This window comes from Magallana gigas, chromosome 2 (genome assembly GCF_963853765.1).
Source record: "Magallana gigas chromosome 2, xbMagGiga1.1, whole genome shotgun sequence".
NCBI classification, from domain to species: Eukaryota; Metazoa; Mollusca; class Bivalvia; order Ostreida; family Ostreidae; genus Magallana; species Magallana gigas.
The window spans coordinates 54,510,638-54,625,932 of NC_088854.1; the positions used below are offsets into that span (position 1 = coordinate 54,510,638).

Here is a 115,295-nt window from a genome sequence, read left to right on the forward strand (position 1 = left end):
CCTAAGGGCAGACACAACTCTTTAAAAAAAAAGTTAAGTGCAAAGAGTTCATTTAATCGACTACATACATGGTATGGTTTATGTCAGCCTCATAATAACTTGATGTCGTATAGATCAATCAAAAGTGTTAAATTCACCTTAGTCATGGATGGACTACCTACTTTACCTGGCTCAACAAAGTAGGCATGATACTCGACAAGTAAAATTAGTGGATTTGAAGTCGAGTGGCTTTAGACTTGTAAAATTCGACAGAGATCCATACAAATCGTATGAATTAAAGACACAAAAATTTCAAAAGCTTTAATTAAAAACTGATGTACAATCGATTGATCGATTTGCTTTTTTGGCCTTGTTTCTAAAAGATGGAAAACACGTCGAGCTCAACCCCCGAGCTGTTCTAGGAAAGCGGATCATATAGACTTTGTCATTTGTGGCTGTTGATCTTGATATCTATGATAGAAGTTTTCCAGGTTGTTTATTTAACACCCTCTCTGTCCGACTCTTTGATAAAGTGTGCTTTAGTTTTATCCCTGAGGAGGTGATGTTATTCTAGTTTACGTTAACAGTGTCATCTATTTTTGTAATGATGCGCATCAGTAAAACAAATATCACTGAATCTATGGATAATTCAGAATTAAATCTGCTGAATATATGAATATATCAGTGATTCTGCAGAGATATGCTGGGTTTATGGTCAATTAGGATTTCCTTCTCGATGATAGGCGAGGGAGGCCCAGTAATTGCATACAATTTTTTGTTCACTGCAAAACTTTAATTGGTGTGTAAGTCATTGGTTAGTAATATCATAACGTTAATAAATTATTTTAGTTTTTAAAAACATCTTAGCTTGATAATAAATCCTTAATATGATACATTTCTTTGAATGAATAAGAAGATGCTAATAGCAATATATATTGAAAACATAATTAAAGGTATTTAAACCTTTAAAGACAAAATTTGTTACCTATAAAAATGAAATATTCACAGCAGAACAAAACTTAAAGAAGCACTTAAAAAATTAAACAAAAACTTTCAAAACCATCGACACAATTGGATTAATGAAACAAAGAAAGAAATTAGATAGATTGGCTTATATAGAGGCCTGGTGTACCGACAGTAGACATGAAAAGTGTATACGTACTTATATTTCCGATTGGATGGGGTGCCATTATTGATGTGCATATTGCAACTATTTATCCTCGTGGATTATATGTTAACAATCAGTTGGCAATTACTCAATGTTTTTGTTAGTATTTTCTATTTACTATAAATGAACAGCAAACTCAATTACTAAAATAGCGTTTAAATATTTATATCAAATCCCCAATGTATAGTTCCACTACTTTGTAAATGTATATTCTTAACTGTTAAAGGGCTGATAAGTAATATATTTATACATGTACATAATGTCTTTTTCGTGGCTAAAAGCTTTATTTACTAGTACCCAGAAGCCTAAATAACAATTCTGAAATCTTTGTTCCAACAGCAAGTCATAGAAGTCATATATAGACGTCAACGATTTGTCTCAACAAGATAACAAACAACATCTTCTTAAATTCTCCTTGAAAACTCTACTTTCAGGTAGCCCACCAGAAATAAGCCCTTATTCTAGTACAGTGTCAACAACAACAACAACAGTACCAAGTACAACAACAACACCGAGAACAACAACACTAACCACAGCGCCACCTATAACGACGACTGAACCACAAACAACAGAAGTAACAACGGCGTTATCCACGGTAGAACCAACCACAACAGCGCATCCTACTACAACCGTGACCACGGCTGCACCGTCTTGTACGTAAAAATACCAATATTTGTATTGTTTTCTAAACTTAAAGATGAGCTTCGTTTGTACAGTATTCACAAAGATATTTTAGTTAAATTTTAAACAAATACCGTATGTATGGTTATTTTCGCCCCGTATAATTTTCGCCTTTTACACTTGCAAAAGTATTTTCCCCCGTCTTGAATTCGCCCAGACACATTTTTGTTTGACTAGATTCTAATTTGAGACATTGGAATTCGCCCTGTCTTAAATCCGCCCGGTGACAACGAGGACTAAAGGGGCGAAAATAAAAGGGGTGAATATATCCCTGTTTACAGTTATTCGTTTAAAAATCAAATGCTGGATGCAAGAAATTACAGAAGTGCATGCAGATCACATAGTCTCCTCTTTCATTGCATTTTTACACATTTTATTTTAATGATAGTGCCTTTCTTTTTTTAAAATGCATTTCCCATTTTTTCCTAGGCTTGGCATGTCCCTCTGACTACATCTGTAAGCTGTCAATTCTGTTCTGCTACAAGTACTACCCGACTAGGAAGCATCGCGGGGACTCTGAGCTGGATTGTAGTAACGACGGTGGAATGTTGGCCATTATTGATAATGTGGATAAAGATAATGAAATATTGAATTATATAAGTAAGTCAATGTGTTATTTAACACGTTAAACAATGCTATTCAGTTAACTAAACAAATCGCCAATTGGAGTATATTTAGTTAATAGAAAAGTCCACACTGGTGTTGTATAGCAGCTTCCTCCCTTAGCGTAAATAGCTAGTTGCAAGTCCGATAGCTTACTGAAAAAAATCTTGAAAATGCCAAATTAAATGTAAAAAGGTTTCTGACACAATAAGTTTGAAATAAAAACCTTGTAAATATATGAGGAACAACTTTACCTAATGATGGCAAGTATTTTAAAATTGATTCCAAAATTCCTTCATGACGCCTTTCATCACTAAAACACACTATTCCTACAACACCCCGCTTCGATTTTTCAGTTTCAAAAGGAACCGCCATCTCAACATCTCACAACCAAATGAGGAACAAATATTTCCGAAATACTTATTTTTTGAAATAACTAATTATTCTCATTTTTTGAAAAAAAAAGAGAAGCTACAATATAATAGGCTTTCCGCTGGGGTAACCTGGCTATATGGAGTGGAATTTCGGCTAAATAGCTAGCTTTCCGTGGGGAAAAATCTACAATATGACAATTTTCCGGGAGGATAACCTGCTACATATAGGCATTTTTCAGGAGGTATAGATGGCCATTGGGAAAAGGCACTATACAACACCGGCTTATTGGTGATTTGGAAATGTTACATAACCTTTATTGATTAATTTCGGGTGACGAAGTTTACATCAGTAAATGGGCATTTATATATCTCAGTATTACAAGTAGACAATTGCATATTCCGTTTACATTATCATGTTTTGTGGTATATATTCGATTTTTCAAAACAAAAACTAGATTTCGTATAAAGAGATATAAAGTGGTTAAGTTTTCATCAATAAATGTGCATTTGTACATTAAATATTTGATATCTGCAATCAAACAATTGTTGTGAAAATGGTCAGATTTAATCGTTATGATGGCGACGCATGTAATGAACACGCCAATAATTTAATACTACATAAATTTAATTTTTATGTACAAGATTTTCAAACACAAACGCTCCATGCTTTCAGTGTAACTTTCATGTAGTCTTTTAAAATATCTTATTATATCTCCATATGATTATTCAACATAACGCGACATCTGATTGGTTCTAGACAATCACGTGCCAGGGCAATAGACCTTCATATTTCCCTGTCATCGTCATATTCGTCATAATATCCCACCCTCTTCGAATTGTCATTCCATGCTTATAAAACAATATCCCGAGGACGAGCATTTTATGTCATTAAATGATTAATTCTATCAAAAATCGTTTAAAATCCTTTTATATCAGAAAACTGTCATATAGAAAGAAACCGCGTTAATCATTAACTACGTTATTGCTTTACTAGAATTGAAAAACGATTAGAAACTGGTTTATTCTTAATTATCACCTGTCGTTCGGTATAATAAACAATTTATTGGGCGTTGCCCTCGGGAAATATGATTTTTTAAGGGGAAATAAATCTTCATATTTCCGTCACAATCTTGCAATAAATGTATAATATACTAGCCTAAGTGTATACCACAAAGCGCTTACTGCTTCAGTTCATCTTATGCATGTATATATATGCATATCATAGCTTTCAGATTCATTCTTTGTAATTCAATTTTCTACTATTTACACAAATTATAGATAGGAAAACATTGTACACAAAAATCTGCACACCATTGAGGGTGGAACCTGTTAATATTATTTTTATTCTTTCTGTGATTTAAAATATGTTTTTAGGCACCGAATCAATTTCGGAGACATTTTACTGGGTCCAAGGAAAATATCTCAACAATGAGTGGCGCTATGACGACGGATCACTGATGACGTATTTCCGGTGGGCTCCTTACCATCCCCTAAAAAACGACCTCATTGCATTTAACAGCGGCAATGGCTTTCACGGAACCGAGGACACTTACCAAGATGTGTTTTTCTGTGAAATAAGACTGTAGAATGACGTGTTTCATCTGTAAAACCAAAAGCGCGCCTTATAAAAAAGAACCATTTTAACAAGACCGTGGACTTTCAGTAGGACGTAGCTATCTAATTCTTGCGTCAAAACAGGTTAAAAATAAAAATGACGCGGTTTCAAGCGAAATATGCACCGATTGCCTTGTCTTTGCTTAAAAGCCAGACAAATTTTGTTGATTTCAGAGAGCCACGACTGAGTGGCCGACACTGAAATAGACAGGCCTACGTCACATTGCTGTTTAACACAACTACCCAAAGTCCAAGCTCTTGTTAAAATGGCTCTAAAGGTTTTAAAAACAACACAGTGACTACGAATCCCCAAAAGCCTAGTAGTATTGGATCTCCTTTTATTCTAAAAATAGAAAAACAAATTTGATGGGATTCTAATGTGATAACCTGATTGTTCTTTATTTTTTCATAACCTAGTTGCAATTATTGGTGGAATGTGTGCATAGATTAATTGGCTATCCATTAATTAAAGAGGTGGTTTGGAAACAATTTGTTTGGTTTCATTACTATGGATTTCTTCTAAAAATGTTTTCTTTCTGTTTTTGTTCGTTAGAACTCGTGTTTCATTCACTTTCTGGATGCGTTGATTAATACAACGAATCTTTTTGCATTAAAATTAGAATAAAAGCTTTCATATTATAACACATAATTTTTATTTAAAACTGGAGGGAATCACATACCATGTTGGAAATCAGGAAAATGGGATTACTTATTTTTCAATTACCAGTTATTGAAAGTATGAGAAAGAGCACTTTGCACAGTTGAAATTGGATTCATTCATTAATGCACACCATAGATTTCAATTGTGTACATTTTCCTCTCTACTTTTCGCCATTCCGGAATATCTGAGTTTTTAGGCTTGGTGACAATTATGTTTGATGCACCAATACCAAAGGACAAGATCTCCGTGAGATAGGGAATGACGTTCAGTACGCCACGAGATCGATACATTATCTCATGCTGTTCACAATGGACCATATTTAATGTAAATGAGCATCAATAACGATTTGTCATGTTGTAAATCTTGAATTTAAAGGGCGGATGTATATTGTCAATTTTGCATGTACATCCACCCAGTAAATTCAAAATTTACATCATGACAGATTATTCATTAAATAGTCTTATGTTACAAAATGTAACAAGTCGTAACATATGTTACAAAATGTTACAATTTGTAACATGACAGAAATTTACATAGACAAACATTTGCATGTGGACTAGCTCTCTGAAATTACAATATCACACATACATAAAACTGTCGAGGTATAATAAAGAAAAAATCAATGCATGTTCATTACAATCTACACATTAATAAAAAATAATTCTAATGCAAAGGTCCAATATAAAGCTGTTCAGATGGGTGCACAGTTGAAAGGCGAGGATGCGAAGGAGAGTTACCAATGTTGCTCTCTAGGCTTCATACATGTAACTACGTCATCAATCGCCGCTCCTTCACATTCACATATTCGTCTTTAAGGCGAAAGTGTAAAAATGCAAAAAGCCCCATCATTGTATCGTAGTTTTTACTTATAAATATTTAGAACCATTTAAACAAGAGCTTGGACTTTTGGTACGACGTTACTATAGATCTATTGCATGCATCAAAACGATTTTAAATAATAACGCTGTTCTCGAGTAAAATATGCATAGATTGCGTAGTCTCAGCAGAAAAACCAGACAAAACTTGTTGATTTTAAAGAGCTATGGCCAAGTGGTCAACAATGAAATAGACAGACCTACGTCACTTTGCTGTTTGACACAACTACCCAAAGTCCAAGCTCTTGTTAAAATGGTTCATCTATATGGTACAATAGCTTGATGATCACCCCTGTCAACCCATATAGTAATATAATGCAAAGATATTTTCTATGGCACGCCAAATTCACAAATGAGCTAAACATAGTTTCAAATTTGATAAGTTATGTTCATCGACTGGTAACCATAGTTTACGAACTGCAAACGATAATTAACGAGTCGTTAACTATAGTTTTCATCTGTAAAACTATATCTAACGGTTGTAAATTATAGTTAACGAATGATAATCTGTCTGCAAATAACGTTAACAACAGATTTTGCTGATAAATATAGATGCACATCTGTAAACTATAATTTACATTCGTTAACTATGGTTAACAGTTGTTAAATATAGTTTCAGAATCGTGAGACTATATTTATCAGGTAACCATGTTTTGCAATCGCAAATGGTTGTTTTTAGTGTTAGTTATAATTTTACACTTCTGAAACATAGATGAATCTAGTATAAAAATGAGCTACTCATAGTTTCACAGTCGATAAACTAGGTTCAACGGTTGTAAACTACAGTTTACAGACAGAAAACTATAGCTAAACGACGATAATCTATATTTCACATCTGTTTACCATAGTTAACGCGATCATCTATGTTTCAGAGGTGTTTAACTATAACACTAAAAAACAGCCATTTGTGATTGCAAAACATGGTTATCTGATAAATATACTTTCACGATTGTGAAACTATGATTAACAATTCTAAACCATAGTTAACGAATACAAACTAAAACTGTCCTAATGGGACTAATACCCCCGCAAGGATAATTTCAAATGGGACAAATAATTGAATTGAATAATAAAGGTTTGGAACACATACAAATAAAAAAATTCTAGAATTGTAAAAAAAAATATTAGTTAACAAAGAAAAATTAAAATCAAATTGTCAGAATTTCACTGTAAATACATATGTATTACAGTAATACATTTACAAATTTATGTATCTGATGATATTTTATTATTTAATTGTTTTAAAGAAAAACCAACAAATGACAGCCCCTCCCTTTGCAGTAAATGGAAATACCGGTAGCAAAGCAATGCTCTTCTGTTGATAAAACTTTGAATATCTTTCAAATAAGAGTCTTGACAGATGCAATTACTTGTTTCAAATTTTCCTCACTTTCTCCTATGGTACAATAGAACTCCATATCAAAAAATCCATAGGACTATGATTTTCTTTGATGAGCTTGTTAAATTTAATACAACTAGACTTTGACCCGTGCTTGCACGGGTTAACATTGCATAATTATGATATCGGACATTTACGAAATAGATAAATCGACACACCGTATTGTTGACATTTACGTAACCAATCTTTAAGCCGTGTACAATTCAATACACTCTGCTTAGTTTGAATAATCAAACTATGTCTTGGGACAGGTCTTCACAACAGTTAAAATGCCTTCCATATACCCGTAATTTAGCAAAATATTGCAGAATCGCTCCGAAACGATTTTGGAGAAAATTATTGGAGTTGCACTGAAAAAAAACCCCAGTCAAATTATTCATAACAAACCATTTTGAGGCTGTAAATACCTTTCATCTAAAAATTTAATTCATATTAATGAAGAATTTAACAATTTTACACCAACGTTTTTTACTCACTTCAAACTTACACACCGTGTTGACATTCGGAACTCTCGGGATTTTTCATATTTAAAGCAAATTAAATCTTTGATGAACATAATATATATATATATATATATATATATATATATATATATATATATATATATATATATATATATATATATATATATATATATATATATATATATAATATAAACCAAATTGTCAATGAAAATTTACACATAATTTTTTAATTGTAATATCGTTTCTGAGTTTATCTATGCAAATGTGACATTGTGGAAACATAGACTACTTAAAAAAGCCTCCCGTGGTTTAGCGTGAATGTAATGCGCATGCGCAAGATAGTAAAATCCAAAAAATCCAGATGATTTCCGGATTTTTAAAAGGAATTTTCGTTGATTATTAATAAATGAAGCTTGATTGAGAAAAAATAAAAACAAATTGGTAATCTTCAAGTACCAATGATATTTAAAATATATAAAACATAATATATATGTAATAGTATAAATAGATATATAGAATAAGGAAAATTAAACTTTCATAAAATCATTAAATCTTGTCTGATCTTAAAAAAAATGCAGGTGCACATCTTCAGGTGGTGATCAACATATGTACAAATTTTCAGACTGTTCCATGCAGTAGTAAAACATTCTATAGGGGGGACAAAGTTGTGTCTACAGACAGACGGACAGGGTGAAACCAGTATACCCCCTAAACTTCATTTGCGGGGTATAATTATAGTTTACAGATGTGAATCTATATTTATCAGCAAAATCTATCGTTAACGTTTTTTGCAGACAGATAAACTTAGATTATCATTCGTAAACTAGAGTTTACAATCGTTAAATATGGTTTTGCAGATGAAAACTATAGTAAACGAATTGTTAATTATAGTTAACGAATCGGGGCTTTTCGGGGCTTTTTGCAAAGTTAGACCTAACCATTAGGACATAGCATCATAGAGGGTTCAGTCCCCGCCCCCAACTTTTTCTCGCAGAAAAGATAATTGCTCCTAAATTTACCTTGAAAAGATGGAATTATTGAGAAGTTGGAGTCATAGGTATACTAGCGCCCCCCCCCCCCGGAATAGAATAGGAATATCATGATTTCAGGAATTTTTTTTTGGTATAGGTGTAACCCCCCCCCCCCCCCCCGGATGATTAGGATTTTCATGATTTTGTGATTTTGTGAATCAGGTTTTTTTTTTCTTTTGGCTTGTTAAGATTTCTGAGGATTAGTCCAGCCCCCCCCCCCCCCTTTCAAATTGCTTCCGCTGAGAAGTGTAAAACTATACTTAACAATTAACAAACAATCATTTGCGATTTCAAAACATAATTTATCTGATAAATGTAGCTTTACGATTGTTAAACTACTGTATGATTAACAACTCTTAACTATAGTTAACGAATGTAAATTATAGTTTACAGATGTGAATCTACCGTATATTCATTAGCAAAATCTATTGTTAACGTTTTTGCAGACAGATAAACTTAGATTATCTTTCGTAAACTATTGTTACAACCGTTAAACATAGATTTACAGATGAAAACGAATCTTAACTATAGTTTGCAGTTCGTAAACTAGCATGGTTACCAGTCGATAAACCTAATTTATCAAATGTGAAACTATGTATATAGCTAATTTTTGTGAATTTGGCGTGCCATAAGTTTATCTGTATTATTAGCTGATTAGCACAAAATGAAATCGTACATGCACATCTTTATGTTTTTTCTGAATGGTGACAAGTTAAAAATTAGCAGATAAATGCATATACAATGTGACATACAAGTACAAAGAAAAACAGCTAGAAGTAACACCACCCCTGAGAATGTTATTGTCATTTAAATTTAGACCACGTGGTTTTATTTGACCCTTTTAGTTTCGCAGTAAAAATTGTGCCTCATGATGATAGTCTATTTCTTAGAATTTATAGGTACTTGTAGTCAAATGTAAAATCTAGGCATTTATTGATTTTAAACTTTATCTTCATTAATTAGAGGATAAAACGAGTTCTAGATATAAATATGTAAATAGAAATTATAATTTTTTCTGCTTTTGCAACAATTAACATGCTTAGTAACGGTTCCCCTTTTAGGATTAATGTTTGATCCGCGCCTGACCTAGTAATAGCATCAATTGTAAAACAGACTATAATATTTTATGCAGAATATTCCTTGAACATAGCTCGATATACTAAGTTTTTATGCAAACCAAACACCCATTCTTTTTTTAAAAAGCATGGTATCGCACGCCAAAAGCATCAAACATGGCTATGATTTTATTAGGCAACCAATGTTTATACTTTCAACCACGTGTAGAGTGGTTGAACACGAACGATAACTCTGTTCTAAATATTATCGTTTAGTTTAAATAACCTCTAGAGGATGATATAAAACATATATCTTAACAGATTTTCATGTTTTAACATAAATCAAGTAGGATATGATATGAAAAATGACCAGAACTTGCGTATTTTGATAATATTATCCGAACACTTACACTTCCGCTCAAAATTTCACAGGAACTGAACAAATCTCGGTGAAGTCTCGTGAACTTTCATTTGAGCATCTCTGGATTTATTACATACTTAGCTACGATAAAGGAAACATTCCGAACACATTCGCAGGGGTGAACACCAGAGACATAAATAACATAAATGTTATATTTATGTCTCTGGTAACACTTTTAAAGGCAGTGCAATTTGGTCTACCTTTACTTTGCGCAATATTTCAATGTAACATATTATATATGTTGACATTCAATTTACTGAAAGTCATACTCCAGTAAAAATATAAAAATATTTAAAGAACATGGGTGGATAAGGCGTGTAAAATGCCCATACGCGGTCGGACAGGCTACTAAAAAATCAAAGTATCAACAAATCTGATGGGATTTTTTTAAAATCATTTAAAACAATATGTATTTAACGAATCATTGATTTGTAACCTGTAGGTATGTTCAATACTTGGAATATGTTGACTCAAACAGGCGTATACGTATCAAAACCTGCAAATATTGTCGTTTTTTAGAACTTCAAGGCTTTTTCTTTTATAGAGTGGGTCTGTGCTCCATATTTTTCTCATAGTCTAATTAAGGTCTAATGGAAAACAAACCGATTTCAATCAACAAAAACGTGGAGAGATGACCCACTATACATTAAAAATATCATTTTGTATCCCAACAACTGAACGTATTGAAAAAATAATACAAGTCCGGTAATTCGTGACCTTAGTCACACATAATATTTAAAAAGCCGCCTTTGTTGTGTCTGAAATGGCTCAGTAGTTAGAGTACCTGGCATAAGCTAACCGTATATATCTTGGGATTTTATGTTACGGGTTCGATACCACCAAAATTTCCGACAATATTTTTTTTCCTTATTTTTTTGTTAAATATATTAAAAACTGACTATAGTTAGAAATTTTGCTTTTGCAAAGTTGTATTATAATATATTTGAATAGATTTAATTGGGGAAAAATAAATTTAAAATTGTATTTCACTACTAAACTGAATGGGCATTTGCGCCATCTTATTCCCACATCTTCTTTAAATGGCCATGTATTGAGTAAGATGCATGGATCAACAGCGAATTTGTTCCGGTGTAATGAAGAAAAATGACCCCCGTAGAATAATGACCGGGGGTCATTTTTCTACGTAGAATAATGACCCCCCGGTCATTATTCTACGCAGAAAAATGACCCCACGGTCATTATTCTACGTAGAAAAATGACCCCTTTGCCTGAAGAATAAGTGTCATTTTCATAAAAATGAGCACACTCCACATGAAGAAAAGTGACCCCTGTAGAATAATGACCCCCCTATAGATTAAAGTTTTTCAGTATATTTTTAGTATTTCTGAAATAGTCTTTACACTATTGTAATTTTCACTGCTGCAGTTTACAGAAAGTAACAGAAATTATAAATCATATTCAAATAAACTTAAAGTGAAAGAAGGGGTATAGCTTAGAAAATAAAAATCCTTCCATTATAACAAGACATTGACGTATTGCATCGGGGTATGGTTGTCATCTTAAAGGGGCATGGTCACGACTTTAGTCCAAAAAATATTTCCGATCTTAATATAATGTTCACAATGCTTTAGTAAGGCATTTTTAATAGGCAACCAAAATTTGAGTGTTATTCGTTGAGTTATTAGCAAGTTAAAGAGCTTGCAATTCTTTGCTATCTAAACAAAGCCTTTGTTTACATTTTGAATGTTGAAGTGAACATTCTAATTTTAGACATAATGAATGTGTTAAACGTAAGGAACTTTTTATTTATGCTTAAAATGAATAAGAAGACAGACAAATCAGCTTGAAAAAGAACTGGTATACTTAACCTATGTAAACAACAACAGGGCACGAGCCTTGTTTACATGACAAAGAATTGTGAGCCCTGTATCTTGCTCATAACTTTACAACTAATCCTCAAATTTCATTTGATCAGTAGAAATGCTTTCCTTAAGCATTGTAAATAATGAAAACAGAAAAATAGAATTTGACCAAAATCGTGGCCATTCCCCTTTAACAATTACATTTACATATATCTATGGTGTTCCGATAGGGCCACTCCGACCTTAGGGCGAAGATGCGAAGTTGCAAAGGCGATAGTGCGAAGGCGAAGGAGCAAAAGTGCGAAGATGCGACGACGAAGCGCGAAGATGTGATGCCTAAAGTGCGAAGGCTAAGGAGCGATACTACTATATCGCTCCTTCCCAACTTCGCACTTTTGCCTTCGCATCTTCGCACTTTCGCCTTCGCCTTTTTTGATTGCATTCAGCAAGTCTCGGTCGATTACATAGAATTTAATGCAGGCACCGTACTCGCCAAGGTTTTTCGATTAATCCAGGCTATTATTGGTACGCATGCGCTAGGCCATCGAGCTTACTATGAATGTTTATAAATATTTTAATGTGTACACATGACATATATGTTTACCAATGCTGGCTATGCCTAATCATTATATACTCCACACAAAATTTAATGTCCACCATAATGTGTATGATCTTGGATATTCATGGATTCTGTTTTGACACATTATCGTATATCATCTGTTAAAAATTGTATGATAATCATATGATCATATGTTAATCAATACAATTATATAAAATTAAAAATTGCATCCTATCATACTTACAATATATATCATTTAATTCCATAAAATACCGTACAAAAATTGTGAGATATGATATTGTAACGTATAATACAATATCATTAAACATAATACAATATAGTATTATATGAAACAATATCATATTGCAATAATACATCATAACATTGACACATGTGTTATTATATTGTATAATATAGAATGATATTGTATTGTATGATACTCTATCATATTTGATAAATAATATGATATTGTATTATATGATACAATATAATTTGATACAACATTGTATTATATCAAATGATACAATATCATTGGATAAAATAAAATATTATACAATACAGTTATATTATACATATTGTATCATATGATACAATAATATATATAACCACATCATAAAATACAATTTTAAGTGATATGACAATATATCCTATAAACCAATATTATATTATACAATATCGTATGATACGATATTTCATAATATTACAATATCATATATACAATTTCATTTTATATAATTCAATATTACAAAAACCAATATCATATCATACAATACTGTATGATACAATATCATAGAATATACAATATTATATCATAGGTAGCAATATTATAAATTGCAATATCATATGTAATAGTATCATGTGATTAAATAATTGATTAATAAAACAATATAATATTATACAATATTGTATCATAATATCGATACTATACAGAACAATATCATGATATATCATATCATAAAATAAAATAAAATGATACAATATTATATCGAATCATATAATGTTTTACAATATAACATATGGTATTATATTGTATCCTATTAAACAATATTGTTTCATAGCATACAATACTATATCATAGGAATCATGTTATATCATTTAACAACAACCACATCTATCTATCAAGCAGGTTTGAGTGAGGATGGAGATTTCTTTAGCATCCTTGATAATGGAGATCAGGCTCTGTAGCTGAAGCAACATCTGCGTTTCATTCATAATATAGTTAAATCAACTATGCAAGCTATCATCTATAAAACATGTGACCTGTTCCGAAAAACTAAACCTCATCAAGCATCAAAAACCTATGGCTCAGATTCAGCATTCAAGCCTGTCAGGTACATCAGTATCATAAGACGCACCATCCATGCAAGTTTGGTGAAGTTAGGACCAGTAATAACTAGTAAGATATCATCATGAGAGGGCACCAGCAATTAAAACCTTTACCTCCTCAAGCATCCCAAACCTATGGCTCTGATTCAGTATCCATGCCTATCCGGTGCATCTGTATCATAAGACTCATCACCCATTCAGGTTAGGTGAAGTTAGCAAGTTTGGTGAAGATAGGACAAGTATAGGCTGAGATACAGGACCTTCACCAAAAACTTTAACCAGCTCCGGACGCCGACGCCGGGAGTATAGCATAAGCTCCCCTTGACTTCGTCTCGGTGAGCTAAAAAGGCGAAAGCGCGAAGATTCGAAGGCGAGAGTGTTAAGTTGCAAAGGCGAAGAAGCGATAGTAGATAATAAGAAATAATTTAATGAATATATATTTCAAAGTACTGAGAGTACTCGTACAGAAAATATATCTTACTTTATCGTCGGCATACTTTAGTAAGTTTAGTTAATATCAAGATGAATAATGCATCAATAGTTTGTATGAGCATTAATAACTTTGGATACAATAAAGATCGTGTGATCAAAATCAAGGGGGATATAAACCCCTAACATGGGCCCTAACATCTAATCAACGCTTTTAGAAACAATCTTTTCTTATTATAATCGATCAGTGTTTATTATCTATTAAGATTTGCTATAGTCAGGTACTCTTCACACATTTGCTCTAAAATAATAAAGCCTATTCATGATCACAAATACAACATTACAACAAATGTTTAGAATATTGATGTTCATGTATTACGTAGAAGAAAAAAAAACTAACGCAAAATGATTTTTTAAAAATCACTTTCCTCAAGAAATGTAAATATGAAGAATTCATATTCCTACGTTACCTGTCCCCTTAGTCTTTTTCCATATAGATATATACATGTATCATGACAATTCATTCACCAATGAATATTGCTAATATTATTACAACAATTATTTTTTCATGATTATTGTTTGCTAATTATAACACAATATCCTCATTGTGTATGAATCTTTCTTTATTTGCGTCATTTCCCGCCGTATGTCAATGAGAGAAGTGACGTAACTATTAACAATCAATTTGTGGCAATGTAAAAGTGTTTTGTGTGTGCCTGCTACGGATGTGAAACACTATATACAGCGATGTATTTACAAATTCGGTGTTATAACTTCAAAATCAGTTGAACAGAGTGAAAAATTAAGTAATTTCAAAGTCATATCTCGGATACGGTGTAACCAATTTCTATTTATGGGAGAGGGGGGGGGTCATTTTTCTATGGGGGTCATTTTTCTTCATGTTTAACATGAAGAAAAATAACCCCTGGGTCTTTTTTCTTCAGAAAAATCCAATTATTCTTCAGCTAGGGGGGTCATTATTCTACGTCGAAAAATGACCCCCGGTCATTATTCTACGGGGGTCATTATTCTTCATTACACCGGCTTGGTCCTACAAACCGGATTTTGCGTTATCGGGTTTCGCTTTTATTCATAAACTCTGCTGTAGTCAGCAGTACGCTTTGAAAATATAGCCAATTGAATGAAAATTTCAAGTTCTGAAAACACACTGAGAAAAATTTTATCAGCAGTGACTCAGTGAAGTAATATGTGTTTTTATTTTAACATTCTTCAAGAATTTCTTGTCAAGTGATGGGCCAGGCGATGTCTTGTTTACATGAAAACGAGGACAGCTTACTCCAGAGTAGAAACGCATCGCTTACACGATACATCTGCCAACAAAACAAAATTGAAATCCCTTCACACACAGAAACTGTTCCCAGGACATTGGGTGGATTAAAGAAAAACAGTCACAAGGACCATGCGATGGAAGAAAGGTCCTCACAAAGTAACCTAGTCAAAGCAATAGAGGATAATGATATTGATGCTGTGTTGAATCTCATTAAAAACTATTCTTTAGACAGCTGGGGACATGTATCAAGTTATGTCACCAATAACTACAAAATCCACAACCCTGTTGAATCTGCGTGCAATTTAGGGTACACCAAAATTATACAAGTGTTTTTTGATAATGGATGTAGTGCAAATTTACCGACAAGTTCTGGTCGTCTAATTCACACAGTATTGAAGAACATTCAAGCTCATAAAATCAACTTGGATGATGGTCGCAAACTCATCAGCTTCATGTGTCGCCACAACTGTAATGTAAATATAAAAGATATCCACCACAAAACACCTTTGCTATATGCATGTGAAATTGGAGACAAGAAAATTTTAGAAATTCTTATGTCTGTGTCGGACCCAGATATCCTCAAGTGCAAAGATCTTCCTAATGGATTCACACCTCTCCACATGTCAGTCATGAAAAGTGATCTTGAATGTGTTACATTCATTCTCAAGCATTTGCCTGAGAGAAGTTTCATAAACATCCAGGACAACAGAGGAAGAACCCCTCTTCATTTGTCTTTGATATCGATGTGTAAAACTCTCCAGTACATGAATGAAATTGCTTTTCAATCATCAAAATCCAATGATGAAACACAGAAAGAACAACTCAAAAAGTTACAACACATTCAGGAAAACTCAATAGCAGTTACAGAACTCCTTTTGCTGCATGGCAGTGATCCAAACTCCTATTCAGCAAGAGCTCAACCCACTATTCAGTCCATTGGAAAAGACATGCCACTATACTTAGCTATGACATTGGTCGCTATGGACCAAACTGCTGACTTTTTATATGGGGATGGGACAAAAACTACAAATGCCTTACAACCTTTTTTGTTTTCCTCAGTGCCAAATAACAATCTTAAGCCATCCTCTTACTCTTCTCTTGTGAGACTTTTGATTCTTTTCGGTGCTATTCCAAAAGAAAGCAGAGAACTGTGGTTAGCTGCCTTCCAGGAAGAGTCCTCAGTTATTCCTCTCATTGAGGAAGTTTTTAGTTATGTTGAAAACAAAGATTCATCTCCAAAAAAACTCTTCCAGTTGTGTAAACAAGTCATTAGACACCAACTGACAAAGTCATATAACCTTCATAAAATTGATCAACTCCCCTTACCAACCTCCATGCAAGCATATATTAGGTTTCAATTTCTGTAAGTTTATTTCATAATGTTTGCATGTCTAATGCAACTTTGTTCCATGGTGGAATGTAGAGCTCTCCATTTTTTTTTCCTTTCAGAGAAGGCTATCTTATTGCAGCTATAAATACAGTTGCCTGCAAAACCCCAAACATGTACATTCAAAATTTTGTTCAAATTAAAAGTTACAAAAAAGATAAAAGTTGAAAACAAATTTATTTAGTGAGCGAGATATTATGAACTGTAATACATGTATGTATAATTGTTATGCTGTATATTCCCTGATGTTCACTTATTTTATGTATTGAATTAATAGTACATGCATGCATGCACATGTGTTTACTCCACTGGGTATTGTTTTTTTCTTCTATGTATTGAAAACAGACCAGTTCACCTCTGAAGTGTGTGAACAACCTTAAACTTAAGCTTGTCAGTATTATTCAAATGAACAAAAAGCAACTGTTTTTCATATTTTTATTTATACATTTTTTTGTTCAATACATTTCATTTTATACTGATTTTGTAGTAACAAACAACACTTATTTGTTTTCCAATTTCTTTGCAAAAAATATTTTACAAATACATTTGTGGGTGCTTTTTTAGCTTACTATAATTGTATAGACAAATAAAATATTTGTTTTTGGTAGTCATTTGTTACATTGAAGCTTTATTGTTCCAATTATTTGTATTTATTGAAGTAAAGGAAGTTTTTTTAACATCCTGATACGAAGATGCTTGTATATGTACAGATGCAGTATTTGTGTTGTGCAATAATGTTTTCCCTAAATTAAATTCACATTTAGATGTTTGAAATAAATATTCTGCTTCATGGAAGTATAAAAGATTGTTTTTCCTCTGTCACAAAAGTCTAAACCTTTAATAAAAAATGGCTACCCATGTATCTTTATTACAAAGTTATAGAGTTGACACAAAGGGAGAATGGGTCTGAAAATAGTAATTTTTTACTGGTATATACCCCGGTAATTTTATATCCACCCATCTTGGTTAAAAAAGTGTTTGCTAGGTATATGATTGAACATAAACTATTCTTATTTCGATGATGATTTAATTAAAAAGTTCATAAATTTTCACATCCAAGAATGGTCTAGTCTTCTTTGATATAAAGTGAACAGTTCAAAATTCTCATTGTAGTTATTTAAAATGCATACAGCGTCTGTAACAGTTTATGTCTTGCTTGTGGCGTGGAATCAAGAAGTGGATGTGGTCTGGAAAAAAAAAGTTTTATCTAAAATTGCTCTTCATTTTACATGCATGTAGACACCACATACTTAAAACAAATTGTATTTAGCATGAACAAAATTTGAATTGAATATAATATCATTATCATTGAAAATTCATTTTTCTATTAGTGTACATATTTACATCAGTTATTTCATGCTCCAACATTAGTGTCTAAAAAACTCTCATAAAAATAGATTAAAGTACCTTGGCAATATTTTTAATTTCTAGCTAGAGGCATCAAGTGAATGTATTCTTTCATTAATCCAAAGAATAATTAGGAATCAACTATTCAAGATACAAACAGCAGTATTTCAGAGTCGATGATTTACTTCTTTTGTTTCCTACTTACTTGCTACAGAAGGCTTGCAACATTTCTCTGGAGAACTTGGGGAAGTAATGCTGTCGTACAATATGTTCCAGCACCAACAGTGGGCCAGTTACGTTGTTGGGTGGCTTATATGATTTATCTTCACCCTAAAACACAATTGAGAGGTGAATAAATACAGCAATTCAATAATTAAATCTAACAGGGCAATAAAACATAAACTATACTACTGTGATTACAATGATATTTGTGGGCATCTATCGTATAGCCGTTTGTTTCTGTATGTCACAAATTTGTGAAAATGGGAGAAATGTGTAACATATTTAAAAACCATTTGCGTTGGTCATTTTTTGTGATTTAAAAAGTTTCTAATGGAAAATAATACAGGATAATACAGAATGTAATCTCTGTATATTCAATAACTTGGGATATAAAAGTGCTGCTGAAAAAAGTGAAAATAAGATCATTGGTCATTTACAAAATCTTTACAACCATGTTTATTTGGTAAAAGGTAAATTTTCTTTAGAAAACAATCTGTAAAATACTTGAAAGACTGATATATACATGTAAATGAACTTAATATTGTGTTAACCATCAAAATATCGACAATTTATGCAAACTACCTTTAATACACCTATATACACCAATATTGTATTTGCAAGGAGGACTGCATCGTTTTCTCTATTACATTTGACAGCTTCTTCAATTATTTGGTCTGAAATAGAAGAGCATATTGCAATATAAGCATAGTTTCGTTTGGGGACATCATGTTTTTAGATTTCTCTGACTAAGTTGTGGACATTACCTGCACAGTCACAAGCTGCTTCTTTAGCTTTAGTATCCTCCATTGTTACCACACTAGATATCTGGTAAAAAATATGAACAGCAATTTATTCACGGATGTCATTAAGTCTACTTCTTACGTAGTATAAGCAATATCTCCTTGTGATTCAAATGTAATCTGCACCAACCTTCATAAATGCCTGGACAGCCTTTTCTAAGTCATTCACATCAGCCTATAAAAAATAATTTGAAAAGAAACCAATAATTTGTCTTCAATTTCAATAGAGCAGACAGAAATGAATGAATTAAAAAAACCATAATCACCAATGAATTGTAATGAGATGCCCTACTAATATTGAGGACCTAACACATGTACCAGGTATATATATACAGTCACATAGTGATTATCTTTCTCCATGCAATAACAATGTTGATAAAAATACTGAACAATCAGTTCATTATTTAACTCTACCGTTGATTTGTTATTCTGACCATTTGATGATGTAATGAGAACAGAGACCAGACTTACTCCGAGTTCCTCCTTCAGTGCCTGTGCCCGACCACTTCCTAGCTGTAGTAGTTTACTCGGGGAAGGAAACGCAAGGAAGTCTTTTGCAGTAACCTGTTTGTGGATAAATGAATGAAATTTGTGCTTTTGCTGAGGATATCTTAACAATGCATGTTAAAAGTAATTCTATAGTATATGCTTTTATAATATAACTACTTCACACCTTTTCCCTTCTTTATGCACTTCTAATGTGTTGAGCGTATATTGCTGATGAAGAGTAGAATATTTGATCGTTTCCTTCAAGCATTTTCTGGTATTTCTTGACTTACAAATCTTTGCATTTATAATATCTCATCTTCATGTTCATCTTAATCTATGTATTGGTGAAATTGATAATTCAATAGAAAGATGTGCTGCATCCTCAACAAAATAAATCTAATTAAAAACTTTAAAGTGTAAACGTTTCTTATATAATATTTGCTATTTGTTCTCATTAAAAATAAAAGATTTTTTAAACACACCCCAAATATTTTCACATTTTGTCTTAAATACATCAAAGGGTTTGTTTTTTCACTACGGTACACAAAAAGGAAAGGCCATCACTTAAAAATCTTTGATGTGTGATAATTTTGTGAAATTAGCTAAGTGATCCAGAAAAGAATATGAACAGCAACCACAGATACTGGACACATATTGATAAGTTATTAATGTCAATAAAAAAAGGCTCACTTGCTCATTATGTGCACATGCTTATTACAGCATTATAGTTAAGAGGTTTTTTTTTACCAATAAAACAAGTGTCAACTTACATTTACATATTAATACAACGTACACCCTTCTACACATATTTTATATAAAGGAAACTTTCATTGTAATTACCAGTATTCTAGTGCAATAAGCTACATATAGTATGATCATCTATCAATCTAACAAGGTTTTGTTCAGTCTTGTTGATAAGGATATGTGACCAGAAACTGTGTATGGAGCAATTCAACTGTGCACCACTTACTACCGGTGTCATACAATATTTTGAACCCCGCGATATATTGAACCCGGGTTCAAAATATCGCTGCGATAAATTGAACCCCCCCATAAAATATTGAACCCGGGTTCAATATTTTATGGCCGCGATATTTTGAACCCCCCTCTATTTTTCATTGTTATTGGAGAGGGGGTTCAAAATATTATGGCTGCGATATATTGAACCCCCTACTTATTTCCAATTCCCATTAGAGAGGGGGTTCAAAATATTATGGCCGCGATATTTTGAACCCCCCTCTATTTTTCATTGGTATTGGAGAGGGGGTTCAAAATATTATGGCTGCGATATATTGTACCCCCAACCTTTTTCCAATTCCTATTGGAAAGGGGGTTCAAAATATTATGGCCGCGATATTTTGAACCCCCCTCTATTTTTCATTGGTATTGGAGAGGGGGTTCAAAATATTATGGCCGCGATATTTTGAACCCCCAATCTTTTTCCAATTCCTATTGGAGAGGGGGTTCAAAATATTATGGCCGCGATATATTGAACCCCCAACCTTTTTCCAATTCCTATTGGAGAGGGGGTTCAAAATATTATGGCCGCGACATTTTGAACCCCCCTCTATATTTCATTGATATTGGAGGGGGGGTTCAAAATATTATGGCTGCGATATATTGAACCCCCTATTTTTCTCAAATTCCTATTAGAGAGGGGATTCAAAATATTATGGCTGCGATATTTTGAACCCCCTCTATTTTTCATTGCTTTTGGATAGGGGGTTCAAAATGTTATGGCTGCGATATATTGAACCCCCTACATATTTTCCAATTCCCATTGGAGAGGGGATTCGATATATTGAACCCCCTATTTTTCTCAAATTCCTATTGGAGAGGGGATTCAAAATATTATGGCTGCGATATTTTGAACCCCCCTCTATTTTTCATTGCTTTTGGATAGGGGGTTCAAAATGTTATGGCTGCGATATATTGAACCCCCTACATATTTTCCAATTCCCATTGGAGAGGGGATTCAAAATATTATGGCCGCGATATATTGAACCCCCCATTTTTCTACAATTCCTATTGGGGGGGGGGGGGGGGGGTTGGGTTGGGTTGGGGGGGGGGGGGTTCAAAATATTATGGCCGCGATATATTGAACCTCCTATTTTTCTCAAATTCCTATTGGAGAGGGGGTTCAAAATATTATGGCTGCCATATTTTGAACCCCCCTCCATTATTCATTGCTTTTGGATAGGGGGTTCAAAATGTTATGGCTGCGATATATTGAACCCCCTATATATTTTCCAATTCCCTTTGGAGAGGGGGTTCAAAATATTATGGCCGCGATATTTTGAACCCCCCTCTATTCTTCATTGCTATTGGAGAGGGGGTTCAAAATATTATGGCTGCGATATATTGAACCCCCTACCTTTTTCCAATTCCCATTGGAAAAGGGGTTCAAAATATTATGGCCGAGATTTTTCAACCCCCTCTATTTTTCTTTGCTTTTGGATAGGGGGTTCAAAATGTTATGGCTGCAATATATTGAACCCCCTACATATTTTCCATTTCCCATTGGAGAGGGGATTCAAAATATTATGGCCGCGATATATTGAACCCCCCATTTTTCTACAATTCCCATTGGAGGGGGGGGGGGGGGGGGGGGGGGGGGGGGTTCAAAATATTATAGCCGCGATATATTGAACCCCCTATTCTTCTCAAATTCCTATTGGAGAGGGGGTTCAAAATATTATGGCTGCCATATTTTGAACCCCCCTCCATTATTAATTGCTTTTGGATAGGGGGTTCAAAATGTTATGGCTGCGATATATTGAACCCCCTATATATTTTCCAATTCCCTTTGGAGAGGGGGTTCAAAATATTATGGCCGCGATATTTTCAACCCCCTTCCTTTTTCCAATTCCCATTGGAGAAGGGGTTCAAAATATTATGGCCGAGATATTTTCAACCCCCTCTATTTTTCATTGCTTTTGGATAGGGGGTTCAAAATATTATGGCTGCGATATATTGAACCCCCTACATATTTTTCAATTCCCATTGGAGAGGGGGTTCAAAATATTATGGCCGAGATATTTTGAACCCCCTTCCATTTTGCATTGGTATTGGAGAGGGGGTTCAAAATATTATGGCTGCGATATATTGAACCCCCTACCTTTTTCCAATTCCCATTGGATAGGGGGTTCACAATATTATGGCCGCGATATTTTGAACCCCCCTCTATTTTTCATTGCTATTTGAGAGGGGGTTCAAAATATTATGGCCGCGATATATTGAACCCCCAACCTATTTCCAATTTCCATTAGAGAGGGGTTTCAAAATATTATGGCAGCGATATTTTGAACCCCATACCTATTTCCAATTCCCATTGGAGAGGGGGTTCATAATTTTATGGCTGCGATATATTGAAAACCCTTCTTATCACTGGCTATTGGAGATCTAGGGGTTTCAAAATTTAATTGCTGTGAAATTTAATTGTAAATAATAATGCCACCCTTCTTTTATTGCTTTTGACCCCCCCCCCCCCCCCCCCAAATCTTTTCTTCATGCATATACAGAATTCAAATTATTTTTTTTGGGGGGGGGGAGGGGGTAGATGGAAGGGGGGGGGGGTATAATTGTGCTTTTATTGTCAGTCCGTAATAAAACATATTATGAATGAAAATCATATTGTTTTTTGTGATTCTTTTTGTTACCAAGAAAATAGGGTATCCTTGGAGGTTACTCTAAATGGTAGTCCCCAGGTGGGAGAAAAGGGGGCTAACACCTGTGTACTGTGTATACACACCGGTGGTAGCTAGGTAAACATTAATTGGCTCCCTTATTAACTGACATCAGCCTGTAAAATATCCCTGTTATGTAATACAATTTGGGAATTGTGAGTTTCTACTGATCAATTCATTTGTGACCGCATCGGCCATGGACTTGGAAGAGTACCATGATAAGAAGGGTTTTCAATATATCGCAGCCATAATATTATGAACCCCCTCTCCAATGGGAATTGGAAATAGGTATGGGGTTCAAAATATCGCTGCCATAATATTTTGAACCCCCTCTCCAAAGGGAATTGGAAATAAGTAGGGGGTTCAATATATCGCAGCCATAATATTTTGAACCCCCTCTCCAAAGGGAATTGGAAATAAGTAGGGGGTTCAATATATCGCAGCCATAATATTTTGAACCCCTTCTCTAATAGCAATAAAAAATAGAGGGGGGTTCAAAATGTCGCGGCCATAATATTTTGAACCCCCTCTCCAATGGGAATTGGAGATAGGTAGGGGGTTCAATATATCGCAGTCATAATATTTTTAACCCCCTCTCCAATAGCAATGAAAAATTGAGGGGGGTTCAAAATATCGCAGCCATAATATTTTGAACCCCCTCTCCAAAGGAAATTGGAAAATATGTAGGGGGTTCAATATATCGCTGCCATAATATTTTGAACCCCCTCTCCAATAGCAATGAAAAATTGAGGGGGGTTCAAAATATCGCAGCCATAATATTTTGAACCCCCTCTCCAAAGGAAATTGGAAAATATGTAGGGGGTTCAATATATCGCTACCATAATATTTTGAACCCCCTCTCCAATGGGAATTGGAAATAGGTAGGGGGTTCAAAATATCGCAGCCATAATATTTTGAACCCCCTCTCCAATGGGAATTGGAAATAAGTAGGGGATTCAAAATATCGCAGCCATAATATTTTGAACCCCCTCTCCAAAGGAAATTGGAAATAGGTATGGGGTTCAAAATATCGCAGCCATAATATTTTGAACCCCCTCTCCAATGGGAATTGGAAATAAGTAGGGGGTTCAAAATATCACAGCCATAATATTTTGAACCCCCTCTCCAATAGCAAAAAAAAATAGAGGGGGATTCAAAGTATCGCGGCCATAATATTTTGAACCCCCTCTCCAATGGGAATTGGAAATAGGTAGGGGGGTCAAAATATCGCAGCCATAATATTTTGAACCCCCTCTCCAATGGGAATTGGAAATAGGTAGGGGGTTCAAAATATCGCAGCCATAATATTTTGAACCCCCTCTCCAATGGGAATTGGAAATAAGTAGGGGATTCAAAATATCGCAGCCATAATATTTTGAACCCCCTCTCCAAAGGAAATTTGAAATAGGTATGGGGTTCAAAATATCGCAGCCATAATATTTTGAACCCCCTCTCCAATGGGAATTGGAAATAAGTAGGGGGTTCAATATATCGCAGTCATAATATTTTTAACCCCCTCTCCAATAGCAATGAAAAATTGAGGGGGGTTCAAAATATCGCAGCCATAATATTTTGAACCCCCTCTCCAAAGGAAATTGGAAAATATGTAGGGGGTTCAATATATCGCTGCCATAATATTTTGAACCCCCTCTCCAATAGCAATGAAAAATTGAGGGGGGTTCAAAATATCGCAGCCATAATATTTTGAACCCCCTCTCCAAAGGAAATTGGAAAATATGTAGGGGGTTCAATATATCGCTACCATAATATTTTGAACCCCCTCTCCAATGGGAATTGGAAATAGGTAGGGGGTTCAAAATATCGCAGCCATAATATTTTGAACCCCCTCTCCAATGGGAATTGGAAATAAGTAGGGGATTCAAAATATCGCAGCCATAATATTTTGAACCCCCTCTCCAAAGGAAATTGGAAATAGGTATGGGGTTCAAAATATCGCAGCCATAATATTTTGAACCCCCTCTCCAATGGGAATTGGAAATAAGTAGGGGGTTCAAAATATCACAGCCATAATATTTTGAACCCCCTCTCCAATAGCAAAAAAAAATAGAGGGGGATTCAAAGTATCGCGGCCATAATATTTTGAACCCCCTCTCCAATGGGAATTGGAAATAGGTAGGGGGGTCAAAATATCGCAGCCATAATATTTTGAACCCCCTCTCCAATGGGAATTGGAAATAGGTAGGGGGTTCAAAATATCGCAGCCATAATATTTTGAACCCCCTCTCCAATAGCAAAAAAAAATAGAGGGGGATTCAAAATATCGCGGCCATAATATTTTGAACCCCCTCTCCAATGGGAATTCGAAATAGGTAGGGGGTTCAAAATATCGCAGCCATAATATTTTGAACCCCATCTCCAATGGGAATTGGAAATAAGTAGGGGATTCAGCCATAATATTTTGAACCCGGTGTCATATAATATTTTGAACCCCGCGATATATTGAACCCGGGTTCAAAATATCGCTGCGATATATTGAACCCCCCCATAAAATATTGAACCCAGGTTCAATATTTTATGGCTGCGATATTTTGAACCCCCCTCTATTTTTCATTGGTATTGGAGAGGGGGTTCAAAATATTATGGCTGCGATATATTGAACCCCCTACCTTTTTCCAATTCCCATTGGAGAGGGGGTTCAAAATATTATAGTCGCGATATTTTGAACCCCCCTCTATTTTTCATTGCTATTGGAGAGGGGGTTCAATCGCCGCGATGTTTTGAACCCCCCTCTATTTTTCATTGCTATTGGAGAGGGGGTTCAAAATGTTATGGCCGTGATATTTTGAAGCCCCTACCTTTTTCCAATTCACATTGGAGAGGTGGTTCAAAATATTATGGCCGCGATATTTTGAACCCCCCTCTATTTTTCATTGTTATTGGAGAGGGGGTTCAAAATATTATGGCTGCGATATATTGAACCCCCTACCTTTTTCCAATTCCCATTGGAGAGGGGGTTCAAAATATTATGGCCGCGATATTTTGAATCCCCCCCTCTATTTTTCATTGCTATTGGAGAGGTGGTTTAAAATATTATGACCCCGATATATTGAACCCCCAATCTTTTTCCAATTCCCATTGGAGAGGGGGTTCAAAATATTATGGCCGTGATATTTTGAATCCCCCTCTATTTTTCATTGCTATTGGAGAGGGGGTTCAAAATATTATGGCCGTGATATTTTGAAGCCCCTACCTTTTTCCAATTCCCATTGGAGAGGAGGTTCAAAATATTATGGCCGCGATATTTTGAACCCCCTCTATTTTTCATTGGTATTGGAGAGGTGGTTCAAAATATTTTGACCGCGATACATTGAACCCCCAACCTTTTGCCAATTCCCATTGGAAAGGGGGTTCAAAATATTATGGCCGCTATATATTAAACCCCCCTCTATTTTTCATTGCTATTGGAGAGGGGGGTTCAAAATATTATGACCGCGATTGTTGAACACCCAACCTATTTCCAATTCCCATTGGAGAGGGGGTTCAAAATATTATGGCCATAATATTTTGAACCCCCTCTCCAATGGGAATTGGAAATAGGTAGGGGGTTCAATATATCGCAGCCATAATATTTTGAACCCCCTCTCCAAAGGGAATTGGAAACAGTAGGGGGTTCAATATATCGCAGCCATAATATTTTGAACCCCCTCTCCAAAGGGAATTGGAAATAGGTAGGAGGTTCAATATATCGCAGCCATAATATTTTGAACCCGCTCTCCAAAGGAAATTGGAAACAGTAGGGGGTTCAATATATCGCGGCCATAATATTTTGAACCCCCTTTCCAAAGGGAATTGGAAACAGTAGGGGGTTCAATATATCGCAGCCATAATATTTTGAACCCCCTCTCCAATGGGAATTGGAAATAGGTAGGAGGTTCAATATATCGCAGCCATAATATTTTGAACCCGCTCTCCAAAGGAAATTGGAAACAGTAGGGGGTTCAATATATCGCAGCCATAATATTTTGAACCCCCTCTCCAATGGGAATTGGAAATAGGTAGGGGGTTATATATATCGCAGCCATAATATTTTGAACCCCCTCTCCAAAGGGAATTGGAAACAGTAGGGGGTTCAGTATATCGCAGCCATAATATTTTGAACCCCCTTTCCAATGGGAATTGGAAGTAGGTAGGGGGTTCAAAATATTGCAGCCATAATATTTTGAACCCCCTCTCCAATGGGAATTGGAAATAGGTAGGGGGTTCAATATATCGCAGCCATAATATTTTGAACCCCCTCTCCAAAGGAAATTGGAAACAGTAGGGGGTTCAAAATATCGCGGCCATAATATTTTGAACCCCCTCTTCAAAGGAAATTGGAAACAGTAGGGGGTTCAATATATCGCGGCCATAATATTTTGAACCCCCTCTCCAAGAGCAATGAAAATTCGAGAGGGTTTCAAAATATCGCGGCCATAATATTTTGAACCCGGGGTTCAATATTTTATGGGGGGGTTCAATATATCGCAGCGATATTTTGAACCCGGGTTCATAATATCGCATAATATATTGAACCCGGGTTCAATATTTCGCGGTATCAAAATATTATATGACACCGGGGTTCAATATTTTATGGGGGGGTTCAATATATCGCAGCGATATTTTGAACCCGGGTTCAATATATCGCGGGGTTCAAAATATCGCGGCCATAATATTTTGAACCCCCTCTCCAAAGGAAATTGGAAACAGTAGAATGGGAATTGGAAATAGGTAGGGGGTTCAAAATATCGCAGCCATAATATTTTGAACCCCCTCTCCAATAGCAAAAAAAAATAGAGGGGGATTCAAAATATCGCGGCCATAATATTTTGAACCCCCTCTCCAATGGGAATTGGAAATAGGTAGGGGGTTCAAAATATCGCAGCCATCTCCAATGGGAATTGGAAATAAGTGGGGCATTCAGCCATAATATTTTGAACCCGGGGTTCAATATTTTATGGGGGGGTTCAATATATCGCAGCGATATTTTGAACCCGGGTTCAATATATCGCGGGGTTCAAAATATCGCGGCCATAATATTTTGAACCCCCTCTCCAAAGGAAATTGGAAACAGTAGGGGGTTCAATATATCGCAGCCATAATATTTTGAACCCCCTCTCCAAGAGCAATGAAAATTCGATAGGGTTTCAAAATATCGCGGCCATAATATTTTGAACCCGGGGTTCAATATTTTATGGGGGGGTTCAATATATCGCAGCGATATTTTGAACCCGGGTTCATAATATCGCATAATATATTGAACCCGGGTTCAATATTTCGCGGTATCAAAATATTTTATGACACCGGTATATATCGGTGATCCAAGATCTTGATTTTGTCCAGACACAGTTATATAGATATTTTTTTTGTAATTAATGCATTTATTCAAACAATAAAAAGCTTTCTTTGGTGATTCACGTGGGATATGAAGGTGGTGACATTGCAGAAAAATACATTATCTGCATTAGCAATCTAATTAAAATTAGATCCTTCACGCTCATGAAGCTGTGAGTAGATCCTCACAGCGACATATCAAATATGAAGGATCTAATTTTAATTAGATTGTCTGCATTATCTAATTATGTAAATGATTGCTACCTTCATAACCCACATGAATTATCAAAGAAAGCATTTTAATATTTATATTTACATCTTTCCTTTAACAAATTAATAAATTGATTGTAAAAGTAAGAACAATTCACTAAATTACTAGTACTATTAATGTACATCAGTATCTACACTACTATATTAAAATAATAGACTCAAATTTTTGTTCTTTAATACAGATAAATCGGAAGAATACTGATTTTTGTTTTATATATTCTTAACGTCATTGGTACTTGAAGATTACCAATTTGTTCTTATTTTTTCTAAGTTAAGCTTCGCTACTTAATAATCAACGAAAATTCCTCAAAAAATCCTGGAAATCATAAATTTTTTTGATTTTACAATCTTGCGCTTGCGCAATTCATTCACGCTAAAGGGATCTTTAGTTTATGTTTCCACAATATCATATTTGCATGAATAAACTCAGAAAAGAAAAGACCCAGTTTTACGATAGAATGCGTTCCGTGTATTGTCTCTAGGAAAATAAATACGTGTACGCTGGTGAAATAATGTTGAATTCTTCCATTATATGGATCAAAATTTTTTAAATGAAAGGTATTTAGTCTCAAAAAGGTTTATTATGATGAATTTGACTGTTATTTTCAAGGCAACTTCATTGATTTTCTCCAAAATCGTTCCGGAGCGAATTTGCAATTTTCTGCTACTTTACGGGTATATGGAAGGCATTCTAACTGTGGTGAGGGCCTTTTCCGAGACACAGTTAGATTATTCAAATTAAAGAAAAATTTAGTGAAATTAATAGCATTATTGTAGGCTTATAGCTTTGTTATGTAAATGTCAAAATTACGGTGTGTCGATGTATCTATTTCGTAAATGTCCAATATGTAATGTCTACCCGTGCACGCACAGGTCAAAGTCTAGCGTAAGCTAAAAGAAACAGCCAAATCGTCTCTTATTGGAATTTGAGCCTGACATCATCATGAATATTTGTGTCGTCCATGATTTTTCTTAGGTTGCTGTATTGATGAATAGGGCGTGTAGATTTAAGTCCTGTCAGTTTCTACAGAGCTATGAATTAACTATAAGTTTCCAGGGTTGTCTCTAAAAATTGAAGTAGAAGGGAAAAATTAAAAAGTAGGAGGGGATCTGAAGGTCTAGCTTATAGCTAGATTGTGTTTTAAATGCAATAATAGCCGGGTAATTACGTCACTTTAGGCGGGGGAATTCCCCGCCTCCCGGGTCTTAGAGACAACCCTGAGTTTCTGTAAGAAATAGAGGGAATCATACTAGGGTGACGTAAATATTTGAAATTTTTTTTAAATTTCACCCAGTCTGTCATATCTGCCTACTGACAATGAAGGCACAAGGGGCTAAGTATAAACAAGAAGAAATATTTTAACACTTTATTTATTGTATAGATGACAAAAAGTGTCTAAAGATCATTCAAGCATCAACTTTGTATACTGAAAGTACTATGGTTTAACAAAGAGAGAAAAGAAAATACTGATCTGTCACATCATAGCAGTGATTCCAAACCATGACAAATTACAAAGTACAAAGGAAGGATACATAAGATGTAATTCAACTGTATCAAATAGAAAATAAAATTCAAATATTGAAAAAAATTAAGTGTATGATAATGAAATAAAAGTGAGGGGGTAAAAATGAAATGCTTTTAAAATGAAGTGAAATAAAAAAATAAACATAAAATCTTAATTTTGAGGAATCCTAATATCACAGATAAATTTAAAAAGTCCAACGTTTTCTAAAACACAAATGTCTTCTAAGGATGCTAAGGTCATGATAGCTTCAAATTTCCAAGGTCATCTGCAAGGTCAAGTGTGGCCGCATCATTCTGAAAAATATCAGAGAAAAGTTTTTTGTTTGAACTCCAGGTAGTCTTATAAACCAGAACTGACACCACAGTTGACCTTACAAACCACCTTCTTATTCCTTATTTAAAGTCAATCATGCCTTTTTTGTTCTAATCATTCTTTGATGGAGAATCCAGGGTTTACATGTAGATAATGAGCATCAAAGTTACACTGTCTTCACAATTCTTTTGAAATCTGTCAGTCTATTTATTTGGTTGGCTATATGTGCTTAGAATAATTCACATATATCTTTTTTTTATTAGGATCAATAATAGTATCCACACTAATAGTGTGGCAGCACTCTTTAAACATGTACATCGAGCCAAACATTTGTCTTTAACCACTGTTTAGGCTTAAAGTACAAAGAAATATACATCCCAGTTTCGGTTTTAATGATATCCTTTTTGCCACACATTTTTGTTGGTTTAATTGTGCAAATCTTATTTACCTTTTTGTTTGGAGAAATGGATTTGCCCTTGACCTGGAGTTCAGGGTCATTGACCTCTTCCCCTTCAACATCATCTTGTCCTACATCCTCCTGCAAAAAAATCAGTCAACTCAGTTTATACTTTAAGAGATGAAATTATGGCATTTGTTTTGGAAACAAATGAATGTGTCAAACAACTCTGACACTACTTCCATTGAGCTATTGTCAACTCAATCTGATTAAAATCAGCTGTTTTATTGTGCTACCACTGTTCGAGAGTGGTAGTGTATCAGAACAGCTGATTTTAATAAAATTGTTGTCCACTCAACATATGGACAGCTAGCTAATCTTTTTTGGACAACCGGTAAATTTTTCATTGAAAAATGTTTATTAATAAAATTCAAAGCAATCTACACCATAACTTCTGTGGATGTTCATCAACATGCAAACTCAAACATAATACTAAATCGACCTGTATTACAATACTCTGGCAAATAACACAGTAAATAACTCAATTTTTCAGTGTACTCATCACTAAATAAAAACTATCAAATCTTTCTGTATTTTACAACTTTAAGGGCAGATAACTCACCTCCTCGCCTTGGTCATCACCCTCATCTACCTCTTCCTCTTCTGATCCTTCGTCATCACTGTTAACAAATGATGAGATAAAAACATTATAATCACCATACACTGGTTATATATAAATTTATAAGAAAATGTGCAGATTTTGATACAACTATACATGAGGTAACTATACATTACCAACCTAAGTGAGGCAAGGATGTCCAGTTTACCATTATTCTTCATTGCTTCCTTGATTTCTTCTATACCTGATTCCCCAAACATGTTACCTACACATGGAAACATAAAATAAACCAAAAACTCCATACATTGTAAGGTTTATCATCAAAATAAAAGGGAATGCTTTAATAGAAATAGCTTTATTGAAATTTATGACCATTAAATTTCATTTTGACAATAAATTTAATATCTCTTAACATTTATCATCAATTAGAAGACAGAAACATATCTGCTTAAACATGTATCTAACAAACTTACAATTGAGGTCAAGTTTTTTAAAGTTTGGTTTATTTTTCATGTTTTCCACAACTGCTATTGCGCCTCTTTTGTGTATCTCACTTCCTGACAAATTCAACTCCTACAAAAAAATAAGGAATAGCAAGGATTTAAAATGCTTTAGAATAACAGGCATCTATTATCTTTAAGACTTGAAAACTTTTGTGTGACATGAACAATTACTTTGAGCTTCTGGTGTCCCTCTTTGAGGGCCTCAGTAATGGCAATAGCCCCTTCTGTCCTCACCAAACAATCACCATAATTTATCACCTCTAAATTCTGTAACTTTGGTAAGACCTGAAAAATGTTTAACATATCTCATAAATGTATCATGTTTGCAACAACAACAGCAACATTTAAAGGTGTACCATTCTATGCAGAATCAGAAATTTGTTTTTAATGATAACACATGATTTATTAAGGACCTCATGGAGTATCTGTTTACATACTAACTTTTGCCATATTTTTGGCCCCTTTTTGTGTGAATGTGTTGTCACTTAGGTTCATGACTCTTAGATTTTTATTTTCAGCGAAAGCCTCTGCTAGGGCTGTAATTCCTTCGGCATATATACCATTTTGGGGCATAGCCACCTCTTCTAGAGAACCCAAGGCCTAAAAAAATAAAGTGGTATCCAATTCATTTAATTTGTGTTTTCAATCATAGTTATCAAAAGGTTTACATATTTAAAGTAATACAGATCCTTTTTAAATCAATAGCAGTTTAGTGGACTTAAGTATCCATTACTTTAAACACAGCAGCTAGTGCTGTTGCTCCTGGATTTTCCAGTCGATTTCGTCCAGACACAAAGACTTTCAGTTCCAGAGGTTTACCAGCCTTCACACTATTCTGATGACATTCTGTTAAACATTCTGCCAACACCTGCAACAAAAGCAATATAGCTGAAACATTCCACTGAAATTGGATTAAAGTAAAGGTGTCATCAATTTCAGAACACACTACAAATTGATATAGATGCTGAAGAGTTGCCATTCTTCAGCTTTAATCCCACCTTTCCTCCTGTTATACCCAATCCATTGTTGTTGAGTCGCAGCTCCTGTAGCGTATAGCAGCTGGAGCTCTTCAGTAGAGCCACTAGTCCTACAATTCCATTAGGACCAAATGCATTGTCACTCAGGTCCAGGACTACCAATCCTGCTCCAGCCTTCATTATGGCCCCTCCCAAAAACTCCTAAATATCAAACACAAACATGAAGTCTTTGTACATAGCAAATAACTATATCAAGATGATGTTATGAAACTCTAAAAAAAATTATCCTGTATATGGTAACGTATTATTATATTAGAAATTTTCAAACATTAAGTCATATAACAATTCTAATGGAAATTAGATATTGTGAAATCTAGATCTATTATAGTGTGGATCTTAGAATAACAAACACAATACCATGAGTACAGTGTATCCTATAAGCTTTCTTTAGGTTGTAGTTGATATTAATGTGAACCCCCCACCCCCCCAAAAAATAAAAAAATAAAAAATTCAACATAAATACTAGTATCAAAACAATTCTACTTGCCAAAGCCTTTGGTATTTCTGATTTCAGTCTTCCAGTAAACATATCACTCCAATGAGCATGCTTTAAAAATGAGAGACAAATAATTTATATATAACATTTTTATTCAATTGTGTAAAGTTAGAAATGTTATTTTATGATGGCATACTTAAAACAAATGTTCATTGTTCAAGCATTGATTACCTGAAACTCTTTGCGTGTCTCCAATGTTTCAGCAATGGCTTTTGCTGCATCTACTCCAAGGGTGTTTCCCTCCATCCGTAATGCTGTCATTACTTTGCATTTCTTTATTTCATCAACAATTTCTTTTGCTATAAATTCAAAAATTACGTAAGAAAAGACTCATATATAGAACCTGTTAAATTAATAAGATATAAAATGATGCATGAGTATTTAAAAGAACAGTGACCATTTAAGACGATATAAGTCAGGGCTGATTTCTAGCCATGTATAATTTACCCTATTTTAAACAACATAAGAAAGAATTTGAATTTTAATGCACTAAAGGAATATATAGACCTGGTTCTAAAAGGGACATCAAAATGATTTTGATCAAAATTTATTTTTCCGACTTTAATGTTCACGATGCTTTTAAAATACATTTTAATAGGCAATAATAAATTTTAAAACATAAATCTATAAAACCTAATGCCACCCTGTCACTTCACTCACAAAGCTCACTGGTACGCTTTTTGAACAGTACGGTTTGCTTTGTGAATAGTATGGTTCGTTTTGTGAACAGTACGGTGCGCTTTGTGAACGGAATGGTTCGCTTCTTGCACAGTACGCTTTGCTAAAAATAGCTGCATGCTTTGTGAACGGTTTGGGCGCTTTATTAATGAGATAGGCATGGCCTGAACGCTTTGATTTTTCTCCATAAAATTTTGTTAAGTTTTTGCCCGATCTACTTCAGCAAGGTGGTAATTATGACATATGATAATGAAATTTTTGTTTATTTATATAATATATTACAAATGTATTTCAATCTATTTAAAATAAGAAATTCCATCCGTTCCCCTGCTTATGATACGTTTCGTGAAAGGTGTACTCAGTGACAACCGGGAAGCAGGGGTAATTTTTATTTTCTTATTTTGATTAGTCTGTTATTATTAGTATTCAATTTTAGATTAATGTAATCATTAAGATAGATTAAAAGAACTGTTTGACTTTAATCCAATATATTTTTGTTAATTCAGTGAGCTGTCGATAATTTTACAAAGCATCTTAAGTTTTTATTTCTATACATGTACTTGAATTAAAGTCATTAAATATTTCTTATCCATTTAAAATTGCTATGAAAAATTGTCCCAACTTTATTCCGATATTTGTTAAGTTTCTTTTATCGTTGTCTTAATTCTCGGCTATTTGTTATTTTTATAAGCATCTTTCTTTTTCTTTATTCATAATTTGTATGATCATTCTTTATTGCGTACTTTTGCCAATCAAATTCCCTTAGTAAATAGACGATGTAAAATTACAAAAGACTATGATCGCCAGTACATGAGTTATGTAATCATGAAGTTGGAAGGAAATTATTGTTGAATAATTTCAAATTGGAATACCCTTTTTAATAGGGATTTAAGAAAACATAAACAAAAGCGTTTTCATTGATAATTTTCATCTAGCCATATAGGAGGAGCCAAGTAGCACCCGGAACATGACGTGATCTGTCCTGTTATACTAAAACAGATTGACAGGCGAAGCACATGGAGTCCTGAGATAAAATCCCGCTCAAATGACCAATTATAGAAACCTTAAGCGAAATAATAGAGTTCAGTAATAAAACTTCAAGTAATAAAATCAACACACAAGTTCTCGTTCTCTCTCTCTCTCTCTGAGTGCACGTAATTGTGTGCAAATAATTTGTGTTTGTGTTTACATCTACTTGCAAAATGTTATAATCCCATTCAACTATTTACAATGTAATTAATCAGTTTTTTGGTACATTAATGTACCCAGTAAATGATATTTTTATCGCAAGTTAATATGTGAAAATCCCGCATGTATAGAGTCGCTGAATTGTTCCACGGATCCACGCGCCGATAGTCGTCCGTGTAGTTGTTTGTGTTCATATCTACAGACAGTTCTTTTGTTTTTTAGAAAAGCCATGAACATAACAAAGAAGAAGTAAGATATATTCAGACTATACACACGACAGATTGTGATGAGTTACCTAACAGGTGTTCGTGGAAAGGTGTGAATACCGGCATCTAGTGTACACCTGTTTAAGCGTCCAAATAAACAGAGTTAGATGTAAAGTACAACTAGTGGGTATTGTTTTTTTTTGTTTTTTTTTTTACAAAAAAAACCACATGTCTCCCCTTCTCCCCAAGGATTGTAATATAGGGCAAATTTAATAAGTGAAAAAGAATTATATCAGCTATATGTTATATATCATCCATATATGATACAAAGTCATTATTGTTAGGAATACTTTCATGATAATTGACCCCGAGATCAAAAAAGGTCAAGGTCAAAAAGTTGGGTTTGGTTCACTTTTTCGCTAGATCATCAAACTATTTTTTCAGATTAAAGTCTGTCAAAGAATTTTTAAGTTAAGTCTGGAAAAAAATGATTTTTTCTCTTAATTTGACTTTGATTAGGAAAAGGGTCAAGGTTAAAAAAAAATGTCTCTTGGTATTTTAGTTCGTTTATAATTATCTATCTGTGATACAAGTTTAAAGCCTGTATGTTTAAGGAATCTCGTGTTATGATTTGTACAATACTTTTTTTAGAAAATAAATTAACTTGAGAAACAATATTGGTCAAGGTAAAAATTATGGTGCTCTGCACTCTTACTCAATACCATCTATCTATGTTTTAGGTTTGAAGTCTTAATGTCAAAAGGTATTAAAGTTACGACCCAGACAAAATTTTAATTTTTTTTCTTAATTTGACCTTGAGTAAACAAGGTCAAGGTCAAATATTAATCAATAGTACACCTCAGTGTATTATTATTGTTCTTTGTTTAAAGTTTGAAGTCCTTCTGTCAAAGTATATTCAGGGGTTGAAAAATGAAGTTTTTTTCTAATTTGACCCTTAAATAAAAATTTTAGGTCAAGGTCAAAAATGTTGGTAAGGTTCAACTAGGTTATATACCATCTATCTATGATGCAAAATAAAAGTCTGTATGTTGAAAGAGTGTAGTTTTATGGTCTGGACAATATTTTTTATAAAACGCTTGACCATGAAAAACAAAATAGATCAAGGTCAAAAATTTTGGTGGCTTGCACTCCTTCTCAATACCATCTACCTATGTTCCAAGTTTGAAGTCTTAAATGTCAAAGGGTATTAAAGTTACGGTCTGGACAAATTTAGATGAAGAAGAATAATAAGAAGAAGAAAGTCAACAAAAACAATATGTCTCCCCTTTGAAAGGGGAGACATAATAACTGCTAAAAAACAAAATAAGACAATAACACCTGTTGTGTATAGAACCCAAGATGAAAGACGCTGTTGTGTTTCTGATCAGTTTCTGTACACATATATCGCACGAGTGATTTTTGTTCATGTGAAATCACGCCATTACCAGCTATGCAGGAAATAAAGACTTAGATGAAAGTTATTTTATGGAATGTGTGTCCTTTTTTCAGCTCAATGCTTGCATTTAATTTACTAACATAATGTACATGTATTTATCTATAATTTATCATATAAGTGATTTTTTGTTTCTTTATTGCTACATAAATAGCTGAAGTCACCAGTAATATGTAGTTGTCATTTACTACAGCACATCCACATATATTTTAAAACATGATCTGAAATGGGTTTTTTTAAATTCTCATTTCTCATGTTTTAAAGTTTAGTTGTAGATTAATTAACAAATCAAAAGTTGTTCTATCAAAAGGGTTTTTCCGATAACAGAAAATAAGACTTTATGGCAAGCTCCCGACATTTTAATCGGATTGTCAGTTACAACATCACGTCTGTTTAGAGAAAAAAAGAACATGACTTAAATTGATTTGAAATTTGATATTAAATCAATTGATAAATAAATATTTGGTTAATTAATTTGAATTTATCTAAGAACAAATGAATTAAAAGGTACCCATTTACGATTTCAGATCACAAGAGAATTAACTTCATGTTGAAAGCACCGATCATTTTCTGGGTCCGCGTAACTTAAGTTGTATTCATTTGTTTTAATTTGAAAAGGATATAAAATTATATATTATAATATTTCAACCCTTGTTTAGCCATAATGTATTTATTTCTTAACGTACGCTATTTTTTTCAACATCTCGGGTAACGATCTTGATCTCTCTCCTGAGAATCACTTAAAGCTATGTAAGGTCCAGTATGTACCCAATGTTTCAAACATTTCAATAAAAAATAATCAAAATAGTATAACCACGAATTGTGTGAACATTAATAGTTTATGATGTTTAAGAAATCAGCGATGCAAGTTTTGTCAAAAACCAAAGAAATGATTACGGCATTAGAAAGGAGATTAAATTTAAATATTTTGTAACTGTTTTAAATAGAATAACAGTTTAAAATCATAGTATGTGTTATCTAATCTCGTATAAAAAAAATCTAGCAAAATATTGAACTTAACTGGTCAGCGATAATCTCTGTCCGTATTCATCGAAAGACATTAGGTCAATAAGCATATATACAAGTTGCACGCTTATTGCATCGTACGTTACGCTTTTTGTCCGTCTGAAGGCGGGTCTTGCATAAATTATCTTGCACGACTTTTGCATGGTACTGTTCGTTTTGTGAATGGTTCGGTACACTTTGTGAATGGTCAGTTTGTTTTGTGAACGGTACGGTACGCTTTGTGAACGGTACGGTTCGTTTTAGAGGTGTAGTAGCACGTTTCAGGTTCTGTATTTACAAAAAATTGATAAAACTCCTGACTCCTTTGCATCCATGAGGATGGGCGCAACCCCCGTTTGGTGGTTTGAGTCCCGTTTGATGGTTCAATGTCTTAACAGTATACCTATTTTACTTACCAAATAGGACTTTTTTTTCATTTATCCTTTGAAAAATCGACACATAGAATTTTTTAAACAAATGTATTATTAAGTAAACATGTTGGAGTACTTGCCTTTGTGGTAAACGTGATGTTCTTTTTCTTCAGAAAACCGTAACCCAAGATGAACAAAAAATAAGTACCATTAGGTAGGTAAAATATATAGAAGACTTAGGCATTGAACCACCAAACGGGACTCAGACCTGGTTTCAGAACAAGTGCTAAACAAACTTGGATGGACACTGCTGAAACCAATAATTCATCAAAATAGAGATGCATGGTTTCGAGTGACGAAGGAAATACTTCTCTGAATTTTCTCTTATATATAAAGATACTATCCACTGAGGTCAGGGGTATAGCTACATGTACATGTAGTTTCCAGTTTCACACAGGCTCACATGTATGAAGAATTTAAAGAGGAAATAAAGATAAATTACCATCCTTTGCAGTGTCTAATTTCAACCCTTTTCCTTTAAAACTAAGCTCATATTGTTCATCTACTACTGTCTTGGCCAATTGGTCTGTAACACTTGAAATATCCTTCGAAGTCATGTTGATAATTTTCTAAACAATATCGAAAACAACCATGCGCGCGTTTTCAAAACGAAACTTCCGGTTTTATTGGTTATTAAATCGCGTTTTAAATTAGTCGACTTTTATATATTTTTCGTTGCTGTTGACCCTTGCAAAATCAGTTACAGATAAGAATGTTCCGCAATTTATAAATATCAGTTAGTTAATATAAAGTGTTTTAGTTTGACCATTAATTTTTAGGGGGGAACAGTTTTATTTTCATTAAAGAACTATATATGATAAGAGTTAAATTTGGCCCCCATAATTCGATCACCATTTTTTAAAGTGTTTCGGGTACAATAAAATGTTATGTTATAATATAGAAGAGTTGATGTAAAATATATTTTTCACATATTTGTTTGATTTATTTGCACTCACTTGCAGTATATGACGTCAGAAGTGACACTTTTTCTATAATTCTGATTTCAATCAAAATTAGTCGAAAATTGACATTTTTCTTATCTTTTTACGAATGGGAGATATAGAGCGCATGCTTGAACCAGGACAAATTTTTTGTCACTTATTAGACTTGGCTAGACACATCTCTGATTAAAATATTTTGTTGGTTCAAGCATGTGCTCTATGTTTCCTGAAAGAAAAACTGCTTGAAAACAAGCTTTTTTATGCTAAAATGCAAAAATGGCGGGAAAAGGTTGTCTTTACAATGTCGTATTTCTAAATTGTGGGCACTTGAATCAAAATGAACATTAAATTTAAACAACACATATATATCTGTACAAAGAAAACAAAGAATTGCAGTAAAATAAGGATATTCCTTCTAGGGGGCCATTTTAGGCCCATACCATATATAGTCCTTTGAAAAAAAGTGCATGGCTCCTCTTGGTCCATTCAGGGACGTATATACGTCCCTGGTCCATTTAAAATATAGCATGTATTAAACAGCTTAAAAAAACGTTTTTATTTTCAACACCCCCTCCATCCTATTTTCTTAATGCTGAAAATACAATAAATAATATTCACATAAAACATTTAATTGCTTTTATCAGTTGTCCTTTCATAGTAATCCTACTTCAAAGTGGATTAAAGATAAATTTAACAAAAGTTTCCTGTTGCATTAATTACAGTAACATGTTGTTGATACATGCAGGTTCTGTGGACAGATCCATTCGCTTAGAGTCTGTTTGCCATAACTCTTGTTTGCCATATATTATGTTTTTCTTATTGACTATATATAAAAGATGTAAAATTTCATCCAAATGTCTTTCCTTTTCTTATAAATGTTTTTGTATTATAGTAAAACACAACATAATTAAAACTTGATCTTTAATTCACGCTCCCATATGCGACGTATCACAATTTTTAAAGTTTTACTTCTGATTACATTAGTAAAAACTTTGAATTCCATTCTTTTCTTTGGACTCTGGTTTTCATTTTTCTTTATGTTTTAATAAAATGAAATCGAGGTGTTAATGAAGGCTGAACGTGGAGATGAACAAAGAATTAATAAGAACTGGTTAATCTTTCATGAAAAAAAATTGTTTTCCAAACTTCAAACCATTTATTTATTGTATACAGGATTATTTGGCCCCTGGTAATTTTTGCCCTTCTTCTCTTGCAGACAGTATGTTAATTATGCCCTTTCCTTAATTCCCCCAGATGCAGTTGTGTTTTAAGAGAGATAACTTAACACAGTGTCTGGAATTTGCCCACTGGCAACGAGGGCAAAAGAGGGGAACTAAAACGAGGGTTAATATTTCCCTGTGTAAAGTAATTGATTAAATAAATTATTCGTAAGGAGATGAAAGATAATAAAAAGTTATCAAAAATAGATAACTATAAAATCTGGGAAATTGCATTTGAAATCAATAACAAGTATATATAGATTTTGAAAATTTATAATAAACATATATTTTTATTATATATAATCTTAAAGAAATTAAAAGGTCTAATGAGTATGAGGGCTAACAAACTCTGGGTAATTGGGAATCAGGGCAAACAGGGTCAAAGGCAAACGGGGTCAAGGGCAAACAGACCAATTTATTCTATGAACTCCTAAGTCATTGTCCCTGTGAAGAGAAAGCCATGATTTCATTTCAATGTTTATTAAAGCTTTTTGTTCCTTTCAAGTAAAACAGTTGGCACTATATAAATACAAGTACTGATACTATAAAGTTCACAAGATGATGCAGTATGTCATAATTAACTCTTACAATTACAATGAGCACAATTAATTGTAAATGTACTAAGTTTGATGAACGTTCACCTCAGAAAGTTATCTATAAAACAAAGTTATACAATTGTAAAAGTCACTTCATTAAAGCACTACACATGGAACAAATGGTACATGTATTACTAAATGCATTAAATGCATGAATCATTACACATTCACTCAACATACATGTTGAAACATTTACATTAGCTTACATGTCCAGATTCTGGATGAAGAACATTCAAACAAAATTATAATGGCAGTCACACATAAATATGATAAAAGAAAATACTAGTACATTATAATCTCACAATTTTCACCATATCAAATATATGGCAGAAGAAATTCAGTAAGAAAGAACTCATATTGCAATACAATTGGACTACATCGGTAATTCTTAAATAAATCCCATCCGCAATCTGAACATAGAGTACTTCTTTCATGGCAAGACAATGGTGGAGAACTCCTCCCACTTATACAGCGGCCAGCTCCTCTGGAGGTACATCCTCCACGAAGCTGCTGTGGAATCGCCCCGTGGTACCATCAGGCAACCGGCCCACACACCAGCCAGGGTTATCTGCATCCTGCAACAGCAGCATTACAATAAAGATTTTTGAAATTACATAAAATACTTATCTAGGTCATGAACACTGTCCATTTGAATAATGCTTTGGAAATTACATAATATATTGATCCTGGTCCAACAACTTTAAAATTGTTCGCTTTAATACTGCTTTTGGATATTACTAATTATTTTAATGTAAAATTTTAACAATACATGTATCTTGATTTCTATTTCACCTGGCTAATTTCAGTTATGAGACTGCCTTCACTGAAAGACAACTCTCCCTCTTTCAGGGCTTCATAGCCAGACATAGCTTTCTTGATCAGGACCCTACAAAAAGGAATATGAGCATTTTGATTTCTATAGAAAGCATGGTAGTAAATACCGGTAATAATTGGTTCAAACCATCATCTTACAACTTGCTTACAAAATTAATAATTGACATCTTGGCACAGTAAATTGTTGTCAAAAAGTAAACATTTCTAAACAAAAAGCTGAAGGACATATTGCATAATTTGGTCTTTTAATAGGTAACTTGTGTGACATAGAGATTTTGCTTTTTATCTGCTGTTATAATGGAAACTTTCGATTTACCTGTGCTGTGAGTTGTCTCCTCCTGCTCCTACTTGATCGGGGGTGATGAATGGTTGACTAGGTCTGGGGGGTTTAGGGATTGCACTCCGTCCCCTCTTTGAAGGGCTACTCTTATCAGAGGAAGGTATTTTTGATGACTTGGTAGCAGCTCCCTTTTGTCCATCTGTTGATGGGATTGTGGGAATCTTTGATGTCATTTTTGAGTCCACTTGACTTGATTTAGAAGAATTATTTTGAGGTAATTTTGTTTTAGCACCAGAGTCAGAGCGTTGGCGTGTTGGAGATTTTCCCAAGGGAATGCGACTTGGACTAGCACTTGTTTTTCTATGAGTTGGTGTGTCAGATTTGATTGGTGGATTGTCAGGTCGCTTCGGTTTCGGGGTAGGGGGCTTTCCTGGGGAAGCTGCCTCAGGGAAGCCTGTGGAGTTTTGTGATGTGTTGGATATCTGCCTGTTGTAGTCTTTGTTAGAATTCTCTGTTTGTTTACCAGTCATAGCTGAACTTGGTCTTTTGATGGCACCACTTGCCGTTTTTGGAATTCGACTGTTGTTTGTAACCTGTTTCTGTGGAGATTTCTGTGATAAGGGCATATTCGGTTTTTTAATTTGAGAGGATGCGTTTTGATTGTGGCTATCATTCAAGTAAGTTGAATTATTGTTGGAAGAATCCAAACCATCATGTATCAATATACTGCTACTGTCGTCTTGTAATGAGGACTGGTCATGTGATGAATTCTCCGTCTCTGATTGGTTGCGTTCTAACGACTTCAACCTCTGAATCTGGGATGGTCTATGAAGTGGTTTAGGAGCAACTGGAGGTGGACGCTCTTTGGATCGAGCTCGGTGGGCATTAGTTGAGGTATCTCCTGAAAGCATTGGAAGGCGACTACGTTTGGGACTAGGTGGAACTTTTGGGCTCTTCATATCTCCATCTGTTTCATCCAAAGCTGACACTTCAGTGATACTCGCCTCTGATTCAGGTACAGTGCCATTACTATCAACATTTCCATTCATTTTTTTGCTGTGAATTACTGGTGGATCAGAAAACTTAGGGGTATCATGATATTTTGGGGTTGAATGTCTTGCTTCATTTGGAGAGAGTTCATTGAGGTTGTTTTTAGACATTGAGAACATTGGTCTCTCACTTTCCTGGCTAATACTCGGTTTAGAATTTTTCTGAGATGAATTATTCAAACTATTTTCACTTTTATTCTGTACAAGGCTTTGGTCCTTTTCCGAGTTTGATAGTTGTAACGGTTCCACTCCACTGATATCTGAGTCAAGCATGGCTGAGTTATTCTGGCTGTTGGACCTGCTTTCCCGCACCTCAGAGCCAGAACTGTGGGTACCATTGAGTTTACTGTACTGATTGGTCCCGTCCTTGCTTCTGTTGATAGGACTCTTTGGTATATGCTTCGGGAAGTTTGGACGGGGTGGGGGTGGGGACTTGGAGGCTCGCACTGAATTGAAGGACTGTTTCAGGTTGATTTTCTTTTTAGATATTTTCACCAGTTTAGGTTTGATGAACCTTTTTGGTACCTCTGGTTTAATTGATCCGTTTGGTCCCCCATCCACTGAGTCTGACTCATTAACACTCCTTGCGCTACCATTCAGACTTATATCTCTGCTCTGATTGGCCGACTTGTCAATAGGAGTCGACTCTGTTTGATTGGCCCACGGTACATGTGAGGGAGGTCTAGGTGGCTGTTTGGTAGTGGGAGTTCGTGGGCTTTTCGGACCCACTGGTGGAGGTGGTGCCTTCCTGACCGGTCGTCGCCGGCTGTCAGTGGTGCCAGCGGAGCAGATGGACCCGGTCTCTTCGTCCGATGTCTTGGATACATTGGTAATGGACCCCACAGATAGGAAGGAGCTTGACCTAATTCGGTCGTCTGTGGACACACTCAGCTCTCCAGGCCCTTTGTACTTGAGTTCTGTTGGGTCCTCATCCACCAGCTACAAAACAAAGCTCTTTGTTACTTCCATAATACAATAATTGGAATATAGTGGTATCACTAGCCAGTAAAATGACACCTGATATTTTGCATTCCAATTGATATTAATGCTTGATTTTGGGTTATCCCTAAACAATATGTGTTTGTTAGTGGTATATTTGGATGTTACAAAATGAAGCATTGTAGATTACTGGTGAGTGGTACATGTTTTACAGTGACAGTTGTTTTCTTTAAAGAAAAGACATGACAAATTGATTTCATTTTCTATTAATATAATCTTGACTTAAAATACATTCTGGCACTCTGGACAAATATATATCAATAAATAAACAATGATTTTATGTGTTTGAAATGAATGATGATGTATCACTCTTGATAAAAATTATGATAGATATTGAAATCCTAGTCAATTATTCATCATCGGTACAATAATGTATACATCCTTCATTATCTGATGATTTACAAGACTTACAAGGAATATGGAAAATATTTAGAATGTGCCATTCAAAAGCCTTGTATTACCGGTTCCTTGATTAAAAAAATTAAAGTAATGGGCAAGTAACTAAAATTAAACACAATTAAAAAGCTCTTGGAAAAAAATATCAAATTAAACAACCTGCTCATTACTGAACTTGCAACTAGATAATCTTTGTGCCAGAATAAACTCATCAAACAAAGCTCTAGCTAAAATTTCGGCCATTAAAATAATGTGATGCACTGAAATCACTTTTCAGTAACTAGCATACTCTTATAAATAAGATTTTTTCCTGTCAAAGAATATTGAATTTCTTTTAAAATAATCATTTATCAATAGAATAAATAAGGTAATCAGGAAATAAAGAAAATAGATTTTTCTTTGTTGATACATTGAATATAGGCAGTAAAAGTCAAACACATTAATTTATATATTGTATAGAGGAAAACACACAAAAGAATATATATCCACAACAACTCACTCTTAAGCTGAACACACAGTAAGCCCATAATGGGAGGAAAGAAGGCCCTGTCACAGGGATAAAGCCAATCAAATCCCACGTAAAACTTTATTTTGACTATGGCAAAAACTTCAAATCAATTTGATCTTTCTTACTTTACAGAAAAATAGCCATAATTCTTTATTTCATTCCTGGGAGTTAACAGTGCTTGTAATCTTAAAAAATATTATATTTTTAATGTAAACCTTTACACCGGTATATGATTCTTGACTGATATTTTCCATGTGAACATTAATTATGAAAAAAATTGTGAAAAGTAATGTGGGGATGAACTGGTTGTTTTTTAACATTTAATTTCATTTGAACAAAAACAATACGTCTAATGAATAAGAATGCTCTTGAAGACTTAGATTCTGAAAGGCAAAACATACCACTGATCATTATTTCTGAATGGTCAGTTTGGAAGTGAAGACAGAATCTATTACACACACTTCTAAGAGAAAAAACAACAGATATGTAACTAATAAAAATAATCTGTAGAATAAATTAATTCATCAATAAAAAGGTTACTAAGGTCCTTTAAAGTAGGACTATATTTAGGAATTAAATTAAAGAGCAGAAAAAAAACCCATCAAAATAAAATTCTGTCTTCCTTCCAAATTCAAACAAAATTTGTACAGAACTTTAAAACCAAAAATGAATAAATGAGACATGCATGACAAATCCTTCACCTCTGATGGCCAAACCGCCTGTGAATGTGAAAATATCAACATACATTGTATGCAGTTTACAGTATAAAATACAAGATGACTTAACTATGATAGTTCTGTTGATTAACAGTTGTTTAGATTGATGATTTAAGTAGTTGTTACATGACGAATGAATGGTTACATTAACTGGATGTACCGAGGAACAAATATAGGAATACAAACCTCGACATAACTTCCTGGGAACCAGCCAACCTCCTCGCCATGCTTTCCTCGCCACCATCCATTTTCGTTGACTTCGTACACAAGGATTATGTCCCCTTTATCGAACGACAGATCTTGTTCATCCTCGGCAGCGTAGTAGTGCAGAGCTCTGTGTTCTGAGATAACAAACAATTACCACAATTACTTTCAACACTCCTTCTCTTTCAGGAAAATTTTACTTAACATTATACACTCTAGAAAACAGAAAGATACCTGTTTTCAATTAATTACTGGTAACCTGTATTTGTAACATTCAATGTTCCAGAATAGGTAAGCAATCTGTCCTAATCAATCCAACAAGGTTAATGACATGGAACTAATCAGCCAGGCATCCACTTTTATCTTTATTAAGTTTCTATCATGTCAGCAATAAATAATAGTTTAATAGGAAGAAGATTTTGAAATTTGGAATAAAGAATAGAGAGTATAATACTGTTTATGAATTACATTTGGCTGTGTATTCCATTAAGCTTTTTTTGGAGGAACGCAGCTTATGCTAAATTGGGTACACCACTTAATGTCTTGGCATATCAGTTTAAGAATAGGAACATTCCGAAGTATACACTATTTCAAATCCAAGCCAAATATTGTACATTATAATATGTTTACTGGAGTAAAACAACTGTTACACTGTTTGTCTTATATAAAATTCATAAATTAAAATTTTGAATTTTGTGTGGATTGCAATGAGAAAGAATTACAAATAAAGTAAGTGCCCTACCAATGCCAATGAGGTCCTCATCATGGTGGCTGGTCTTGTTGACTTGTAGCTGTTTGTAGACCGTCTCTTTGTCAGGGTATCCAAACTGGGAAAAGCTGGCAGCCTCTATGTCCTCCTATGGGATTAGTGCAACAAAATATATAAGTAATGGCTGGAAACTAATACATTGAAATAAAGCAATGTTGAGTATCAGCTGGGCACATGTATATACTAATCAATTCAAAACTAATTACTGCAAATACCATGCACAAAATACCCTTCTACCGGTACATTTCAAACCAATACCTTTGATAGGAACAAAGTCTTAACCCACTGGGTTTAATACCAGACAAAGGTCTCATAGGATTCTACATCTTTTTATTTGTACTTATAAGAAAATATGGGCAACTCATCCTCCGTCAGTAACTCACCTGCGTTGCTACCTCAACATAAACAGCTGGGAAATGCCCAACTTCGTTGGTACGGTTTTTGCGTCCGTACATCCAGCCATTGCGGTCTTTCCTGATTCCGGTCACTATCTCCCCTTCCTGTAGACTAACCTCCTCCTTAAAGTTGGCGGTGTAACTAAACAGCACCTTGAACTGGGTTCCCTCTGTTTAAAATATTTAATAACCATACTTATCAAACATAGCTATGCCTAAAATTAACATCTCAAAAAAGTAAGGCGCCAATACGAATGAGTTGGACACAACAAAATGTCAGATAACAGTCCTCCATTAATTCAGTAGGCATTCATTGTTGTATGGAGATCTTACCGATGTTAATGTCCTCCTTGACAGGAGAGATGGTAGACCTCCTCTTCACTGCCTTGTCATCCTTCTCTCTATCCTCCCCCACATCATCAGGAATGTGAGGAATGGCTACCTCTTTACCAAGGGCATGCTGCAAATTCAGGTTGCAAAAAGAATTTAAGATTCTTTATCAACAACATAAATTGTGCTGCCAATTCAGCGCACAGATTTCTTACCCGCAATAAAGATCATGTTCCAAGGTATACCTGGTTTACCAATATACCGTAATATCTAAACAATTGAAATGTATTTTTTTAACATGGTATTGCAAGAGTATGATATTATTTAAATTACCAAGGTACATGTTATACCTTGACACCTCTTTGTCAAAGTTTGTATACATACAGTACAAAGATATTGTCTTTGTATTGATGCATTGGCAATACCTGTAACCACGCCCGCTTACTTTGTTCAGTGTGGAGACTTTGTTGGATTCCCTCTGTAGAGAGGAGGCTTTCTTGGTGAACCCCAACTCCGGGGCCATAAAGGAGGACACAGGGCGGGGACCATTGGTGTCCACATCCAGGGATATTTCAAAAGGCTGAGAGCCATTGCTTAGTCTATTGTCTGTAATAAAATCAACATACAGTTATACCTGTCCGTACAAAAACCTAAATAATCACCACAGTTTCACCATTCTAATGTGCAAATGTATGGAACACGATTTGTAATAAGGAACTTACTTTTTTTAAAATCCACTTCTGGTGAGACTTCTTTGAGGTAACTTCCCGGGCACAACCCGGTTTTTCCATTCAGGCTTCCTTTCCACCATCCATTGTTATCTTTGTGGGTTACCACGACAATATCTCCCTCTTTCAAGGTCAGACAGTCTTCATTTTTTCCCTCAAAGTTATAGATTGCAATATATTTTTCCTCTACTAAAATAAAAAATAAAAAAAATAATGAAAATTAAAATCTTTAATATGTTGAAGTTGTACATGTAAATTTAGAAATGACATACCATAAGTAAATGCTGCAATGAAAACCAACTTCCCCAAAGTTCTAATGAAAATGATACCATGAGCAAGCTTCCGAATCCCAATTTGTAAATTATGATTTCAATTTTTTGTTATATCATTTTTGGAAATAAGAAACGTTTAAAAAAAATTGCTAGTGCTGTGGAATTGTTCTAAAATTCTGGCAATATCATTTATGCTGTAATTATTGCTGGTGATAATAATTAATGGTTCCAGAATGACTCTTGTCCATTTGGTTTCAGTAATTATTCATCATGCATTATCAAGTTATACATGATCTTGAGCTCAATGTGAGCCATGATGCATGGGCTTACTCCGCAGGCTGTAACAATTAGTAATGTAAACACTTTAAAAACATCTCTGGCAGAAATCACCAGTTACATCGGTTAGTGAAGGTTTTTGTTTTGTAGACTGCGCAGAACCAGAAAAATAATCTGAATCATTAACAAAGTTTGAAATTCGGTTTTAACTCGCAGCTTGAAGAAAATGTTAAAACAAAGCAATCTGAATAATAAATGCGGTAAAAAGTGACTGTGAGTGGGTTACATGGAGTTTAACATCAAACACTTTGAACTCTCAGTGAGAGAGCACTGGGGGCTATGTAACGTACACTTTTTTTTTCTGAGAAAACTAACCAAGTACATTAATGTAGAGGAAGTCGCAAAAAGCATAAATATAAACAGGCTTGGTTGTGTTGGTGGTATATTCCGTATAACGACCTCGTTCATCACAACATCTGGGCTGAAAAAGGCTGCCAAAAGGTTGACCTGCCTCCAAGCTTAATTCGTTTGACAACTAATCATAACTATTATCTCATGTGTATTGTTTAATGTAAACAAGATTTACTCACTATTGAGCTTTAACCTAATGAAGGTATGAGCTAGTAAAACTGAATTTTATTAAAAAGAAAAAATAATAAGAGAGCTAAAGAGGTATAGCACACTTAGTACATGATTTCACCTACAACATAGTGCTTTTGCAAACATCAGACATTTTCAATATTACGGTATTTATAATATTTAGTTAAAACATATTCAAAGAAATGCAAATTGTTTAAAGAGTCTTAATTATCTTAACAACATCATTAAAATCTTCAGATTTTGTTAGGGATATATAGGGCAATAGTAAGTATGCAATAAAAAGTTGGGTATTTGACTATTTGAATCACTTTAAACCAAGGAAATCCAAAAAATTGTTTTCTACAGGTGTTGGAGTACACATTTACATTGAATTAATTTTGGATTAATGTGGTCTTCGTACTGAAAATTAGACAAATATTATTAATCATCTATATAGCCACACATATTGAAAAGATATCCCGTGAAATTGTTACATGCATGGCCTAGGGGTAACATGAAGGCCTTTTGATTTTGCAGTCGCCGGATCGATTCCACCGAGTAGTAATATTTTTTTTCACATAAGTACTATAAGAATAGAGAGTTTAAATTACATTTATCTAATCTGCTGGATTTTTATTTCAAATTCTCTTGTATTATTCTGAGTATGAGCACACCATAATATAAATAGATCTTTTCAATAACACTAGAATCTATTTACGGTATACTTATTTACGGCAATTTGCTGGAAGTTATCACAGTTCAGAATACCAACTGTATTTATACACAGAGTTCTATATACTCAATCTCAATGCAGGTTTCCTTAATTTATGACAAATCAGTGGTTTAAGACACCATTATAAAATCAGTACCATGGTTTAAAATCAGGACACGAACCAGTATCTATTTTTAGTAACAGGTACTTTCCGTTCAAATATGGGTGTAGGTGAAATAATAGGAAAAGGCACTAAAACTCTTTAAATACACTGACTGCTAAAAAATTATTGATAACATGCCTAACAGAGCAGACTCCATAAATGTGTATATATATTTATTTCCTTCAGGGCATTATTTTCATTGCCTTGCCAAATATATTACTCACATTTACAATGTAATATACATTCTAAATACAACTGCCATGAATAGAGAAACATGGTTCCGCCTATTTCTTGTTGTAAAACATTAGATTGGCCTATTAGTTGTAAATAAGTTTATAAGTTTGAGTCCTGTCTAATACTAGAAATAAACCATTATTATCAAAACGATAGCAAATTATGTGGGACAGCTATACATTATGAAATTCAATTTGATACATGCAATTAATTGGCTTGAGAATCATGGCATTGCTCTGTTTCATTCCAAATTTAAATTGGAATCCCCTATCACAAATATGATGATATTATGCTATGCCTGAGGTTTTTCTTATCTAATAGATAACAAATATCAATGTCAGTTTTATATGTACATGTACAGCTAGTGTATTTAAAATATGTGATGGTAATCACTATAAATCTAATACCATGGAGTTTTTAGATCATTATACATGTATAATTCCCTATGTAACATTCAGTGTTCCCCAGAGAAAGGCAGTCACAAAAAATCATGTTAACTTAAAAGTTAGTCATTAAAACATGCACAAAGAAATCAAGCTGTAAAACAATTCAAGAACTGAACAAGAAAAACAGAGAGTATAATATATGTATATATCACAATACCCTCATCAAAAAATGTGACGGTGTGTCTCAGTGCGGGGCTATAGCTTCTTCTCACTGTAACAAAATTCCCAAACTTTCAGAGTACAGGATGAAGCAGACATCAATCATTTATAACTGATGAACCAGCAAACTAATCCATTAATGGGTTTCCCATCAGTTCTCAAATCAAATGTCAAGCAATACTCTACAGATTTCAACACAGCATGCAAATTCACAGAGAATGATATTTTAACCATGTAACAATAAAATATTTTTGTAAGGCTAATACAATAATGTCACAAACTCAGCCTAAGACATATGTGATTAATAAATCCACAAGCATAGGTCTTTGGTACATGTTTTGCATCAGAAATAGTAAATATCGGTCACACATCATATACTATATAACATGCTATAATATATAATTTTGATTTACAGTAAAACATATTTGATTGATAGCTCAAAAGAATTGGGCAAAAGGCAAAGCCTTGAGCATCTGTATATAAACTCTTTCCCATAGATGAGATATATCATGATCTCTATGATTTCTCTCTCCCAGTACTGTGCTATGTTATGTTTTGTCTATATGGTTTCTGCTACCTAGAGTGCTCAAGATATATCATGATCCCTACTATATTTCTATCTGGCTGTGGTGTGCTTTTTTATACCTGTAGCAGTATTGAAATGGGTGATCCCGTTGCGTAGTTTGGCGGAGCCCCTGTCCACCTCACTGGTGACCTTGACTTGGGGCAGCAGGTCTATATGGTTTAGGGGTACCTCTGATCTGCCAGAAACCCATAGGTCCTCAGTCACTGGGTTAGGCTGGTATTTCTCATGCTGAAGAAAAAAGCCCATAACACTTAAGTAACACACAAACATCTCAAGAGCTTCCGATCTTGGCAGGTCAATGTTAAACAGATCGACCAACACAAAAATAGGATTATAAATAGACTATGTCAAAAATAATTGAGATGTGCATGTAGTTATTAACTTAATTATGTTCAAAAATATCTTATCCGGTTTTCAATCCCAAATTCAAACAAGCAGATAAAGATTGAGTTCTTTAACATGAAAACCTAATCCACAGTCCTTTAGTGTTGTTAGATTGATAGTGGAACAATTGACCTGACTTCAGCATGTGATGAATGACTTTAACTCTTATTCTGTACAAAGTTTTTACCTTTGATCCTCACTGAGAGTGTCACATTGTTTATATTTACATCAAAATCAAGAGAGACAGATGGACTGAGATACCAGGTAATTAAGACCTCCATCAAAACCATCTACATAGTAGTCCAATAGTTGATACATAAAATCTTGACATTATCTTGTACAAAGTTTGTGTTTTTTGGTATTTTCATTTTCACTCGGCAGAGAACTTCTGATAATTTTCTCACCTTTCCTGGTTTCTTCCTCCGCACACAGACACAGACAATGATGATGAAAAAGATTAAGAGTCCGGCTCCAATTATGGACAGGGCAATTACGAGTTCAAGTCCAGTCCCCAGCACTGAAAACACATAGAAAGTGGAAACCATCAACAATTGTACACAGAAATCCCCAAGAGGCATCGCTCCATTCAGCACATCTCCTCATCATCTCACTCATTAACGTGCCGCACACATGACTGTTCTTTCATATGCACAAAATACAGCGGCCTCTATCTGCTACATTATGTCAAAATTTTGCTACTGAACAATTACTACCACTGTCAAAATCCAGAATGTATATATTCGAGGTAAATGGTGATAGATTGTGAATAGCTTCGAGTGGAGTGCAAGCAATTAAGTACAGTAAGTTATAGCACAGATCAATGGGTTGTACAGACTAGGAACCCCACAGCAGTGGTACACTGCATGACTCTCTGTACAAGAGGATGTGACCTGGACAAAGTACTTTTGGAGTAAAGTGGAAAACTGAGCCACGAATCTAATACCTTATTTTCAATACAACAAAACTTCTGTAGATTGAAGGAAAAACCCAATTTGTGTGAGCTCAGGATATATCCATTAAATTAGGATGCTAGGGGGGAAATAATTTTTCCATCATGAAAATTCTTGGAAGCTCATGAGATTGCACAACTGTCAGACACTCCTATTGTACCAAGAGTCTATGTGCCAAGTTTTGTCACTTTCCATTGCTATCTTGATGTCCACAGACCTAGAATTCTTGAATTTATGACATTTATTTGCATGGCTTATCATTTTATTTATATTACATTACGGAAACCATTTAACACAGATTTATTTGTTGAATTTAAACATACAATATTTCACAGCATTACCATTCTGTTAACAATGATCAATGTGTGGACAAAATAAAGTCATTATGATTTGTATTTTTCATACAATATTTATTTCAGTACAAGTATATCCTGATTTATTTGGACTTAGCGCAGTAAAGACTATAGTCTCCTCCCCTTCATCCTAATAAATCAGGATATATACCAAAATAAATATACAATTGAATTGCATCATAGTCAAATTAAAATTTACATTAAAACAAACAATATTATGATATGTCCCAAAGTACATGTATTATCTTAATTTTTCTCCAACACATGTCCAAAACAGCGATTGAGTTCTATACGCCATAAAAATCACTTTTGGCTAAACAGTTTGATATTTATAAATACCTTCATGAACATTCCCTCCCTTAAATAAAAAAAAAAATCCAAGAATTAATTCTGTTTTGAAAAACTCCCTCTATTGCGTAAGGTTGAAAGACACAGCTCAACAAAAAAATTTCTATGTGGATTTTGAATTGAACAAGACCAGAGAGTAACAAGATGATCATGTTGAAAAGTCTTGCCAAGGTGTTTTGAGACTTTCCAATTGGTTAAAAGATGTCCATATTTTCATTATCAACCTTTGTAGGAAATTTTCAACTCTTGTCATTTCTCTCTGTATAAGGAGGGAATCAACTTGTGGAAGAGGAAATCTTGGACTTTTCCCCTTGTTATCAATTTCAAGTGTTCTTTACTGATTTGTGTCTTTATTATGAAAATTGACAAAAAGTAACCGACTACAGCTTGGTAATTAGAATCTCTGCAATAGAATAGCTATATACTGATATGTGAAGGTCACCATCTAAAAAGCAAAATCTTTTTTTTCCTCTTAGATTTGATTATTGTCTGTTGGGTACAAAAACCAAAAATATTTTTAACCTTCATTTATTATGTAAAAACAATAAAATCAAGTAATAGAGCTCTTCAAAAAGCTGTTAACAGGAATTGATAATGGAGTGAGTCCATTAAATGACAGTTTGACATCCTGTGTTGAAACTTACAAATGATGCCTCCAGTCCATTGTATGAATGAATAAAAATATAGGTTGATACACCACAGCCTAGGCATATCCTGGTCAGTGACTTTCTGACTTCACTTTATTGTGGTGACTAATGGCTTTATTTCTTTATGACTAAATCAACTAAACGTGAGCACACACTTAAATTCTATTAAAGTACAGTGCATCTTTGTCTATGGCATCTGTTTATAAGTTTGTACATAGATGTAGATAAACTCTAGCATAAGATACAGCATCAACAGTCTCTAGTGTACAATCTACAAATGCATCCCAATTTTTCAGACCAGAAGCTACAGACCTGCAGCTATATTCTCAGAACCGATGCCTTGTCTATGTGGCAAGATACTACAATGTAAATCAGTGAACCTTTTGATTACTTAAGATGACAGGGGAACTTATACTGGTACATGCAGCTGCAGCACAAAATGCACACAATTAAATCTGGCTGTTTCTTTCTCCTGTTAGTGTCCCCCCTTCAAAACAAAATAAATTAAATAAAACAAAAGATGTTTGTGAAACACTTATGCCCCCTCCCTTGGAAACATCCATGAAGAAAATGAATCGAAACTGCAAATAATTGGAATTTTTGTAAGTCCAAGGGACATAACTCTGTCAAAAATTGGTAAATTGGTGGAACAAAAATCATACTTGACCTAGACATTATTATGATAAATTGGAATACCAAATTTCATTTCAATATGTGCAACCTCTGGAAAAAAATGAACGGAAACTGCAAACAAGTGGAATATTTCTAATTCAAAGGGGCATAACTCTGTCAAAAATTGCTTGATCGTACCCAAAATCAAACTTGACCTAGATATTAATATATATACAAAGTTTCATTTCAGCCTGTGCATCCTCTACGAAGAAGATGGATGGAAACTGCAAATAATTGGAAATATTTGGAATTTTTTTTAAGTTCAAGGGGCATAAACCTGTCAAAAATTGTTCGTTTGTACTTAAAATAAAACTTGACCTAGATATTCTTATGATTAATGTGTAAACCAAATTTCATTTCAGTCTGTGGAACCTCTGAGAAGAAAATAACCGAAAACGGCAAATAATAGGAATTTTTCTAAGTTCAAGGGGCATAAATCTGTCAAAAATTGTGCTTCATACCCAAAATCAAACTTGACCTAGTTATTCTTATAATAAATATGTATACCAAATCTAATTTCAGTCCATGCAACGCCTCAGTCTGCAAAGAAAATGAAGGAAACCATTGGTGTACCAACCGACTGATATACCGACAGACAGACAGTTGCATATCAATATGCCCTCCCTTCCTCAAAAGGAATAAAATAATAAAGCCTCTTTTTGTGCAAATGTTGATAACATTCTGTGATATAAAGTGTATGAAAACCAGGCTGTTGACATTTCTTTTCTTTTTTTTTTTTTTTTTTTTTAGAAATATTTAAAATGAAAGGAGCAGTGCATGAACAGTTACACCAGAATCCCCACCCTCTTAAAAGTCAATTATGTGCACATGTTAGTATGAATTCTGTGAAAATTATTTTAAGGCATTAAGAAAAGATATAAAGCTATTTAGCAGTTACACCTGACTCTTGTGATCACATCTTGAATTAACAGGTCAACAATATCTGGAGGCCACTAGACTAGTCATCATCACTCTCCCCACTCGACTCGGCTCATTCACCGAAATCTTAACTCAAGACACACTCAAGTGTGCAAAATACCTGACATATTATACACAAGGAAAACATTACCAGGCTATTTGTTTGTTTTGTTGTTTGCTTAACTTTGATAAAATCATGTTTTTCTTAAAACTAATTAACATATGATGCATTAATAACAACTTATAGCACTGAAGTTATCGAGCAATGATTTTTTTTATTGGTTTGACTTATTGATGGCAATTGTCTATGAAATTTGACTATTATTGAACATCAGATACACTTATTATTACAGCCTCATTAACAGATTGTATCTTAGCTGCTTTCAAAAACTCATTAAATTTAAACAATAATGTTTATTATCAATCAGATTTCAATGGGATAATCATAACCTAACATTCAGTCCACATTAAATAAGCCACATCAGTGATGAACCACATTCCCAGTGAGACCTTTGGGGGGATTGAATAACAGATGTAAAAGTGATGATAGCTATCTCAGCCCTATAGGACTTACATTGTATCTAGCATGTCAAGTTTAACTTACCTGGAGCTGGGGTGCCCAACAATATACCTAACATTATGATATAATGTTTTACTTACATGGAGTGGGGTATGAGGTGCTTAACAATGTATCTAGCATAAGATTTACATATAGTAATACCGGTACACAGACCGGGTGTTTAACAATGTATCTAGCATGTACAGTGTTACATGGTGCTGGGGTGTTTAACAATGTATTTAGCATGTACAGTGTTACTTACGTGGTGCTGGGGTGCTGCTGACGGTGTTGTTTGTCTCTCCCTGCGTGGTTGTGACCCCTGGGAACACTGAGCTGGATGTAGGTAACACTGGGAGGGTGGTGCTTGGATAGATTGTGTCCTTCGAGGATGCTGGTAGGACTGCTATAGAATCAGTGCTGAAGCCATGGGTGGAAGACAGGGTTTGTGTTGGAGTGGAAGACAGGGTTTGTGTTAGGGTGGAAGATGGGGTTTGCATTGGAGTGGAAGATGGGGTTTGCATTGCAGTGGAGGAGACATCAAGATTAGGGGTGGAAGGTTGCAGCAGAGTAGACGATGCCATCAAACTGGGACTGGATGGGTACAAAATGGATGATGATGATGTTAATGATGATGATGATTCTGTGAACGTGGATGTCAACACTATGTCAGATGACAGCTGGGGTGTGGGGAGAGAGGAAACAATGGATGGTGATACTGATGATGATGATGATGATGATGATGATGTTAATGAGGGTACTAATGGTCCTAAGACTAGGGACTGGGAGGAAATGGAGGATGGGGTTACTAAAGAGGACACAGAATATTCACTTGACAAATGAGGAGTGGAAGACAATTGGGAGGAAATCACTTCAGATGAAGGGTCAGCACTGATGGGTGCACTAGGCTGACCCACATTAGGGGACAGTTCCTGTGAACTCCAGACTGTATCAGCTGATGAATCTTGCAATGTTGTTGTTGCTACAGGTGAGCTGGACTCAAAGGATGAAGACTCTGAAAGAAAACTTGTAATGCTAAATGTTGACAAGGATGCCATGGGGGGACTAGATGTCTGAATGGCAGAACTAGGGGATAGGGAGAGGGGCTCTGAAGACATACTTGTGACTAACTGAGTGAAAGATGACATATCCACAGTCACTGGTGAACTCTTCAAAATGTCTGAACTCAGTACAGTGGGGGGTGGTAAAGAAGTTGATGAATATGGTAAAGAGGATGATGTTGCGATGAAATCGCTGGTCTGATTCTGTATCACTGAACTTAATTCCATGATTTCACATTGATCAGTTACAAACTTTTTGAATCAAACTGCATAATTCAATAAATATTCACACAATTGTGTCAATTTTTAGCTGTTTCCTCAATGTAGTACATGTATCAGTTTTGTATTTATATCCTTCCCATTCTCAGCTGTTAGAATAAAACACAGTGCATAAAAACAAACACACAACAAAGTTAATCAAATCTGAACTGAACCAAAAACAAAACTTTCTTCCACCACATCTGTGCATTTGATTTCTCACACACTCAAAATCCCCACTTTATACTACACACAATATGAGACATAATTCACTTTCCAACCATCTCCTCCCCAGTTAAGAAAGTTCCGAGGGTTAAGAGTCACTTCACACTTTTCACGTATGATAAATATCCCAATACAGCAGGAAATTTCCTCAGAGTGCCATAGACTTCTCTCTTGCTCCAAGTCATGGTATGGTGTGAACTCAATATCAGAAGACAGCCCCACATATGTCAAAAGAATCAGTGTACACAAATATGAATGTTTCCTGCATCAAGATGCAAGCCGGCTTTACAAGCAGTCCATCCCTCCCAGCGCATTGAATCACAGTTTTCCTGTTGCGGCTCTTACTTTACTTCTTTGTGTACAGTTTTGTATAATAACTGCGTTTTAATTTTCTGTTCAAAAATCTTATCACAAATATGATGGAAGGCAAACAAATTCAAAGGTTAGATCAACTCAAAAACTTGAAAATGTCAGAAACAATTAGTTAACAGAACAAACCGGTCTTTAAAACAAAGTCACAAGAAGAGTGTTTACTTGTATCCACACGATGTCTGGCGAATCTGAAAATACAGAAAATGCACACGGATGAGTCACTGGTTCTACAGAGTTAATCCGACACTCAGACACAGCATGTATACAGGAAAAGTGAAAGTTTAATAGGGACAAAGCTATATATAAATTCAAAATACACATTACATTTCAGAAAACTCTATTCACTGTTTGAGTGGATACGTATGGGTCCCATCAATCATAACACTTGATGGTAATAATTTGTATGTTTATTTTCCTTCAGCGTTGTATTACATACACTCATAATGTTTCAGTCATGGAAGTTATTGAGTGACACATTGTAACAATATCAGATGTAATTGGCATAAAAGCATAACTGATACAGAAGTATAATGACATCAGTACAGAGGATCGTGCATAAGGAACAAAAATGAATATCAATTATAAAGAATATTGAAATATCTTGTCATTTTGATGCATTAATTGAGATGCGTGTTTACCTCAAAATGTACAATATGTGATCCAGTCAGGAGCAATGTTACACTGTGTTTCATAATGTACACGTAGGAAACAAATACACACTATGGCATGCAGCAGCACATTTATGTGGCTTTTAGAATTGTTTTCAAGTTTTAATGGACATGAATTCAACTGCACACATCTGGCTGCATGTGCAGTAAATCGCAGGCAATCACTGGGAAACTATGTTGTTATTACCCAAAGAATGCAGGGCTCACAACATCACAGAAAGCCTTTCTTTGTCATAAAGAAGTGTGAGTCAGAGCCAGGATGCCTGCCTTCAGCAGCTGTTTGTGTTATGACGGGGTTCATTTTGTACCTAATTCTCTCTCTTTCCCCCTCTCTCCTTCTGTACCTAACTTTGTATCTAATAAATCTCTCTCTCTCTCTTTCCCTCCACCTCACTCTCTTCATTATGTACCTAACTCTAACACTCCTCTCTCTCTCTCTCTCTCTCTCTCTCTCTCTCTCTCTCTCAACCTTACTTTTTTATTCAAATCTAATGTTTTATTGTTTTATTTAGAATCATATTTCACTTCCTGTCCACTGTCCTTTACACATAACATAGCAAGCTGAATATTTAAATGATGTAAGTTAAGGAAGGAAGAAAATACTATTTGTTAAAGATTGAGAAATATGGCTGACATATTCTACATTCATTATGAGCACTAAAGCTGGGACATTAAAGAAGCAGGCAATAATATCAGACATGAACATTCTCATCATAAATTTTAACAGCTACAAAGGCAGGTAGATTCTTAAATAACTGTATAGCAAAAACAGGAACCAAATAATAATATTCTAAGATAAGCTCATAGTAATTACCTGCAGAAACTGAGGAAATTATCACAACAATGGAAACATATAGACAGAAAGACTGGGGGAAAAAAAATAAAGATAGCTTCCTTCAACTTTACTTTGACTAGATAGTTCCTCCTATTGACCAACCCTTAGCCTATACCTTCAGTATCTGAGAAACAAAACCCTTTTATCTGAAATCTATCATTTCAGCACATTTCTATATTTCATCTGTAACATTTACAAACAAGTCCCATACTTGATGAAAGAAGTCATTAACCAAGAGAGGGCATATATATAAATATTTTGTCAGATTCCAACAGCAGATTAATACGGGAAAGTTATCATCCAAATAGCTTCTCCCTGTCTATATAAACAGGAGCCAGGCGGCTGACTGTTCCGTGGTAGACAGCTTCTGCTTCCTCGCCCCCCTACCAGTCAGTGAAAGTCTAAAAACATTGATTGGCTGTCCAGACGGAGGAGTTCTCCGTGGGATACGGATCTATTAATTGACCATCAGCGGCTGATAGATTGCTCCCTTATTGTCAGATCAGTAACTCACCTTAGATAAACACACAGACGATCCTCATCAAACCACTGTGAACCTCCAGGTCCTGTTAGTGAAGTGATGGCTATACAGTCTGTGTTGTCTCTGAAAGAAAGCATAAGAAATGTCACTTAGGTTTTCCTTTGCCAAATGAAACAAAATTCTAATGAGAATTAAGTTCACAAAGTTGTGTTCCCAATTTTCTCGCTAAATTAGATTAGCATAAAAACAGACCAGGAAGCAAGGAAATTATGTAATTCTTCCAAAGTTCTCACATATATTGGATTTCTGCACTCTAAACAGTGCACTTGAAGATAAAACAATGCATTCTTTATGGGGACTCAAAAACATAAACATTGAGCGGCTTATAATAAGACTTCCATTTTATTTAAAAAACAAAACAAACCCAAATGATGACACATTACAAATCCCTGTGCAGGATTCACAGTAATCAGAAAACATGTCTCATAAAGTTGTGTTAACTGTTAATAAAACCCTCGTAATAATTACCAGCACATAATCCTATCACAGGGTCTCGCAAATGTACTATGCAATGCACATAAAACCCCTCTTTGAAGTACATCAACTCGCTTTCGGTTTAACAAGTATGAGCAATTAGAAAATACAAAAGTCTTATTGCTACTGCATGTCATCCGTGTAGTACACGTTTCTCTCCCCATAGGCTACATCAGTGACACTTCACGTACTAACTAACTAGAGAGGAACAAGTCGTAGATTAATAAAAGATAATTACTCAACACGTAATATCAAATGTCATCACAATCCCCGATCAGTCTCGGTCTTGTTAAAGTTACTTCATAACACATAAAACATGTAGTATCTTTTAACAATTTTATATATACATCCCGTATGTTATTGCAGGAAATAAAGCTTATTCAAAATAAAAATAATCTTTTCATTTTAAACAAAAATATAATTTTACAAAATGATTTTTTCAAGGAATAGATTTTTTGGTTTTAGTCTTGATATTTCCAAACATTCACAAAAGATCCTAAATTGGGAACATGTAACCATAAAAAAAAGTTTTTTAATCGGGTGTTATTTCATAATACCTCAAAAAAAAAAATCCCTAAAACATTGTAAATTGTGATTATGAGACTTTAGGAACATATACTAAAGTTAAAGAAAGAATTCCTTGGGAGATATGCCATTCAATTTCCCAGGCATTTAAAATTATTTGAATGGGAATGTTTGTAATTGAGCAATTTGTCATAAGTTAATTCCTTATAACAATCAGCTTTTAACACAGAAATAACACTTGTACCAAGGATTTTCTACAATGGACCTTGACTCAGTGTCTCACTACATGTATAGCAAGAAAATGTGGCCATATTCATAAAGCTTTCAAACATCTAGTCAGTTTAACTTAATAATCAATTTGGCTAAAAATTTAAAAATTTTAATTCTGTCAAGTATTGCCGACAAGCAGATAATGTATTAAGGCTTAGAACTGTTGACAAGTGAATAATTTCTTTAAAGTCTACAGACAGTGCATGTTAGGTACTAAGATCTCCAATCTTATCTTTACCCAAGATAATTAAGAAAAAATCATTTAATCAAATTCAATACATTCTCCTCTTTACAATAAAAATTATACATGTATATTAGCTTTTTATCAATACTAACTCATTTATATGGAACAGCCAAAATATTCAGATAGCCATTTTAGGGAGGTGGTCACAAAAACTTAGAGACTAAACAGGCTCATTTAATATTATAATATATTTATATTGTTGAAGATTTCATAGGGAAGCTTATCATAATCAAAATTTGGAAATCACAATAAGAAGTAAAATCTTTACCTGTACCCTCCACAGGTAGGTCCCGAGCACTCTATTATCATCACAAAACACTATTAACAATGGTAAAAGTTACACCACACAACAGACTTAATCTCCTATATTCTTGCTTTACCTGACTGTCTTGTATAATAAAATAAAAACAATGATCTTGTCCCCTCTTTGATTATGTACATTCTAAGCCCTCTCCTCTTTAGGTGTAATACCTGTTTAAACTAATCTGACACCCAATTGACAAAGCATTAAACTGTTGGCCATCCTCTCACCTCTGTGGTGTATTCCTTTCTGTAGCGACTTTCCAATCTATCAAAAGTCACGATCAGCCTTAGAGCAATGTGTGACTGGCCAGCTATTCTCTCCCAGTTTACAGCTTTAACAATAATGGGTCCTGCTACAAAATGTTTACCTTTATTTTCCACACAAACAGCATATGGATACTTTATACTTTGCATTTTCTTGCTTTATTTTTTCTCTCTCCAGACGAAATTTTTAAACCTTTCACTAAATCTATTCAGTATTAGTTTGTTCTTTCAATTTTCTTTTTTGATGCCTTCTCCTTGTTGTCAATACAATGCTTGCACAGAATAAACAAATTACAAAGTTCCAAACTTGCTCTATGAATATTTGAATTCAGTAAACATAGATATTCATTCAAAATGAAAAAGGCATCGTATCATTTTAAATCATAACTCTATGCACATGCGTATTTTGCAGACATTTCAATACACAGTTTAATTCAACCTTCAAGCCATGGATTGCATTAACTACAATGTATTTTTAAATCAAAATCAATCGTAAATAAATGCATGCAGTACTGTAGGCGCTATCAACAAACCGAACAAAAAACTTATCTTTGAACTCTCTATGTAGTAAGTTCACAGTATGCTTCTCGTACTGCATATTTCAAAACATGATAGACTGTTAAAAATGAAAACAAAAACAAACTAATAAAACATTTATAACAAACAAATCTACTCGATATTCCTACCATAAATTATATCTGCATCAGCAACAGATTTCGCGCGCTGAAGAGTTCTTCGTTCAAGGGGAGACAATCTATAAAGTTACGCGAGATAATCTGACTGTCAAAATGATCCTATTTTGAAGGCGGCATAAGTCATTTCTTTAAGCGTGTGCGCAACGGCTACGTTGACGGTTTTAACAAGCACATCATTTTTACAACTACGAAATATAAATATTATAGTAATATAGTAAAATATCAGTCGATAATTTATGCAAAGAACAGGCACGTAGCATCGTTTTTGAAAGTGGGGGGGCCAGACTCATCCAAAAAATCTTGAGAAGCAAAAAAAAAAAAAAAAAAAGGTAAATTTAAGGTTTTCAAGGTTTTCAAAAATCTTCAAAATCCTAATCCGTGGGGGGGGGGGGGGGAGGGGGGGGGCTGGCGTAGAATATAACTTCAATTTCACTCCTTATTTCCTTATTTTCATATCAATTTTTTACATACTCCCAAAAAAGTGGGGGGGGGGGGGGGCCAACTCCATGATAATTCAATTTTTTATATGTATATTTGAAAAAATTTGTTGCTGCGAGAAAAAGTGGGGGGGGGGGCCCTGATGCTACTGTGACCGCGTAGTTTTTACGGTGCTAGGGAATTCTTCTGGATCTGCATCGGTCGTGTGCAGTACAAACCGGGTGAGGGAATGTTGGCGAAAAAGGAACAAGTTATTAGGTTGAGGCGCGCTGTGTGCCGTAAGTTAAAAATGAAGGTTATGTCTGCCGTATTCCCAAGGGTCCACCAATATGCAATTCCAGAGAAGTAAAACCAAGTGATGAAGGATTCCGTATTTATTATCATTCGAATTTAAAAGGTGAACAATAACAAACAAATAAGCGACACAGACGGAAGTGGCCGGTAATGCGTCAGGCCTCCGAACTGAAGATTGACAAATACCATTCAGTATATATAAGAATCTAAACAATGAGTAAAAGTGACAATTTGATGACATCAAATGAATTGAGTGAAGATTCACAGGTATTAGGTAATTAGATTACCTCAATGAGTCTTTGATGGCCAAGACATGAAAGGCATATAATTACGCAATGTTGTTTCAAGAGATTAGCAGTTCTTGGGAGAAACATCTGTCTAATTTGTAATAACAATTAAAAAAAGAGTCTGCCGAGTGTCAATGGCTAATTCACTTTGTAAACATTAAATTCTAAGAATATATGACAAAATAAATGTTGTATTTGAAAAGTAAAGTCCGAAATAAAGATAATTATAGAACAGTCAATTTTGCACTGTGATACTACGTGCCTGAAGAAGACAAGGTAAAGAAGTAAAATAACCTGCTATTTAAAAAATGTTAAAATCCAAGATACATGGTCACATCTAGATATAGCTGTATGATCAAAATAAGATTTGATCATGAAATGCGATGATTTGCGTTTTTGATTAGCCTATAAAATTCTTAAATTTGGGTTATTTCTTTTAATTTGTTTCTTTATTATGCCAGACTCTATAATAACCATCATGTCTGCCTTAAACGGTATTGTTGGCAAACTAATTTTTAAAATAAAAAAAAAACTCCAATAAATTAGCTTTGAAGTGCGGAGATTTTCCTACATCATTATTTTGTCTAATAGAGGTAAATATAGCCGATATATGGTAACGGCCATTCAACCCTAATAAAATAACCAATCGTTCATTTCACGATTCAAAAAAAAAAAGAAAAAAAAAAGGGGGGCGGGTGATTTTTGTCAAAGCAATATCCTCGCCGGATATTTAATCACTGATCACTTGTATTTCTTAAACTATTTTCAACTCCATAGACTTTATTCTGTTTTGACTTAATTAATATCTTCAAACAAGAAGTCTGAATAAAATTTTTCAGTCGTTTTTATTTTATCATGTGAACTTCAAAATAATTGTTTGGCTGCTCGAGTTGGTCAGAGACGTTCAATTAAAAAAAACCCACACAAACAAACTAAACCAAACACGTATAAAAACGAAGATAGCTGTTTTTCACGATTTAACAAACTTTCTTCTCGCTTTTCCCCCACCTCATTCCTTCAAATGCCTCCTTCATTTTAGAGTATGCGTAACATTTATGGTCGGAATTCTTAGTGAAATTTTTATGTTCATACAGGAAATTATTGTTAAATTTTGCGAGTTTAAGAAAACTAAAGAGGTTAACCTCGGGTTGAAAGAATACCACGGACACTATTTAATTTTGAGATATATATGTTTTTCCTCTTTCCAGTCAATCTTTACCGTATAGAACAGCTCTCGGAGAGAGAGAGAGAGAGAGAGAGAGAGAGAGAGAGAGAGAGAGAGAATTTTGGAATTTTGATTACGCGCAAAATGGGAGATTTTCAATCAGGTCAACGGCGCTACTACACAGTTAGTACGGATATGCAACCCCGACCTTCGCTAACCAAGTGTCCGTTTGACTTTCGTTCGAGGGGATACAAATCGGACATTGGATAGCAAAGATGCGAAGATATGTTACGTGTATATATAGTAAACACACTTTTTCGAATTAAGGGAAATAACCCAATTTGTTATCAAGCCATGCAATCATTTGAACTGGAAAAAGATCACGTCTGATATGATTATTCAGTTTACAGTAATAGAAATCAAAGGGATTCCAGCAATGATCTTGCTAGCTTAAAAAACAACTTTTAAACATGGACATAAATTTTTATTCATATAGATATAACAAATGCATATAACATAAACAATAGAAAATATATTATCAAATATTGATGGAAATAACTCCTGCATATCAGAGCACTTATCTTGCTGATTCCTTCTACTTTGGTATTTTTAAATAGTACCATATTTTACACACTTCTGGAACAAAACACTTAAATAATTGCAACAATTTCTGTGAATTACAGCACATTTGCTTGTAAATCCTCTGAACAATATTTGTTACATTTCTTCAATTCTAACAGGATTCGAAGTATTTTTACAATTTTGAAAATTTTAAAATTTTGTTTCTTTTTTTAACATTTGCTATAGATAAAGTATTTCACATATAACTGAAAATGATAAAATCATACTGTACTGAAATATCAACTTAATTACTAAATGAAGTATAAATAAAGATATCTACAGTAATGTGGAAAAAATTCAGTTCAAGAGAGAGAGCAAAACTTTTAAATGCTATTTTGTGGATTCACTTTGATAATTTGTTGGGAATGTCAGGTTTTGAAAGGTACCAATGAAATCTGTGAAATTTCCAGTTGTGTTTTTCTTCTTTGATGCTATAATCCCATTCAAGCACTTCAAGAGAATTGATTTAGATGAACAAAAGTAATTCTATAGCTTTATTTTTCTTTTTCATTAACACATATCTATCTTTAAAAAAAAGTAAACCATTCCCTAAATAATATTGAAGATACAATGCATGGGTGCCTACAGCCAAGAATTATGGTTGGTCTTGCCAAAAAACAATGATGGTTGTAATATTGAACACTAGCTACACATTTTGTATATATGGCTTTGACAAGTTGTGAAATCACTGTCTGGCACACAAGTCAGGATGAAATGAAAGACTGGATTTATTGTGAAAATGGTCAGGATTCTGTCTGTTCAGCTGGACTTTGTGCATGGCCAGTCTAATCCCCCACATGCAGCAGAAATAATAAAGTAAAGAATTACCTACAAAAGATGTGATGAAATTTTTATGGCCATTGTGCTCTTTGATAAACCTACATGTATAAATGTGATAATTAAAAGTAAAACCCAAAAGTTTAGTCGCTTTGTTTCTCAGGACTGCAGTGCCAGCACCAGGTCTAATGCTGACAAACTGAATAGCTTTTTTTGTCATATTGAAAATGCGAATAATTCCATTATTAAAAAATTTGGTTAAAATACTGAACGTCAACTGAGTTATTCCCCTTTATAAATCTTCTGTAAAAAATACCCTTCCGCACATTTATCTTTTCAATATTCCGGCCCGAGAAACTAAAGATTTTTGTTTGGCCTGCATTAACACCAATCATACTCACAATGACTACAACGATCAGAATGACTGTGATTTTTATGTTCTTCAGCCATAATGACCTCGCCAATCCACGACTTGACTTCTTAAAGGAGACAGCCTGGCAAACAAAAAGATTTGGATTCAAAATTTTGTTAATGTTAAAATTCCAATAAGGTTGAAGATTGGTTCCAATAGAATAATAATTAGATCATCGTTAGATCAATTTGGCTTGTATGGATCTAAATGTACAATCTTTGACGCTGACTAATTCTACTGAGTTCGTAAAAATACCAGTTTTTCAATACAAAGTTAAAACAATAAAATTATGACTGATCTCTGTTTTTGATAGATTCATTATTTCTGGAATACAGTATGTTTCTTTTCTCTTTTTTACAATTTGCATAACATGTTTCACAAGTTTTCACACTCTACAAAGACATTGGCTTGTGAAAAGCATTCAGTGTTGACTACAGAGTTTGTTGACCTACATTTGCATTTAATTCCTCAGTCTTGTCCACTAGAAGCTCTAACTTCTCACCTCGATCAGCAATATTATCTGTAACATACATGCACTGTATTTACTTCAGTTCATCAGTCCAAACAACTCAAATGTTTTAGATATCTAATCTTGAATGGTCAGCAAAGTTTCAAACTCAAGCTTGTCAAGTACATTATTCCAACCTCTCTTTGAAAATTTTTTCTCATACATTTTGCTTGACTGGAGTAAAACATAATATAAAATGTGAATAAGTGATATTCAAATGTACCTACATGTATGTTAGGCTAGGTAATTATGGAGTGGTGTTAAAACAAATCTAAATATACTTGTATCATGACATTTATGGCAAAAATCCTGTTCTCAGCTTAATATTCTTTCCTCAGTTAATTTCAATTACCTCCACATTCAATGAAGGTTCAGGTACTGGAAACTTGACAGTGACCAACCAAATTATATCTAATTAACATTGTTTTATATTGAAAGGCCAATGATGCACTTTTAATAATAAAATTCATATATATCTTCAATAATATGTCAGAAAGAAACTTTGTTCAATTGGAATTCTGCCTTGTGAGGTGAGGTACAGTGAATCCTCTTGTGAAAGTGAACAAACTACTTACCAATGTTCTTGACCATGATCCCCTTGAGCTCATCAACTTGTCCCTGGACCTTTTCCACCTTGTCTGGCTCCATCTTATCTGTGACATATCTCTGGAATAGAATTGTTGGAAGCTTTACAATAAAGGACTTAAACCAAAAAAAAATTAAACACAGTTTGATCCATAAAGACAAAAGATAAACAAATGTTTTGCTTTGATGTTCCATACATTTTGCTTTGATGTTTCACACAATTTGCAATAATTTTTTCTAAATTTTTTCTTATTTATGTTTAAAATCTTTGAAAGCGACACAGTACTGGTACTAACAGACCATCAAAACTATGCATGACTCCTTATATTTCATACAATGATACATTGAGTAATGACAGAAAAACTCTGAGCTCTGTGCATTATTTACCATTTGTGATGCCAAAACTCTAGAAAATTCACTGTTCATTGAGTAAGGTAAAGCTGTTTGTGCTCTTACTCCATACTGGGTCTGAAACCTAAAATTAGACTATACAGGTAAAAATTCTCATGTCATAGCCCTATATAAAGGTAAATCAGAAAAAGATCTGAAATCAAACAGTTGAGGTTGTTGACACTTGTACTGATACATCTTAATCTTCCATTAATGCAAACTTTTTAAAACTTAAACATAATTATAACCATACAATATGAAAATTTTCTATCTTTTTTAATTAGCTAATAACAAGAAGAAATTCAATTTAAAAAAGTTTATTTCATAATTTGTAAATGTATAACTTTTAAAATACTCACAAGTTTAAAACTTACCTTCGCTTCACCTCATTTAAAAACAAAAATGCTTTTGATCTTTCAAAGCCCTGTGAAAAGAAGGATCTTAGTACATATACCAGTAATATGTATTTTATTCTGACAATGAAAACATTGGTACAAAAATAATTTTTACCACTGTTTCCATTGTCAGAATAAATTGATACATGTATAAAATATCAAATATGAAATGTAAAAATAGGCACTCCTGCAAACTTTGATTTTCTTTTTAATTTGGCAAGTTGAGTTACTTGATAATTAATCAAAACATTTCTTTATCAAAGTTTTCAATGTAGTGCATCAGTTAAAATGTCCAAAAAAATAGAATTAAAGTTTTAAAATTAAAGAAGCTGTCCTGGAGTTTGACTTGCTGAAATGTTTTATATTAGCTTACATCATCTGAAATACACAGGTAGATGATCCTGTCCTCACTGATGTAATGGAACAAGTAACTGTAAAGGAAAAAAATCTGATAAAAAACATCATTGACTATTAACATTAATTGATAAATAATGAATTGTTACTTTGAATAAGTACATTGTATCAATAACTGTGATCATGTGTATATTGTTATTGAAAATACCATCAAACTAGCTGTTTCCTTGACTCTACCAGTTTTTATCAAAGGTATACATGTACTATCAATAAGGTCACAAGAAGCAATTAGTTTTGAGAAATAGATATTTTCATATTTGCATAAACCAGTGATCAATTATTTGCTGGTGTAAGTATGATAACCAGAATGTTTTTGGATAATTGCATTGCATATTTTCATTAATTAATGAATAGTGACAAGAAACAAGATGCAAAGAATGCATTCATGAAGATACAACTCTTGATCATACCTTCCATGTGAGTAGGTAAGCTTAGAATCCTCTGGTCCAATCTTGCTCAGTATCTGCTCTGTCACCTCAGTAAAGTTCCCTGCACAACTCGCATACTTTGCTAGAACAGTGGTACCACGGGATACCACTGCAAAAAGTATTGGCATGTTGAGTATTGATGTCCCCCAAAAATGAAAAATTCAGAAAAACTTCCTATTCACCACTTGGAAATTTCAAGTTGAAATCCCCTAAAAAAGAATCAAACATTTTGATAACACCTTATTACAAACGTGAGTATATAAAGATATTTTTTCTAAAGATGTGATAACAGATATGTATCAACTGCAAATGTATTGAGGGTGACAGCCTGTATGGGCACTGTGCTTACCGCTAATGGTGATAATTATTTACCAACCTCACTGAAAATTAATTCCACTAGAGCAATTTCTACAAAAGCGAAAAATGTTCAGCCAAAAAGTCGATGGAAGAATTCATATTTAAATGTATCATGGCCAGGCAAATGACATCATCAGTCATATGACTATCACATAATGTACAATTTCTACCTACAGTACTGCAACTCTTTAATAACGAATGGTTCTAGTGAAAAGTATATAAAAATTGACACATTCTTACTTAATATGTCAATTCTATCTTCTTTGTTTCGTTGTTAATGCCAAAATGAATAAATTTTCGATGGTTTGTTTTGGTCTATACTCCTTTCCGGAAACAGAAATGATATTCTATAAACTAAAGTGAAACTGGATCTCTACCCGGATGTTAAAAGATTGTTGTGCGTTTATCAGCGATAATGAAAGATTTCTCAATTTTTTATCACAGTTTCTGTATGTTTTAAGTTTTGCAAATCAAGTGACATTAAAAGTAAATAGATTTGATCTAACGCAACATTCATGCATATTATTGCAAGTATTTTATCCATACCTGTAACTTTAAATGACAAATTACTATAAATAGTTATTGCATGTAAACAGAGTACTTTCTAGAGTAGTCTAGATTTAGAAGCAGGTGCGGTCAGGAGCTGGTCAAGACAGGATATACAGGTAACTAGTACCTTTATCACAAAATGTAAAAACGTTTATTAAATTTTAGGTACGTAGGAAAATGTGTATGATTATTTAAATAGATTTATATGACTTTTAACATTAACAAGTCATCTCTACAGCTGATCTATGACACGCCAAATTCACAAGAATAAGCTTAACATAATTTATCTGTTGATAAACTGGATTTATGGACTGTAAACTATAGTTTACGAACAGTAAACTAATAGTTAAACTAATTAATAATGTTTCTTTAACTAAAGTTTTCATTTGTAAAACTATATTTTATGGTTGTAAACTATACTATAGTTTACTAATGCTTATCTTAGTTTGTCTGTAAATGAACTTGCAAATTCTGAATTTGTTCTCATGTTAATTATAGTTTACACTTCAGAAACTAAGATGATCGATTGCATTGACAATGGTTTACAAAAATAACGTCCCTAATCTCACCGAGATTCGTCGAGACTGAAAATTTTTGACAGTCGTTTCTTCTGATAAAGAGATGTCTGTCATAATTTGATGAAAATCTCACTGAGATTTTAACGTCCCTAGTGAGCATACCTATGTATGGCCCATAAACTATAATGAAAAAATATAATGTTTAGGTTAGTTTTGTGAATTTGGGGTGTCATCTATATACATTAATCACTCATGAATTTATTTTTCTTGATTTACCTTTAGAAATAAAACATTTCTATAATAGTGATTTATATCTATCAAGATCATGTAATAAGTTAAATTATAATTATATAGTTGGAATAGCATTTAGGTGTAACAACTTTAGGATCTTAATTGTTTGATTTTGAGATGTTGTCTGACATATATAATGTATGAATATTTTGTTATAATTTTGATTTTGATAAAGACAGGTATTTTCAGTTTTGGTAATGCAGCTTTAAGGCTTTTTATTAAGCAACTTTCAGGAGTTCTAGTAGATCTAATCATAGCTTATAATTATTTTCTGTACTGTTATATATTTTATGCAAGTACAGGTACAAAAAATGTTAAATTTAATATTTTGTAACTACATACCTTTGTCTGACTTGTTCAGATACTAGTATCTGTGCTTTATTTTTTGTTCAGAAAAGGATCATAAGGAATGAAAATAAATCCATGTTGAGACAGATCTTGCAAAGGTTTAGAATCTCGCACGAAACAAGAATGGAACCTCTCACAACTGAACAGAAGAGGAAGGTTAAAATCAAACCTGACCCAGATGCACATCACACAAATAAGAAATGGGACAAGTTAAAGGTTAAGCAGGCCTGGAATAGGGTGACCCTGGTTGACCCGGCAAGTGGTCCAGTGACAGAAGACTGTGTACGATTTGTATGTATATCTGACACGCACAGAAAACTTTTCATAATCGCTGATAGAATTCCAGACGGAGATGTTCTGCTACATGCAGGGGACTTCAGCAATGTGGGCTTGCCTACGGATGTCAAGGAATTTAATGATATTTTAGGTATGGCCAGGATTCATTACCTTTTCTTGAATATGCCTTTTTTATTGTTTTATAATAAATGTTTATTGAAATGTATTTCGATATTTTAGAACTACGTTATTCTGTAAATTCTGATTTTCAGAACTAACATATTTTAAGAAAAAAATAGCTCAATATAAATAGAGATAAAAAAAAAACATTAAAAGAAATGAAGGTTTAAATCATACCTGAAGTGTAAATGTGGATCTTATTATTTTTTTCAGGAAGACTACCTCACAAACACAAAATAGTGATCGCTGGTAATCACGACATAACTTTTGATGAGGAGATGTTACAGACAGATATAAACTTGAGGAGGTTTGGTCTGGATGTGGAGAAAGTTAAGTCAGACTTGACCTCTAAGGGAGTGAGCAGTATCAAAGACCTTCTTACAAACTGTGTGTACCTAGAAGACGCAGGGGTCGAGCTGTACGGCATCAAGATCTACGGATCTCCATGGTAACTGATTACAAAATGTACATAACTTGGCCCTACCGTCTTCAATTTTCCTTGTCTAAATTCTAAGCCTCAAAGCTGCAGTTTCAACTCAAAAGTTATGCACTTGTCTTTAGAGACTTTGAGTTGGGAACTAAGTTGAGTGACTTCCAAATGTTGGCGGTGAAGTTTCATATCATTAAAACAATGTAATATAAATATTGCAGTAATATTTGATGTTCATTTGATACTCAAGTGTAAATCATTAAATATAATAAATGCTTTTGCCTTGGTTTGACAGGCAGCCAGTTTTCTGTGACTGGGGGTTTAACTTGGAAAGAGGAAAGCCGTGTTTAGACAAGTGGAATCTGATTCCCTGTGATACAGACATCTTGATCACACATGGACCACCTTTGGGTATAACATCGTTTTCATAAATGTTAATTCGAATCGAATGAAAAAAAACTATTCATTTACCGATGAATACCCAACCAACATCATATTCAGGTGTCTAATGATGTTTATGACATCATGCTAGCCCTGATATTTAGTCAGTTGTCCAGTACTACAAGACTGCTAGACTCAGCCCCCCTAACTCATTGTTGGGAGGAATAGATTGTGAGGGGATACAATGTACATGTTTATCGCCTCAAATAAATGGTATTGTACACAGGGTTATTTCCGCACTGTGTATATCGCCCTTCTACACTTGCAAGCGGTTTCTCCTAGTCTTGAATTTACCCTGACTCTGAATTTACCCTGTGTTAGATACTCTTTCAAATTAAGGTGGAATAACACATCATCACAAAATGGCTTACCTCTGATCGAAACAACATTTCGTTTTATTAAAAGGATTTTATCGACGGTAACATGTAACTTACTCCAAAGCTGAGTGGATAAAATGTTGGGCTTATGATCCATACATACCAAGTTTGAATCTCGCATGAGGTTCTGTTGTTACTTACTGAATTTAATATTTTAGATATTCATTTTTCATCCTCAAACTGCAAATTTTTTCGCTTTATTTGACATATAGGTACATTTATTTTTTATTATGTCTTTCATAATCAAATAATTTACTGTTAATTTTAGTGACTATTTCCAGGTATGTTAATCCACCTTAACACATTAATTACCATAAAAAAACTGTTTTGAATTCGCCCAGTCTAAAAACTGCCCACTGACCAAAAAAGGGTGACAGGGGCGAAAATAAATCGGGGGGAATATTTCCCTGTATAGAGATTTTAGATTCTTTATTCTGGAAGCAATTTAGAGATTACTAGAAGCTTTGATTTCAAATCCATCTTATATTTGTAAGATCTTTGAGAAGTTTGGGAAATGGGGGCCTATTTAGGCAAAGACAAAGTTATCAATAAAAGCAATATCTCTATCTTTTGTAAAAAAAAAAAATGGAATCTGGTAGACAGTGATTGAAGTAAAGGAAATTATTTAGGCCATGGAAATAATTTTGTGTTTCTTTAATTTTTTCAATACTAGTATTGAATTGAGAATATTAAACTCAATTTTAAATTTTAGTTACCTGTAAAGTATAAAAATTTAGTTATTCCCCTTTGCAACTCTTAACTATATGCTTAAAAATAAAATGCATGTCTGTCGCATTGTAATTGATTTTTTTTGGCAAGAGAAACTTGGATTTAATTTTGTTAACCTAATCATGAAATATTGAAATTGTAGGCCACGGAGACAAATGCTTTGATGGAATAAGAGCTGGATGTGTGGATCTCCTCAATACAATACAGCAGCGAGTTCAGCCCAAGTACCATGTGTTTGGACATATCCACGAAGGTACAAAATAATAGTTCATAGATAATTGTAAAGTTGAAAGAGGAAAAGGCATATGAGGCCTGCATCAGTGAAAATCAATACAAAATAATACATACATTGAACGAGTACCCCCCACTTTCTTTACATGGAATTAAAATATAACATTTACACCACACTTGCTTTACATGGAATTTATTGTTTAAATATAAAATGTACCCCACAATATCTTGATGTGAGATAAACATTCTACATATAACACATACTCCTCAGGGAGGCTTATCCTGAATCTGCCTGTTCCTTCAGTTAGTGAATTTAACATGTTTCTAACAGATTACGGCTGTACCAGTGACGGCATCACCACCTACATTAATGCCTCTACCTGTACCCTGGAGTACAAGCCGACCCACCCCCCAGTAGTGTTCGACTTCCCCCTCCCACCGGGCCACACAAAGGATGAGGTCATAGGAAGCATACAGAAAGCCAGTCAGAAAAATTAACCAAACTCTGTGATAACCAGAGAGTTAGAATCATATCATATTTACTACCATTAATAATGAACTTTTCTTTATCTTAATTGCACCCAAAGTATGTTTTTATATCAACATAGTACCGTTGAATTGTTATTTATTACGTTATGCAAAGCATTATTCTAATTTATATTATTGTTTCTATTTATTTGCAATTGGGGTTATCTCTCTTTCTGTATAATGAATTTAAGCTCGCATGGGCGCTTGTATAATTGTTTTCTTATTGACTATAAACAGTGATTAAACCCTGCTCTACGAAACAAGTGCCTGTGACTGAAATCCCTATCAAGTTTTTGTCCATCATCTGTCTTTGAAGTTTTATTTCTTCTTCAAAACATCAAACTTGGAAAAAAGCTAATTGGATAAAGAGATTTTTAATAAGTTTGTTCAACTATTGGTCCTGGCTTCCAAGTGGAGATAAATAGGAAATAAACTTGTCCTGATATTATACAGAATACATTTGCCTCAACATGACCGTTTGGTTTCAGAAAAATGGCAAATAGTGTACATTTAAAGAATTATCGTAAAACCCACTTTTCCTGGATTTCCTTTTAAACTAGTGTAGGAAGTTTTCGTCCTTATTTTGAAGACAAAGCACAATAAAATCTTAATCTCGTTTGTGAATGTCATTGTTATCGTCAAGCTTCTTGGTTGTTAGCAATCTACCGGTAATTAAAATTAGCAAGTAGGCGAGCGAATCTAACATCTAATTTTAACTAAATTGGGTTATTAGTGTCCGAGTTAGAGCAGAGTAAGATCAGGCTCAAGTGAGTGGTGTGGCCCACGGGCCTCTAGTGTACTAAGGAGTCAACAAGACTTATTGTAAAATATCGATGTTTATTCTCTTAGTTATATCAGGGCTCTTTATGCTAAAAGCCTCAAAATTTGTATACATAAAAAATAAACGTCATATATACTGAGCAATAAACACTACAGGAACGATAAAGGGATTATTCATATCAAAATTACAAGTAAAATGATATATTTTGATATATGTAAAGTTTTGATATAGACTTGTTCATTTTAAATGTGGAATGGCATGGCAGGGTAAAAAATAAATTTATGTAAAAAGTCTGAGAATAATAGAAAAAACTCTGGTAAAAGATGTCAGGAACAAGGTTCAAAAACCATTTCCACGGAGAAATCGTCAGTAAATATCTTGTGCGTTTTCTTCTTGTGTGGATTATCAAGTTCATCCCTGGGTATTAACAACCTGTAAAAGCAATCGGATGTTATCAGATTTATCAAATGTACACGCCCTAATAAATAAACCGTACGCTAGTACACATTCCTACTCTATATCTCTACTAAACAAACACGCGAGGAGGTGAGATGACACGAACCTGTTGTTTTCAACAAAGTAGGTGTGGAACCAGAAGAAAAAAGCACAACCATCGTATCCCTTTGGTATTTTGTTCTGAAATTCAATAGAAATCAAATTAGCCGACAATTTTATATGTATATCTTATGGAATCCCCATCGATGTCTCATGTCACGGTCTGTAGGCCGCATATAGTCATGTCGCAAGAGATAAGAGCGGATCGTACATATTGACAGTGGTTAGCGACGACGAGGCACCAATGTATCTCTATTAAGTTTGATTTTATTTTATTGAAGTATATCAGTCTTTAGATCTGTAGGTCCGTCCTATATTCCGGACCCCCCCCCCCCCCTCCGTCCACTCACCGAGTTAAATTTGACCTTCACATCGTCATACAGCACCACTTCCTCGGTCGGTGACACTTCCACCACGTCTTTCTCCTTGGAGAACTCCACCTACAATTAAAAGTCCATTTATTCAAATTTCATATCTCGGTGTAATTACTAATTATAAGATATGTTTACAAACGTTTCCTAGTTAGAGAGATTCGCGTATCATGTGACAAAGCAACTCGGATAAGTCGCGGTAAATTATGACATATCATAACGGATAAATTCAATTAATCCAGATTATCTGTCTCCAAGGGAAAAAATCGACGTGATAGACGTAATAACAGCTGTGTGTAGACACGCCGTTCCGGTCATTACCTCGCACTTGTCCTTTTTCCCGAGCTTACAAGAGAAAATGTTCGTCTTCTGAAGATATATATCTAACTTCAGGTCACTGCCGTCTCCATTCCCTAGGGCTGAAAAAAAGTTAAAAAAAAAATGAAAACTGACCCAAAGTCAGTGAAGCGAACGCAAAGTCTCATGCTCCGGCTGGCGCGGCGAACTTACTGCGAATTCCTGTGATCCGAATAGACTTCAGTTTCAGCTTTACGACCGGCGGCGCTTCGCCGTCCAAAATCTTTACGATTTTTTCATAGTAACCTACGTAACGACTCTACAAAGGAGGAAAGATAAGAATCGATTTCATTAAATGGTACTTGTAAAAGGGAATATCCGAAATCTTAGAATCGGAGATTAGTCTGTTTTATATCGTTTCGGAAGGGACTACTTTCGATACAAACTAATGAATGCAGTCTTTCGACAAGACCGCAAAAACCTTTTTAATTAAACCAAACCCAAAAACTTATATTTGTATATTTTAAAAATTGATTTTCCCACCTGACTCGGTGTCTCGACACCTTGGAAGGTTTTCCCTTTATCAAGATCTGTTCTTCTGTCACCAAAATATACAAGACTTTCCTGAGAAGACACAAATTCTTTGCTTTAGAAGATAGTATAAATTATAAATCTTCAGAACGCTCCATTGTATCATGATATACACAGCGTGTACCTACTTCTGCCTCTGTGAACATGTCACAGTCTACGAGCCACGTGCAAATCATGGTTCCCGTGCGCCCTTTCCCGCCTTTGCAATGAACAGCAATCACGTGATCTTCGTTCTCTGACAACCATTTTCGGACTTTGATGCAGAAATCAATCATATCTCTGTGGTTCAATAAAGATGTATGTTTTCATATTTGTTTGCTCCACTTGTTGGAATGTTGATGCAGAAAACAGGTTGTATATTATTTTCAACAGCTTACCTTATGGAAGGCACATTATGATCATCGATAAAAACTCTCTCTACTCTGCCATGAAAAATGGAAGCATCATAATTTCGTTCACCTGCAAAAAAGAAGTAAAGATAAATTACTTTGGTCAACCCTAAACCTGATTTAAGGTCAAGATCTAGTAAATGAAAGGTGCCTTCAAGTTAATGAAATTCAAGATGACAATAGCTTTGTTTCATAAGTTGTACTGGGGCTTAAATTTTTGGTAGACACAATGGAAAATCATGTTTTAAACAACCATTTTCTATGAAATATGAAGGATAAAAGTAACAAATCTCGGAGATTTGTCCATTTTTTGACTAATGAAATATATCTAAAATGCTTACAGTCTCTTCAAAAACGGCATTTAACAAGCTATTGACCTTCTCTTTAAAATGATGTCAAACTGAATATAGGTACCGGGATTACTTTTTCTGTGATTAAATATAGAATTTCAAAATATTGTTTTATTTTCTACATAATTCCTTTGAAGCAATAAAATACGGGAAAAGATTCATCAAATCAATTATGACCTCATAATGGTTCTAGCACAAAAAAGACAGTCAGGATTTATTTACTAGATCTTGACCTTAACAAGTGCTGGAAAATGATAAAGATAGTACCAATACAAAGCCAAATCATTCATAAATCGTTATGATGACCTACTGCATAAATCAAATATAAGGTAGCTGCCTTCGTGTTTAGCATCTAGAAACCGCGCAACTTCCTGAAATAGAGTAAATGTGTAGACACTTTCACTAATTTTATTCATGTTCAGTTAGTCGTATACGAGTCAATGCATTGAGGTGGTATACAGTCGACTTTATATAAAGACGACTGAACCAGTGGATGACTTACTTGAATAGGATTTCTGTACATTCCGCTGACCCCAGACGATGGAAATGACATGGCGATCACTCTCTCTGAAAAAAAAAATCATACTGACAACCAGGAGATAGAAAGGTGTTTACCCTACAATATATACATATACATGTATACAGATCTTATAAGAGCATCCGTTTTGTTTTTCTGTCATGGTATTTTAAATGGACGTGTTCGATACAGCTACTTGGTAGTCAGGGATAAATTACTGTAAGTATAAAAGGACATAAATATCCCCAACTACCAAATTATTTGATGATTGTGTGATACATTTTTTTGCCACTCTTGGAGGTTTATTATTCCATATAAAATTGAAAAAAAGTTGTTCTAACTCCTTCATATAACATGACGGAGGATTTGGAAGAGCAATAATTAAGTGGATAATTTTTGGCAAAATAATAGATTTTATTACAGTTATTTTTCCAGCTGGGCTTAACAGACGTTTCGACCAAGAAGCAACAAGTTTTTTCATTTCACATAGTTTAGGTAAAAAATTCAATTCATGCATGGCTATAGGGTTTAGATCTATGCAGTAGGTTATACCAAGAACTGTAAACGGCTCCTGGGACCATCTTATATTAACCTCTGGGAGTATATTTTGCTTACAATTTGATAGTGAACCTATTTTAACACATAATGTTTTATCATAATTGGGTTTTAAACCTGAGTATTTTGAAAACTGATCAATAAGAGATAAGGCATTTTTTAATGATTTTTTTTAACCATCTAATAGTAAAACAGTATCATCTGCGTATTGTAGTATGAAGATGGTGGACTTAGAATGATAGATCTAAACAATTTATGTACAAGCTTAAAGATCACATGGATTCGTAGATTTCTAAATTATACTTCCTCTTGGAAATCACTATTACTCAGTATGTTGCCAAAAATTGAAAACATTTTTCTGTATGGAAATATGTTTACAAAAGTTTTGTCAAGTTGCTGTACAAACTTGTTTTGGAGAGATGTATTTGATGCTCTATTTAAATTTAGGAAAATTGTTGAAACCGAAGTGTCTGAATCTGTTGTTCAGCCAATCTGGTATAATGAAAACTTTAAAATTAACAACAATTTTTTTTTTTATGAATGCTTGGCTCAAAAAGGTGTTCTGTATGTATATGATTTTTTTAGTACTAATGGTCAAATACTGCAATATGAAGATTTTTGTGATAAATTTGATGTACTGATTCCATTTACAACCTATTATGGCATTGTCAACAATATTAAAATGTTAAAACTGCCTTACGATGTAAATACAATTATGTTCAACAATCCATATTATCCAGTTTTCTTAAAGCCAATTCTCAAAAACATAAAGGGTTCAAAAGAGATATATGATATAATCACAGCTACATCCTGGGAAAAACCAAAATATGAAACTAAATGGGAAAATGAACTTAACCTTGATGTAGACAGATTTTGGTGGAAATTACATAACCGTGCAATCTTTAAGATATCCACAGATGTACAAATTCAATGGTTTCAATACAGAATTGTTCACAGAATTTTAACTACAAATGTATTTTTGAAAAGAATTGGAATTGTGCAATCTGATTTATGCTCTTTTTGTGACCTTTATCCTGAAAACTTGTCCCATATATTCTGGGAGTATACTTATGTTGAAGAACTATGGAATTCTTTTTTTGAGTGGATTAATGATCAAACTAATATGATGATTGATGCCAATATTGTTGATATTTTGTTTGGTAAACTGTCAAAGCACAATAATATAATCAATCTTTTGATCATCTTAGTAAAACGCCATATTTATAAGAAAAGAAATAACAAAATGTTACCTTCTTTCGAAGGCTTAAAGAGAGAAATACTGTATTATAGAAATTTAGAACATTATATGTATAAAAAAAATAACAATGAAGACAATTTTTATAAACGATGGGATATTTTCTCTTCCCTTCAATAAGTGTCCTCTGTTTTAATTTACACTTGGGATACTCTATTTTTTCCAACTTCCGCTTTCTTTTTTTCTTATTTTTAAATTTGAACAATCTTAGTATATATAGTTACTCTGTGTACACAACCATAAACACTGGATGAATGTGTGTGTATATGCAAAAAATGTCCTATGTACAGCTTTTTTCACAATAATATTGTAAATTTGATGACTTCAGGGCCTCCCAACCCTGACATCAAATAAATGTTTAAGTTGTCTGGGACAATAAAATATTTAAATAAAAAAAAAAAAAAAAAAATTATTTGATGATTAAAATAAAGATATTCGAATATAAACTAGCGTATTTCTGAGATCTTTTATGTATGATAACTTTCAGAAAAGAAAGCGACCTAACATTGCATTTCTTTGATCAAATTGACCTATATTAGTTGCATTTATTTTATTTTATCAAATCATTGCCAAAACTGTACATTTTTATCCTCAATGTCTATTTTGAATACGTACTCCGGTCAAAACATGAAAAGTATTTTGTTTTGTACGTGATGAATCAGATTTGGAGCATTAAAAACAGGATAAAAAATGACCTAATTATGTTACTAGTATTTCATCGATTGTTGCGCCCGTTTGTATATATAAAGTCGCTGGCAATCCAGTTGTTGTTGTATCAATTGGTCATTGGTTATTTCTCATGTTTAATTGAACACCAATTGTGTCGATTAGCGCCCAGCCATCAGCAATTCAGTTAGACTTAGCTACACGAGTGTCCTCCCGGGAGTTTAACTCACACTGTGTCATGACAGACGGGATTATTAATTATAAACGAGTCTCATGGAAAACGCAATTTCCTTCTAATATGTTCACGAATCAATCAATAGTTTGTACCGAAATTCCTTCTAAACCCTAGTTGTAAAGATTATCAGTAAACTGGCCAAAGAAAGATGGATGCGTTGTGTCTGCAAGCGAGATCGATCTTACATCTTAAGATGTCAAAAGACTCATCGCAATGTTCCATTCTTACTTGTTATGTAGCATAAGTCGAGGTCAAATCCGTCTTTTTGGTATCTACGTTTGTTCTGTGACACGGTTTTTCTTGCTGCCTGCGTCATGTGACGGTATTGCTGCACCATTATGACTACACTCCTCCCGATTCTAATAACTCTCAACGCTCGCCCGATAACCCCCAGCCTGCGAATTCATGAATCAATGTTATTTGTCGAAGAAAAAGGACATTTTGTTTTCAAATAGTTTTAAAGTTATGGTTTTGTTTGGTAAAAATCAAAAACATATTGGCTAGTATTATTTACGTCTTTGTCATGTTGATAAAAAGTATTGAATATACCTTCCGTAATTGACCTCGGCCAGGAAACCAAGAACGAAATCTAAAATGAACGTTGCCAAGACGACAACCAAGTCTGTCACATCTAAGCAACTCTTAAAGAACTCTTTTCTGCGAAAAACAGAAAACAATTTGTTAGAGCAAACCCATCGACATGACTCATTGGTAATGGGCAAGCCATGGTGCTTGGAATTTGCATTTGCAGATGGTAGTCATAGATTAAGAGATAATAAGATACGCAGAAGAGTGAAATTTATTTTGATTGCTCAACACAGCAATGAACGTTTATATCATGGTGCGTATATGTTGAACTTTTGTTCTTGAAAATGTTTTGAGGTTCTTAAAATTAAAGAAAAACATCTTTATAATAAATAAAAGCAGACGTACGTCAAATAGAATAAGCGCTCACCCGCGATAAAAAATCCTAAACCCTATCTCGATGAGGAAATACGTGACGATGATGCGTGACACTAGATTGATGTTGTGTGACGTCTCGTTACTGAGGTCAGTGACGCTGATGTCAACCACGACCAATGTGACGTCAATCAAGATCAGAAGCACCGTGAAGACGCGGAAAAGCACGTGCTCAATCACAGACTTCACAAGGAACTGGGCCTTTCTGAAAATATAACATACCAAATACCAGAACATTTATGCATCTGTAAAATCCCCTTCAAATCAACAAACACATCCGATTTTTTATGTATACCTTCAAATTTTGCATCACTTTGCTGATACCTTTCCCGAACAATTTCACAAATCTGATATAACTTTACAGTTTAACATTAAATGTAATACCTGTAAAATCGAAGAGGCTTTTTAACTAACCTTTTTTTAACATTTGAACATTTGAGACAAACCACTTACTGTAGTTTGGTTTTGGGGACCACCGTGTGCGTGTGGTGTTCGTCATCCTCCCTGATATGTAGGTCAGGAGGGTGCTCGCTTCGTCTGCTGCACACACTGACGTTGTCGTCCTCTATTTTCAGCTGCAGGAAGCGGAACCTCTCCCCACCCTCGTCGTCAATGTCGTTGTTCTGACTCACGGAATCATAGTCCATTCCTATCACTTCACTGTCCCCGTCTGCTTTACTGGGCTGGTCCATTCTCACTTTATTCACCGGTCAGTGTACTATCACAATAAACATTTCAGTTGGATGAATACGAAGGAGGCACACGAATCGATCTGATTCCATTACATTACAGCACAAACATGTTTGGAGCCCGTAATGACATATACTGTATAGATTTATCGTCATTGTTTTTTACCGATCAGTCGGACAATAACAAACCACCAGAGATGTGCATTAACTGATAAATATTTGATTACGCTGTTCGAGGAATATAGAGCAGTTTTAATTAACACAGTTTATTCTCATGACATAACAACCAGTTAATTCACCAATCCGACTGAAAGGACGGCCTTTCATTAAGAATGGCAGAAAAAGTAATGTACGTACCCGACATTAGCTATAGTTAGTCCAACGCCCGTAACACACGCTCGTGTGAAACATTGTATAAATGCGGGTTGTTACAATAATAAACACATGTTTTCTGGCCCCGCAGACGAGTTCGCCTACCGAAGCATTAACCTGTTAACGTGCAGTAAAAACTCTACCATGACCTATCAAAACATACCTGTGCCAGGGGGTCACAGCTTTCTCTTTAATAGTGACCGATCTGGGAGCGGATCTATATCCAGCCGTGTGGAACTTCTGGCTTACTTTGAATGTCTATCGATTCACTGCTCATAAAAGGTTCACAATAGGTTACTGACGGAAAACAACGGATTAAAACCCTTCTGTACGCATTAATATATTATGAATGGGGATGTTGTAAATTTAAACGGGTATTGTGCAATTGCCAAACAATAACAAAATACTTACGTAAGATATATTTAAAAATGACATCCTTTAATTAACATCTTTCAATATATAACATTCAACCTGTCATAAATATCTACAGATGTTACTAAATTATAAAATAAATTATATTGTATAAGTACTAAGATATTACAGGCTTTTTGTGTTTGTAATGAAAATAAAAAAAACATAGTATAATTAGAATAAAACTAAGAGGGTATAAGCCTTTGTTCAATACAGTTGAAGCAAATCGTTTTTGTAGTCCTGATTTTTTGCAGAGCGAATAGGATTCTCTTGAGAATAAATCGATGAATAAATGAAATTTTTTTGACTTCCGTGGTAGAATGCAGCAGAACCATGTATTCAGTAGTATTCAGATAAATAAAGCAAGCACTTTGTGTCGCTGTATTTTCAAAAGTTAAAATTTGACTATTTCAAACAATTTAAGAATCTAAATTGGTACATGACAGTTGTTTATAAACTCTGCCAAAATGTTTTCTGATCTGTTAGTTTTACAATCTATATATACACATGTTATTTTAGTAATATTTTGTCATATCTGTCCAGCTTTTTAGATCAAGTACACGTACATCAAACACACCGGATCGTCATGCTGCAATTTTCTCACAAATAAAATTAATAGAGGAATGATACAAAAGGCATGCAAACTATATCGTTTTGATCTCGTAAAAAGAGGGTACACGTGTGTGTATATTTTAAGATGAAGATGGGAGGGCTGTTTTTACTCTGGCCCCGTTTCAAAGAATCTCATTTTAATTAATCAAACAAAAATTATATTTAAAATAAAAAGTCAAACAAATCAATAGTTGAATTCGATACCGAAACTAGTCAGTGAAAATTAACAAGAATGAAAATAAATTACCCATGAGAATTAGAAAATAGAAATACATTCGATTGTTGGGGATTTATAGATGGCAGTCTTTGCCCAGTAACCTGTCCATCCCCCCTTTCCCCAACCCGTTTTCAAGTAGTAACTTACTGACGAGCGTTAATATTCATAATGGTGCCGTTTCGTAAACGAGTCTATATATACAGTTACTACAGATTCAACTTTCACTGTGGCCATTTCATATGTAACATAATGTCTATGTCGAATATATCTATATTCTTTTCTAATAGATTAAACAGACATGAAGAAATCTAGAATATCAGTTAAAAAGAAACAAGTAAATACAACATGTACACGTACTTACGTACTTGAGTACTTTCCACCAGAAACGTTTAGCACATGCCTCATATTACGAAGACTACACATATGTATGAAGTGTCGTTATACTTCTGTGGTTAAAAGTGGTAAATGCATGTTCGTGTACATTTTTTCCAATAAGTGTGTTTTTGAATAAAATTAAAGTTGAACCTAGATTACTATTTGGAGAGCCAATCTCTGCTATATGTAGTTACTAGTAAACAACGAGAAAAGAAATGAGAATTTCGAGAGATTTTGACCAACGCTACTAGAACACTCCCTGAAAGAACATTTAAATGCGATGCTTTATATATATATATATATATATATATATATATATATATATATAAATCATCAAAAACGATCATAAAAAGATAAACAGAACGATGAGTGTTTGCAGGAGGAAATGGTAACTTAAAACCATAAACGAGAACTAAAGAAATAGAAGAGGAGAAGAGAGAGATGGAGAGGGAAAGACAGATAAAGAGAGAACTACTTTGCGAAAACTCCTTTAAAGACTGGTATATTGACTTAATGAGGGAATGAGAGCCAATGCAAACAAAATAATAAAAAAAGAAGAATATTACTAAAACCGATTTGGTTTGACTTTTCCGATCGCGTCGCGTTCAACTTTTTCAGCTACGTCATACATAAACAATACCCGCACCTTAACCACAGTTTTTTTATTGGTGGATTCAGCTTACCGCTGATTGGCTGCTGGTTAACTAAGACTAAATTATGCACGGACAGAACAACAACATATCAGAGAATGAAAAATTCACATGGGTACTCGTGACTGTCGAAATTGTGCTATTTTTCGAAAGTGTACACTTGTGATAAAACAATACATACGGTACATAACATATATAGCTGTAGCTCTGTGTATAAATTTTGGGTTAGAAAATATAAAGCTACAGTGCATACAATACTTACATGTACAAAAAAACTTTACGGCAATTTGCCGCGTATAAAAATAACACTATTTTTTAAAAATATTTACATCATACCATACCACATTTTGTGCAAATAATCCATATAAATAACTCTTCATTTAGTTTACTACTGTTAATAATTGTAGCTTTACCCGCCCCAAACAAACGTACTCGGAAAGCGGATCAAGAACTGTATTTTTTATGTATGTAAACAAACCAGTGTTCATGTATGGAGCGGGTGATCCGGGGGTTCAGAGACAGGTAAAATAAAGAAATCTGCAGTAAATGGTTTGTGGATATTTACACCGAAAGTGATAGGGCAACAGAAGAGAAACGAATCGGACACTTGCCTAATGAAGACGCACATGTACAAACCTCCTTGCACTCTCCAATTCCGTCTCGTTCTTTCACACCATCGTTCAATACTTTTATTGACTGTCGATTGCCGATCGAAATGTGTAGAAATCGAGGAATTCATACCTATAACTTTGACTGGCAAGTTAGTAGGTAATACATGTGCATTATACATTTACGGTATTTACATGAAATGAACGCTTAGCACATGCAACTTTTAAATATTATATTTTTTATAACGCCGTACTCTGGACCGTAGCTTGAGGCTATGGTTTAACGCCCGTTTACAGAGAGAGAGAGAGAGAGAGAGAGAGAGAGAGAGAGAGTTTTTAGCACAGAATTTAAACATACGGGATAGTCGATTTTGAATGAATAATATTGGGGGGAAATAAACTGTTCTGAGAAATCCTTCAGCTCTGGCATTGCATAAGCGTATACTGATAACTCGGCCTAAAAATAGGAGTTAACCAATCATATAGTTTTCACACCGGCGGCGTGTATAATTTATGCATGACGTAGCTGACAGAAATGATCGTGACGCTATAGGAAAAGTCAAACCAAATCGGTTTTGATAATAAAGTAGCATATGAATGGGACTACAAAATCATAATCGTTACATTTTTAACGTTGACGAACGATTGTTGTAAAATGTCCAGAAATATGAAATGATAACCAAATCAAACACAAGACTCATAGATGAAATACTACGTCACAAATTCTTGGTTGTAAAATGTTTATAAACAATATCAATGTATTTATAGTTGTAAATTATTTGTCGAATTTTGCTACGTGGAACGACAGAAAAAGATGACACGTGACTGTAGTATTTTAACCTATATGTACTTGTACCTTATCTTACGCTAGTTAGTATTTTGAATAGACTCTGTCAATGACAATGGACGTTCTAAAGTTGGCGTTACTTATTAGTGCATATGGCTTAATTATCCTTATCCCAATGTTCAAAGGGGCAGCATTTATCAATATAGGTACGATATGTCACAATAAATGATTTTGTAGTCTTTGAAATATTGAGAAAAAATGCATACGTCAGACCACGTGCACGGTAAACATTTTGTGTCAGTTTACAAAGTAAATGGTTTCAAACCCAAGAGTAGTTTTAAGCCTTCTTTGATATCCTGTATAGGAAAGACTTAGTATAAAAGAAGTTGTGAAGAAATGTTGCTTACATATCACTTTTTTAACCCAATGTTAGGGGAATGCCCAGATGGACACAAGGAAGGAGACACCTGGGCCTGGGATGGCTCTTGTGGAGAGTGTTCCTGTCATGTCGATAGCTGGGGATGTGTGTCGTAAGAACCAATTAACATTCCAAATATATGCAGACAATATATTGTATAATAATAAAATCATAAAAGTAAAAAAGTGACCTATCTTTTGATTAACTTCTATCGTCACATGCTTAAATTTTTGCAAACGGTAATTGCTGTCAATAAAAAAAATATAGATATTTGGTGTACTGTGTTAATGTTTGTTTGTCGTATTGGCTTTTCCCAATAATAAAGACTTCAACTTATAGAAAAGACAGTGGTTTAATATATTTTAGAAAATTGTAGTTTATTCCTTGATTTTGAACATATGTGCAAGCTATCACTTTGTGGTCTTCTTAACGTGTAACAATTTTTTTAGGTGTGGGGTCCTGGCCCCCGCTGAACACTGCTACCACGAATCGAACACGCACGCCCACTATCCGAACTGTTGCCCATCACTTGTTTGCGTAGGAGATCCACATTTCAACCAAACCAAATACGACATACTCGGCAAATAGGAAACTAAAAATTCCTCTTTTTAATTATTGTTTGAGTGTGTTGTATGAGTGTCATTTGATCCTTTTTATACTTTTTTGCTGTGAGGCTTTTCAACACAAGGATCATCGTAAAATAAAACATTGCATACATAATAAAGATATTCGTGTATAACTGGAAGTTGTCTTGTATGTTATACTAGTAATAGCTTACCAGTGAGTGAGCTCAGTGGCGTTGTGCTTACTACGTTTTCGGTGAGGATGCGTCTGACCTTTGTCAATACCTCCTATTTTAGTAAAGAAGACAAGCACCTGTTACACCGACAGCACACATCAGTAACGTCAATTGACCTATCAACAGAAGATCAAGTTCTCAAATCGATATAAAAATAATATACGTGTACAATCTATAGCAGGAAATCGAATTTCACGATCCAGGCCTAGGTTCCTTAACATGTAGGTTTGATCAAATTAATTAGTTGTTTCTTATCTCTTGTTAAACTGCATAACAATTGAAAACGTAAGGAAAACAAAGAAGAATTCGGATTACTATTTTGAAGTAGATTGCATTTTTTTATAGACTTATAGAAGAAAAATTATACGTCTAAAGATAACTTACGAATTCAGAGCGATTTTTGTCTCCAGTAGAAAGAGAGACAAGAAACACTTCAGAAGTTGGAAGATGCACAATGAAACCTGTTATATAAACCTATCGTACATAATATGTATGCGAGAAAACTGCATCAATATTATGGACAAGCTATGGTTGTAAATACAAGTATCATAAATTAGACAAAGCAGGGGATTCTTAAGTAAAGCATACTTAAAAAGACCTAACATCTCACATTTTGTTTTTGATAAATAAACGAGATTACGCCGTTAAGTCGTCACATACTCCTTTGTGACATACATCACTATATCCTCCTGCAAACGATCATGTCTACTATACGCAGAGCTGGTGTTCGATATGAATTCGCAGTCATAATAATGCATGTATTATGGTAAGCATTTCTCATAAAGTTGTGCATTAATCAATGGTTTTCTAATAATAATGTCCAAAAGAGCATTTACTATATGCAAGAATTGACTTGAAGGTACTTCCAATTGTAATGCTTACAATGCATCATTTCTGTAATTTAACTTTAAATGTTGTGGTTTTACAAACTGTAGTCTATGTACATGAATATGTATACAGGGATTTTGCCAAAGACAATGACTGTACTAAAGTTGGCGTTACTGATTGGTGCATACGATTTTTTAATCCTAATACCAATGTCCAAAGGGGCATATGTATATCACTGAGGCAAGAATCATACGCATAATTAAAGCAATATGAGCTGTATTTTTTAGAATTTTATTTTGCTGCAAAAACATGCTAGAATGCTAAGTCTGCATGTAACTTAAACTTTTACGATAAAAAAGAATTGAAAAAAATCATAATTTTTTTTGTCGGAAGAAAGATTTCTCTTCTAAGGAATATATATAGCAATTCAATTTTTGTACAGGACGACAATAATTCAATCTTGCATCTTTTAATGTTTTTTTATCGGCTTTTCCCACAAAAATAAGGCTAACAGAAATTAAAAAATCATGTTAATTTTTGCCATTTCAGTAGAAAATAACTTTTTCGTTAAAAAAATTTTCAGCATGAAAATTGCAGCTCATATTCTCCAATTATTGTTTTGAGTTTAGTAAGTATTTGACACTTTGTATATTAATGTTAAATTGTATAATCAGATGAGTGTAAATACAAAAATAATGCTTTCATATTGTATTCCAGTAAATTGTTATTACTCACACGAAGTATAATTTTAAAGTTCACAATTTGACAAGACATGGGATTGAACAAACAAACTGATAGCGAATCAAATTCCATTCCAATACCAGCTGAAGAGTCTTTCACCAAAGGTTTAGTGTAATATTTTGGAACCGTATAATGTGTTGTCCTTTTGTATGTTAGAAGACTAGTTTTAATGTTCATTACGCAGTACATTCAAAGCGAGACATGGCCACTTCATAAACTGCAGTGCTGTTTACCGTAAAAGTGTTTTATATACTAAGACTTGTTATGTGAAATTCTAGTTATTAACTTTTTATTTTCATGTTTTGGAGCATTTACAACCTTCGGTTGTTCAACTTGAATCTTTTGGTAAGGTAGATCAGCAATAAATATACATCAATCAAAGATAAATATCAACATTTCAGATATATATTTGAAGAATATAAAAGATATTAACGATACAGTAAAGAAAAACAAACATCTGTCTATGATATAATATTACTTATTAGGTTTGTTACTGACTGTTTAAAGAAATTTGTGGGGACGGTAAAGTCCATAGAAGGCGAGGCGGAGCCGAGCCTTCTATGGACTTTACCGACCCCACAAATTTCTTTAAACAGTCAGTAACAAACCTAATAAGTGTTTTGTTTTGTCGAGGACCTAAAGTTTGATATGTAAACAAAGGTTTGTGTAGAAAATCAGTTCAAATAACGTTACGTCCGCCATGTTGCGCTATAAATTTTGACGCTTGCCTTTTAAAGAAATTTGTAAGGCAGCCACGTGACGCGTTTCATCCAATGACGTCGCGACATTCTAGTCCGAGGCAAAACAATTATCTTTAATACGTCTCGTGTTAAATCAAAATATCTTGGCAGTTGCATCACAACTTTTTAAAAAAACTGCAATGTGTGTAACACCTAAGAAGTCACATGACTGATACAAACCTTTATACATGTACCTTATCTAGTGCTAGCTGGTAATTTGCAGAAACTTCGTCAAATACAATGACTGTGTTAAAGTTGGCGTTACTGTTTGGTGCATACGGCTCCTTAATCCTAATACCAATGTCCAAAGGGGCATATATATCTTATAGAGGTAGGAAGAATAACAATAAATGATATTTTCACATATTGAAAGTGCAAATTATTGAGTAGAGTTAAAACGTCTGAAATGGTATACGACATACATTTATATGTTAAAACTAAAAGTTATTACATAAGTGCAATGATGAGCTTTCCTCATGTTTCTTAATGATGAAGACAAACTGAGTAGAGAAGTTGTGAATGGAACACTAATTTGCCTATATACACCGATACTGAATATACATGTAATTTCAGGCGAGTGTCCAGATGGACACAAAGAAGGAGATACCTGGCCCTGGGGTGATTACTGTGGAGAGTGTTCCTGTCATGTCGGTTACTGGGCGTGTGTATCGTAAGAACCTTTATTTATCTCTATCATAAACGACCAATACATTGTGTAGTAAATTAATCTTAAGAAAGGTGGCCTGCTATTATTTAAAAAAATATAGATATTTGGTTATTGTGTTATTGTTAATTTGTCCTGTGAGTTTCCTCCAAAGATAAAGACTTCAACTTATAGATAAGAAATTGGTTGAATATTAATTTTCCAGATGTGGGTCATTGATGCAAGCTGAACACTGCTACCACGAATCGAACACGCACGCCCACTATCCGAATTGTTGCCCATCACTCGTTTGCGTTGGAGATCCACATTTCAACCAAACCAAATACGACATTCTCGGGAAATAAAGGGGTGAACGAACTTTAAAAAAAAAATCATTTATTTACGTACATAAAGTAATATAATTGAGTGTCATTTGAACCCTTTTGTACTTTAATGCTGTGGATTTATTCAAAACAGGTATCACCGTAAAATAAAAATCATTTTTTGGTACAAAATATTTGTTTTCATCTTCAAACCGTTCTTTAAGTGTAATAGTAACTTGCCAGTAAATATGACAAGAAGCCTGATGCTTACTAAGTCGGCAAGAAGTTGGTACAAATTTTCTTGAGTGAATGTGGCCGCTTCTGCAAAAAAAATATCTAAATTTATAATGTGATATTATATATATAGTAGAATGTTTATTCATGTATATTTATTAAATATGTATTCATATAAAACGTTATTATTGGCAATATCTATAAAATTTCATTATTAGGAGAAGACTACCTAAGTTATTTAGAACTTGTGTCTAATCCATTTGATTTAATTGATAAAATGTGTTCAATTCAATTCAATTCTGCAAGAAAGACAAGTCCAAACCTTTGTCACAATCTGCCTTTTCAGTGAATACAAGGAGTTCTTGTAACAACGACGACCACACATCAACTATAATCTGCGTGACCTTGCAGCCGAAGTTCTAATAATCAAAGTAATATAATGAGAAAGAATGTAAATGTGCAATTAATAGTCGCAAATCGAATGTCCAGGTCCACGTCACATTAGCTTTTGTTGAACACTCGAGTTTTCTCTGTTTTCTTTGTTATAAATAAGGATTTAAAAATACGGAAAACAAAGCAACTAATTACCGGATGTTTGTGTTAGGGAAGTTGGATTTATTTTTCAGTAGACTAGTTTAGAAGAAAAATATGCGAAATATTGAAATGTAGAGTCTTTGTAACGATAACTTATGAATTCAGAGCGACAAAGAGAGACAAGAGGCACTTCAAAAGTTGGAGATAGCTCAGTGGACGGAGATAGCACAATGGACCTTGATATATTTCAAAACATTATGATTTGACATAATATGTATGCGATTTACTTGTTAGACTGTGCCAGTATTATGGACAAACTATGGTTGTAAATAAGAGTTTCATAAATGAAGATTATGCAGAAAATTATCTAGTAAAGCATACGATATAATATTTAGAAAGTCACATTTCTAAAGTATATTTACACCAGTTTGCACCGCTTTCTTGTTCCAAGCTCCATTGTGACATCTTTGTAATATCATGTAACTGATGTTATCTATGTTTTCCTGTTACCATACTGGCGAACAATTGTGGATGAACTCGGGCAATTATTAAATACTGGCACATGTTCGATAGTAATGTTATTCTAATATAAAGTATAAATTCCACCAACTTATGTTGAATAATTGACGAAATGAAGCATACCTCGAAACTTGAGTACATGGTTTAATATCTTTTTTTATACCAAAGGAAGGCCATATCCACGTTTGTGAGAATTGTACAGATTAAAATGGAGAAATTTCAGACTTAGAGTGTTCAGATGGGTTTAAAGATGAAGACGCTTGGTCGAAGGGGGTTAACCACTGTTGAGGATGAAGCTATCATGTTCATGGCTGGAGCTTTTTGACGTAGGCTTTATGTATTATCAAATAATCTAGGTCTTATTTTTGTATTTTGATAGGAAACTTGACATCGACTAAAACTGGGATGCAAAAGGTACTTAAAAATATCAAACAACAATACTGTTTTAATTGTTATGCTCTGACCACCTGAAGAATTCGAAGGTATTCGTTTTTTATATCAGGCGAAGAAAGCTGTGACGGATCTTAATCTTCGTTCAACAAACCCCCATCAGCAATTTTGCAAATTAACATTTAATTTGATATTGGCAAAAAAGTGCCAAGACATTTTTTCCGACAAATTTTTACTTGATATTTAAAAAGAACACTCTAAATGTACATTTCAATATAAGTTTCCACGATCTCTTCCATTGCATCAGTCTTTTTATCAACCTCTGCATGATCAACAAAATAAGTATATACGAATATATATGTATATTATTATGAATAAAAAAAGAAACAATATTAAATATGTTTGTGTCAGTAACACATCGGACAATACATTCAATGAGATACATAGCTATCTCGTCCACGGTGACCAGCATGGGGAATCTCTAATGCATGTAATTCTGAGAAAACCTTTATCTTATCATGCTCTTATTTAAGCCATTATCTGACTCTAGTGTACTGCCACATTGAACATTTTGAATGTGTCGAATAGGTATAAATGAAATGACTATTTTCATATTGTAAATTTTAATATTACTTCCACCCAGTTATTTTGACAAAGCAATGGATTGAAAATTTTTAGCAAATAAAATTCCAGTTTACTTTTAACCAGCTGAAGATTGCAAGATTTAACCTATCCATCAACAAATGGCTGAAGGGTGGACACCACTGACCATCTTGTATTTTTGGAGATGTTAAAATCAACAGTTTAAGTCCCCTGCTAGGCAGCTCTAACGGATGCTCTGTACTTGTGTGTAATTTGCATACAAACCATTTATTGATTTTTTATCTTCTGACAGCAGTTTTTGGTCAGGTTTTGGTGTAAACAAGGCAGTTCAAAAATGTTCACATTTTTGGTCCTCATACCGGTATATGGCGGACATCTCCTTCACACAATCTTTCGTAAGAAAAATTTAGGACCAACATTCCAACGGTTTTGGTTTTTTTTTTCTTCAATTGTAATTCTGCCTATTTTAAGTGTTTTTCATTTTTGAGTGCAGTAATAAGCCTCCCTTCAACTTCGGCAGATGGACGATGGTGAAAAGTTATGAAAGGAATATTAACTTTACCTGTCCAGATAGATATATGGTAGGAGATATCTGGTTCTATGAAAACCCTTGCTTAAAATGTACCAGCTAAGTAGATCGCAGGGGATGTTACTACATTAATGAAATCACGACTAAGATGATTGGTCCTCTTATTAATAATAATTAAAACTTAATGCCTAAATTATTGCAAACGTAATTAAATTCTTAGTGACAAGATTGTTATTCAGATTTAAGCTTTTGGTTTAGTATGTTATTTGTCAAATGCATGGGCTCTTCTCAAAGATAAAGGCTTCAACTGGTGGATAAAACAGCAGATATTGAATATTCTAAGGAATATATTACATTCGTAACTTACTTCTAAAATTGGTGCAAATTATCACTAAATGGTACTGTAAACTGTCACAATGAATCAAACACGCACGCCCACTATCCGCAATGTTGCCCATCATCACATTCTCGCAAGGGAAATCCCTATTTAAACTAAATCAAAAACAAAACTCCCCGAAACAAACCATATACGAAATCCTCGGCAAATGAGACCGAGAAAAGTTGTTTTTCAATCAATATTTCATGTCATTTGAATCATTTGTACTTTTAAGCTTAATGGTAGTTTATGCAAGATGATTATTGATGCAAGATTAAAAAGTTGGGCACAATAAAGGTATTTCTAAAAATTATAAACATTGCGTGATAGCATGTTGCCACACGCATAAATTAGTGAAGGCAACAAACATCTGTTACAACGACTAATCCTCCATCAACAGTAAAGGCCTGTGCCTAAATCGAGAAACCAAATTCTCAAATCGATATAAAAATAAAATTGAATATACATATATTTACATGTTTCAGTGTCTTGGCCTGTGATAACACTACATATCGATTTTGTACCATAATACCCATAACTTCAAATGACGTATTATTGAGGTGCCTGCCGGGGTTTGCTTATTTATATTAAAATGGTTAATTGTACAGTGGCATAGAATTATATATTAAATATAAGTTATCTGGAATCATTCTTTGAGTAATATGAGGTGATAATTTCGGTCGGAGCGTGATCAAATCTATCAAAAAGCCCTTCGGGCTTTATTGGATTTGATCACGCCCCGACCAAAATCATCACCTTATAATGCTCAAAGAATGAATCCTTATTCCTTAAATATACAACTCATATTAGCAAATCGAATTTCACGATTTAGGTCTTTGTCTGTTTAAATTTGATAAAATATATGACTTTGTTCTTATTCTTTTTTTAAAGCATCACAGTCAGGAAATAACAACAAAACAAATAACCAAGTACGAAAAGCTGTTAAAGGAAGTTAGAATAATTTTAAAATGATTGTTATAGAAGAAAACACGTATAAAATACTAAAATGTGAATTCCCTCTTATTTGATGCATTTTGTTCAAGTTGTCTCTCTTGAAGTATTTTACCACATACTGTAAAAGTTGAAAGTAATTCAATTTGAAACATCTTTTTTCAGATACAAATTTTGTCGTTTCGATTTTCAACCACAAGATATAAATCTTCATTTCATAATGCATGTACATATTTTCAAAACCAAGAATACTCTTAAAAAAAAAAGGAGTTATGTAATTTTTCAACATCACATCCATTGTCTTATACGCATTTCCAAGCTGAAGAATACACTTATTATATATATACATAATCGTCAAATTAATCGACCCGAGAGTCAATATTTAACTTTATAGCTATATTGATGAATGTATAATTCTTTTTTTTTTTTTTTTTTTTTTACAACAGCAATACCATATTCTTATTGGATTTAATTTACTCTAACATTATTTCTTAAAATAACAAATTTTAGTATCTTCAAATTGCTGAAATCCAAGGCAGATAATGCACATTATACTGAATTAATTTTAGATCTATTTTATGTCAAATGACTGTCCATCACTGCAAATACTAATACTGTACAAACCAAAATATATCATATATGATTTATATAAGCTATAGTATAAGAATGCTAAGTGCACATTTGCAGCGATACTCCATTCTTTGGTATGAGAATGTACCGGTATATAATTTAGTACATAAGATAAAATGATATTAAAACCATTTTAACAAAACCTTGGACTTTCAGTAGAACGGCACTATCTATTTCTTGCGTCAAAACAAGTTAAAAATGAGGCGGTTTTAAGCGAAATATACACCGATTTCGTATTCTAAGCTCAAAAGCCAGACAAATGTTGTTGATTTCAAAGAGCCATGACTGAGCTGTTTGACACAACTACCCAAAGTCCAAGCTCCTGTTCCATTGTTACTGCCAGTTACTGACAGTTGTTTGACATATACGTTTTGGGGACATCAAGGTACAATAAAAAAAACCTGGCAACGTTATACATTTACATTGTATTTCAACCTGCAAAAAACCACAGTATATGTCAATGTAATCTGTTTATGCCAATGAGTATGTATGCTTTAGATAAACTTTTACTCATTAACCTTGATTTAATTATTAATACTTAGTATTTAACACTTCATACCTTGTTTAACTAATTAAATAAAGAATACATAGCTATTTATGCACCTTAAATTTGTTTCTTTTCAGTACCGGTACCATACCTAAAAATGATTGTGATGAAATTAAAAAAAAAGGTTTCAATTTCAATACATGTACTGGTATCTGGTATAAAATTGACTGTGGTTCAAATATGGATTATCAGCAGTAGATCTCCTGTATAAAAACTTTACGATATATCATAAAAACAAAATTACGCGATACAATATCACTTCAAAGACAACCCTATGACATCTTCTGCAACGTCTTGCACCTGATCTTATCTTTGAACACAGAGCTGGCGATCTTCAGAAATTGTCACCGCTATGACAGGGCACGTATTACAAGAAGTGGTTCTCATCTGCACGTTCATCAGTTTCTTCTTCATACCAATGTCCGGAGGAGCATTCATTTCGAGTACAGGTAAAATGTTGCAAATTCATTTTGACAATCATTCAGTGAAGTTATTAAGTGGAGGTCGTGAAATAGACGGAATATAACTTTCCTCAATCAACGCAGTTGGTTGGTGTACAAAAATGTAATGTTTCTACATGTCAAGTGATTGTTTTATTTGTTATTATGTCATTTAACTTGTTAAGATTTTTGAACGCAGATGAACGGCCAATTTTCTCAGGTTTTTGATGTAAATTTAATGCTGTTTATTGACTAGCATGTGCCATTGATGTTTATAATACTAGCGATGGCATATGAGATTATATCCTTCTTTGTTTTGCAATGTTAATAGTTTTGAACGAGGAAAATTACCCTGTAAATGTGTGTGTGTGTGTGTGTGTGTGTGTGTGTGTGTGTGTGTGTGTGTGGTTTATATATACGTTGCTTTTAATAGTGCCTTTATTTACTCAATAAATGACCTTTTTACCTTTATATGAGTTGCAGTATTTTTTCCACTGCAAGTTGACATAAATTTTGTTCGGGTTCGATGTACAAGGTATACAATCGAGCATTCTGGAATAAATGTCTGTACTATTTAACCAAATGTTCTTGTGTGTGTTTAAATTAAAGGTTCACAGAATTAAGTGACAAGACTTGGGCAGTTTATTGTGGCAAACGGAGTAAAGGTGAAAAAAGGTAGCTGTATTTTTTTGTTAGATAATTATTTGTCAAACGTTATATAGCGGCTCGAAAAAAAGATGGGGATTAGATAGAGCAATTACTCTTATAAACTATAGACCCCTTCACGGTAACTGCGGTACTGTTATCTTGCAGGGCAAAATGGTATACTTTGCCGAAATTTCAGTAGATAGATAATTAAATGACGTAAATGAAACAATTGACGTTACGTCATATTTCACCAAACTATGTCATTTTGCCCTGCAAAAGAGCAGTACTGCAGTTACCGTGAAGGGGTTAATAGTTTCTCCCCATTAAAATATATATTTTAATCATAAAATAAAAAAGATTAAATTCTAACTATACATAATGTAAAGTGAGTTTGAAAATGTTCATTGACACTATATATGGTGTGAGCCAAAAATGGCCCCCTTAAGGTCGGTAGCGGGTTTAAAATTTTGCGCCCTCTGCGCAGGGTATTGCGCATTACTGTCGTAAAACGCAAATGTAAAGTAAAATGTTCAAATATAAAGGTTATCATGTGTAACGTTTTTATGTTAAAAAATGACTTATCAAAAAATTATATTTAGTGTAATGAATCGTTAGAATAATGTCAGAAGTATTTTAATCATCTCGCCGCTTCTTCAAAATCGACGTTATTGTCGTCGGAATCAACGTCTTACGATGACGTCAGTTGATACTCTGACGTAACAATTGACAAAAATAAACGTCGTGCACTTTCTATTGCAGCGTCAATAATTTAAATCAAAACTATAATTTGCAAAATAAAAACATATACGCGATCCTTCTACGTTCTGTATGAGTGGAAAGGTATTTTTCTTCTACTATAAAAAATTGAATTTGATTCGTAAACATCTTTTTTTTTTTTTTTTTTTTTTTTTTTTTATACATTTCTATATGTAAAATGGCTGGCACGCCACGTTTATAGAATCAAACTATGAGGGCGGATAGCCTAAAAACCATCCGGTCAATTTCGTTTTAATTTGGCAAAAAGTTTACTAATACGTTAACGTTTCATCGCTGAAAATTAGAAGAAAATCGTATGTTCGTAATTTTTTAAATATGAAATTGAAAATGAAAACCCTCATTTTCCTACATAATCCTATATAGAATGTCGGTGATGAATGGGACATACGACCAAAATTTGAGCGCGGCAAACAGATAAACTATCCGGTCAATTTACTTTATATTTTGCACATAGTTTTCTCATAAGTTGGCATTTCACAGTAAAAAAAATTAAAGGAAATCGTATGTTTGAAACATTCTCCCCCGAGATTCCTTAAATGAACATCGTCAGTTTACTGTAATTGTTTTTTTTTTATTTGTACAGATATACATTTGACATTTTTTCATAATTTTTATTGTGATTTAAGTGTCCAAAATTTAAAAATATGACATCATAAAGTTAACTTTTTCCCGTCATTTTTTGCAAATTTAGCATAAGCGCCGAGTGCTTGAACAAACAAAACATTTCATCAAAGATGTATCTCTCCAGTACTTATATACGTGACAATTAGTTCGTTCTTGTTCAAAGAGTTGCTGTATATTTCCCATTCGAAAAAAGATATGAAAAATGTAAATTTTTGCCTGATTTTGATCGAAGTCTAAAAATAGCGTCACTTCTGACGTCATATACTGCCAGTGAGTGCATATAAATAAAATTAATAAGTAGATGAAAAACATATTCTATATCAACTCTTCTAAAATATAGCACAACAAATTATAAACCTGAAACACTTTAAAAAGTGGCGAATTATGGGGGCCAAATTTAACTCATATCATATGTAGTTCTTTGCCTAAGTTTTGGCAGTGTCGAACCTCTGTTCAAACTGTAGTTTTTTAACGTTACCTTTGGTCTGGTGGTCTAACCACTGAGCCTTTTTTTAAATTAACCATGCATCGGACACATACCTTGGATCGGACAGCTTTGTTTATAAAAATAAATATACAAATAAATGTGCATGCGCTCATGTGTTGTTTCGTATATTCCTGAATTAGAACAAATGAACTTTATCATTATTAAGAATTTGACAGTCACATTGTCAAAGAAAAAGCAATATAGGCATCGTAAAATGACGTCAAATACGCCATTATTGAAAATTTAGTTACGAAGATATTACACTAAAGCATTATTTGAATGTTGTGCGTTTGATTGTGAATTAGTGAAAATGCACTCTCTGCGTAAAATAATCAGAAAGAAGTAAATTTTGAAACAAAATTTGATTAAAATAAGTCCAAGAAATTTGAACAATTAATGTCAAGGTCATTTTTGCACCATATGTTCATTTCACCATGGATCGGACAAAAATTAACCATGCATCGGACAGTTTTTACTGAATGATTTCTTCTAATAATACGGAGATTATGTGCCCATTCCTTGTGATATACTTTAAATGTGAAGTAAAATAAAAATTTAAAAAATAATTGATACAAACATTTTCCTCGGACCACTTAAAAATCGAATTTTACGGACACAGCCTTTTTAGTCCAAAATTCCTGTAGGAGCTGGCACGATAAAGAACCCCTTATGATAAATATTCCTTTAAACAGAAGCACTAGTCTAAATTCCTATATGTAGATTTGAGGATTTACATTAAAAGAAATCTGATTAGCATTTGAATAAATTAATTTTGCCGAACCTTTGTATTTTTGCATTAAAACCAGAAAATGTTGTTATTTTTAATCTCTACTGTACTGCTATATCTGTCCGATGCTTGGTAAATATTGTCCGATTCATGGTGAAATAGTTCAACACTTCAATAATTTGCTTTATTTTTACATTTTTAACAATTTCACAATTTTTTCTCCAATAATTAAGCAAGGGGAAAACCTGTAACTTTTAAAACGAGTTTTATTTATATTTGGACGATATTTGATGCGTGAACAAAGAGAAAAATCCAAAGGTGTCCTATGCATGGTGAAATCACATCACCCTACTCTTAAATGTCATACATACGGAAGCTTATTGAGGCCAGTTCAGTAAATAAAATTACATGTAATTTATATTGTATTAAATCGCAATACATGTAGTTTTAATACAATCTTTTGCGTTTATTCGCAAAGCATTTTGCGTTTAAACGCAAAAGATTGCGATAAAACGCAATAACTATTGTGATTTAACGCAAAGTGAATTACTTTTAAACGCAAAGTTTTGAGTTTAAACGCAAAGAATTGCGTTAAATCGCAAAATGATTGCGTTTAAATGCAAAAAAATGGCTTTTAAACGCTAAACTTTTATTAAGTTTATATGCAGTATATTTTGCGAATAAACGCAAAAGTTTTTGCGATTAAAAGCAATAATTTTGCGATTAAATGCAATGGTTTTGCGATTAAACGCAATGATTTTTGCGTGAAGTCGCAATTTATTCATTTGCTTATACACTTAGTATATGTACCAAGTCCTTGATTTGATGACAACACTTGACACATGACAAAGACTCAATTTCTGTTTTTCACTTGGATTAACTTATAATGAAATAGTAAGTTGTCATAACTTGAAAGCATCGAGCTCTTCTAAGCAAATGTATGCTGAAAAATATATATACAAGAGAAAAAATAAGTCTCTGCTTATACTGTATTTGTTTCCAAATTCTTCCTCAAAGACGACATGCAAAATGGCTACTAATGGATGCACAAGTGATGTTTGCTTGCCGGATACTTGGATACTATATTTGAATAGGTGATTTCATCTATTTAAAGCTGCTTGGTCCGATTTTTTTGTAATTACAGTATCAATATTTTTTCCATACAAATCATTTACCTTAGAAAGTTATGGACCTTCTCCTATTTACACCAGCAGAATCAGTCTCCTTTCAAAGTTAGAAATATTCAAAGTAAATAAAAATAATTTCTCTTTGGGCAAACGAAAAAACAAACCAAAATGCATCTCGGGAATGTTTAGAAAAGGAAACCGCTTGGTTTCGTCCCCCGAATGATTGGAGTAATTAAACCCGCATGCTATGCATCGATTGTAAAGAAAGCAGACTTTGGAAATATTAGCGAACAAAACGTACACATGTATATTTGTAATTTGTCTGATCATTTCGACCTTTATTTAAAGCGATGTCAAAGTCGTAATACAACCATACCCGTCTCGTCGTCAGGGTTGAAATTTAATATGAGGCGAAATAACGCGGTACCTTTTAATGTCGTTTGTTTTGTTAGCAAATTTTGTACGTATTTTTCTTCATTGAAATTTGGCATAATTGATGGGTATAACTACTGCAATGTCTATTATTATACATATACTGAGCATAGCCATCGTTTAAAAGCGTGCATAAAATTTGATATAAAATCGGACCAAGCAGCTTTAAATAGGTGATTTCATCTATTCAAACTCAAAGAGTGATACATGTATCATTTTTTTTCAAATATGTGATATCCCTTGTTCAAATCACAAGATAAAAGGTGATTGATAGGTGATAATACCTATTCTAATAAATGCTATCACTTTTTGGATAGGTGATATCACTAATTCAAATCAGTGATATACATATATGTAACAATTACAATAAATGCCAAATCAGTCCGTCATATTGAATAAACATTTTCACTTTCATTTGACAACGATAAAATAAAGCATTATGGATGGCATTTATACAGTGTATGTGCGAACTATTTGATTTTATTGAATAATTAAGATTTGATTTATCAGAAACAATATGAAAAAACCATAAGAAATAGAGGAGAAAGCACGACAAGAAAAGCGATAAATGTCTAAAATTACGTTTGATGGACAGATTGACGGATGATTGTGGAATAACATTAGTTTGTCCTAACAACATAAACCTCTTCTTTTGGTCGGAATAAAAAAGTCGTGTTCAAATTAAAAAACAGCTTTGCAAAAAAACGCAATAACTATTGCGTTTAAACCCAATACCTTTTGCGACTAAACGCAACGACTATTGCGTTAAATCGCAAAATTATTGCGTTTAATCGCGAAATTATTGCGTTGAATTGCAAAAATGTTTGCGTTTATTCGCAAACATTATTGCGTTTAAAGTAGTCCGAGTATCGCACTACGTCATAATACGGATTTTACAATATTGGTTCGACTTTTACAAAGCGTTTTTGATACCCGGTATTGATTTTGCTCTACATCGCTGTTGTAAACAATGGCAATAATAAGCAATTAGAACGGTAATATATGTATTCTATGAGAGATAAAAATGATTTATGTTGAGAAACTCGATTCTGTTAAAGTAAAATGAAAAACGAAGTTTCTGATTAACCAGGATCTCAGGTATGCTTATATCTTCTTTGTGACCCCCCCCCCAAATTTTTCTTTTTCTTTTACTAAAACCGGTTTAAATTTAGAGACAGAAGCTATTGTGTATTTAATCAATTGTCAATTAATTAATGTTTAAATGATATCTAACATTGTTGACAGATCTAGGTAGAAAACTGTAGCAAAATGTGATTTTTACGGATTTTTTCGTCAGGGTCTACTTGGTTTAGAGCTTATAGCGTGAAAAGTAATCCGTCAACATATAATTTATTTTACCAAATCTTTTTTCTAAGATGTCAATCTATAGAATAAACACCATGAATTTAAGTTTGAGTCCATAAAATAGTAAAAAAATTACCAAACGCGATACTAGCATTGCATTTTTTGTATTCTATTTTGATACATCAGGTCCATAAAGCGTACTTACTTACAAAAATTTGCGCAAAATTATTGATGAGATATGGCTTAGATAAATATTTATACTCTATTTTGTATGTTCAGTTCTAATTTTCCCAAAATTGATAATTATTTTAGGAAAAACGGACGTCTGACAAATTTCATTATTGTCAATAATTTTTGCAAGGGGGTACACCCGTCTGAGAGGTGATAACAAACAAACTAGCATGTAAGCATACATATTTTCTTTCGTATATGTATTGCTAAAATGTATATTTATCATTTAAAGCTAAGCTTTTAATGATTGAGCCCATTTAGTGCCGAGTATAGGACTACCTTAAACGCAATATGAGCTTTGCATTTAAACGCAATAATTTTTTACGTTTAAAATTTAATCGCAATTTTTTGCGTTTAAACTTATTGCGATTTAACGCAAAAGATTGCGATTAAACGCAATAGTTATTGCGCTTAAACGCAAAAGAAATTGTTGTTTCTGCTAAGCTGGCCTCAATGAGCTTCCGTACATATACGACTCTAGCTCTTGTATAATTTTCAAGTATTTGAATGTCACAAATCGGTTATGTATACAACTTTTAAAACAATGTTTTGAAAGAAAATTTGATTCCTTCTCTTGGGTGCCACCTCTTGACAAATCAGATGTGGATGAGACATTTGAAGAAGTGCTTTGCCCGGATCTAGGCTTACTAGACTGAAGTCAAGAGATAGCCACGGCTACAAGAGCATACTCGATTTGCCGAGGGTATCTGATGTAATCTGAATGGATGTCTAGCCCACATAATACAGATCTGCATCCCACATAGGACAGAATGAATTTTCATTCGAAAAGCGAATGATCGCGTATGGAGGATGCGAGTGGTCATTTCAGAAAAGTTTTGAGCTCCATTGTTGCTTGAGCTTAACGTAAAAAAGTAGGAGTGTTGTGTATTTATATATCGTTCAGACTGACGTACAAAATACATGTATACTATCGAGCTTCATGGAATTAATGCCGGAGCCTCGCGTTTTGTTTTTGTTTTGTTTGTGGGTGTGTGAGTGTTTAAGTTAAAGATACTACAATACGTGTTTTAGTTTTACTGTATTAAGGAAGTGTCATATACAACCTCTGATTTATGTTGAATGTTTCAGGTCCGTGTCCACATGGATATAAAGAGGGTGACACCTGGTCGGCCGGGATCAGATGTGGAGGGTGTAGCTGTCACGCAGATGGCTGGAACTGTGTGACGTAAGCTTTATTAATTAGTTAAATAGTCTAGGTCTAAAGTTTCCATGTACGATTAAAAATTTGCAATTGTAACCCATTATGAAACAGGTTATATCGCAAAAATGTGTTGTTTATCTCTATAGCGCTACTCTACAGACCCAAAGGTCCCGAGTTCGAATACTGCATCGACTTTTCTTTCCATGAATAGCAGTAAAATTTTAAAAGATTATTTTATTCCCAAAATTGATTTTTTTTCCTGTCATTTTCAAGTCGAATACAATCTTATGCTAGAAATTTATATTTTTTAAGTAATTTAGAAGTTCGGGCTCGTGTGCAGAACTTTTTTTTAAAGGTGTGAAGAACCCTTTAATTATCGGGCTTGTCGACCGCAGATCGGGAGTTCAATTCTTTCTGGTGCTTTTGTTCACATTTACTAAATTAAATTTTGAATGATCAAAATCATTTCTCTAAAATTGAGTGTTATTTCGCCTATTTGACTGATATACTTTTTTGTATGATCTCAATCAATCAAGTAATTTTCTGCTGATTTTAGAAACTATTTCAAGGTGTAGTGAGTTACCTTAAAATAAAAAATCTTTACATGAGTAAATACCGGTAATATCGACACATAGGCATCTAATTAAGGATCAACATTAACAATGTTATCATGAAACCCGCCGGAATTACATGTGCTAATGTCTTCATGGAGAGAATCACTCAAGATTCAGGGTTAAAGTATTCCTCTTAACGTTTTACTGATGTGGCAAATCTATGTCAAGTCTATATAGGTATTTTTTTTCAGGTGTGCAAGGTCAGATCTAGGGCTACGTGTTGACTGTTACGAAATCTATAATCCAAATGCGTCATTCCCAGACTGTTGCCCCACTAGAGTCTGTAAGGGATACGAGAATTTCAACCAAACTCAACTCGACCTCTTTGGCAAATAGGAAGTCTTTATAGTCTGATCTACTCAAGTATTTGGCAATAAAGAATCAAATTAATTTGGATTCTTCTCTAAATACTAGTAACATTTTCCCCTCATCTTTTTACAGTTTACAAACGTATAGTCTTGAACATTTAGACATCTCCTCATTTAAAGTAAAAAATTTGAGGACATTAATGTAGTTGTCACGTGGCCTGTTGGCTACACGTAGCTACATGTAAGTCTCTCAAGCTCAAGACCACTGCGTAACAGATACTGAGATCAAATGCGGCGGGGATTTTTGTCTTAAACTAAAGTTTATGAACAAAAACACTGAAACTCATCCAAAATATCTTTTGCCTGTCTAAAAAAGTATCCACGAGTAAAATATTTTATTTAAAACAAGTTCGTGCTGATTAGATTTGTTTTTACAAAGATGTTGATAACGTTTTATTCAAAGTCAGGTTTCGACGTGGAGTTGCTTTTTAATAACCATAAAAAGCTAGCACCACTTTCCACTGTTTTATTTAAACCAAATGAATTATTATATGACTGGCTTTCTGTAGCTTATCTTTTATTGTAAATTTGTGTAGCCATTTAAATATGTTACCTTGTATGTACAAATTGTATCAAAATTGTTTTCATGTCACAGAGAGAGAGAGAGAGAGAGAGAGAGAGAGAGAGAGAGAGAGAGAGAGAGAGAGAGAGAGAGGGAGCAATAAATTAAAATTATTATTTAGAATATTATCATTGTCCAAAATAGTCTACATGAATCTATATGACTTCTGTTAATACATAAAATATGACTTAAGATAAGAATTAAAAATGCCACCGCATGCGTACTCAATTCAAAGAGTGTCTCCTTAAGTGCATATCAAATTGGGGCGCCAACGCTGATAAGTTAAGAGGAGACAATTGACCTCTCCACATCTACACAGTGACAAAGGTCAATGGAATTAATAAAAGATATATTTAAATTTAATGCTCATATTTGATTTTAATTTCAAAAGACAAAAAAAACCCAGGCTATGATAATAACAATGAAACAAAAATCCACATATCATTAGAGTGTGTGCCCCTTAGGTACACTTCTCTGAGGTACATGTACCAAGCATTGGGTCAATGCTTGGGGAGGATAAGATATCAGACAGCCTCTCCAGACAGGGGAGTCCCAGATTTTGGCATTGGACGAAGATTTGTTTAAGTTTAGCAGATATCAAATCCATAGACAAATACAATAAGGATAATTTATCAAACCGCATACACAATATATAGGACGCTGGTCCGTTACATAGAAAATTTTCGTAAATATCTCTCTCTCTCTCTCTCTCTCTCTCTCTCTCTCTCTCTCTCTCTCTCGTCATATAAATCAGAAAAAAAGTATTCAAAACCCCATCTTTCTTTTATAAATTATCAATCATATAAAAAAGAGTATCCAAAAACAGGAACACCAATACCTAATAATATCAACATCATTCACATTGGAGTCGTTACAACGCAATAGCTACATGTATGTATATCTGTGGCCTAGTTCGGGGTTGAATGCTCTGCATACAGAAACCATACAAGTCTTGTAACTTTACATATATTAACATTTATGACAAATTAACACGAAGAACGCAATCAAATTTTTATTTTAAATCATTTAATGCCACTTGTAAGGTAATTTAAAGTGATACGATACTTTTCAAAGTCGATTATTAAACTATTTCAACTTTGAGCCTCAGGGTTTATTGGCATTATAAGAGTTTCCACTTGATAGAGCAATTGTCGACTTCTTAAGAACTATGCGGCTCTTTACAGGAAATTAGGCCAACCATTAATAATAAGTCAGAAAAGGAATTACACGTGCATCTGATTAACCTTCAAAATTTACAGTCTGTAGTCTGATCCAAACAGGATTAGAATCGGGCTGTATTTTACTGAGTTCGATCTTTTGAGATAATTTTTTATGCATGAATATGTGTAAAGTTTTAGATTGTATTGAAAAAATTGAAATACATAGGAAAGAATTTTAATAATATAACGTTATCTTTAAAATATGTTTAAGATCGGGCATTTTTAAAAAAATTTAAATTGCTAACAGCAATCGAGTTTGTAAAATACATTGTATTTCACGAATGCTATTTAACGCGGTTTATATACACTTTCGAGCTAAGACTACGCAATCGGCGCATATTTCCCTTGAAACCGCGTCATTTTTAACTTGTTTTGACGCAAGAATTAGATAGCTACGTCCTACTGAAAGTCCAAGGTCTTGTTAAAATGGTTCTATTTGTTTCTGCAATGCTTGTCAACTTTCTGCCTGCATGTAACACCAAAGAAAACTTTTTATTGTTTAGAAATAGGCGAATCTTGTAGCTTTAAGTAGTAACTATGTCTAACTTTTATAAACGTGTATGGTTTTCAATAAGGATGGCCTAGTTAATAATTGTTATAAAAATCGTTACTTGAAAGAACTTGTGTCTAATGCTTTTGAAATTCAATATCCAGAATAGAAGTGGGATCCTAACAAGATCGTTCACCTCTGTATATAAATGTCTCTCTGACATTCTTTTTATCACGAGATTTACATGTATTCACAAAAAATGATGTAATTTAAAAATTGCTTACTTGCTATTAAATACAGTGAACAATACATTTTCTTAAATTAACGGTTGTGGAATCTAAACTTGAAATTGCATTGTGCAAATTTTCATTGAATATCATCGTACATTAATTTGAAATGAAATTTTCTTCCAACTACATTTCTAAAATCTAATATGCACACAGAACCTAAAATTCAATTCACCCGGTAAATCAACTGGAATACGTGATTTCCCGTGAGGCTCAACTAATATCCTATGTATAGAAATACCTAAATTAAGACAATTTAAACAAATTGACAATCAAAATTTTAAATCAAAAATTTAAATCTAACAATTGATTATAAATTAATTTGCGTATTTTTTTTTTTTTTGAAACAATAATGAAGTTGGTTGATCAGTCTCATTTAATTTATTCTGACTGTTAAGCTGAAAATTTCAAAATATTGAATGCAAAGTATATCTCAAAATTATCAATGAATCAATATCTTAAACTCGATCACGGTTTTACTCTTTGTTTTGATTTTCGAATTTATTAGATCTAGAAAACGGTACATATTTTTGTTAATTACAACGCTCTTTAAACGAATTGAAGCTGTGTATGACTCAATGTATCAGGGAAAAAAATAGATCTTATATGAAACTGACTATACCTGACCTATATTAATAAAACATACGTCATGTTTGTAAACACTGTAGCGTGTAACAGCTCGAATGTTTAATGCAGTTCAAACCGGTTAGATATTTCACCTTATAATTTGCCTGCAAGGAGAGCAGGATGTTATTTAGCGGTTGTCGATAGAGGGGTGAACAACCAAAGATGTCCAGCCAAGTCCTTACTCCCCCAGAAAATGTCACTCTTCCAGATAAACCCATTTTGTTGGAAGATCCCTCGGAGTATCGACCCGAGCATAAAAAGAAGGAAGATTTCCGGAATTTTAACATCCATACTACCCCAGCTCATGTAGTGGAGACTTACCGACAAATGCACACTAAACAGACACTGGAGTATGTCAGGCAAAAAATGGAATACTGGGGTATGTCTTTTTTTTGCAACATGCACTATATATACACAGCTGCTAGATATACATAATTAATTAACACAAGATTATGTTCATTGTTGATAAATGTATTAAAGATATATAAACGGTTCTTTAGAGAGAGGGAATATGCCGATATAGAGAGAAGGATTTTTTCGGGGGGGGGGGGTCGTTTTTCGTTTGGTTCATATCTAACCCCCCCCCCCCCAACGATAAAAGGATTTTTTTTACTGTTGTTATAAAAACTTTCCCCGTGATTTCTCAAAGAAGCGAATCATTAATTATGTTTCTTTCATGAATAATTTTACATACAGTTGACAAAGCTTGTCAGTTGGATCTGGCATATATAACCATTTAATGTATCCATTTTTTTCATTTATTTTTTATATATTAACCATGATTATATTATTGTTTTAATGTATTTGACCACCCTCTCTAAGGGCGCAAGGTTGATGCATAAACATATTTCAGGGTGGGTTGGGAGGTGTCCGGCCTTTCTTTATGGCATACACAACCCTGACAGCAGTATGTTCTCGTTTTTCATTGTAAGATCGTGCATTTAGTATACTTTAATATAAAAAGGACGAGTGGGTTCGTTACAAATCCCGACTCCCGTGCTTTCCTTATCCATATCTGTACATGTATTAGCTTATGCATACAACCAGCCGTTGAGTCACGAAAAGTCATACAAAATCGGGAATTTCATCATAATACGTGTATTATGCAAAATAGATGCAGTCACATTAATGCACTTGAATAAAATCCAGGTGGTCTTAAAAATAACACTTGGCAAAAAGCCCAAGGTTTAAAAGAATACAATAACGTTCCAAGAAATACACAAATATGATAGCATAGGTTATTGAATGCATGTCCGTATAAAGAGCTTTGTCAACCTGCATAAAATATTATGGCTGTAAACAAAAATTATCGGCCAGATTGCATTTAATTACTAGTATTTCTATTAAATTAAATAAAAATATTGCTTATTTCAGGAAAGTTTGATCACGCTGAAATGACAATTATGGAGGCCCTTGCTTGTTTGAACTCATTTAAAGACGAAAGTGACCCAGATGTCGACATTCCTAACGCATATCACGCATTCCAAACGGCGGAGGGAATTCGGGAGAAACACCCCGACAAAGAATGGCTGCAGGTTACGGGGTTGATCCACGACCTTGGAAAGGTCATGGCTCTTTGGGGAGAGCCCCAGTTCTCCACAGTCGGGGACACTTTTGTCGTCGGCTGTGCTCCAGACGACAGCATAGTATTTGGGCGGGAAAGCTTTAAAGACAACCCAGACATGTATGACGAGAAACTGAACACGAGGCTGGGGATCTACGAGGAGAACTGTGGCCTGGACAAAGTGTTGATGTCGTGGGGTCACGACGAGTACATGTACCGGGTACTGATGAACCACCCCCACAGTCTGCCGGACGAGGCGCTCTACATCATCCGCTTCCACTCATTCTATCCTTGGCACACCAGCGACGCCTACTCCTATCTATGTAACAACAAGGACATGGAGATGAAGAAATGGGTGCTGGAGTTCAACCAATTCGACCTATATACCAAACGTTCCGATCTTCCGGATGTCGAAAGTCTTGCCAAGTATTATTCAGACTTGGTGGAAAAATTTGTCCCGGGAAAAGTCCGCTTTTAGGACCTTTCTGTGACGGACAATTTTGAATTCATAAACAGAAACAAAATGTAACTGTACTGCTGTGGGATTTGAGTTGTGTATTTTCATTCTATGAATGTAAACTGCCATTACTTATGCAAACAATTTACTGTTTGTGAAAGCATATCATTTATGAAATGTTGTGATAACTTTCTTATTGTATTATACAATACAAATTGTTTTATACGGACTGTGAGCACTTTTACTGGTACACGTCGTCACAATAAAAGAGGGGGTAATCTAATGACTATTGTTTTAATTGAGTTATTTTTTTTAGCTCACCTGAGCAAAAGACTTAGTAAAGATTTTCTGATAAAAATTTTGAACCACTTTAGCAGGAGCTTGGACTTTGGGTAGTTGTGTCAAACGGCACTGTGACGTAGGTCTGTCTATTTCATTGCTGGCCATTCAGCCAAGGCTCTTTGAAATCAACAGGATTTGTCTGGCTTACGCAATCGGTGCATATTTTGCTTGAAACCGTGTCATTTTTAACTTTTTTTGACGCAAGAAATAGATAGCTGCGCCCAATTGAAAGTCCAAGGTCTTGTTAAAATGTTTCTATCTGTCAGGTTTTCTCTTCTCCAGAATAATTTGGTCACCCTCAACGAGACATGGAAAACTTTCTTGGGTTTAAAGGGTTCACCGGGCTTTTGAAACTTCGATCAATTTTTGTTCAAGTTAAGACAAATGTAGAAAAAGTTATGGTTATAATGTCACATTGTAAATTTAATGTAAAATCTCAATTTCCAACACGACATATTCTTTTACTCTAATTCTAATTCCCTGTTTATTGAAAACATCTTTTAATCCCCATAAAGGCCGTAAACAAAGCCAAAGAGTAAAACGTGTTGTTTGTTTTGCTTGAGATTAGTGTCATTTCTCCCATCAAAGAGTCACCGGTGTGAGAGTGTTATGTACATGTAATTTCTTAATGTGTTAATTGAATGTTTGAATAAAAGATTCTCGTTGTGTGAGAGAGCGAGTTCCGCTGTGGAGATTCCCGGACGTGACTACATGTAAAATGAATTGGACTTCCTGTCGTCTTCTAATCTGTCCAGACCGTTCCGAGAAACAGAACTAGTGTAAGAAAGCGAGGATATTATCATTACTTCTTCTTATAATTAGGCCATTCAACGAAATACATCATTTCAATTTTATTTCTGTGTTCCATTTATATGACACTCAATTCGGGTTATGACAATAAGACAAGGACTCATTGACAATTTAAAATTGTTAAAAGACAATAAGATTGGCGTCTTTTAAAAAATGTCTTTTCAAAAAATAATGCACAGCAATTGCCTATATTTACGTGAGGGTTAATAATATAAAGTGAACCAAAAACCGCTAAACTAAACATAAAAGGGACCTGAGAGGTGTGTACATTTTTACGTTGAGATACTTAAGGGGAATTTTTTTTAAAAAAAATAACCGACAGCTATTTAAGAACTTCAGACTCTCTCATCTGCCCTTGCATGTGAGAAAGACGATTCTATTTGCACGTGAATGTGACAGACTTCGCTTTACGTAGTTGTTAAAGTGGTGAAGGTGTTAAATAGAAAATTGAGGTAAGTAAAGAGGAAATGTAGAGATTTTAGTAGTGAGCTGTTCTTAGAATTTTTCGGTATAAAATACTTTTAAAGAAAGTTTAAGGAAAGCAGGTTAGCAAGCATAAAACAAAGCATGCAAGTTACTGTAACTCCATGGCCTGTCAACCTAAAAAAAATGCAGAAATTTATAACGAGTTTCAAACGGCCACCAATTTCAACTGTTACTCTTAGCTATGTTACGAGAGTTACCATTCTTTACAGGGAAATGAAAACGACTCAGAAATTGATTTATGTCAAACTTAGTTTCTGGAATCATTTATCAAAAATAACGTAGTCGGTCAATGCACTTAGTTACAGCTTTATTGCATAGTGGTGAATGAATAGGATTTATTCCAGGATGTCTTCTATATATACTAGACGCTATTATGAAATACTGATATATAAATACATGTAACACAATTAAGTAACAGGAAATTATGTTGACTCATAAACTATTTTAATGCAGTTGTATACATATTGTTTATTTTATAACAACAAACTGATTTTGTAAAGCCATTTTAATTTGTTTTTTAAAAAATACTAGTTTTACAATTATTTTTCGTCTAATGAATTTGATAGGATTTGTAATTGACTCAAATCAGTACTTATTTTTGCACTACAGTAATTTGAGTATAATTTTTTTGTTCGTTTTTGTCAATCGATCTTTCAACATTCATACTCAAAACATACAATCCACAAATATTGCAGTAGAATGTATATTTAAATGAAAACACTTATCCCTTATTCTGTTTTTTTATAGCCTTAACGGGCGAATTTGGGTTTTGATTTACTCATAAATTACAAAATAGAAAAACACAGCGCGAAACATTTCAAGATAAATTTCAATTCTACGAGCCTCGATCAATTCTTTCACTCACAGAATGGACAGTTTCAACTCAAACCTATACAGAAAATACCAAACATGGTCCCATTTTCAACAATTTTTATTATATATTTTTTTTTTGGGGGGGGGGGGGGGTTACATTCATTTCATTTATATAGAGTAAAGTTCTTTCACAAAATGCAGAGTACGGTCTTTTGTTTTAAATGATAATTTTACAGTCTTGTCTCTGATTATGTATTTTTAATTTATTGCAAATACTACGAAAAAAAAGCAAAATTTTGTTTTTGTTGTTGTTGTGTTTATGTATTATGGTTAAAATCTCTTTGAAAAGGTACAGGAATGCTACTGATATTGATATAATGTATAATTTGGATATTTTTATGGATTTGCTGTGTAAAAGCCGGATAAAGAATTCAATCATTTTAAAAATTGTATTAAACAACCCCAAAGCTGTCTGCGATTCAAAATAACTGACCCTAGCAGGGTACCATTCCAGCTGCCAGTGATGACTGAAGTCAAGATACAATGAGGAAAAGAAACCCAAGTGATTCGCCTGTACCATGCAACCA

At 33.9% G+C, this 115,295-nt stretch overlaps 8 protein-coding genes and 3 long non-coding RNA genes across 25 annotated transcripts in view; 6 read left to right on the forward strand and 5 right to left on the reverse strand.

The window, feature by feature from the left end:
* Nucleotides 1–4,890, forward strand: part of LOC105331769 (uncharacterized) — a 7,890-nt gene extending 3,000 nt beyond the window's left edge. The window contains exons 2-4 of the mRNA XM_011434093.4: nt 1,582–1,800; nt 2,258–2,428; nt 4,180–4,890. Coding sequence (XP_011432395.3) covers nt 1,582–1,800; nt 2,258–2,428; nt 4,180–4,391 — 602 coding nt within the window. The 3' untranslated portion in view covers nt 4,392–4,890. The remainder of the gene's footprint in view (nt 1–1,581; nt 1,801–2,257; nt 2,429–4,179) is intronic.
* Nucleotides 4,891–15,602: 10,712 nt separating this feature from the next.
* On the forward strand, nt 15,603–17,269 carry LOC105331768 (ankyrin repeat and SOCS box protein 2-like). The gene has a single exon (XM_011434092.4). The coding sequence runs from the start codon at nt 15,714–15,716 to the stop codon at nt 17,118–17,120; it is 1,407 nt and encodes a 468-aa protein (XP_011432394.3). The 5' UTR covers nt 15,603–15,713; the 3' UTR covers nt 17,121–17,269.
* Nucleotides 17,270–17,561: 292 nt separating this feature from the next.
* On the reverse strand, nt 17,562–39,755 carry LOC105331767 (ran GTPase-activating protein 1). Its single transcript, XM_034445614.2, has 17 exons — nt 39,579–39,755; nt 34,347–34,474; nt 34,167–34,226; nt 33,641–33,820; nt 33,376–33,510; nt 33,084–33,242; nt 32,814–32,927; nt 32,613–32,712; nt 32,320–32,404; nt 32,143–32,200; nt 31,572–31,661; nt 19,981–20,073; nt 19,640–19,684; nt 19,474–19,534; nt 19,292–19,383; nt 18,693–18,817; nt 17,562–18,327 (listed from the first exon to the last, which is right to left on the reverse strand). Exons 1-17 carry the CDS (start codon nt 39,691–39,693, stop codon nt 18,258–18,260), a joined length of 1,710 nt encoding a protein of 569 aa, XP_034301505.2. The 5' UTR covers nt 39,694–39,755; the 3' UTR covers nt 17,562–18,257.
* Nucleotides 39,756–41,761: 2,006 nt separating this feature from the next.
* On the reverse strand, nt 41,762–63,483 carry LOC105339146 (serine-rich adhesin for platelets). Of its 11 annotated transcripts, none has more exons than XM_066077281.1 (17): nt 63,361–63,483; nt 61,290–61,379; nt 60,847–60,899; nt 57,622–59,460; nt 53,317–53,429; nt 52,588–52,756; nt 51,941–51,994; nt 49,096–49,290; nt 48,819–48,979; nt 48,377–48,503; nt 48,032–48,213; nt 47,622–47,736; nt 46,862–47,016; nt 46,661–46,678; nt 43,044–44,995; nt 42,686–42,779; nt 41,762–42,468 (listed from the first exon to the last, which is right to left on the reverse strand). In XM_066077281.1, exons 4-17 carry the CDS (start codon nt 58,643–58,645, stop codon nt 42,358–42,360), a joined length of 4,470 nt encoding a protein of 1,489 aa, XP_065933353.1. In that variant the 5' UTR covers nt 58,646–59,460; nt 60,847–60,899; nt 61,290–61,379; nt 63,361–63,483; the 3' UTR covers nt 41,762–42,357. The 11 variants fall into 11 exon arrangements, with proteins under 11 accessions (XP_065933353.1, XP_065933359.1, XP_065933352.1 ...); XM_066077287.1 differs by lacking the exons at nt 60,847–60,899; nt 63,361–63,483 and adding an exon at nt 63,098–63,218 and having other exon boundaries at nt 57,622–58,371; nt 59,435–59,460; XM_066077280.1 differs by lacking the exon at nt 63,361–63,483 and adding an exon at nt 61,785–62,016.
* A 3,261-nt stretch (nt 63,484–66,744) lies between these two features.
* LOC105339149 (vesicle-associated membrane protein 7) lies at nt 66,745–71,703 on the reverse strand. 3 transcript variants are annotated; one of them, XM_011444577.4, is made up of 9 exons: nt 71,403–71,703; nt 70,788–71,014; nt 70,337–70,394; nt 69,943–69,992; nt 69,566–69,653; nt 69,169–69,259; nt 68,538–68,605; nt 68,075–68,167; nt 66,745–67,724 (listed from the first exon to the last, which is right to left on the reverse strand). In XM_011444577.4, exons 2-9 carry the CDS (start codon nt 70,931–70,933, stop codon nt 67,656–67,658), a joined length of 663 nt encoding a protein of 220 aa, XP_011442879.2. In that variant the 5' UTR covers nt 70,934–71,014; nt 71,403–71,703; the 3' UTR covers nt 66,745–67,655. The 3 variants fall into 3 exon arrangements, with proteins under 3 accessions (XP_011442879.2, XP_011442880.2, XP_034301515.1); XM_011444578.4 differs by lacking the exon at nt 71,403–71,703 and adding an exon at nt 71,182–71,334; XM_034445624.2 differs by lacking the exon at nt 71,403–71,703 and adding an exon at nt 71,155–71,311.
* Nucleotides 71,687–76,063, forward strand: LOC105339148 (metallophosphoesterase MPPED2). 2 transcript variants are annotated; one of them, XM_011444576.4, is made up of 6 exons: nt 71,687–71,827; nt 72,914–73,295; nt 73,538–73,772; nt 74,050–74,165; nt 75,444–75,554; nt 75,864–76,063. In XM_011444576.4, the coding sequence occupies exons 2-6, from the start codon at nt 72,944–72,946 to the stop codon at nt 76,028–76,030; spliced, it is 981 nt and encodes a 326-aa protein (XP_011442878.3). In that variant the 5' UTR covers nt 71,687–71,827; nt 72,914–72,943; the 3' UTR covers nt 76,031–76,063. The 2 variants fall into 2 exon arrangements, with proteins under 2 accessions (XP_011442878.3, XP_065933360.1); XM_066077288.1 differs by having other exon boundaries at nt 71,781–71,876.
* Nucleotides 76,064–76,728: 665 nt separating this feature from the next.
* Nucleotides 76,729–85,015, reverse strand: LOC105339151 (phosphatidylinositol 3,4,5-trisphosphate 3-phosphatase TPTE2). Of its 2 annotated transcripts, none has more exons than XM_011444582.4 (15): nt 84,807–85,015; nt 84,036–84,300; nt 83,578–83,787; nt 83,172–83,279; nt 82,851–83,017; nt 79,897–79,961; nt 79,705–79,765; nt 79,033–79,114; nt 78,784–78,934; nt 78,608–78,688; nt 78,278–78,383; nt 78,089–78,186; nt 77,747–77,836; nt 77,404–77,477; nt 76,729–77,273 (listed from the first exon to the last, which is right to left on the reverse strand). In XM_011444582.4, exons 2-15 carry the CDS (start codon nt 84,272–84,274, stop codon nt 77,168–77,170), a joined length of 1,638 nt encoding a protein of 545 aa, XP_011442884.3. In that variant the 5' UTR covers nt 84,275–84,300; nt 84,807–85,015; the 3' UTR covers nt 76,729–77,167. The 2 variants fall into 2 exon arrangements, with proteins under 2 accessions (XP_011442884.3, XP_011442883.3); XM_011444581.4 differs by lacking the exon at nt 84,807–85,015 and adding an exon at nt 84,629–84,800 and having other exon boundaries at nt 76,731–77,273.
* Nucleotides 85,016–88,370: 3,355 nt separating this feature from the next.
* LOC105339150 (uncharacterized) lies at nt 88,371–92,826 on the forward strand. Its single transcript, XR_010711355.1, has 5 exons — nt 88,371–88,509; nt 88,737–88,833; nt 89,171–89,741; nt 92,403–92,499; nt 92,699–92,826. It is a non-coding gene; the product is annotated as an uncharacterized lncRNA (long non-coding RNA).
* A 158-nt stretch (nt 92,827–92,984) lies between these two features.
* Nucleotides 92,985–96,148, reverse strand: LOC117681385 (uncharacterized). The gene is made up of 3 exons (XR_004596037.2): nt 95,972–96,148; nt 93,352–93,448; nt 92,985–93,116 (listed from the first exon to the last, which is right to left on the reverse strand). It is a non-coding gene; the product is annotated as an uncharacterized lncRNA (long non-coding RNA).
* A 2,214-nt stretch (nt 96,149–98,362) lies between these two features.
* LOC136273149 (uncharacterized) lies at nt 98,363–107,072 on the forward strand. Its single transcript, XR_010711356.1, has 3 exons — nt 98,363–98,557; nt 105,996–106,092; nt 106,874–107,072. It is a non-coding gene; the product is annotated as an uncharacterized lncRNA (long non-coding RNA).
* A 3,203-nt stretch (nt 107,073–110,275) lies between these two features.
* On the forward strand, nt 110,276–112,544 carry LOC105332136 (inositol oxygenase). Its single transcript, XM_011434587.4, has 2 exons — nt 110,276–110,615; nt 111,611–112,544. The coding sequence occupies exons 1-2, from the start codon at nt 110,399–110,401 to the stop codon at nt 112,276–112,278; spliced, it is 885 nt and encodes a 294-aa protein (XP_011432889.3). The 5' UTR covers nt 110,276–110,398; the 3' UTR covers nt 112,279–112,544.
* Nucleotides 112,545–115,295: the final 2,751 nt, after the last annotated feature.

Coding starts and splice junctions, on each gene's coding strand:
- LOC105331768 (XM_011434092.4), top strand. CDS start 15,714: ATGGGCCAGGCGATGTCTTGTTTACATGAAAACGAGGACAGCTTACTC.
- LOC105331767 (XM_034445614.2), bottom strand. CDS start 39,693: ATGACTTCGAAGGATATTTCAAGTGTTACAGACCAATTGGCCAAGACA. Junction 34,227..34,346: donor AGACACGCAAAGAGTTTCAG/GTAATCAATGCT, acceptor TCATTTTTAAAG/CATGCTCATTGGAGTGATAT. Junction 19,535..19,639: donor CTGTCCAGGCATTTATGAAG/GTTGGTGCAGAT, acceptor ATTTTTTACCAG/ATATCTAGTGTGGTAACAAT.
- LOC105339146 (XM_066077278.1), bottom strand. CDS start 58,645: ATGGAATTAAGTTCAGTGATACAGAATCAGACCAGCGATTTCATCGCA. Junction 52,757..53,316: donor GGAGGAAGAAACCAGGAAAG/GTGAGAAAATTA, acceptor TTTTTTCTTCAG/CATGAGAAATACCAGCCTAA. Junction 49,291..51,940: donor CGTCACATTTTTTGATGAGG/GTATTGTGATAT, acceptor TTTTTATTTTAG/TAGAGGAAAAATATATTGCA.
- LOC105339149 (XM_011444577.4), bottom strand. CDS start 70,933: ATGCCAATACTTTTTGCAGTGGTATCCCGTGGTACCACTGTTCTAGCA. Junction 70,395..70,787: donor CTTACCTACTCACATGGAAG/GTATGATCAAGA, acceptor TTTCCTTTACAG/TTACTTGTTCCATTACATCA. Junction 69,654..69,942: donor TTAAATGAGGTGAAGCGAAG/GTAAGTTTTAAA, acceptor GTCTAATTTTAG/GTTTCAGACCCAGTATGGAG.
- LOC105339148 (XM_011444576.4), top strand. CDS start 72,944: ATGTTGAGACAGATCTTGCAAAGGTTTAGAATCTCGCACGAAACAAGA. Junction 74,166..75,443: donor CACACATGGACCACCTTTGG/GTATAACATCGT, acceptor TTGAAATTGTAG/GCCACGGAGACAAATGCTTT. Junction 75,555..75,863: donor GTTTGGACATATCCACGAAG/GTACAAAATAAT, acceptor TGTTTCTAACAG/ATTACGGCTGTACCAGTGAC.
- LOC105339151 (XM_011444582.4), bottom strand. CDS start 84,274: ATGGACCAGCCCAGTAAAGCAGACGGGGACAGTGAAGTGATAGGAATG. Junction 78,689..78,783: donor ACATGTTCACAGAGGCAGAA/GTAGGTACACGC, acceptor GTGTCTTCTCAG/GAAAGTCTTGTATATTTTGG. Junction 77,478..77,746: donor TGAAGGTCAAATTTAACTCG/GTGAGTGGACGG, acceptor ATTGAATTTCAG/AACAAAATACCAAAGGGATA.
- LOC105332136 (XM_011434587.4), top strand. CDS start 110,399: ATGTCCAGCCAAGTCCTTACTCCCCCAGAAAATGTCACTCTTCCAGAT. Junction 110,616..111,610: donor GCAAAAAATGGAATACTGGG/GTATGTCTTTTT, acceptor TGCTTATTTCAG/GAAAGTTTGATCACGCTGAA.